The sequence below is a fragment of the Zonotrichia leucophrys genome, chromosome 8, assembly GCF_028769735.1.
Source record: "Zonotrichia leucophrys gambelii isolate GWCS_2022_RI chromosome 8, RI_Zleu_2.0, whole genome shotgun sequence".
Taxonomy (NCBI): domain Eukaryota; kingdom Metazoa; phylum Chordata; class Aves; order Passeriformes; family Passerellidae; genus Zonotrichia; species Zonotrichia leucophrys.
This window is the reverse complement of record NC_088178.1, coordinates 16,063,792-16,171,118: the sequence shown is the minus strand read 5'-3', so window position 1 is coordinate 16,171,118 and position 107,327 is coordinate 16,063,792. Positions and strand designations below refer to the sequence as shown.

Genomic DNA, 107,327 nt, shown 5'->3' with positions numbered 1-107,327 from the left:
GCAGGGCATGGAGAAGAGCTGTGCTGTCCCTTCACACCTACACACAGCTCCTCGGGTGGCTGTCACATGTCCCCCAGTTTGCTTGACAGCAGTAAGTGCATTGCCTGATGGCAGGATCTGCCTTTTGTTCCAGTGATGCAGAAATGATCTGTAAGGCTTATTTCTTGGCCTGGCAAATCTGTTTTGAGGGCTGGTGACAGCTGCCATGCTTTTCTTCAGGAAACATGAATCTTTGCCACCAGGATTAGGAGGTAAAAGCTCTGTTTTGGTTTAGTTTCTCTGCATTTGCTGTTCTGGTGGTCTGATACCTCTGGTGTGACAGGAACAGGGAACCAGTACCAGCTCCAGAGGGAGATGCTGCTCTGGGGTCAGAGGTCCAGGCTGAGCTGAGGGGTCATGGGGAGACTGTCCCATGGCCAGTGACATACCTCTGACTGCTCCATGCAACCAGGAAAATTAGGGTGTGGATCTTTTCTGTCACAGTCCCTTCAGCAACCTTTTGGAAAAATCAAAGGTGGCACTTGGCCAATACCCTTGGGTCTTGGTGTGTGTGGTGCCCCTCCACAGGGAGGCCAAGTGTCCTGTGTGAGGAGAGCCTGGCCAGGCTCCCAGGGAGGCGTGTGGCACAGGGGGCCTGGAGTTCAGAAATGACAGGTCATAAAACTTGATCCAGTGTGACTGATCCAGATAATTGAATAAAGCATTAGCAGGACTCCACTCTGGAGACACAGCTGTTCAGCTGGGGCACGCCTGGCTGAGCATGGTTGCTGCAGCATGGATGTGGGGTTTCCTTACTGCTGAGAGTGGAGGGAAGCTGTGATTGTCATCTTATTACAGCTCTGCTGTCAGACCCAGGAGAGGAAAAAGCAACCTGGCATTATTAGAAATCACAATATGACTGGAAACTACAGGTTGGAGCCTACCTGCACTGAGAACAGAGGCTCTGAGGTGTTTCACCATGATCCAGCCTGTTGCTTGAAGATGTGTCTGTCATCAATACCTTTCCTTATCAAAGATCAGTGCCTTATCAAAAACTGGGTCAGGTGGCCTAAAATCTAGAGTAACACTGAGAAACCAGGTCATTGAATGCAGGGGGAAAAGGCAAGAGCAAAAATATTATCTAATGATCCTGCTCTCTGCTTATCCTCCTGCACCAAACATCTGTGTTTGCCCATGGAATTTCCTAGTCAGGAATAGTAGCCAAGAGCTAGGTTTGACAGACATCCTGCCTTGAAATGACATACATTCTGCAGCAGAAAAAAGTGAAAATTTTACTGTGCTCATATTTAAGATGAAGAATGCTTTAGTCTGTCTTACAAGTCTCACTTCAATTTTTAAGGGAAGAGACAGGAAGGTGCCTAACCTAGTTGAATTCAACCTCAGAAGATCATTGTCAAGAGAACATCCCAGAGTGTCTTTCCTGATTCTCCTCCCCATCCCACTGTGGAAAGGGAGCAGGAGGCCATGTTGTGCTTCAGCTGCCAGCTGGGCTTAAACCATGACAGCTGGACAACACAGCCAGAGAGCAGACAAAATGGACTATGACTCAAAAGCAGTGCTGGCTTGATGCAAGAGTAAATAATGGTCAACTCTTTTGATCACAGTTGCCTTAGTAGTGGGAAGTGCTGGGAGAACTGTTCCATGTCCCAGGGTTTAATTTGCACACTGGTGGACACGTGCTGAAGGCAGGCTTTCGCTCTATGAGGGGCAACTGAAACATGTTGTTAGATACCTTATTTCTTGGACAGCAACAAAGCTGATGGGCATTCTTGAAGATTTCAGAACAACAAATAACCAGGTACTCTTTGAGACAGTCTGTGTTCACTTGGTGCTATGGTTCCAGTTTCAATCAGTAAATATTAGAAGACTCTGATCACTTCTGAAGTCTGTCTCCTGTCTGAGCTCACCAGTGAGTAATTTCATAATGCACTGCCCTCTATCCATCCTGCATGACCAGTGACAGGAAAAAATTACTGATAATATTCTCCACTACCTTCTGCTTAGACTTTTTATAACAGTACATAGGAGTGAAGCTGGTGTTCTGAACCACAGAGTTCAGTAACATATCAGCAGGCTGCCTGTTCTGTCTCCTTGGCTATCTTCTCCCTTGGCTTCTTCCTCTTCAGACATCACAGCAGATTTGTTTCAAAGTAATTGTGCTGAGCATTAACAGTAAACAACTTAAGGAAGTTCAGGAAGTTATCTTTAGCTGTTTTGTACAGAAATACTCTTGTGTTTTAGCATTTCATGGACTCTTTTCAGGCACAGTTGACAAATTTCCAGGTCCATTTACTTTAAGTGACCAAAGCATTCCTAGCAAAGAAAATTTAATGCTTTGCCTGACCTTCCTTACACAATCCAAGAACTGGCAAATGCCAGTGTTCCTTGCAAGGCACTCTTGAAAACCACCTTGTTATATTTGAGCCTGCTTGCCTTTATGCATAGAATGTGGAAAAAATCTACTGCAGCTCTTACAATCCAGCATCCATGCTAATGGAGTAGAATGACACCTAAAACATTTTTTTGTTTTTTCTTTTTTTTTTTTTTTTACATGAGGTGTGGTGTCTAATCTCCCTGGCTGAGATATTCTGCATCTGAAACTCAAGTTCAAAACCAGAGACATTCTCAACAGGGGCTCAGGTTTCTGAACAGATTTTTTGTGTGTGCTTTTCATTAAATTGGCTGTCTGTTCTTGTTCTACCTGTCTGCTGAAACAATAAAACAAGTACAGAGTGGAATACTTACTTTCTTCCCATGACTTTAATGTCTGCTGGAAGGTTTCCCTTAGCTCTGAAACAGATTTTTGCTTGCTACAATCACGTTATTCAGGTTCACATTACAGGAATCTATGACTAAGCAAGTAGCCAGGAAACCCTTCCAAGTGGTTTGTACACTATGCTTCAAGTTCCTCTACATATCATATATATGTGTAAAATGGAGTGTACAACACACTTTTTTCTTAAAAGCACAGATATTCTCTCCTGCAAAAAGATTGCTTTTTTTCCTTCTTAAAAGATAGGAGTAGTAGATGGACAGTTCATGTTCTAAATCAGTCATGCATGCTAGCTGCTTTTATTTGTCCTTTCATTAACTCTGAAGATTTGGCACAACAAGAGCATTATATAAGATTAAATAATTCTTACATAAGTCTGAGTGAATGCCTTTCATGAAGTACTGGGTACTTATCATGGCTATAAGCAAAAATGAATCACTTCCTTTTTAAACTGGAGCTTTCAACCTTGTATTCTGTGTGGTTAATTGCCACAAACCAAAATAACCTTTTGAGCTCTATGAATTTTCACAGCTGCAGACTGGAGGAAAAAACCTCTCACCAATAAATAGAAACTTAAGAATTTCCAAAAGAAATTATTCCCCACTCTAATTGCCTCTTTTAGCACAAAGCCCAGCTCATTTATGCCAGAATGTTAAATGCTCCTAACAGGTCTGTAGAGCCAAGAACCTGAGGTATCATCTGAAAGACAGAATGAGAAAAATAAAGGCAGGACAGTATGAATTCCACACTTCAGAGCAGCCAGCAGGTCAGGAAGTGCAGGTAATTAGCTTTTGCTAAAGCTGCAGACTGAGCAGCATCAGGGCTCAGCAGCCCAGTAACAGAATCAGGGAGAACTCTGAACATGTCCCTGTGTGTAGGGAATTACAGGAATGTACCTTGTGCATGCTTTTCAACTATGGGAATATGGATCCAAGGCCAGGTTAGTATGTGCAATAGGAATCAGCAAACACAGGAATGGCAAGTACTGGATATAGTCAGTGCAGTGGAAGACCAGTGGATGGCAGCATTCTTTTACTACCAGGTTACAGGGTTGTCATGCCACACGTTTTGGTTGTAGCTCATCTGCTGACTAACACATCATGTGTCCCAAGAACAAATCCATGTTTGACTGTGCTAAGTCAGCACAAGCTGCAGATTTGTGCTTTTTATGTACAGATCGTGTTTCTCCAAGACAGTGGTGACCACTATTGTAGCTGTCTCACACTGAGTCACCTGGAAGACAGGAGCATATTCACAAGAACAGGAGTCAGCTGCACACAATCTCCATGAGTTTATAAGAATATTTTGGGAATAAAAACTCCAAATGCTATGCCTGAAGAATAACCTTAGGGCATTACTTCTGGTAGTTCAGTATGGTCTCAGTCCCAGGTTTATTGTTCTGCTATGAATCTGATGATTTCTTCTCAAAAGCTGGGAATAAAGTCTGTAAATAACTGAGAAAATTTTGAGATATAAAATTATATATGAATATAAAAACTGTGTACCACTTCAATTCATAGCATAACACCCATCCAACCCAAATCTGGTGAGCATGAAGTAATTACAGCAAACACTTATTTGCTAATTAGACTTAAAAAAAAACCAAAACCACCACATTATTTTTGATTACCATATTTATTGACTCTAAGTGGAAAAAACCCAACAAGTCTTAGTGGATTTGACTCAATACCATACATACTGTCTATATTCCCTGTTCACATAAATTTCAACTGAGAAAAAAAATACACATTTTAAAGAACAGTTTCTAAATTAATTTCATAAACAAACTTCCAATAAACTTCTGAGAGTTGGAAGGAAAGCTATTTCAAGAGTTATAGCTCATGCTTTCTGAAGCAAAACACTTGATGTAAAGCACACCTGACATCTGACTTCATACACCTCAGAGGTTTTCTATGTAGTCTTCACTAAAGTGCACTTAATAAATGTTTCACAGTATCAGAGCATGAGTTCCTCCATCAGCTTTCAAACCTGTGAATTAGGTACTCACTGTAAACAAGGCTTCTACAAAAGGACAGTTCAAATACAAATAAAAAAGGGCATTAGTAGCCAAGTTTCTTTGGGAGATAGGTTGCATTTGGTTCTAACTTCCTTAAGAAAGAGCAGCAGACAAAAAGCATGGTAATCATTTCTATAATTTGAAGCCCTTCAGTTTGAAGAGCATTTGTAAAAACAGACCTGATTATAACAAACTGAGATTTGCATAATTAACTTTGAAACAAAGCTTTCTTAGTGATAAATGCATTAAGAGCTGACATAATAATGTTAAGACAAGCTATTTGTCAACTTGTCAGATATGTGTGCTGAAGCTTCCCTTCTAATTACAAGATGTAGTACAGCACAACTGATATTTTAAAATGAATGCAGATGCTGGAATGTTTCTTCAATAGTAGTGCACTTCATCTGAGATTACCATGACAAAATATGAAAAGGAAAGAGGACAGAAAGCAATGATTTACAGACGTTCTAACTTTTCACTCAGAAATTCCTCCACGCTGTCTGTATTCCACTTGAGGATGCTCAGTTCTTCTGCAATGTTCCCACTGTCGTCCAGCAGCTTCAGTACAGGGTCAGAGCCACGCACATACTGGGGGAAAGGAGAGTCAGTCACCTTGGCTGGCAAATGCACCCTCCCTACTAGCACTGCCCCTGCTCTCTAGTTATTTCAATCAGTTCAGGCTTCTGACTTGCATTTCATGTCAGAGAGGAAAGTGGAGGGACAAGTCAAATGAAGGGGGGTGGTGCTGGGTGTCAGAAACCTCTCCTTGTTCTGCTTGGTGCGCCACAGCAGTTAATGCCTGCGCAGAGGGCACTGCCATTGGCCTGCCTTTGAAGGAAGGCATTTACTCCAATTGTTTTAAGTTACCAAAGCTAGATTTTTGATAATGAATGATTTTTCTTATATGATCAACAGCCTTTTTACCATTTTAGAAATTCTGAGTCACTCTAACAGGTCGAAGTACTATCAATTTCTAATGTAATCACATTCTTTCTTGCTGTGTTGTATCTGTGCCTACTATGCTTTGCTGGTAACATAATTCTTCAGCGCTTCTCAAACTCACTAAGTTCCAAATTAAGTAATGCAAATAAAAGCTTTTAACAGTATCAGAAAGCTCTGACCATTTAAGTTTATGGAAAGATTTTCCCAGGAGTATTCCACTTTGCTCAGCTGAGCTAACCTAGCTGATTTTACTTAATGAAGCTAGTGGCACCTCTATAGAGTTTTCCAAAAGTCCTGTGAAATAAACACATTCATTTGCACTTTCTTTTTCTGGTAGTACTTGATACCAATCATAATCTAGACTGCTTTGATGTTCAATAAATCTATAAAGTAAAAAAAAAAAAAGAAACAGACGTACAGAAGGAGAGAAAGCTTTTGAAAGAAACTGGAGGACACGGAGACATGAACGCGTGAGACAGACAGAGGAAATCTGTTTTACATAGAATCTGCTGCTGAGAGGACAAATCACTTCTTGCAGCCATGCACAGCTATGAAGTGATTGCAGATGGTGCCATTTGGGCAACGGAGATGGCAGGCACAAGATGTGAGACTCAAGATGTGCATCTTTAAAGTACACTTGAAGTTCACACAGGATTTTAAGAGGAAGGTGAAGTCTGAGATTAGATCTTGAAACCAAAGAATTGTTGGAGCTTAAGGCAGTGTAGCTTATGCAACTTTGCATATATGCAAGTCATAAGAAACACCATTCAGTATATGCATTTTTATAAAGCTGGATGTCTGAAGTATATAGAGAAAAAACCAGCACAGTAGAACACAACAAGGGAATTCTGAAAGGGAGAAGAAAAATCCAAGAATCACTGAATGTTATGGAAATGGCAGCTCTGTAAGAAAACTAGGGGAGAACAAAACAGGAGAAACTATGACAGAATTGAGTAAATCCAAGATATCTATAAAGTAAGAACAGAATATAAACATTCCTCAGATTCTTTTCCCGTCTGCTATAATAATAATTTTTTTCTTGGATTAAAACCAACCAAATAACAATAAAATAAACCAGAACCTCACCACCACCAAAGAATTAGTACCAAACAGTTACCGAGCAGTAAACAAATCAACATTACTAACAGGAACTTGTAAAGATTCACACTGGCAATGCAAATATATGTCCTCTACTGAAGGATTACTTGATCAGCAAATAGGGAACAGTCCACAAGACTGTCTCCACCAAACACAGTGCTTCTTAACATCACAAACAAAAAAGTTAGGCTACTACTTACCTTGATTTGCAACCCCCTGAAGAGTTTTGGCTTATCACTCCTGACGAAAGCTACAATTTGGAGAAAAGAAAGAAAATCAAATTCTTCTCTACTTGCATAAATGTCAAATTATGTCAAATTAGTATTCCCCAATTTTTTTTTAGTTATGCTTTAAAAGATATTTTAATGCTAAAATCTTACTTCCTTAATAAAATTAATAATACTAAGCCTATTACGCCAAAGGAACACCTATTTTTGCTGGTAATCCAAAGAGGAATTCTGTCTGTTTGGATTTTCCTTGAACACCAGTGCAACTGTGGAAGGCAGCTGATCTGCACACCCAACTGGCAGCCTTCAGCAGCCTGGCCCATATGCTGCTGCTAGGCAATGTGAGGAAAAGCGTGGCAGTGATGGGAGTCTGGCTGCGGATCAGCGCTGGGAGGGAGGCTCACAGTGACACCATCTCAGCAGCACCCTCCCCACTCTGCAGCTCTGCAGGCCAGGCACGCAGGAAGCCGTGGGCAGAGGTGTTATCCTGGTGAACAAGATGGTCAGTCTTGTCCTGCAGAGATCTCTGAGATTACGTGTTGAAAACCAGCAAGAAAACCAAGCAGAAAACAGGAAGAGAAGCTCGTATTTCCTTTTCTCCTGACACTGCTGAAGGCAGCCGGTGTCAGGGCTCCATGGGCTGTGAGGGAAGGCAGGTCTGAGGGGAGCTGCTGCTGCTCCACTCCTCACCTGCAGCACCTGGCAGCAGCTATGAACTGCAGCACAACCAGGCCTTGCATTAATTCTGAAAAGACAGTATGAAGTACTTCAGGACAAAGTGGGAGCATAATCCCCTACTTCCTAGCACTTCACCCTAATGAATGTCTGAGTTCCAGAAATATTTAAAATTTATTTAGAAAATAACAGCTCTCATTCTTCCTTTTCACATGCTAAAAGCTGAATTTAGTGTCTATATAGAGATTAAGTGGATTCAGGATGCTCCTGGAGTCTGTCAGCAGCATCTCCCCAAGGATGAACCCTGTCAGTACAGACTCCTACAAGGGTGCCAGCTGCATGTTAAAGCTGCTTTTTCAAGGTTAGACAACAATGAATCTCTCACAAATTGCAGTGCATCCAGCTGGTGCATGGAGATGAGTGCAACCTCAGGACTAATGTTTCATACTGCTTGACAAAGTGTAGTGCTTTCCTCAGTAATTGCACAGATATCCCCTGGCATCTTTGCACCTATCCTTACATTACTGCAGACAGTTCCCTTAACACTTTCTCAGCATGGTTATACAGTAGCACTTACTTTCTTCCCTCTTTCACCGAGCTCCCAGTGCAGAGAAAAATCATATACACTGCTTGCTGCACCAACTACTACACAATATAAACAACTTTAAAAAATACCAATGGCCCATGGAGCTGCCAGATGTACCAGGCCCCTGAAGAAAATGAGTTGTCTCATTCAAATTGTCTTTATTCCTTCTACAGACTATGCACTGATGTCATTGTAAGCTGTGCATAACAACTTCAAATAGCACAAAATAACCCGTACTTGCTCACATACTGCAGTTTGATTCTGATTTAAACTCAAAAATGTATTTTCAGCTTCAGTGTTTCCTATGCCCTTGTGACATGTTGCCTTGGTTGTCATCAAAAGTAATGTGCAAAAAAGCAGCACAGACATTTCTTATTATTTGTTAAGTCCACAGACTGTTGAAATGTTTTTGGAGGAATTTTTCCACATTTTTCTTCAACCTAAATCTAAAGCTGAAATCAGTCTCTAGAGCTTTATATGAAAAGAGGGTTGTAAGAAGCAGTCAGTACAGTGGGTGACTAATTGCAAAATGGTACAAGAGCATAGTAAAATGGATAGAGTTTCTGAAGCAAATCTGAACTCTGGAACTTGATTGTAATAAAAAATTGCCTTTGGGAGGAACCTCAGGTTACAGCACTCCAAGCTTGTAACAGGTGTGAGGATTTGTTACTTGAGTGATAGATTATTTGATGAAAGCTTATTTGGACACGAGAGGCTGTTCTCTGGCTGCAGTGTTGGACTGAACAAGCTCACATAAAGTAGAAACAGCATTAGGTGGAAGAAGAAAGTATTCTGTAGGCAGCATTACATTCTGCCACATTAAAAGTAGCTATTACACACTTGTATCAATGTCAAATGTCTAAATCTTCTGAAAGCTGAAGCACTACAGAATGCTTTTCCTGGAATTTTAGACAGCTGGAACAAAATTAGTTTCTGTTATGGCATATTTATTTCTAATGCTGATCATAGTGACTTTCTGCATCATTCACTTGAATTTGTAATGCAACAAAGAAAAACACTCAATGTACAAATAACTTAATTTGTATATTCTGAATTTCGGAAGCTAAAATGAGAAACTCAAATACTGACATGTGTTAAAAACACAGATTACCCCATCAAATGCTTTTTTTTTCTTTCCACAAAAATCAGTCCTTGAGTTGAATTAGCAGCCTTTGAAATGATGAGGTTAGAAAGAGAGATGCAGCCACAGTGCACATCTAGGCACATATGACTGCTTGCTTATCATGGGATGTGGGGCATCTGCTCCACCTTCACATTGCTCCAAGTGTCCCCTCTATACCCTGACATCAACATTGCTTCTTATGCATCTATCTCTACAAGGTACTTGCCCATCATCTCCACACCATTATTTAGCAGTTTGGTGTTTCATACTAAATCCTATTCAAACCATCTCCCCATCTGCTTCTCTCTGTAGCAGCTTTAGGAATTACCCACCACAGAGAAAGAACCCTTTCTGTGGATGAGCAGGAGAGGCATTTTCCACCGTGACTTCTGCAAGATGAACCCTGAGCTCAGTGCCAGGACACCCCGTTCTGAGGGATTAAATCCTGGAGCAGGAGTCAGAGCTGCTCTGCAGACAGAGAGCTTTGCAAAGCCACTTCACCTTGTGCTGCAGGAAATGATGAGCAGCACCAAAGCCCTGCTGCTGAAGGCACTGCTGAGGGGCTCCTGAAGAGAGACAGGACAGCCCCACAAGCACCTACAGCTACAGGCTCACAGAGGGATCAGGGGTGTAGGAGCACCCCAATGAACAGTGCTTTTAAAGAACTAAGAGCAGCCTTTACCTACAAACACAACAGATTGGAGAACTCACTGCTACTGTTAGAATGTCCATTTGTTTCAATACAAAACATAGAGGTGTAATAAGAAAGTCTGTGAAAACGAGTTTGTTGGAGTTCAATCCCAGAGCCCTAAGTGGAGACTGCAGGAATCTCAGGATCACTGTGGCCAAAAGGGCAAGCCTGTGTACAGGCACAGACCTGCACTGTTCTCTGGGGTGCACCAGGACACAGCATAAGATAAATTCCTGACCCAAAATGGACATGAAACATCTCCCCAGGCAGAACAAACAGTTGTTCTGAGCTAACCTGAATAAACAGAAAGCAAGTGTAATGTTACTTCAGATAAGCTAAAGGGCACTCTGCTTTCTTGGCCGTGAATTATTAGACACAAGTTGTCTGAAAATAGGAAATTTTACTGGAGACACAAGTTAGTGCATAATCCTGCAAAATTTTATACTAAAAAGGCACAAAGGACTTGGCCATACAGACTTGACAATTTTTTACCTGAAATGAACTTGAATTAAAAAAAAATTTATTGAGGCATTCCCAATTATCAAGTGTTAAATCCATGAAAAAGAAAAGAAACCAAAACAAAAGCTAGAGTAAGAGAGGGACATTTTATGAAGACAGGAAATTCCAATATTTAGTAATGCCCCCAATAGCAGAGCATTGCTAAGACAATTGGCAATATTTGCTAGAAATATGAAGATGTAAATCACTGGGCAAGACAAAAGCATCAATGTCTTCCCTCAGACATTTGTTCTGGGGACAAATACGTGCTCTGCAGTTTTGAATATGGGATGAGTCTGCTTCCAAAGTTACCATGAAAGCCGAGCAAAAAGACTGAACTACAGCACACAACAAGCACTCATTTACATTTCAATGACTACAGCTCTGTACCTTTTGGAGACCTCAGTTTGAGAGAAAAATTTAAATTTAAGAATTCATATGGCACATCAATAACTACTATTGGTAGTCTCTTAAGTTACAATGCAGCTGTCCATGATTTTATAAAAAGCACCACGTGCTTTCAGAAATGAATCCAAGACAGAGCTCCAATCAAACCTGAAGAAGAAGCTTCAAAAAATCCCAAAGACAGGGTACTTTGTATAAGCAGTTGGGCAAGAGCCATTTCTAAATCTGAAGGGAAGTATTGTTTTAATTTGTGTGTCATCTATTTGCAAAAGATTACAATAAAGCAATGCATGTCTCCCACTACAGTACCCATATTTCTTAGCAAGAGTTTTAGTGATGCTTTTATCTGTGCTAGATTTAAGGTGAGTATAATTTTCTAACTTTCTTTTGTCTGTACTTATGAATTGCAGATTAAAGTAACTAGGAAATGAGTGATCTTCATACAATACAATCCCATAAGAAATTACATTTTAGTAGCTAAAAGAATTCCCTTAGCACTTGGAGAAGTTGGGTGATACAATAGTGCTGATTGACTCTGAAGTCAGAGGATTTAATGTAGCTGCACTCAGCAGGAGTGCAGGGATTAAGAACCTTGTTTCCAGAACAGATTTGCTGGAGCATGTCCATTTCTTAACTCACAAGGAGAGGTGAGAATTATTTTATTGAAAAAAGCAAAAGAATAGAGAGAAATATGTAAGGAATGTTCAATGAAAAAACCCAGTCTAATTCAGTTTTTTAAACAAACTGGAGAGAATGTGGGAGTCTAAACACTGATCTCCTATCTCATGGTGAACAGAACACAGCTGCCACTGAAAAGTCAACTTAAAACAAATATGCAAGATTAATCACTGGCCCAGCTAATTCATTATTCTGTTCCAGAGCCTCAGTTTTATGGATGTCTACCAAAAACTGTCACTGTGTTACCTGGCATATTAAGATATTGCTTCATCTATGAATCTTGTCACTTAGATTTTTAATATTCTACTTTAATGGAGAGCTTTGAAATGATAAATATTTAAGAACAGTTTTATACAGAACAATTTCAAAATATATGTAATATAGGAATTAATTTTAGAGTACAACATTTATAATAAAGCACTTTGTTTTAAGGGAAACTTATCAGTAAGAATATTTCAGTACTGAATTTAAAGGAGGCATACAGAAATGGGGTCTGCTATCAGACTTATCACAAGGAACTATCTGAAACACCTAAGAGACATGGCCACATTCACAAATGCCAAATTTAGTGTTTGGTGTGACACTACAAACAGTAACATCCAGTTCAAGACTGAGATAATTTGCTGAAGACCAGACTTTTCCATCCTCTTGCTGAGGACTAGATTTTTGTCATCATTTCTCACTCCTTTGCTTTCCTATTATATACAAATATATTCCATATGTAATGATTCTCACATTTCAGGCACACAGGTGGACTGAGAACTGTTTATAGCTAAAGATTATATAACCAGTAATTCTGAAAGAAACTTTGACAAGGACCTAGCAACCCACAGCTTCTTCCAACTGTGCAACTTTTACAAACCTTTATTAATTCAACTGATTTCAATCCTTGACTATTTTAATATGTAAATCTCATAATAAAAAATCAAACCACAACAAAAAAACCAACAAAACAACACTGCTCATCCCTTAGCCAAATAAAACATAATCCAGATTTAGCCTGAGACACATCAAGTCTGTGGGACTAAGCCAAGTGACAAAATATACACAGGTACTCAGAGGCCAAGACTTCACAGTTATTAATCTCAGAATACAGTAGTAACATACACTAATCCATGTAATTCTAATATATACAAAGTCCTGTAATTAACAATGCCATTTTGTGTATATTCTGGGGAGAAAAACCAAGCCCATCTAAACAAACTCTAACAAACCCCTCAGAGAAGCCATGGAAAAGGATTCAGATATTTGTGATGGGACACTGTCAGTGACAGGCTACACAGCTGAATGAAGCCTACAAACACAACGCTTCCAAAGCAGCAGCATGGCCTCAAGGCAACCTAACTTCCATAACAAATGTCTCAAGATGGAGACATTAAATACTCTTTCTGTTAGAAGTTAAAATAAAGGAGAAAATCTGGGTATTCTGAGATTAATACTAGTGTGAAGACAAACAACAGCTGAAAGAATATTTTCTACTGCTTTTAAAAATTTCTAAGTATGCTTCTAATACATATCCCATCTTCCAACCTCTTCTAATACCCTAGCTGTAAATTTGGTTAAGATAAGTTTAGATTGAGTAGCTGCAGAAATTTGTGATGAAAACATAAAAAAAGAAATTTAAGTGCACTACTCTGTCCTTTCTTAATTCTTACTGTACCGAATCAAAACTGGTGATCAAAACAGAGATCCTTTTCAAAAAACAATGAACTGTATCCAGCCACTTTAAAAAGTAACCTATATGATAAATGGAATGTAAACATTTGAGGAGGTTTAGATAACCAAGAATTGAAAGGGAGAAACAACTAGTCACAATTTTCGAGTTTTTCCTTTGCACCATCCCAAGTCTTTGGGACATGTCTCAGAGTGTGCACACAGCAGGATTTGAGGGCCATTTCCTTCAAGGACCCACATGTGAAGATAACTGAGCACACAATGCAGGCTGGAGTCAGGCTAACAGCTTAACCTTCTCCTTCAAACCTATGGCTCAAATGAGCACTTTCATGTCACAAATCCAGAGCCATAAAGCAGCTGAGCAAATGGGCAACAACAGTAGGAAATATTTTTATGTTTGCTAAATTTGCACATTGATGGAGATAATACAGACTCCTGTGCTAACAAAGTTATCTCCTCACGTCCCTCAGTATGACAAGTCATTTAAAGAATTCTCATTTGGACATTTTATACAGAGGAAAAGAGAAAAGAGCTTTGCTCTGGCCTTGTCATTCAACTCAGCTGTGTGGGCAGAGGTGGCAGGAAAGGATATAATGCAGTACAACTTATGTAAATTGTAACCTGTTTTAAAAACTTTTTTTTCCCCACTTTGCCAGCCAGCCTTCAAACACGGAGGTATTAATACTTCCCACAGTAGATGGAGACTTGCTGCTTGTGCAATTTTAAATTCTAAAGCTACATTAGTACTTATGTCCAACTATGTCCAAAATACAGCATTAAGGAGTATGGTATTAGGGTCCTCATTTCAGGAAAAAACCCAAAATAAACCATGGTACTGTCATCACCTAAGCTCTTCCCTAATTTATAAGAAAAGTCCAGTTTGAAATTTCTCACAGATTTTTTTCCTGCAGCTTCCTCCCACCAGACACTGATGGCACTGAATTTCCTTTTGCTCCACTGTATTCTATTCCTGTTATCTGACTGTCATTATCCACTGATAAAACAATTATATGGCAGGATCTGTGAAAATAAAATCATTCCATAAGTGCACAATTAATTTCATCTAGCAATTACTGGAGGCCGGTTCTATGAGTTTCAGGTCAATGCAACTTTACTGATATAATATACTGAATTTATGACTACTGTAATGTACTTAAAAGTACCTTTTGTCATTCAGCTGTGGCAATATTTCATGTTTGAAGGAGTACTAGTGGCTTTACTTACCCTGGACTTGAGGGAACCTTCCCAATTTTCATCCACATACTTCTAGGACAGCTCCTGCATAAAGCTGTAATAATAAACAGAAGCTGTTAATGACAAAAGTAACTAAATTACTAGTTTATTTATTGTGTGTTATCTGTTGAACTGTTTTTCTCTGAGGACACAATATGATACTCTGTCAATGCTAATTAGAAGTAAGATCTTAGACAGAATCAGTTCCAGACCTGTCTCTGATTATGCAACAACTGACCCATTCACTCAGGGTACATGATAATTTTCATTCATTATACTAAAAATGCAAAAACAACAAAAAAGATCTTTTGAGATATACTGTTGGTGTAAGCAAAGTTTCATCTAAAAATTGTAACTGGACATGTTACAATAGGAATTATGGATTAGTAATAGGAAAACTATTCCTTCCTTTCCAAAGAAACTAACAAAATCTCATTAAATGAAATTTTACTTTCCACTTTAAACCTAACTTGGACAGTGAAATACTTATAATAAAGATAAGGCAGTAATTTAAAATTTCCCATTTGGGCTACTGGTTGATTTCAGTTCATTGTGTTTGCAGAAGGAGGACAGATCACATTAACAGGCCTTAGGGGAAGTAATCTGTACAGGCTGGGCTAACTTTGATATTTGCACTTAGATGTCAATCCCTCCTGTCTGCTATGCAAGATATTCAGATTCAGTCTCTTTAAAATAGAAATTAAATTTTATATAATATCTATAAAAACTATTCACCTTATTATCTTGCATACTGTCATACTTTTAGACTATTTTGTGATTCTTTTTGCAACATGCAAATGGTTCTATAGTTTGATGAATCTTAAATAAATTGACAACATATTTTCCAGCTACTAAAACAGAACTTCATACTCCAAAGTAAGGCATTTTAATATTACACATAGTATATATACTACAGATATATAATACTGTATACCAAATCACATCCTTCTAAGCCTTAAACCCCACTGTTATAGATTAGCAGACAGAATGAGTTTAATTAAAAAAAATTTAATTTATTACCTTTCACAGACAATTAAAACCTCTGCTTTCAAGTTCTTTTAGACAGTGTTTTCATAACAAATGTGCAAGTCTGAGTATAGAAAATATAACCTTACTGAAATTACATAAATTCATGCTTCACTTAAAATATGAACTGTGAACACAAGTAAGTAAAACTAACTTTCATGAGCCCATCTGAAAAAGCAAACCCCACATGATAAACAGAAATCTCCAAGACAATTTTATTAACATTCCCTCACCGATCGCATGAGGCATTATAGACAGCCAAAAATACACGTTCATTTCTGAATTTTCAAATTCTGATTAGAGCCAACTCAGTATTTACTGAAATACTATGAATTAGAACATAACAAATACTCTAATCATTTGCAGGGAAATTACAACTTCTCTCTTGCATGAACTAATCAATAATCATTACTTCCATGGGAAGCTGAAAAGAGAATGTTACACTGCATTATCTGTTCAGAACAGCATCTCAGAAATTTGCCTAGCTACAGATACATTTTCAACTAAACATTGTATTTAAGATAAAAATCTAAGATTTGGCTGTTGAAACCCAGAAATACTATGAAACAATACTCAAGAGATCATAAATACAAGACTTTTAAAAATCTTTTTCACCACCCAACTCAAGGTTTTAATTAAAAAAGGCAGTGATAAACAGCTCAGATACTAGCTTGCATTATTAAAATTTCTCTTGAATTAAAACATGAAGTAATTACAAAGATGGAGGAAACATGGCAGAGGGTTCATAAACTTCACTTACTTTGTCCTTCTTTTTTTAAAAAAATTCAACAGTTCTATCAGCAATCCTAGATTTAGATATTCCTTTAAATACTCACTAAACATATATTCTGATTTCTCTGATACTGACAGCTATCTGCATTTTCTATCAAGAAGTCAGTATAAAGAAGTAGACAAAGGAAAAAATAACCTTCTATGTAGTTAATTATTTTATGTAAGTCTATCACAAGCTAAGTACACTCAAATTTAGGACAACAGTAAAATGAACATTTTTGAATTCTTATTACTGCAAATTATTCTTAGTCTTTTTCATTCCAAACATGAATTTTTATGGAACAAAAAGCACGGCAGAAATCTAAAATATGTAAGACATTTTGTAACACCTCACTACTCCCAGTTTATAACTCCTGGCCAATATCTTATAGAAATTTAACAAAGAAAACAGCTCAATCATTGATGTCTAAATTTTGAGCTTGTAATTCTGCCATAATTGAAACCCAAATGTTCTCAGACAAAAAGGTTCAGATTCATGCTGGGAATAACAGCTGCTTTCTCGATGGCTAGACCACAAAAAACGAAAAATCAACTGGCTTCATTTATGACTCTAAACAAAGGTGTCTTTTGCAAAAAACCCAGGTTTATTTGCATCACTTAGGCCACCACAAAAGCCTGGTTGTTAATATCTACCATCTCACTGGGTCCAGAGCAGATGCTCTCCAAATTTCCTTGTGAAGGCAGCCACTGTGTTCAAGCATTAATAAGAATGACATGTATCATATGGAGGCACAAACATCTCGAGCCAGTTCATTACACAATGCTTAACTCATGAGTTGGTTCATTTTAAAGCAATGCTTCACTTGTTTTAGTGCTCATGAAAGTGAGTCTAGTACTAGAAGCAATGAAATAAAGGCATTCTAAACTATTACTGGTGTCCATGTTAAATCCAAAACAACTGCTGATTCATGTCTGCATCTATAAAAAGAACTTAGATTTTTTTATAACATTCTAATAGCATGTTTTCTAAAGCTACTGTGACAATATTTGAACTTTTCCCTCATTTTTTTCCAAAGTATCAACCTGAGTTCAGTTTATTTCAAAAGTTTTTGGAAAGCATCTGAAACTCTTTCACCAGTCCATACCGATGCAATCAGGTGGCTCTTCACAAATGAAAAGAGACAAACCACATTATTGATCATGCCTGCTTTAATTATGAAAGAGAATGCTAATTACATCAGAATAACACCTTTCTGCATAAGGATTGTGCTAGTTAAAAATATGTATTGTAAAAATAAGGAACTTCTTTAACTTAAAGAAAACTTTCCACCTGCTATTAGGAAGAGAACTGAAGCAATTTCTGCAAGACACAATTCCAGCAGTGCCTCATTTCTCCACTGATATGGTATTGTTATCACAGTTACTCATGGTGAAGACTCCAGAAGAAAAGTGACATTCCTGCTACATAACCTTTAATGTTTACACCTAGGAATTCAGACCAAACTGAACTGCAAAGAGTGGTATTGAACAGAGATTGCTACTTGATTGTAATAAAATTCTGTTAGATCAAAGGTGACAAAAAAGTTAAAAAAATACAAGTTATATCTAATTTTACTTCTATGACATTTATATTTTGCACACTGCTTTCTTCTAATTATTAATTCGAGGTGAGCCTGTCTGACACAGGTTACAAAGTGTCATTCAGGCTGGATTTTACAGTTGTTTGTAATCAGCTGATGGTACCAGCCTTAAAACACGAAATGAAACAGGCTGTTAAGGCACAGCCACAAAAGGGGCAGCAGCCACTTTATGGTACCTGGATTCTCTCTAATATGTGCATACTGTCCTCTCCTAATATCAGTTTCAAAAATATAGTTAAATTCAGAGAATAAGCAGAAAAACAAACTTATGACTACAGCTAAACCTCTAGAATTTTCACTTGCCTCAGGTAAAATACTATCTTCCACTAAATCTTTAGTAACAACTCTCTTTCCAATGTAAACACTGTTTTTATGAAATTCACTGCAATTCTAATTTCATATTATGATATAAGCAGGTCTGCAGAAGACAGCTCCTCATCTCCTATTGACTTCAAAAGATTTCAGAAAAATATGGATGTTATTATTATTAATGGCCAAAGTTCCTTCGTTTATGCAAAATGGTACTGTTGAAAAATAGGGTAAATTTTATGAAAGCATGCAACTTAATTTTTACTGTGTTCCAGCCACACACACAGAAAGCAAACCAGGTTAATTAGTATTTGTTCTTCCTAGAAATTTACAACAAAAATAGATTTTATTGAAAGTTTCTTTTGCTTTTTTTCTAAACTCTTCTAACTAGCAGTTCATTTGTGACTTTTACTAGAAAACTAGTCTTCTAAGCTAGAAACCTTCACAAGAATATACACTGAGATACAAACTATAAAATATTTTCTGTGGGAGAGAATGTACTTATATGGACAGCTCAAGGTTTTCAAAATGCCTTTTGTCTCTCCTTTTCCTGGAGGCAGAACATGAGTAAGAATGTGTGGGTTAACAGGGAGCAGTCAGAAAGCCTCACTGCCAGGAACACTGTGAATTACTGCTCTATAATACAGCGAGCCAAGGAAGTCACTGCTACACACACACATCATTCTGAGCTGATGTCATCAGTAAATTTAGCAACAAAGCAACTTCTGCCACTGACAGCTCATTATCCTGTGAAGGGACATGCCTAACGCTAAATAAGAGTGTGGAAACAGAGTTCAACAGTCAAAACCAGTTATGTGAATGAGTGCTACTCCTGTGATTAGTGATATGGATTGCAGGCAAATTGCTCTGAACAAAGCTGAGCAGGATCTAAGCCCTCATTTATTTGTGGGGAAGGAAATTCCAGCAGAGTGTAAGGGTGAAAAAAAGTCACAATGATGGTGTTTAGTCACTGAGGAATTCACTAAGGAATACTGTACAATCTGCATTCTTGGAGATCCTCAGAACTTTGAGTTCTGCTTTGAGTAGAAGACTCAAGAGACTTTTTATTCTGTACATACAAAATATAGTTGTGCATTACTATTCCATTCTTCAGCATTTAGGAAATGTGTCATCCACCACTACTTTTGGTGTTAAATGATACCCTCCTTGCAGGATTCTATAAACATTTGTGCTGTTTAAATCCAGTAACCACTGAAAAGTTCCAAACCAGCTTCTGCTCCTGGCAGCCTGTTTTTATTAACTTTGGTCTCTGCAATGTTTGGTGTAAGTTCATGTGAGCAAGAGATCTGGCACGAGAGTGAGACAGAAAATGGAGAAGCTGAGCAACCACCAACTTGGGGCCTCTGGAGCTGTCACTTGGATTAGGTGGTGTGAATACCCAGTTTGAGTGGAACAGAGAGGGGTGGCAGAAATAGGGCTCCTATTTCCTGGCTCTCACTTGGAGCCCGTCAGAATGGTGCAAGTGAAAGAGCACAGACAGGAAGCGAACAGGTCAGGTTTCAGTTCTGGACTGTACCATCTGATTCGATCTGAGCACCTACTTACCTCTACAAGTAGAATCCCTGAACATCTCTTATTCTCCAATCTGTGCTCTTGTTAAAAAATAATGCATCTTAGAGTTGCAAAGAATACACTGAGAACAGATCTCATGAGATATTTATTTCACCTGGCAAATTTCAATTAATTTTGAGACTTTTACTTTTTGAGGTTTCTTCAACAAATGTAGATTCAAATGCCAGTGCTTTACCTAGATCAAGGTCAATCTTAATTAGCTAAAGGTATTCCATTGACCTGCACACTCAGTTGTTGATGCACATCAACAACTGAAACTCACATTTAGCAAATTCACATTTATAGTGTCCCTAACCTTTTTTGTTCACTGATAAGATCAGATAGAGCTGTTCCATGGGTAAGGCTTACCCCATTACAGACAGATAATGTATTTTATCTTAGTTTATCTGACAGAGATGAACACTTGGTGAATCTGAACCAAACAAAAGGCAATAAACTTCTGCCTTAGGCATTGACTAGTTAGCTGCACTTCCCTTATCTAGGACTACTTCTTATCAACATTAATTTTCATTGCCAATAACATCATGTACAGAGGGAAGGGAAAGAGTGTACATGGTAAAGCTCTTGAGAAGGACATCACTGCAGCACACTTTTAATACAAGGAATGGCTGTGGGTAATATTTTGAAGCAACAGTACTGGTAAGAGACTTTCTCAGTTAGAGAGAACAGAGTCATCTCACATTCCCTAACCTCCCCCTCAATAGAGCCCAGAAAATCATCCCTGTATGAACTGCATGGGACACTTAGTTAAAAGCAAACTTTGAAAGGAGATCATATGACATATTAGTCTTAACTACAAAGTTCTGATTATTTACTTGAATGTTAAATAAAATATGCTGTCATTGGATCACACTATTGCTGAAGTCACACTTGCTAGAAAACCAATGAATTTCAACCATTTTTGTGCAACATGTTAGAAATAAGGAAGTTCCAGTTTACAGTCAGGTAAAAACACAATTTGATTTTTTATAAAGTATCAAAGAGACTTTACAGGACACTTCAAAACTCAGAAAAAGATGTGGGTTTTGAGAAACAGGTAGAATTAAACTAAAATTCTAATTAATTTCTGTAAGTATTGATATGACTTACTTTACATCTCTGAGATGTCAATGAATTCTAAGTAGCTCTGTTTTTAACCATTGAGTTGAAAACCAGAAGCTCCAATGAGAGTAGACCAATTCATGTTAAGAGCCTCTGGCAGAACAAGAGAGCAGTCAACAGCAATCTGAGTGTAGCACTCTAATTAGTGTAATGAAAAGAAAAAAAACAAACCTGAAAAATGAATGTAAATTGGGTCACACAGGAGTAACCAGAAGCATTAAAAGCACTTCAACTTATTCTACTTCCAGCAATTATTTTGAGTTTTATAAACTGTTTTTTGAGTTTTAAAAAGTAAGTCCGAACAAGAATGTTATTATTCTTGTTCAGACTTGTCACCTTATTCTTCCTTATAATTCATGAGAGCACATTTAAGAATTCTATACATGTAAAAGGGTGGAGTTTTAAGAAAGCTTTCAATTTGCTTTGTTGTTTTTTTAATAGAAGAAGCACCTAGTCATTACACCTGGTGTCGTGTTTTCTAAGTCACCAAACACTTTAACAATACCATATGACAAATACTTGACAGTAGAATTTTAAAAATGTTGAAGTTCAACACGTATTGGTGAGCAAAATATATTTTTCAAAGCTTCATTTAGATATATTGATAACTTTTATGGGTTGTAGGAATCCTGCACAGTGCAACTATAAAATTTAATGTATTGCAAATTTTATCACAGAGCCGATTTTTAAAATCAATTTGGATTTTGACATGCATATATAATTGAGACAAATCCAAGATTATAATATACAATTAATGGAATATGCTTATGGCTGAGTCTGAAATGATCACACAGCCTGTGTGAAGCTGCAGATGGAGTGCAGCTATTTTCAGCGACTGCAAAATATGGACAATCTCTCCTGCTACTACAATTTCACGCACAGTTAGCTTCACCTCCATTTCATCCTTCTCTGTTTTACACACCAGCAGCACTCTGCATCTGACAGACTGAGGCACAAAACTTGCAGCTGTCTAAGGCAATACTGTTTAAGCTGGCTTCTGAATTAGTGTCAGACTGCATACAAAATCTCTAGAGGAGGAGAAAATAACCAAAACAATTTTCATTTTACCCACAGTCCAATTATGAAGTAATTAAAATATTTCACTGGACAGGTGTCAGCAGAAGTTCAGAGCAAGACAAATTTTGTGTAACAAGAATATCTCACAGCTATTTTCCACAATGTCAATTCACAAACTACTGGACCAATAACAAGAGCAGGATTAATAAATACACTTTCAAGGCTATGAAACAATTCAAATCTGTAAACATCTCATTTGAGGTTGCACTGATACTGTGCAGCATGAAATACTTTTAGGCCTGAGGATATTTCACAGACCATTTGTGAAAAGCAGCAATTATGTAAAAACTCTCAGACAGATGTGCTATTACCTTTAACTTTAAATTCTCATTTAGAACTCAGGCACAAGTCATGCAATAAACTAACTCTTGCTTTCCCTATTTCTGATCTTTGCCACATGGCTGCAAAGACAGTCAGATTAGAACCCTGAAGCACGTCCTGGCACTCCAGGAGCTGCCAGGGCTGTGTGCAGCAGGCAGCCAAGGTGCTGTGGCACCTCTGGGGAAGCGGAGGAGCCTGGGGCTCAGAGCCACAGCCCTGCCAAGCCCAGGGCACCCCTGCCTGGAGCTCAGCCACACCCTGTGCCAGTCACAGTCACACATCTCACACTGACATGCAGGCCTTCTGATTTCTGTGGTAACAGGAAAAAAAAAACAAGTAAAAAGAAAAACTACAGCAAAAGGCAGCATTCAGTTTTCATAGTCTGCATACCTAGCATGAAAATTCTTGTTTAGCAAGAAGCTACTAAAAATTATATTGTTAACTTTTATGTAATAGTAAAATCTCAAGCTCAATTACAGACATCTGTTACAACCAGCACTATGTAAAAACACAAGTCAATTCAAAATGTGATGATTCTGAATACAGTATGTTAAGATAATATTAACAGTCTCCAAACACTAATTTTCCACTGGCTAGTCTTCAAGAGAAATAACTATGAGTTTTAAAAAAATGTAAAACCTCCTAACAATTGCCAGATCTGAAATATACATTTCTAAGCAGTAGCACCAGTATAAAAAATTTCCACTTTCTGAAACAGCATTCATAATAAAATTAGAAATGATGCTATAAGAAATCATAATGATAGAACAATCCAGTATTTCCATTCATGCACACAATATGGGAAGCCTGCATTCAAACTCAGCTATGAAAATACTATCAGAATCACTCCCATACTTCAAGCTTGCCATATTAGCTCCAAATCTCAAATATCATTTGTATTACATGTCTTCAGAAATATCACAGAAATAAGGAAAGATAAAGTAATAATCAAAGTCTACATTGTTCACATTTACTACAAAGCCCAACCCCAAGAAAATGAAACTGGGTAAAACACAAACAGATTAAAAAAACAACTTATAAGATACAAATTCTTGCTTCCTGTGAATATACAAGGAAATCTGGTCCACTATGAAAGAATTTTTCAAACACCCTTGAGACCCTGTCCAGCTCTGTGCTATTTACTTTACTTCATTGATCATGACTAAAATAGAAAAAGTTTTCAGACTAATAATGTTTACAATGTGAAGTCCTGACCACAAACTGGCATTTGCTTATCCCTACACAGAAAGTGTAATTATCCACACAATGAAATCTAGGTCTGATTCAGGAAATGAAGAAGACTCTTTATTAATTTAATTTCTGTTATTTGATCCAAATTTTATTAATACAATGTTCACAGTACAAACTAACTTGCATCCTTAAGTATGTTATTGATAAACTGTTAAGACATTTTTCTCAGAAGTTACATTGACAGAAATGCAACATAGTTCCCCAAGCTTATTTTCCCATCAAATGACAACAGAAATTGTTTTGTTCCATAAGTTCTTGTGCTACATGCTGTGCACAGAGGCAAAACTCTGAGAATATTACCTGAGCAAATGAAAGCATCTCTTTACATGAGGACACAAAGCCTTGCTGCTGCTGCCAGCACAGCTGGCACTGAGCATGCTGGAGACTCTTTGTGTCCTGCCACTCCCTGTCAGTACATTTCCTTAGACTTCATTCTGAAACCCCAGGTTATGTGTTTGCATAGGTATAGATATGTACATATTTTAATATATATATATATATATATGTACACATACATATATATATGTATATATGTGTGCGTATATATATATGTGTATATATGTATATATATGTGTATATATATATATATGTATATATCTATATGTATCTATCTATATCTATATGTATACACATGGAAAAGAACTGGAGCTTCCCCAGAGACAAACTTCCCTTTATCAGGTTCACATACCTAGCAAAGAAAAAGCCTTACATATCAAGTCCCAGAAGGATTGTATTGAAATATGACTTTGTTAATGCATAAAATTTACTACTTAAAGTCTGTCAATATTAGGAGGCCACTAATTAAACTATGAATTCTCTGCCAATCTCAAACATATGCTTCTTGATACTTAATATATTCTACCTAACACTGTAATCAGTGGTTTTATTAAAAATTAAAGGCAGACTTTCTTTTTTAAATATTAGGCTGAATTTAATTGACAAGAAAAACCTGCTAGATTTGCTCATTAATTTCATTATGTCAGTTATTTCACTATCTCCTAGCCATTAAAAATGATTTCAGCACCTCTCATCCTTGAAACCTCTACTTTCTTGATGATTAATTTGTCTTCACTATATTCTAGAACCCTCTTACATTACTGCATATTAGAAAACATGTATTCTTTTCATGAACTCTAAAAATTCTTCATTGATAACATGCCTTAAGGATCACAGATATTTATTAACTATAGAAAAAGGAAAGGTTTTGCTTTGAACAGATTGAAGTGCAGCATGAGCTCTTAGAGACATAATTTCCAAAATATCCAGCTGTTCTGGATGTATCTGGATATATTCCCAAAATTTCCAGCTGTTCTGCTGCAGGATGGAATTGAGCAGTCCTGCTCCTATCAGGTTTGTGCCACTCCAGGAACTGACTGGAGGCTGCAGCAGCCTTTTTGTTGCCCAGGACTGATCTGAGCTATCCTGGCCATGGTGCTGTGGGTCAGTGACCAAGCAGGAGCTGTCACCAAGCCCCACTCTCCTTATCCCCCTCTTCTGCCCTCTTCCAATCCCATGGATGTTCCTTTGAAAAGAATCTGCATACAGCTCCCACCTATGGTCATGTCACACCAGGGAAGGGCTGCCCAAGAAACAAATCCTGCCCTGTTGGGACAGGGACATTGCTTCACAGCAGCATGGCAAGTCTGCAAACCCAGACCCTGCACATGCATTTTCCTCTTGAGATGATAACACAGGTTCTCGTGTATCAAAACCATGACATGTTAAATTATTCCACAAGGGATTTGGTCCAAAACTCACCTTTCTGGTTTCCAGCTGAGCTTCTTCCTGGCAGCACTCCCTGCAGAAGGGATCCAGCTGATTCAGACTGAACTGCCCAAGGAGGTTGCAAGAACTGCACAGCAGGTTACTGGAGAAGCCCAGCTCTCTGCAAGCTTCTGAGGACAACTGTGCTCCATAAACACTCACCTGAAAGTCAATACAATGTTGCACTTAGTATTAACTATTTTTTTAAAAGATGGTTTTAAATGCTGTGATTATTAGAGAGAATGAGTTAGTCTCTTGACACAGTAGCATAAAAAGCCCCAAAGGAGCATTCCAAACTCTGCTGAAGCTACACATTAATTATGGCTGACTTATTAAATTAATGACGGTAGTAACTAAAACCATTTTCTTGCACCTTGCTTTCCACCCCTTTGATGCTTTACTGTCATCTTTTCACTTCACTGTCACTGCTGCATCTGCTCCCCTTGGAGCAATGACAGGGCTATGCCATTGCCACTGGGCTCCCAGCAGCCTCTCTCCTGACACCTTTGCCCAGCAGGTCCCCAAACAATCCATGAATACAAGGCCAGTGCTCTCCTGAGGATTTTATTTTGGACTGTGTGTGTGTGTGAGAAAGAACCAACCAAAACACTAACAGTGTATGAAAGGAAGTAAAGGCTCCATTACATGATAATTCCTCATTCAAGCGGTTTTGGTTACATAGCAAGCTCAAAACATCTTTAGAATAAAAGTACAGAGAAGCAAAGTTAGAAATAAAGAGAAGGCAGTCTCTATCCCTAATATTTTTACTCAATTTTTAGTATCGTAACTATCATATTTTCCTGAAACAATAAATCACTAATCATAATAAATGTCTCTGACTAGGACTGGAAAAAACCCCTCACACTCCAGAGAGCAAATTCCCATCAGACCAAGATAATTTCAGACACTTAGCAAGTGACGTGCCACATTTCATCAGCGTTCGCTCTTTCAAAGCTTGGGCTCCAAAACTACGCTACACTGTTGCTTTGTTTTCACACCAAATAATTTCCTCTATTAAAAAAAAGGCAGCACCAATACAAATTATTTTAGGAAGCGGACAGAAGTAGAGCCCAATCTCCGACATGGAAAGCAAAGAGGCGGCCACGGCCTCAGGAGCGGGAGGAGACGCCCGCGCCTCCCGCCCCGGGACACGTCTTACGCCGCCTCCCCCGCCCTCACAGCCGCTCCCTGTCTCAGGAGCTGCAGCCGCGCTCAGCCCCGAGCGCGAAGGCGCCGGATCGGCTCTCACCGCCTGCAGCCCCAGGAGCCAGCAGAGCCAGCGCCGCCCCAGCGCCCCCAGCTCGGCCGCCGCCGCCATCTTGGAGCCAGAGCGCCCCTGCCAGCGCCGCCGGGGGCCGCGGAAGGACCTCACCCATGGCGGGTGACCGACACACCGCCTGAGCACAGACTTGCTCCCAGCCCCCGGCACTGCGAGCACAAACTGCTAACCCAGAGTATCTGCTGGAATTCTACAGCAAAGACATTTTATTCTGTTCAGAGCAGTGCTTCGCAGGAGGGCAAGAGAAACTGCCGTTCTCCAACGCTGGTCCGGCATTGCGGAAACAACCCCGAATAAAGCCCTTTCCCCTCTCTCGGGAACTGCCAACCGGCACATCGGCCCTCAGCCCGTGACTGACAGCCGCTCTGACCAATAGTGTTGCGGTTTCCCCACAGGCGGTGGTGCCTGCATCCAACGAGGTCGGGCGGATGGGCGGGACTTCAATCGGCGCCTTCCAATCAGGAAGGGACGCATGTAGGCGGGACATCGCCCCGCTCCAGCGGCTCAGCGCGGCGGGGGAGGCGGAGCGATTCCCGCTTCGGGCCAATCGGAGTGCGCGAGGGGCGGGGCGGCAGCAGCACCGCCCAATGGCGGGGGTGCGGGGCGGGGCCCACCGCGGGGCCCGGCGGCGGCGGCGGCGGCAGGGGCGGGGGCGGGCGCGCGGCCGGGCGTTCGGTTGCCGAGCAGCGCGCGCGGCGGGCGGGGCGCGGCGGGGGCCGGGCCGGGCCGGGCGGGGCGGGGCGGGGCGGGCGCGCTGCGGGCCGTGCGCGCGGCGATGTGAGAGCGGCGGCGCCGGGCCCTGTCCGCGCCCCCGGCCGCGCTCCCTCCGTCCCTCCTCGCCCGCGCCGTCCCCGCGGCTCCCGCCGGCCCCCGCGGGCCGGGCCCCGCGTTATGTCGTGATCCCGGGCGGGCGGCGCTGCTGCTGCTGCTCATGGGGCTGCTCAGGATTATGCTGCCGCCCAAGTTGCAGCTGCTGGCGGTGCTGGTGTTCGGGGTGGCCGTGCTGTTCCTGGAGAACCAGATCCAGAAGCTGGAGGAGTCCCGCGGCAAGCTGGGTGAGCGGCGGCGGGCGCGGCCGGGCGGGGGGCGGCGGGGCTGAGGGAGCGCGGCCGGGCCGGGGGAGCCCCCGGGCGCTGCTGCCCTGGCTCCGGGCGCTGCCGTGCCCCGCTACACGGGGCCGGCTCGGTGCGGGCCAGCAGCTCTGCAGCCTTGGCCTCTGAGTTCGTTTGTTTGTTCTGCGCGATCGGGAGAGCTGTGCCAGGTCAGCGCCGGGAGGACAGACGGACAGACGTGTCCGCCGTGCCTGAGGGGCTCTGGCCGGGGCGCGGTGCTCCCCTCACGGCCGGGCCGCCCCTGCCTCCGCAGGCACCTGCGAGCCCGGAGAGCAGCGGCCGTGCGCCCAAACTGAGGCGGCTGCTGCTGCAGCGAATTACCATCTTCTTCACAGCTGATTTCTAATTCAGGCGTTTTACTAACGCTTGGCACTGTAATGGAAAGCGCGGTGTAAAGAGAAGAAATGCTCTTAATGACAAATGGGTAATTTGTTTACCTCTCATTTAATGTAGGATGTTATTTTCTGCATCTACTGAGTGTAGTTAGTGATTTCGTAGACTGTCACTGAGCTATACTTCAGTGAATAGAAATCTCTTGTGTAAAATTTCTTCTACTTTTCTTGCCTTAAAAGGGTATTTTTAGAGTAATATCTGCCTAGCGGATAGCATCTTACTACTTTGTCTGTTGTATATAAGGCTGCAGAACTTGTAAAGTTTTTGCATTTCTTAATTAAGGGTCTCCTGGATGTGAAAAAACACCATTTTCAACCCAGTTTGTGGTGCCTAGGAGCTGTGAAAACAGGGCACTGAGACTTCTGGTGTATTCAAGATAAGGAACTGGTTCACAAACGTTGTGGATTTGCTTTCTCCTGTTATTTGACTATACTAAAATATTTACATTATTAACAATAGTTAACAGTGTAAATTTAAGTTTGTTGGAAGTAAAGTGCACATCGTGTTCCTTCTGGAGTTAACAGTAGAAGTGGATTTGAGTGACATGGGAAGTTTAACAATGAGTTTTTAACAGAGTCCACATAACTTAATGTTGAGCTGTGTGAGTGCCATGGGATTTTACTTCACAGCATTTCTTTTGCACTCCATTCTCTCTGAGCTGCATATTAGTGATTAGGACCTGGAAATTGCAGTGGGTGGCTGCTTGAGTTGAGGGAGGCCCTTACTCTGCATACTTTTCAACTGAAAGTTCTTATCCATTATAATCGAGGCTCTTTTCTTGCAGGGTCTCAGTAACTGTAAACAAACATTTGAAGAAGAAAATGAATGAAATTGGAAGATAAAGCAAGCAAGTGTTGCCATAGTGCTGAAGGTTCAGGGGTACTTTGTATACATCTGCTTTAAAGTGGTTCATAGCCATGGCTTCAGTGCTTCTGTTGCTGACAGTGTGTTACTTTAGGGAAATCTACCTCCTGGCATTTAAAGAGTAACATAGTATGTGTGAGAAGCAAGAATTTTGCTGGTAAAACTTCTTCCTCCCTACTATACATGCAAAGGGCATGTTTAACTTACATATTTAGAGTATTAAAATACTTAAACTGCTTTGGGACAAGAATCTAATTACTATCTTGTGCTGATTTTATTTCTTGAGGAGAAGGGAAAACTTTTGTGAAGTTAAGATGGAAAGATTTGCTTTGTGTGCAACTTACTGGTGACTCTCCAAAACCCATGGAAGGAAGGGGAAAAGGACTTTCTGCAGCAGCTTTGAACTCAGATTCCAGTTTTTAGTGTGAGAGTATGCTTTGTTTAAAAGCTTCTGGCTGTCTGAATGTCTCCCTTATCACATGTTTGGTATGTCTTTTATGACTTTCAAATATTAAGATTTCATTACAGCTGGTTTTTTACCATCATGATTGGTTAGAATTCTACTGAGGTGCATTATGGAAAATGGTTTTCTCCAGACCAAAGTAATTAATTGGCCTAATGCACTGAATGCCAATTTTCCTCCCTGCCCCCTGAAAGAATGGTGTGGGTGTGTGTGGAGTGACACTATGATTTGAGGGTAAGGACAAAGTAGCTCTTTTGTTCTTTCAGGTGTGTTTCAGTGGGTGCCTCATGGAGCTGCATTTCTCTTCCCAGAGAAAAGCAAGGCCAATTCCCAAGGATATTTCTGGGATTCACATTCTCTGAACCTCGAGGAAGAAAAAACAATTTTATCTGTTTACTGTCCTGTGTTTTGGAACAGTGGAATGCATTGAGGAAGATTATTTATTACTGAAGGAATTTGCTTGCTGGATTCTGGTGTGTTTGATTCATTGACCAATTGAATCAGGTGTGTTGGGACTGTGGCTGACAGTCACCAGGTTCTGTGCAGTTGGTTGGTGCAGATTCAGTTTAGATGTAGTGTAATGTAGTATAGAATAATATAGTATGGTAAAGTAATTAATTAGCCTTCTGATATCAATGGAGTCAGATGTATCATTTCTCCCTGCCATGGGGGTCCCTTTGCTTTTACTATAAGTGGAACTCAACTCAACTGCACAGAATCTGGTGACTGTCAGCCCACAGTCCCAACACACCTGGATTCAATTGGTCAATGAATCAAAACACTCACACCAGAATCCAGTCAAGCAAATTCATTCAGGTAAATAAATAATCTTCCTCAATGCATTCCACTTGTTCCAAAACACAGGAGCAGTAAATGAGATAAGAATTGTTTTTTCTTTCTCTGAGGTTCAGAGAATGTGAATGCCAGAAATATCCTTGGGAAGCTGTGCCTTGCTTTTCTCTGTGAAGAGAAATGCAGCTACAGCTTTGTATGAGAAGTCTTGTTACATGGTGTTTGGGGGTTGGGTTTTGAGCTATGCCAAGTGTTTGCATTGATATATCACATGATAAACTGTCATCTTGGAAAGTTCTTGTAAGAGTTAGGCATTGGCTAGAAAAACCAAATTACTTCAGATTTGATAGCAAAATAATTGTGCAGTCTTTTCAGCAGTTCTAAAAATGTTCAACTGTACTTTCAGACAGAAAGGGCTTTATCCAAATCCTTCATGTATGAGCAACTCCCAGTTCTGTAGTGAACAGTTGGGGGCCTTAATTTCAGTTTAATAACTTAGAATATCTTGTCTGTAGAGTGAAATTGGAGCATGTTTCTGGGTGAAAAAAGAATGGGAACTTGTTTTTTTTCTGTAAGACTTTATATGAATAAACTTGATCACGCTGGCAGACTTCTTATTTGAGAAGTAGAGGACATATAAGCAAATGACCATCACAAATTCTGCTGCTGCTTTTTGTGACAAAATTGCTATGATCCTTTGAAAGGGTGTTTATAAACCTATGGGCTTTTTCATATGAAAAATAACTTACTAGTTAATAAAGATAGATCAAAGCATTAACTTCTTTGCAGCTCTGTACAAGTAGTTTATAGTGGTGAGATCACAAGCAGAGTGTGAACAATTTGAAATATGTTTTTTTGTGAGATTTCTACCTGCAGCTATTAATCTTTCATATTATTTTCAGGTTTACATGATCAGTTAGCATGGTCTCCAGACTAAACTGTCCCTAATTGCCAGTGAGAACTTTAATGTTTTTATTTAAGCCTGGTGTAGGTATGTGCCCTTTAGTTCTAGGAATGCACAGCCCTAATAGAGAATATTGCTCATGAAAGGCAAATGTTGAGATTTCCCTGTTGTTCCTGGAACAGAATAACAGAGGTGATGTCTGGCTGCCCCTTTTGGGTTTTGGAAGCCTTCTGAGTGCAGCTCTGCCTTTGTTATAAATTGGCCTAGCATTTAACATGTTTAATGTGTACCATGCCATCTCCTGCATTGTCATTAGCATTTGTGCTGAGTTGGATGGAAAAAATTAACCAGTTGAATGTAAACCATCCCTATCTTCTCTTCCATCCTGAGATTTTGTAATCTGTTGGTGGGGAGAAGGATGAGGGAAGTTCTTATGTGTTCTAGTCCTGTTTAAAAATAGTGTTTTACTGCACCAAGCACTAGGAGCACTTCAGGATTGGCCAGGGAAGTGGGAGAAGACAGTGTCTCATTTGGGAATTGAAGTCTGTAGGATTGGTGAGAGAAGGTGAGGATAGGAGGTAGAGAAGGATTGCTCTTTGGTGGGGGGGAAATGAAAGTGCTGCTTTCTAGCACTTTAGTGATGTTTCCATATTGTACTGGAAAAAGGCTTTGTCTCAGAAACAGAATATACCATAACAGGGAAAGCAAGGATTGAACCTGCTTCAGATCATGTTGAAAAACTTCATAGCTGTAGTGTGGGAGTGTTTCTTCTGTTAAGTGATAAACAAAATAATGGTTCATATCTATTAATTCAGCCCCTTGAATTCAGAGTATTGAAGTCTGTCATTTAAAAGAAATCCTTAATATTTTACTTTTTCATTTTTGTTTTGTTTAAAAATACTTACATCATTTGAAAGGCTAAGGCTCTTTTTGTTTTTGTTAGCTCAGGAAAGAAAATTTAATTGATGATTTATTGCGAGATATAAAAAAAAATGAAGGTGGTTTCCTAGCATATGTGACCCTTGCTGGGATAGTATCTGTCTAAGCACTGTGTGCCTAATAAACCACTGTTCCCTTGAAGTTAAAGGATTTAACTTCCCAATGATTAAGTCTTATGCTTTATGGACATAAAAGACTGTGATGATGAAATGATAGGCATTGCATGTTTCCTTTATTTAGAAATAAAAATCTCCTGTTGGTAGGCCTGCCTGTTGCATGTTGTTGGGAAATCCCTCAGAAAATGCATTGTCTGTTCTAGTATAGCTTGCATGGTTCCTGAGCATATTGTTGTTGTAATTGAGCATTTATAAAGAGGGACGCAGAACATTATAAAGAGGAGTTTGTGATTATTGGCAGGTCTGGCCACACACAGCTATGCAAATAATTTCCTAGATTTTTTTCTAAGTATTGCCCTGTTAGACAGTAGTTTTTATTTGCTGCTGAGTAGCCCAAGGCATTCCTTCAGAAGCTGTTTTATTGTGTACTGGGTTTACTGAAATAAGAATTGTAATGCTGCTTCCTTAGTCTGTCCCCATCCAGTGGAACTTTCTTGCACTTTGTCTTGCTGGTTCTATCACACTTTTTCACTTGCTTCCCTCTTACTGTTCCCTTTCACCATGCCTCTGGTTGTCCCAGATGGTTTAAGAATAAATTTTAAACTACTCCCATACTACAGTTGTACTTCCCATTGAAAACTGTGTTATTGAGCAATTGTATAAATTTTGTTCTGCTTTTTATTTATGTTGTTGTTTGTGGTTTTTATATTTCTTTATAGCTTTTTGGGGAATAAATGTTGCAGCTGTTGGTGTTCTATTTTCTGTGAAATTGGTAATGTGTGAACTTTGACTAGTACAGAACTGTGTACATTCCCAAGCAACATCAAGGCAGCTCAGGCTTGCTGATGGGGTCTGGGATTTGATCTCTCCCCCTTCTGCTGGTACCCCAACAGCTGGTTCTAACAGTGGAAATAAGAGGCATAACTTTCTAAAATATCTTTCCCCTTCTGAAAGGCTGCATTTGAGAAACTTCAATATTGTTGGACCTACTTTGCAGGCATTGTGCTTTTAGTGAAATAACTTGGAAAATTGGTGATCTGGCAGGGGTATATTTTTGTTAAAGATATTTTGCGGGCATTTTAGAGATATTTTGAGAGATGAAGTGGACTTGAGAAAACAGATGAAGTACCTCCAGTGCCTCCAGCCATGGGCAGTGGGTGAAGTAATCACCAGGTAAGGCATTCTGTCTTTCTGGGTTCTCCATTGAACAAAGCCAGATTTGGGCCAGTACATATCTGTGTTACTTAGTAAGGCACACATTTAAGTTGAAGAGCACATAGAACTACAATACCATTCTCTGTGGAAATCCTGGAAAAGAGACATGGTTGCAGTCACCTCTTTAGGACAGAAAAGGCTTGTGGGACAGTCAAAGGAATGTGAGTACTGTGTTCTTCATTGTGAATTAATGCAATATCAAAAATTGCTAAGGATAGCTCTGAGTTCAAGGCTGGCAACTTCAGGAGAAAGTGTTCAAAGGAGTTCTGCATGCTGTTCTTCCATTCATTGGTTTTTTTACTTAGGAAGATAGATTGGGTTACTTTAATAATGAAATACCTGTCAGGTTTTTCTACTGTGCTTAGCACTCTAAAAGGAAAAGCGGTAACACTACTGGAAATCAGAAAAAAATCCATTTGATGCCTTTATTTTCCCTGTGCAAAAGCAACTAAAACAACAGCATTATGGCATAATGGCATGCCAGTGTTCACTTTGTTTTTCTTGTCTGTTTTCTACTTCTGAGCATGGCAAAAGTAAAATTTTCATGTCTCCAGTACACCTCTGAAATCCAATGATTGGAAGTTTCTATGTCTTTATCTTTTCCTTAGCTCTCACTGGAGGCTGGTATATACATATACACTGCCTGTCCAAAAGAGACCTTGTAAACTATGTAGACCTGGGGTTTAATGTAACAGATGAAACCCTTGCTTTCCAGTTTATCATGGCTGCCAAGGGAAGTTGAGGATGCCCCATCCCTTGGAGTGTTTGAGGACAGGTTGATGCCTCTCTGAGCAACCTGCTCTAGTGAAATTATTCCTGCCCATGGTGGGGTGTTGAAACTAAATGATCTTTGAAGTCCCTTCCAACCCAAGCCATTCTATGGTTCTATATACCTGTGAAGTGAAAGAAATTGTAGAATTTTTTTTCTTTTGTATTTCAGAAAACTGACATATTTGAAGCTGGATGTTTTTCTTCTTTGCATAGCTTTGTACTGCCCCTGGGTGTTTAAGTTAGGGACAGTTAATGAAGAAATAATTTCCATATCTACTGACTGGCAACCATGAGTCACTCACTGCTAGACTTACTCTGGCCAGACTGGTTTTTTCTGCTAATAATGAGTGCTTTCTCTGGAGTAGGAAAAAGATGGCTTTTGCATATGGAATCCTCCATGTATTATCACTTCAATGGATCAAAAGACAGTCTTTTTGTGTAGCTGTGTGCAATCTGTAGTTTTTGTCACTTATCTAAAGTGTATTTAAACCTTGTCAAAGCAGTATTAAAATAGTGGTAAGAGCTTTGCTTGAAATCTGTTTATGTATCTGAAATACTAGCCTGGCAAGCATAATGAGAGTTCCATGCTGTAGGAAAATAGCTGAACTAGTACGTGTATTTGCATTATTTTTTCAACTGGAAATAAAAGATAAAAGAGTGAGTGAAAGGACTCCAGTGTTGAGAGAGGTATTTGAAATTTGGCCAGCTGGCTGCAGCCTTTCATAAATATGTACAGACTCTTAGCTGCAATCTGGGGGATAGGCAGTGTCTTTTTCAAACCCCCAGCTTCGTGTGGTCCTCAAGCCCATCCATTGTGTTGGAATGTTCACTCCCCTGAAAACCTGTGGCTCTGTGAAGCTGTTGTGTTCAAAGCCCAGCATGTAGAGAATGGTGGCATTCAGAGAAGTCTTCACCCACTTGGGAGAGAAAAGCAAACCTCTTTCCTTGCTGGAATTGGCCCAGCTGGTTCTTTATTCACCCCCTAGCTCCCTGCCACTTGACTTCTTGAGTTCTGGAGAACTGAAGTCCCTCTGTTAGGCATTCCTATTAGTAAGTGATAGGAATGATAAAGTGATAAAATGATAAAGTTCTTCGATAAACTGCCTTTATCAAAAGAACTTGTAATGCTGATTATGGCTGGTATGCCCATGCACTCCCCTAATGTCAGTACTGATGGAAGCATTCCTGTGGCACAGGTTTGTACAGCTCTGTGTCAGGACATCGGTGTTACTGCAGGATGTGCCTGAGGGTGTCAGGACTGGCTTTGTACTCAGTGTCTGTTTGTTACCAAGGGATTCTTTCATTGCTAGAGTGAAGTTGTTATGGCTAGAAGTTAAGAGCATACTTTTACCATACAGGTATTGTTTGCAGATGTGTCTGCAGAGAACCCAGCTGTGTCCATGTGTCTTTTTATTGTCTCTAGTATCCAGCATATTATTGCTGTCTTTACTTTGCAATATCCTTGTGTCAGAATGGTTTCAATACCATTACTGCTGTAATAATTATTCAAGTTTTCTGGTACTGATAAAATTCGTCGTGAGTAGCTAGAAATCCATGGCAGTGAAATAATTAATAAGATAGAAAATTAAATTACAAGAAGTATTTGGAAAGAACCTATCACTTTGGCCCAGTCTTCATCTTCCTTCTTCATGTCCACTTTCTATATCTGGTTGGAGTTTAAAATGACAGCTGACATCCTTCTTTTTCATCACTTTGCTGTTTAAATCTGAATACTGATTTGTGTTGAAACATATGTAAAACTTAAGTGCTGTTTTGATAAAACAGCTTTTGATGATTTTGAAGTGTTTATGCAAACCTTGTGCATAATTGCTGTAAAGCTGTAAAGAGTGTGGGGATGGGTTCTTAGGTTCCTTAAATTAAAATGCATATATTCTCCGTTTACTTCTCTAGTGGCTTTTCTCTCAGATGATCTTATTTTCTTCTTTTTTCCTAATATATATAAAAATACTTATGTGAGAGAGAGTATGAAGTATATAAATTTATCATACATATAGTCCTGTGAAATAAATATGGTCTATGTATATATTCCTCACTCTTATTGTCTGTATTTTCTGATGTTGTAATATAGGACTGATCTTTCTTGCACAGCAGATTGGAAGACAGTAGCATTTCATTTCACTTTGAAAAAGGTGCAAAAAGACAAGCAGTTGGACAGAGATTATGCTTATGCATCTCACTTTCTGCAAAATAGAGGGGGAAATCCAATTTGATTATTTTTTCCCCTTGAATTTTTCCCTGTGTATCTTTCCTCTTCCAGTATTTCTATTATCTTTTTTTCTGGGTATTTTGTTGTTGAAGATATTCAGGACTATTGCATGCATGGGATATCTGTATTTTCATTGAAATATTTCCATTTCTTTGCATTAATTCTGTGGAGGTCTTAGGAGGAATGAGAAGTCTCATTTTGCAAAATATGGAATTTGCAATGGATTTTAATATACTAAATATTAATCAACAATTGATTATATTAGAGTTGATATTGATCATTCATTCTAAGCAAAGGATTTCACTAATTCTAAGAAGGGTTTAGAAATTTAGAATAAAAGCCAAAAGATAGGATTGAAAATGATAGAATCTTATTCTGACACATTAAATAGACAAAAAATTGCCTTCCTTATGAAGCAAAGCACTGAGATTTTGGCTCCCTCAGCATTTGAGTGACAGACGTAAATTGGGGAGAAGATTTTTTTTTTTGGACGATGTAATTTGAAAGTTTTTATTCTTTCAAGAAAAGGGGATTAATATTTGCAAAAGCTGAGTCCAGCCATGTCCTTCCCCTGTTTGCAGTAAAACTGGTATCTCCCAGGGTTTTATTCCCAAGCTGAGGGACAGAAACCCTGTCTCCTGACCAAAACACTTGAGCACAAGCCTGTGATCGCTTTCTGAACATGTCATTTTGTATGTGACACACAAAATAGCTTGTGTAAGGGTCTGAATTTTTTGAAACAAAGCCATAATGTCAGGTTTTTTTGTATGCTGGTATTGAGTGAAGTGTTTCATTGGTAAAATCTTTATTTCAGCTGCACTCCCAGTGAGAAATTCAGAGTCATGGTTTTTCAGCATCTCATTTGTCAGTAAACCTTCAGCAGTGTGCACTCTTAAAAATTGTGAAAAGATGTTTTCCTATTGTAGGTATTCCTCCAGAATACCTACAAAATAACAATATTCTTGATACATTATCCTATGAACTGAGATGACTATAGCAGTAAAATGCTTTCCTGTAATCAAATTTAGTGCCTTTGGGAATATTGAATGCCTTAAAGTTTGCCCCTCTTCCCCCCACCTTTTTTAAAAAATTTAAACCAAACCAAAGACCCTTACAAAGCCTACGTCCTTATCTGAGAATAATTTAGACTGTTTTAATAGATTTTTAGTCAGAGTAGCTATTTTGTATTAAGTTTGTTGATTCTGCTAACAAGGCAAGCTTTTGAAGATAAGTACCTAATAAATAGTTTGCTGTTTTATGATGAAGTGATTAGATCTTGATGTCCAATTTGATGACTTCAAACTGTGTATAGTGGGATTGGGCTATGTTTTTGAGCTTTGAAAGATAGCATTTCAAGAGTAGCTGTGTACTTGCTGTTTGAAGACTTCCCATCATAAAAGTGGCCTTTTCATGTATAAGCATTTAATAGGAATTGGAATGTTTTGTAAATTTACTGTCTTTCTATTTTTATGAAAAGAAATATTTTTAAAAAATACTTCTGGGTGCCTCTCCCTTTGCTGTCCACGTTGTTATCCAATGTGCTAATTGCACTGCTGCTGTCGGTTTGAGTGAGGGCAAAACCTGCTCTGGTGTTTTATCAGAGCCTCTTCAGGTTTAAAGTTAACTTCAACAGGAGTGTCTTTAATATTTTTGTTTGATCAAACTATAAAAAGCACCTTATAAAATTTCTGGCATGCTGCTTGATTTATACCTGTAAACAAGGGCTTATTGTCTGTGTTGAATGTGTATGCAGTTTTGGCTAAAAGTGCCAAAATGCCTTATTTTCTAGCTGGGCTAGTAATATTCATTCTAGTCCTTGAACTGCCTCACAAACATGCATTGTGAGCCAAAAGCACAGGCTGAATGACCAGAAATACCTGTCTAAGCTTAAACTTAAACACAGGAGTGTTTATGACCTGTAATGTTTGGTAAAATCTTGAATTTTATCTTTGAAACTATTCAATTGCCAAAGCACTTAGAGTGATGTAAAACCTTCTACACAGAGTTCAGTTAGAGCTGCTTTTATTTTAAAAATTGTGCATTTTGAGGAAAGATTTTGGAATGGTTGATGAAGTAAAATTTCTGTCAGTCATAGAGGGGCATAGGAGGGCTGGAGATGGCACAGCAGAGCTCTTAAAGTTAGCAGAGGATGCATGAAGTGCTCTCCCAGCAGTGTGGCTGGCACTCTGGTGGGACAGTGTCACCCCAGTGACAGCCAGGCTAACCAGAGCTGTCCCCAGCTCCTCCACCAGCAGGAACCAGCTTGGAGCATGAAGTTGCAGCACTCTTCATTTCAGTTGAGGTTAAGGCTTTGGGTGTCTCTGCTTGGACTGCAGAGATGGCACATGTTTGCTTGTACAGGGTGCTAGTCAGGCTTCTTGGCTATTCCTGAGGTGTGATAAGTGAGTTTGGACTAAGGGCAAATTCATCTTGTAATCACATGGTCAGACTTAGAGGAGAATCTTAAAAATTACCTTCTGGAGAGGGTAGGAGAGGAAGAAGGGATGTGTGTGTGAGGATCAGTGCAACTATTGCATTTGTGAGCTGCCCACAGTCTTACTGATCCCAATAGAAAGGCAGTGAGTTTTGGGGAATATGCTTATTTTCCAGGCTGCCTTCACTAGTTTAACACCCTGAAAATGTACTTGCTTCTGATTCCTATTGCTTTCTCATTTACCCTTTGCAATGCCATTAAACCCTTCTCTCCTTTCTGATATGAAAAACCAGCATAAAACTGAGGTGTTGGTTTAGCACAAAGAAATGATAAATCAAACAGCAAGACATTTAAATGTATCCTCTTCTGGTTTTCCTGTCTGTGCTTTCCAGACCATGCTCTGAAAAATCTGGTCTCGCTGACATGCTTGTGGGGGCACTTTTTTAAACATTTGTGGTTGCTGGAGCAACCCAAAGCATTGTTTCCACTGATTTTTATGTGCCTACTTAAGTGTGATTGCACAGTGCAGATGGCAAGGCAGTCTTAATAGGAGAGTTAAGAAAGAGAGATAGATTATAAATTATTCACATATCAGGTTTAAGGAAAAAAAGAAAGACTGAAGGTATTGAAATTAATACAAGGTTTTTTCCCTTGTTTTAATCCATAATTAAAAGCCCTTGAAAACTGAGTGACTAAGGAGCATTAGTAGTGATTTTGTGGAGGTTTTAATTATGTGCACACTTTGGGGATGGAAGCTTGTTTCAAGGTTGCAGTTGAAAACACATATTGTTTTGCAACAAGTAATGGTATGTAATAAATATCTTAAACTGGTTCTATAAAATATTCATGCAAGATAGTTATTTTGATAGAAATGATGAGAAGATTTTAAATGTTAAGTGAGATTGAAATTTAATTTTCAAGAATGAATCTAGGAAGATGGTAAACTTTTTTTAGACTTGCTTCTTCTCATTATATATCTTAAAACAATGTGGAAATAAAAATAGCAATAATGTGCTTTTTAAATATGAGAACCTGCTGAATGTCTGACAACATGACACTTAAGCAACAAAATCTGTCAAGTATTCATATAGCAGCAGGAATACGAAATAAAGTGATTGTTCCTATATCTCTTTTACTTAATATATATATTAAGTATTTCCATGTAAATACCAACATGATATGGCACTCTAGAGACAATTGCTATGCAAAAGTAATGTATATGAACATCCTCTCAGATAGCCAGGAATTGAGTTGGATCTGTTTTCTGGCCTTGATGGAATTGCTTATCTATAAACTCTGCAAATTCTGTTAAAACCCTTCAACCTTTGCTGTAACAAGTTCCACAGTTACACAGGAACCTAAATTAGCTTTTCTACAGAAAAAGGCCTAGTCCTTACACATCAGGCAGAACTACCAGGGAGTTTAAAGTTTTACCAGTGGATAACTGTTAACTAAGTAGAGATGTAAAACCATGAAAAGAGATTCTTTTTCCTTTGGTCAACACATTTTTACAATGAATTTGAGGTGCTAAAAAACCTGTGATGTTTAAGACTCAAAATACAGTGATTTCAAATTTGGCTAATCTTGTTCTATTGTGTAATTTCATTTGCATCCTTCATAATTTTCCTGTGGTATGTAGTATAGATGGCAATTTGATTTTAAGCAACTGCATGCTGTCCAAGATGGAATGTGGGAACGTGGTGTAGATAAATGATCTGTCTCTGTCTCTTTGTCCCAGGGAGATCCTCATAGAGATTTTGAGGGTCTTGCTTTCAGAGCAAAGGATCTTGGTTTGGGCAAATTTGTAGGTAGAAAGAACGTAATGATTTGTGGATAATTATTTTCTTAAGTTTATCACTGCTTCCTTTTTGAGCTAAGTGCATGGTGAAAGTTATCTAAAAGCATCGCAACATTCCTTGAAAAGTGTGGCACTTAAATTATCTCCAAATGCAAAGTTTTTAGGAGGCCTGTCATCCAACAATTGTTAGCAAGTGTCAAAGAGCATGTCAGTTAGTTGCCAAAAGCATTCTTGGTAAGTGTAGCTGTTTTTCTCTGACAATTTACTTAGAAAACAAGTAAGTTTGCTCTTTTCCAAACTATGACTAATCTTACTACAGTCATTACATATCTTAGTGCTGTTATTTTATTGTACACTGCTCTTTGACAGCAGTAATGATCTTATGAAGGTAAAAGTTGGTTAGGCTTTGATTTATTTTTTTTTTAATAAAAAATAACCTGATCTAAAGCAATCGTCCTAAATTGCACTTCAGTACTCACTAAGCATTCTGTCACTGTAACCTCCAGCACTCATCACACAGTGCTTGTTACATCAAGCAGTTGTGTTTCCAAACTGGAATCACTCACATTTTGTATGGGGTGGTCGTTAAAGCATTAACGGGATTCTTACATTCTGTGAGCAGACTTGTTTGCTTGCTTGATCTGCAGGCTTATTTCAGGTGAATTTAGTATACTTTGGTTTTTTTAATAAAGGGATTGTTGTGACCAGAAAATGTCAGTGTAAATGTCTTGTACTTGAGAATTGTGTGTGGTAGATGCACATATTGCAGATTCTAGTGGTAGTTTTGTGACTAGGAGTTTTATTTTCTAATAGTTGGAATAAAACTATGCAGTCACGCTGTCTTTTATGATTAGTTGATAAAGAGCTAAACTTTGTGTTGGTGTAGAAATGACTGTTGGGTTTGGTGTTTGTGTTTGGGGTTGTTTTCAGGGGTTTGTGTTATTTCTGGATTTTTTAACATGGACATCCAAGAAGAACATTTGCTAATGCCAACTGCTGAAGTGACATTTTCTAATGAAAATTTAAGATTTCTTGCCTCGAAGAAGGCACTTCTGAATGCAGCCACTGGATCAACAAAGTACACATGACTTTCCTTGTTTGTGTGTTTTGTGGAAATTTTCCTTTTTATGCTTTGTGAGCCTTGGCTACGATGCCAGAATGAAGAACAATTTTATTGAGCTTTTTGCCATTTTACAGGTTGATTTGTGAACCACTGCCTGAACAGGACAACTTTTACAGACTGTAAAGGGCAGCCTTTAACATGGAATAACAACCAAATAAAGCAGAGTCTGTTGGGCAGAGTAATTTTGCCATGTTTTAAATAGGCTGTACGTGAAGCAGGGGAAGGTGGGGGCTGCAAGGCCTTGGGACGATTCATGGCAAGACAAGCAATGCTGTGATGGCAGGAGGTTACTGCCAATGCTGGGGGTCACTGTAGGCCATCAGGCATGGCAGCCTTCAGTAGCTCTCCAGCCTCTACTCCTCTCTCTGGGTAGCTGATCAGCTTACATGTGTGTGTGCAAATGACAAAGTCTTTGTGGTTTTAAAATACCCAGAAGAACCATCCTAATACAGAAACAATACAGATCTGTGTCCTTCACAAGTGCATTGCAGGTATGTGACATTACAAACTTGTATGTGTACAAAAAGCCACTGTTTGTATTTATATTTGAGTTTAAACTTGATAATTCTTCACCAAATTTGATAAATGTTGATATGGAGAACAAACTGTATTGGTATCCTTGTGCCACCTGACAGAGACCTGCTTTGTGTCCCTTACCCTGTTAAAGCTACACGAGTTGGGTGTGAGTGGGGATGCTCACTCAGGCCCTGCAGCCTCTCTGGGGGCATGGACTTGGCTTCTCTAAGGCTGTTTCTGACCAGCTTTTGATGCTCAGCTCCCTCACGTTTCTGAAGTGCTGCTTTTATGATGCTGGTTTAAGCATGAGTCTGTTCATGAAGTGTGTTGTCCTGAAGTGACTACAAATAAAGATTTACAGGTCTTCTTTCTGTGTCCTTTGTTCCACTTCACATTAAATAAAGAGAAATTTTTTCCCTTGAAGTCCTATAGCCATCCTTGTGCTGAGAGAATCTTTATAGTTTGGCTTAAATGATTTAATGACATATTTTTAGTTATTAGTCCATATGGATTGTTAATTATTTAATAAATTATGTTCAGTATGTATTGAAATGAAACCTTTATAGAGTTAGGTACCTTTTATATAAACTGGAAGTAAGCTTGTTCAACTAACATTTCAGAGGAGAGTGGATGTTGAGAGGACTGATGACTGTTTTGGAGACAGTGTATAATTTCTGCACAGTTTCTCATAATAAAGTCATGCTGTTAAAGACTTTCCAATGTTTAATGTGTATATGGACAAATATGTTATGCTTATTATTCTACTCCTCAAATCAGCAGTAGTCTGTCAGTCTTAGGAGCTCACTGGCTGTTTAAGAATGTAACTTCCTTTTGACACTTCCATGGCTTTTTCCTGGGAGCAACTTGAATGCCACTTACTCAGCAGTAAGTAAAATAAAATCAGCTTAGGAGAGCAGCATACAGCAAATGTTGCTGGTAACAGAAAAGGCATGTAAAATTGCTTGTAAGATGATAACATTTCATAACATTCTTGAAAACAACCTCTCATATATTGATTTTTTTCCCATATTTTTATCCCTCCCATGCAGATGTGAAATGTAGTCTTTCAAGGAGTCTTATTTCTTCATTGAAGACTTGCTGTATTGATCTGAAACCACAGAACTGAAACTGATCATATTTTAACAGTGTTCCTTTTCTAATGACAATATATGGCCTTATGTTGAAGTGGAATTCTTGCTGCAGTATTTCTGTTACTGGAATTTGTGGACCAGTCAGGGAGGGACTTCACTAAAAACCCCTTATGAGATACTGCAAATGAAATACTTCCCTGACATCTGTGTGAATGGATAGCAGACCTTTGTAGACATGATTCATGGAAGCATACTGCCAGCTTGCTGCAGAATAAAGTGATGGGAGAGGAGAGATCCTGAATAATCCTGGGTGAATGAATACAAATTTTTGTGGTTTCTTTTTGGTCTGGTGCTCCACTTATCACAGGCCAACTAAGGAACACACTTCTTGTTAGTGCAACTTTAGGTTTTTTTCAATAATGATAAATTTTCAATAATGATAAAACAAGAGACAATTTCTCCTCATTTCCTGCTCCCTTTGTCAGATGATGAAATTAAAAGCTGCTGTGTATTAATTATTCCCCATGATAGCTGTGTTGTGGTTGCTGCAAAGCCTTACTGCTACTCTAAAAAGGTTGTAAGTTTAATAACGTCAGGACTTAAAATTAATGAGAGAACTTTTCCCTGAAAAAACTGGGGTGAAAAATTTCATAAGAAAACATACAAAAAGGCTTAGGGTGATTTTTTTCAGAGTCTGGTTCTGAAAACAAAGGAAGTACAGAAGGTCAGAATAACAGTGTAGAATTTTTGATGCTTTCCAGTCTCACTTGTCCTTTTAACTCTACTGTCATAAACCTGTTGCTTCAGAACATGGCAGAGTGTTTGAATCTCTCAGAGGAAATGAGTTCCAGTCACAAATACCATCTTAAGCTAATTTGGCCTGGGCACTCAAACACAGCACTGTATATGCAGCAATACAATTACTGTATTTTTAGACATAACAACCTGCAGGGTGAGGATAGACAACTGAAAGATGCCAAGAGTCTGTGCAAGCTTGGCTTTAGGGAAGAATAGGAATTCACTAGATCCAAGTAATTTAGAGCCTGTTAAATTTACAGTCTCTGAACAAATTTTTCTGTTTTGGAAACTACACAATATAAATTGAACATTAAATCAGCAAATAATATAATTGTAGTCCTGTCTGCATGAACCGTGTTTTTAAATCCTACTGTAGTGAAATTTATGCTAGGAAAATGGGCCTCCAATCAAACAAATAAACAGAAAACCCATTATGAAAAACTCTGCTTGAAGTTTTGAAAACTTTAAATGTGCAAAATGGTTGTTCTTATCCAGAGCACACAAAAACCAGTTGGTTAATAATGTTACAAATGGTTGGGAACAAAATGAGTTCAGAATGATGTGCTCTTGTGAATCATAAATTCTTGCAGAAAGTGGTATTATCAGGAGAACATAAAACTCTAAAACAGATGTACTGTTGCATACAAATTATGAAGGCAAGTTAGGCCCAGTTTTGCTGAAATGAGATAGGAACTGGACAGTGACTTTGATATTCCTCCCCTTTCCCATTGCCTTTGTGCTGTTGCTGTGTTCATCCCAAAAGAAATTGTTATTAGATGGTTTCACAGCACTTTTGCTGAGGAGATCACGCTGACTGAAACTGTATGGTCTCAAAATTGTAACCCCACATAGTAAAGGTTTTTCTAGCTATAGTTTCAGCTGTAAAAAAACCCTGTTGCCTGACCAGTCTTCAATAAAGCCACATGGTAGGGTTGGTTTATGTCTGGGGGAGTTTGGTGTCTTGTGAGGAGCAGACAGTTGTTAATAGTGAAACTGATTATCTGCAGTGTCCTTCTGCGATTAGATTCTGTAAGTTTCTAATACAGTCACACTGGATACAGTGGTACTCAGGGAATGCTTTTGCATTTTATTCAAGTCTACGTTTAAGCTTCTAAAAAAAATTCTAAAGAAGTCTGTTTTAAAAACCGACCAACCAAAAAGTGCTATTGTTTGGGAACAGTTTTAATGTATTTTGAATGGCAGAGTTTAAGTCATTGAGCGTTAAGGCTGTGTGGGCTTTTGAAAAATAACCACATAGTGTGACCTCTGCAGGTATCTCCTCATTTGCAGCTGATTTCTGCTCCTTCTAATGCTTTAGAGAGAGAGCTGAATGGTAGCTGAATGAGACTTGTAATGTTTTTAAAAGTGTTTCTGGGCTGTTAATTAGCTAGGAAAAAATCTGAATCTTTTGAAGACTGTGATTTGAATTGTTACTTGTATATTTTACTGAACATTAACTCGTAGGTTGAACTTGTGATATGTACTCTCCTGTCTGTTTAGAGATTATTGTGCATTGTTTGATGATAATGAGCTTTTCAGGGGAACAATTTCCTAATACCAAGTGACTGGGTAATGGCTGGTGAAACTTGTCATATCTAAATGTATTAAGGGAAGAACAATCCCAAGTTTACTTATGTTAAATTCAGAATTGGCTGTCCTCACTCAGGCAGGAGTTTTGGGGTTACAGAAGTTATCTCTATGGAAACTGCTGATCTACTCTCAACATTGATCAAAAATGCATGTTAAAGGCAAATTATGAACCACATGAGAATATTTTGTTTTCTATTGGATGGAGCAGTTCTGCTGTGTTGGCCTTTCTTGCCCTTCATCATGGAAAAGGTTAGAGCAGACTTGGAAAAGATGATCTGTGACTGCTGAGAATAATTAAAGATGTGAAACATCTCCCTATATGGGGAATGATAAAGTAGAGCAAGGGTCACCAGACTTGGGAAAACATGTCAGGACAGGAATGGTAGGAGCCTGTAACTATGGATAAAGTGAGCAAGGAATCCCTATTATACAAGTAGTAGGAAACAATCAAAAATTAACTATTGCTTGATAGCCTCAAAAATGCTGAAACAAACTGGTGAACTGTAGAACACAGTACCACAGGATGAAATGATCATTGAAATGCTTAGAACTAGGGGTAGGAAAAGTATTCATCTGAAAATTAATTAATCTACTAAGTTGCCAGCAGGTGGGTGATGTTGAGTACATCAAGAGCATATAACCTTGTGCTCAACCTGGTTTTGTGTTCTCCAGATGTCAGCTGGCCTTTGTCAGAGACAGGCTATTAGAACCTTGGTCTGAACCAGTGAAGCCCTTTAGGCAATGTGTGCACCAGGACCCTTCCCCTAAAATGCCATGTGTCCCTTAATGCCCCCATTCATCCTTTTCAGAGTATGCCTGACAACAAAAGTAACTTCAGTGTTGTGTAGATTTATAGATTTTACCTCTTCTGAAGGCATATAAAGACTTTTCTTTATCATTACTCACTTAAATTTCAAGTCAGATTTAGGAAAGGTTTTGTCAATCCATTTCATCCAGGAAGGCATGTAGTCATGTTTGAAAATGTCATCAAGAAAAGGAGCATTTTCCTTGTTCATTTGGAACCTTTCAGTATTTTGAAATAAAGTCACAGTTTCTTAAAATCTGGATGTGGTTGGTCTTGTGTTAAAGGTACTGGATCTTGCAATGTTTTCTATATTCCCTCCTCATTACTCTGCAGTACTTTTCCCCTGTGAAGGTGCTTACATCCTCTAATCATCACACTTCTCAACCTCTCTGAGAAACTAAACACATTGAATTCCCCGAGCCTCTCATTCTAAGGTACCTTTCTGATTCTTGAATCGTTTTTATGGCACTTTTGCAGCCTCATAGTTTTCCACCAACCACTTTAAAATATGGGCAAATATGGTATGGAATGTTTCAGCAGCAGGCTCCTCCCTGCCATGCACTTCATTGTTTTTCCTCTGTTCTGCCCTCCTGACCCATCAGTGGATGCTGTTTGTGATTGCTTCTGCAGCTGCAGATACAGCTGAAGTGGCTGGCTGTGTTAGCAAGGTGCCATGTTCTGACATTTCCCAGTTTTTACTGAAATTGAATAGCAGGTAGAACTCTGATAACAGCAGCATTATATGAAATTGAAAACAGGGAATTTATCGTGTTATCTCCAAACTAAAAATGCCAACAAATATTTGCCTTCAATTTATTTGCTAAATAGTAGCAACTTAATTTGTAATCAAGATAGAGAGCTTTTATAGTATGGAGATAATAGTATAGCTAAACCCCCAAACTCTTTGAAGAGTTGATACTTGCAGTTTTAATGATTTATTTTACTGGTAGGAAAATTTAGCATCTACCATCTATCAAATACAGTGAATATGTTTAACGTGGAGTTTCTAGTTCCAGTGCAAGCTATAGTTTTAACTGGCATGGAACCATACTTGTTCAACTGTGCTGCTTTTATTTTTGAGCTGTTTTCAGGTTTGTCCACATGATACTCAGGGATTCAGAAGGATTTTGTTATAGAAGGCAAATCAGGAAAAAAACCCGGATCTTAATTTTAAAGGTCTAAGTACCATTTGGAGTGTGTTTAAATGTGTGTGAATGTATTTATTTGAAACACTGCATAATTCCCAGTGTTACAATGGTATGAAATGTAATAGAACACATTTTATGATGAGTGATGGATTACATTCTTAGTGTCCTGGTAGAATAAATAGCATATTAAGATAACATGTTTCTTTATTTCTTGCAGTTGTACAGTGGAAGAGAAGGTAGCTCACACTTTAATCTCTCAGGTTTTGATTTTTTTCTTCATAATGCCATAAGGAAAATTTTTTCCTTATTTTTCCTTGAGAAAGTACTGAGGCTTTTCAGATTTTATAACTGACCAGTCATACTTCTGATGTTTGACTACATTAAATATTTGAAATGTAATTTCTTCTTGAGAGGAGAGCAAGTTACTTTCCTGCCTCAGTGTTTTGATTTCTTTTTGTGATGTGCTTAAGCTGGAGATGGAGTCATCTGTAGCTTGTATTTTTGTTCCATAGCTGGTATTGTCTCACATTAGAGATTGGAAACCCTTGTGGTAGTATCTCTACATTGAAAACAAGTTATGTATTGTAGCAGCTGCTCCACACTAATATTTATATTTGAGAAGTGAACTCTTTTAAATTTTAAGAATTGTTCCCATGGCAAAGCAAGTTGCTGTCTATTGTTGCTTCAGATGTAAACTTCTAGAATTATTGTGAAGTATCTATGTGTCTAGCTTTAAAGTCAAGAGCTTGAATGCAGCTTAGAAAATAATTACCAGCTTGTTATAAAGGGGTTTCTTTTTTTGAAGAAATATTGTTGGAGTGCTCTTTGCTTGGACTGAAGGTGTGACTCTATTGAGGACCCTGAGAGATAAAAGTGGATATGCTTTGTCCCTCTGGTTGCCTATGTAGATTTGTTGAATTATGGAATAGAGCAGCTTATACTTCTGTTCATTTTTTGTGAAATTGAAAATATGGAAACACAGACAATCACGGTTGTAATGCCAAATGTGAGAGCAGTTGCACTGCTTTATTTATGTAAGTGTTTGTTAAAGTTAAGCAGTATTTTGTGATCTTTGAGTTTTTTGTTTTTCTAGAGTCCAGACCATAGCTCAATCCTTTGTCACTGGGTATTGAGGGTATTTTTACAAGAGCCTGTGTGTCTGGTGTTTACTGTAGCCACCTCTCTGTGAGGTGAGACTGCATTTCCTGTGCCTGCTGAGGTGTGGGAAAGGCCCTTGCTGGTCTGAGTTCAGAGAGACACAGGCAAACCAGTTGGGATGTTGGAGAGTCTGATGTCTGCCCAGCAGCACCCCTGGTGTGATTGGAATTGGAACCTCTCTCAGATGGTGTTAATGCAGGACTAATGCACCACAAGCAGTTTGCTGTGGTAATGAACAAGATAAAGCCCATCTTATGGCTTTATCAGAAGAACAGAGCCTTAATTTTTCAAGTGAAATCTTGTCATAAATGGAACTGTTTGGGCTGGAGGGAAAAACATCAACCAAGTATGTGGTTAAATTTGTGGTTATTCTGGATTGCAAGTATGTTTTTCCACAATGAGAAGTATGTGGCTTGCATTTTACTTTAATGTTGAAATCATTCAGTTTCTCTTACTTCTTGTAGTTTTAAAGAGTAGGAATAGGTAGAGAACTTAAATGTATGCAACATATGGCTGAAATATCACATATACAAAAGATCTAAAAATCAAAGTTGCTGTCTCCATGACAACTGTAGCTGAGCCAAAGAGTTCTTTTCATAAAGACAGCAGTCATGCACAGTGAAAGTTCAGAGTCTGGGAACCTGACTCCTGGGATGCTTTGGGATCCACATATAGATCTACAGGGAGGTGCTATTTATGTTTGTATCCACTTGGAACTTAAGAGTGTCACTTGTTCCCAGCTTCTGCCTACAAAACACACTGACGGGAGTAGAGTGTTTTTGTGATATCTAATTGAGATGTCTGACATGTTGCAGATGGGAATAGCAAACTAAGAAGTAATGCAACCTTGGCAAAGAGGAATTTTAAATGGAAAATGGGAGGATTTCTGTCTTTAATGTTGTGAGTGAGGGATGATGAGGGCTTTGACCTGTGGCTTTTGCTGATCAGAATTGTTTGTATGAATACTCCTAACCAGACTGCTTCTGTGCAAAGACTCTCTGATGTTGATTACTGGAAAAATTTGGCTAGCCCACTTTTCAGTTCTAGTGCCACTATATTTTGGTCATGTCAGGTGGAAATTTAATTTTTATTCCATCTCATGCTAATTGTTCATGTCACAAAATAGGGAAAGAGAATCTTGATTACAGATAGTAAAAACAGAATGAGTGAGCCAATATTCTAACTATGGCGAGTTCTCTATAAACACAGGGCTGCACTGGTATATTTATTGTGCTTAACTCCCGTTTTGCTTGGATTTTGGATTGATAATGGAACAGAAATTTTATGAGATTAGTTACTATTTACCCTATTTTGAGTATCCAGACATAGAGGTAAATAAAATGTGGATTAGGCAAGTCTGTCTGCAAGTCATTTTCTTTCCTCCAGGCTATCCAGCACAGAAGCTTTATTTTACCCTATTGAAGCAAATATTTCCAGCCATTTTTGGCTAATTTCCAATTTAATCAAAGTATGTTTAGATTACCTGTTTTTAAATTTAAAACTAGATAAAGGCCCTATTACTTAAAAAGGAAGGACAATAATGATGCTGTAGGACACCACATAGGCCCCCACCCCCCCAATTAAAAAGTAACTTTTAATTCATGAAAACTCTTGAAAATGTGATTGAACTTTCTATAAACCCATTACTGTAACTCGTTGCCATTACTTTGATTTGAATAGTTCAAACCTTTTCTACAGGGACAGCCTGTATAATAATAGAACTGTTCCTTTCTTCTGCTCTGGCTTCTCTATATTAATGTATCTCAGTGCCAGTAATGGAGCTTGATCATCATATTTCTGGAATACTAATTCAAGAAAATTTAATCCCCTGGTGATACGACTTAGCCTTTCCAAATGTGCTGTTATAAATCCACATGAGAGCTGAGCTGCTGGTGGTTGGCAGTCAATGTTAGCACAGTGGATGGAGGCTAAGTGTTTAGAAATCCAGTGCCTCTCTTCATAAAAGAGCTCTGATTCATATTCCCAGATTTTGCTATCCTGGTTTAACTGATTCTCCCCTCTTGGGCCTGACCTGCCAATGTGCCCAAGGTGGAGCTGTGTGGCACAGCTGCTGAAGGGACTTTGCAGCAGCTCCTGGAGCCACTTGCTCTGCTGCTCCTCAGGGCTGGGCATGAACTCAGGCTGGAGCAGGAGCAGAGTCCAGCTGAAGGAACAGCAGGGCACTCCATCCTGCCTTTGGATTGGGCACTCACACACATCAGGCACTTCCATCACTGACTCCTTGTTTGAGGGGATTTGGGATGGAGGGAAAGGAGGCCTTCACAGTCAGGGCATGGGCTTGTAAAGTGTCTGACTAGATTTCACCAGTCAGGGATTTCCAAATACAATATGAATTCATAAACAAAGCTCTATTTATTAAAAAACCAGGAAAATCATTAAAATACTAGCAAAGCCTAGCAGCAGATTTTCTTCTGCTTTCCAGAACTTGAAAAATGTTTGTGGACAGTGCCACTTAAGCCTGTTCTTGAATCTAGTACTTTGTGTTAGGAATGATGGCTAACACAAATAATACACACACTCTTCATATAATACATAATAGGTGAAGATTGCCATACAAGTTCCAAGTTGGCTTTTTAAGTGACATTGCTTTTGGGGACATATATTAAAATGGAACTGTATTTCCTGACAAATGGCTTTATGGTTAATTTTTTTTATTACTTGAAACAACCAAATATATGTTAACTTCTGTCATTGAAGTCTTGGCTCACGCATCGGGTTTGGAAATGGAATTTGTAGATGGCACTCTTGGAAAAAGTGCCACCCGAATGAAACATTTTTCTTCTGGTTCCTTAAGTGCTACAAATGTATCACAGGCTGAACATAAATGTCACTGAAGCAGAATTCTTAAATACCATTTTCAGAAGCAGTACACTGGAAAATATAATCTTTCACTTCAATTTTTCTTTACCTCCAAGTCCAGGTGAAATTCCTCAATTCCTGTAAGGTATATAAGACCACATCACAGCAAAGTTGTAGGTTTTCTGAGCTATGCAGGGTTTTAGATTGTGCAGGCTCCATCATCCATCACAATTTTGCAGATTCTTGTGTAAAAGAGCATCATTTTTTCTGTTCTTTGTTTTCAGTTTTGCTAGATTTCAAAATGGACTTTTTATGACTGGTTTCCCAGGCTCTATTTTGCTGATCAAAAGTCTTTCGAGAGTATCTTATCTTTTGTTTTAGCAAACAATGCATAATTGATAAACATCCATTGAAAGTAATCTTTAAACATAGAATTTAAAGATCTCTGTTAAATGGTAAAACATTGATTAGTAAGAGACAAATCCTCTTACCCAGCCTAACTCACAAGTGAGAGGGTTTGCTAAGAAAGCAGTTATTGGCATTGACAGAACTGTTAGCATTGGATTGAAGTACTGAAGGCAAAGATAGGCCTGAGTTACGGTGTTGGGTTGAACCTTCTGTCCCTGGGGCTCTGTATATGCAGCATTTTCCCTTTTCTGAGGTTTCTCTACAAACCACTACTGCAGCATAGCAGACTGTATGATGTGTATGTATTACATGAATCCCAGTGCTCTTTGTACCTCCAAGGCTTCCATACCCTTCTGGGATTTTTGTGGGGATAGGGGGTGGTTGGGTGTTTATAATTATGGAAATACAACTGTTTAACAACTCCATTGTTCAATTACCAATGCTTTCAGACGTTCCAAAAAGTAATTTTTCCTGGAGGAGGATGTGAATGGGAACAGCTCTTAAACCATCCACATCCTCATTCAGGGTGTTATTTAGCACAATGAATTATTTTACAATTTAGAATCAATATCTTTCTAATCAGCATTAGTGAAGTCTGGACAAAACAGTTTAAATTCAAGCTATATTTTTGTTCATTAGAGGGTTTAAAAATGCAGGATGTCTGAATTTCAAACCTGTATTCTACATTATAAACTGAAAGATAAATAGAGTACAAAAGCTTTCTCTTCAGTAGTTTTATAATGCAAACATATTTATTGGTTATCGAAGTGGCTGCAATTTAGTATCTTATTTAGAATTGAATCTTATTCACACATCAGGTTGCTGGTATTGATGTAGTTCTGCCAGCCACCACATTGTACAGTGGGTCATGGTGCTTGGTACATTACTACTACAAACAGAAAATTTTTTATGGTGTGGAACTTTATAAGACTTCTTCCAGTAATGTCCATCCAAACTTCAGTCCTGAGCAGAAATCTGGTGATAATCTGATTCATTAATTTTAAAGCAAGTCAAGGTTAGGTGAACCATTGAAAAATAAATTTCTAATACACAGACTTATATAGCGAATGCTGCACATTGATGTAAGCTGGCTGGAGTTGTAATCTTCAGCTTTTTGCTACAAAGAATCCTCGACACAGATGTAGGTTAACTGCTTCATTTTTGGCTGGTATAATCAATACAAGCTTGCCAGTTCTGTTGTGGAATTTGGAAGTCTGAACGGGACAGATACTTTGAAATATCTTCGAATACTTATATTATCTAATGCTGGTTTAAATAGTAATTTGATCTTGGCAAGATTAGTGTGGGGCTTCCTGTAGCTAAGCTTGAATAATGAAATATTTAATGCAGTACTAAATTGTGAGGTTTCTAACAATGTTGTGGATCACTCAAGATCAACTTGTTGCTTTGTGAGTTCTTTTCTGGTGGTGGTGCACTAACTGGACCATAACTTGATGCCACGTGAGTTTATGTCCTGGTGGAGAGCACTGAATGAAGCTTTCAACTTTGTGGGCAAAATCTCAAAACTGCTGCTGCTTTGAACCCACCCTGGATGCAGCTTTCAGTGGTGTGGTGTAGTGGAAGTTGTCCCTGTCCATGGCCAGGGGCAATACCTGAGTAATTGTTACAGTGCCTTCCAACCAAACCTCTCTGTGGTTCTGTGATCCCAGTTAAACCATTGAAATGTGTAATGTTGGGGTCACTTGGGAACACATTGTGCTGTGGCAGAGGATCCCCTTCATAAAAAACATAAGGATTCACAGCTCTGGTGTTGTGTTGTATCAGCTTAAATAAGGACAGTCCAAGGAGAAAAAGGAGAAAGGGGTGAAGATGAACGCACTTAGTCTGAGGAGTGCTTAAGCCTTCCTTGACTAGTCTAGAATGTGGTTTTAATTAGTAGGGGAAATAAGTACTTGTGAGCAAAGAAGAGATTCCTATTAATAGTGTTTTGGAAAGGAGGATATTGCAAAATAGTTACCCTGAAAATGCTCTGCCAGATTATTTCCCCTTCCTTTCAGAGCAGAAACTGAAAATATGAAGTGTGCTTTTCAGATTTCTTGCTATTCTGTGGTGTCTGACTTGATGTCATATATCGTTTTAGTTCCTGGTTTAGGGCTTTACAAATCTGTGGTTTTAGAAGCAAAGAGATGAGGAAAACAGGCATTTAAGTCTTCACATACATCAGACCAACTTATTAACAAAACAAATTTTGTGTAATTATTACCACTAAAAAACCAACCCAGCTCATCCTATCATGTTCACTTCTGTGCTCTTCCTTTGTTATTAAATTTCTGGCTAATAAAATATATACCATAGACTGTAAGTTTGTGCTTATTTTAATTTTTAAGATGTTGTAGTAATAATCTAGACAGTGTCTCCACTCTCAGAGTCATGAAATAATACTTTAAATAATCTGCTATACTAAGGCATTAATGTGCACTCATGACTCTTGTTTTTTGGTGATACTCCCACTAAAATATAAGTGTAATTTGCATTACCTGTAGAGTATTGCTTAACATTTGCATAAACATACATTTACCAAATTGTACCAAGAGGGAAAATGGAGCATAATCATATCATAATTGCATAATCAATTCACTGTGATTATATTTTCTCCCTTGATGCAATTTAGTAAATGGGAGTTTGGGTGAATATGAAACAGAATTTCTTGCTTACTGTGATGTGTTCAGTTAGTTTTGGGTGGCTTTTTGACTTCAGAAGTCGGAAGAAATATTTTTTATATTTAATTCAATTTAGGACAAATTTCCCTAATGACCATTTCAGATTGTGCAGGTATTTTCATGGAGATTAGATCTGTTTCTGATGGTTTAAGTGTCTAGATTGTCTATTGTCCTTGATATCATAGAATTATAGAATTATTGAGTCACAGAATGGTTTGCATTGGAAGGGACCTCAAAGATCATCCAATTCCAACCCTGCTGCCATGGACACCTTCCACTAGACGAGGTTGCTCAGGTTGGATGGGGCTCTGGCCTTGAACACTGTGAGGGATGGAGCATCCATCTCTTCTCTGGACAACCTTTTCTAATGCCTCACTGCCCTCACAGGAAAGAATTTCTTCCTAATACCTAAACTTAATCTCAGTTTGAAGCCATTCCCCTTTGTCCCGTCATGGCGTGTCCTTGAAAATGTCTCTGTCCATCTTTCCTGTAGGCCCCTTTCAGGTGCTAGAAGGCCACAGTTAGGTCACCCTGAAGCTTTTTTCTTCTCCAGGCTGAACAATCCCCATTCTCAGCCTTTCCTCAGAGCAGAGGTGCTCCATCCCTCTGGTCATTTTGGTGGCCTCCTCTGGACTTGCTCCAACAGATTGGTGCTCTTGCTTTTCCTGTGCTGGGCATCCCAGAGCTGAACATGGCACTCCAGCTGGGGAGTACTGCTTGCTGGAGGAGGTTACTCCACGTGAGAGTAACCAGAAGAATATGGAAAATTTCCTTAGCGTAAAACTTCTTTTCCATTGCTGTTAGTTGGATTATTCAGCATTATTAACATTCCTTTACAGTAGCAAGTGATGTACAAAAGCTTTGAGCAAAAAAGGTGACAAAAAGAGTTTGAGATCTGAAAGTTTCTTATGGTGTGTGGTGAAAAAACTATTTCCTATTTTAATACCGAATAAACACAAGAAAATAGCTTAAATCTTGGGAATAGTAGTATGACAGAAAGGTACTTGTCATGTAGATTATGTAAGTGTAGCTTAAATCTAAGTGTAATTTTCTTAGTTGTGCATGACATATCTCTGTTAAGAAAGATGGAGTATTACTGGCTGTAATATTGATTCCTACATACTCTAGTGTATTTAGGATTTTGCAGTATGTTTGTGTAGGAATAGGGTGTATATTCTAGCTGCAGTTACTGTAACAGGGATAGATGTTCTTATGTGGGCAACGTGCCAAAAGAGCTAGAACCCTGTCACGAAAGTGTTTTTGCTATTTCAATGAGGTGTAATCATGTGGAGGTGGAGGAGAGAAAGCAATAGATATGTAGGTATCACAAGTGCCTTATAAATTAACCAGATGCTCTTTACTTTGAACTATATTGCTATTTTAAATTTTCAGTTTTCACACAGGGTAAGAGTCTAGGGCTTTGTATATGTCAGTAGGTGTCACTAAGAAGCTCTGCCATTAAAAGCAGAATACAAAGTCTGCTGAATATGGAATAAATCACAAGAAGTCGTAGCTTTACTGCTCTGATTCAGAAAGTGGGGAATGGAAGCTCTGCCCTGAGAAAGGTAGTGACCAAATACATAGGATTACATGCTCAGAAGGGTTGGTTAAGTACTGAAAAGATGCTGTCTTCCTTAAGCAAGGACACACATTGCTTCTCTTCATGCCCTTTGACTTCTTCATCAGTCTGAGACTCCTGGCCAGGACTTGTTGAACTGTGAAACAAAGCAGTCTTTGGGTGCTCATGTAGCTACTGGAGAAGCCTGGGACAGGGGTCCCTCTCTGGACCTAGCTGGGCTTAAAGAAGATGCTGCTGCTGCTTAGCTGGGGGTTGCTACCCTTGCTTTTTGCTTTGACAGAAAATGATTATGTACATGCTTCCTCATCTGTTTTAGGCTCCTAGTTCTATCATCTGAAAAAGACTAATAAGACCTAACTCACTGACTTCCCTTAGGGCTCTTTGTAAACCTTAAACATGATTTTTCCAGAGGAGAAGTAACAGCTTATTGATAGAGGTCGGCAGTGAAGAACTGTAGTTTTTTAGGTGAATGTGAGGAATATTAGGACCCAAGGAAAACAACCCAATTGAATTTCTATAGAAATAACTGGCTGCAAATTAGGGTTAGGCAGATATAATCTGATGATTTTCTTCATTAGAAAGGAGTTAAGTTACATTATTTTTCAAGTCTAGTTTTCTCTTCAGTGAGTCAGCAGGTGCTGACTGACATGTTTAATAGACAAAGGTGTAACTCTTCAAAGTGTTATATTTGTGAATTTTGCTCTTTACATAAGCAGTATTTATGACAAGAAATTGATGGTTTTGTTTGTTTTGAGCAAACACATCAAACATCAGTGTCTGCTTTGTTAGTGATGGACAAAATGATACTAATTTTGCAAGCAAATTCTTTCACTTTTGTACAGTTTATTCCTAAAAAAGTCTTAAAAATTTTTTGTGTTGTTACTAGCATTATTTGATGCATAGGATATGTGAACATCTCCATCATATAAGTTTTAACAAAAGTCATACCCCTGGAAAAAGTGAAAAAGAAACCCCAGAATTTAAAGATTTACAGTAATAAATAATTTAAAATGTGACTAGTCTTGTACAAGTGAGTGGAAATACTCACTTGCTTAATTATCTTGCTGAATTGGAAACTGTGCCATTAGTAGGCAGCTAATACAAAATTAGATGTTTATCTCTCTTAGATACAGAGGTCTAAGAATTAAACTCCTGGGGCATAGTGGTGAATCTGTTGTCTAACTGGGCTCTCCTCCCTTTCTGGAAAACTGAACAAAGCTTATTTTCTATAGGCGTAGCTTGCAAAATTCCTTTAACTATATGTTACTGGTTTAGTTTTCCTAATTTTAGGAAGTAATGCTACAAAAATCTTGAAATACCAAAATGAAATTTGCTTACATTTCCATTAAAATGCTTGGCACTTATGTAATGAAATACATAAGTACTACCATACCTTTTGGTAAGGACGTAACCTTACATTTTGGTAAGGTTTTTTCCTGAAAGTTGAGTCATATTACACTAAAATGCACAAGAATTTTATTTTAAATCATGGCTTAGGATTTTTGTTTGATTTTTTTGGGGCGTGGGGGCAGTTGTTGTGTTTTGTTTGGTTTGGCTTGTTTTTAATTAGTTTTGTTAAGACATCTTAACCATATTTTGTTTCCAAGCATCCAGTAAGTTATATTTAATGTTACAGTGAGGGAGAAGAGGATTTGAGAAGAAGGCTGCTTTTCAGAAAAGCAGGCTAAAATCCAGGCCTATTACTTATTCATTTCTCAATGTTCTAGATGTCTTAGGGATGTTCTTTGACATTCATTATTTCTGGCACAATGCTGACTTAGACAGACCCCACTGCTCCTTTCCTTGGTGCTCATTCCAAATCTGTGTAATCTTTGTGGGAAACAGAGGTAAAGTGAATCAGACTTGTTTTACCATGTACCAGAGCTGCTACTCAGAGGTATAAGGACTGAAAGAGCTGTGGACAATGTGGATATTGCATAAATATCTATATATTGGTGACTGTTTTTTTTCTGTTTCACTCCTTTATTTCTCTGAGAATAGATACTTGGACATAGAAGCTGGCTGCTGAAGTATTGCTTCTGGACATTGGTACAGGAAATAACAAAGTTGATCTTACAGAAGAGGCAGCTGGAAGAAGATAAAAATATATATCCTGAAAGTATTTTAATCATGTATGTTCTGTAAGATCAGATTCCCCTTCACCACCACGTAGAATTGAACTAAGGAGAGCATGGTAGAGGGTGTGTGTGGTGTAGGAGTTCTAGTGAAGAGCAAGGAGTGGTAGGTGGAGGGGATAGAAAAGCACCAAGGGTTGATGTTTATGTCTGACTGTCCTTTGTCTGAAGGTGTCACGTTGTTTGTCACTGGATTCAAGGCCTCATGAAAGCTGTAAGACTGCAATTCAGGACTCAGGAAAAAGCCTTAATTGAGCTACAATGTTTTCACTTCAATGTTAGATGTGGGTTATTCCACAGTCCCTGTTTCATACATTTCACTGCATTGTCACAGCTGCATCTTCCATGGTCAGTAGAGATGCTCTGCTAAAGCTTTCCTGTCCAGCTGTTGGGTGAACATTCTTTCTTCTCCTGGTATCTGAGGAAGATGGGGAGCTGGAAAGCTGGCTGGCATGCACTTCAGCTTCACTAAGGACAGTGATGGTTCTGGGGAAAAGGTTCAGAGGTTTTAGAAATTAGTTGGGCTGCTTCCTTGGAGGCCTAAGGCTTTCAGTTGGGAAGGTGCACTGCAGTCTGAGTGGTGAGAGATTTACTGCTTGTTCGTTGGATAGCCTGGGTAGCCAGGAAAATATATTTGTTTCCAGCTGGCCAAGTGATTGCAGCTTTTCTTTAAGGACTTGAACAAAACTGCAGGCATCCATCTTTGTCATCTTTAGACTTGATTACTATAGCACACTTTTTCTTTACATACTTTATGCCTGACATTTTGCTCTAATCAGCATTTTCAAGTGAAACTGGTTGCAAATGGGCTTGCTAGACTAACATGCTCTGTATTTTGTATTATTTACAAGTTTTCTTTTGGAATTGCTTCATATTTGATTATCTGACATTTCATATACCTGAAGACTGACTTTATGGAGCATATATTGAAATATGTCTAGGCATACTAGCAGCCTTCTTAATTCATGAGAGCCTGAATCTTACTGTTTCTGAGTCTTGATGCATGGACCTGAACTGTCTCTGTGGATTCATAACTTTTTTAGCTTGCTTGCTTACTGAGATCTCTTCCATCTTTCTAGCATTTTTCTAGCTTGAACAGAATTTCCTTAGTTTTTTTTTTTTTGCACCATGCAGCTGGTAATCTCTTGCAATTACTTATGATTAGAATCATACTGTTTTTTAAGCCTCTGAAAATATTTGAAGTTCTGCACTTACTAATAAAAAAGCCTTCAGTTTAGCAGCAATAAAAACAGAAGAGCATAGGGATTGTATCTGATGCTGCTTGCATTACTTAATATTATATTCATGGATTGTTTATGCACACTTGCTTTCACCACCACACACTCTCCCCACCCCACTGCCAAGACCCTCAAACCAGGAAACCAGGTGTCAGTCTTTTCTTAGGCTTCAAAATTTCCTAAGATCTGTGGATACTGTGGCTGCCAGTAGAAGAAGAAAATTGAACTGTTGATACTTTGAGTCATGCATCCTTACATAGATAGCCTGAGATACCTTTACAGCTGTAGCACTTCAAAAGGAAATGCAACAGTACAAACAGTCTGAGGAAATAAATAAATAGCTTGCCCAATAGTCTGCTTTATTTATGGCCTGACAGCTTACTTGTGCAGCTGGACATACAGATTTAGACAAGCGTATTTGAGGAGGTACTTAGGAAATATTTCTCCACACTGGCTCTATAGAAAACCCATTGACCTGTAAAAGGATGCTGCTGAGTGCTCTATGTTCTTCTGGATAGTAAATGTGTTTTACTGGTAAAATGGTAATCTTATTCATTACTGGCCCTAGCTGTCCTGAAGATGTTTTAATGTGTGCTTTACTTAACTCAGGTTTTCCTCTGTGCTTGCAGTCAAATGCTGCTCAGTGTTCATCTGTTTAGGGTGCTGATAGCAAAGAATGAAGATACAGAAGTTCTGAAAATAGCCTGATGCAATTAGTGTCTGCATTTGTGGGACAGTGCTTTTGATTTAATCTTCACCTTTAATATGTTGATAATGGGAATGTCCCTGACCTTTACCTTCCCTTGGCCAAAGCTTGCTGTATTTTTATCATTATTTCTCTGCATTTTTGTTAGGTATCACATTACTGACTATTGTTTTTAAAATCATATTAACTGGTTCCCTCAGCCTCCAGAGAAAGTGTAATGAAAAAAGTTCCCCATCCCATGTTGTAACACAGAAACATTTCTGATGGATCTATTGGGAAGAAACAATATGGGAGCAACTATTGAAAGAAATAATTTTTCTAGGGGGAAAAAAACCCTAAAAATGTAATAGAAAACAAAGAAGAGAGAAGCAACTCCAGCTTATGGCTATAAATATTCTACTGCAATGGTGAACAGGAAATCCCTGGTATGGAGCTGCTTGGCCATTGCAGAGTAATTAGATTTGAACATATCTATAAAAAAAATACTCTGGATGTTTGCTGCAAATAGATGAGTGGCCTCTTGCTTCTGACTCCTATTGCAGCTTTCTCTCATTGTTTTCTGTGACTAGAATGTCAGCTTTTTCTGCTGACACATTCACAACTGATTTGCCTAGAAAAAGTGGAAAAAAGTTTTAAAAATTTATTATTGAATATAAATGGAAATATGTTTTTTCTATTGATGTGAGGGAAGAAGATATGAATAAAAGCATTCAGATCATATTTGCTGTGGAGTAACACTTACATTCTTAATAGAGTTTTGGATTATAATGTTAAATTCAGTGGCTCTTGCACAAAATGAGATGAGATGAGATGAGAAGAGAGACCTTTTGTTTTACTATAAACTTTAATGAAATTCCAGAATACATTGACAGGCTCTTCAGTGCATCAATAGGGCTGCACTAAAACACTTGCTGTTTTCCTTGGAGTATTTTCTGTTACTTGAAAACGTACAGTAAACTAGTCATAACAATATTTTCTCAGGAGAACAGTGGTGAGCTAAGGCCTGGTTTTTACATTGACATTACCAGCTCAGCTTCTTTTTGCTGCCAGAGAAGTTCAGTAGAGTTTATAGTGATATTTCCAACTATATTAGTTGTGCTGATTTGTTGGTATGGTGCATTATAATACCATTAAATTCTTAATAAAAAATTAATGTAAATAATTTGTCTATAGTACTTAGAAGTCGAGTGGGGCTGATTTGTATAGGCAGAGGCTGCCTGCTGATTAATGGCATTCATTCCAGTAATGCTGTATTTGTTTTAAACAACAGTTGAGTAATTATGTGCAGAATGCCAGGTACAGAAGGTGATTCTTAGGCAGATAAATTATAGTCCTTCATCTCATTGATTTGGTCTGCAATGGGCCTGTTGATTCCTACTTGTAAATGTTTCCTATCAGGATTGTAGAAAAACCTGAAAATGGGAAACTGGTCATAAACTGGTACATTCCTCTAAATATAAAGTATTAGGATAAAAATCTAGTTTTGGGCCATACAGTTTCAAAACAGTGATTGAGATTATCATGTTCCTAGAGCAGTAATTGTTTGAGAAAGCTGAAGGGTTGCACAGCTTCTAAGGCACTGCAGTGAATGTGGAAGCTGGGAACAGGAGAGGGTTATTTCTCTATCACTAGACCCTGGAATATCTTGAGTGATGAAATACTTAGTTTGAGAGAGATCATGTAGATCCAGAATCTATGATTTCATTTTATGAGAGTCTGATTAGTTAGTATTGTATAATTCATTGGATAGATGAGATTATAGATTGATGGTTTCTTAATCTAGTCAGCAGGAGAAACCTAGTGATTGATGATAAAGTGTGGTCAGTATTCAACATATTTTAAATTTTTTATTAGAGCTCTTAATTCAGTTCTTAATTCTGTGAAGGGGGAATGTACAATGATATGTGGGTGTTTTTTTTTTAAATGTATCTAATGTGTAGAATAGAATTTTATTCAATGCCCCCAAGAAGAAAAATCACAATATATAAATGATAGAACAGATCATATTATCAGTCACAGAAACTGCAAGATGCAAAGAATTGTTTTCATCTCCAAAAGCACAAAGAAGTGACTGCAGTGTTTTTAAGATCAGTTTTAACATCAAGTATCAAAGTGGAAAACCCAAGCAATAATGAGCTTAAGTCTAATAAAATGGATGCTTATAAAGGCCAGGAAACCTACCTCTTCAAAACTAGTTGCTGTCCATAAAACAGGCTGAGCAATATAGCCAGGTTCTTGCTTAGCACTGCATCTGTTTTTGAGGCTAATGCTGCTGACATTTTCCTTTGCAATTTTGGCATGACTTTCACCAGACAAGGACTTCTTTCAGGGAAATACAGCTTCTTTTAAAAAGCAAAATAAATTTACTGTTAAGGAGAATGTTCATCTCTTACAGTCTTATACTTCCTAATTTAAAACACCTACAAAAGTCATTATATAATTAGTACTTGTATTGGAGGGGAGGAGAAGCACATATCTTGAATGGATCTGCCAGAGCTTCTTTCAGCTACTTTGTTAAATCATGACTGATGAAGAGCAATAAACATCACATGGTGCCAGACCTTGCAGAGCTTGCATGTCTCAAGGGGCCCTCATTAAAAAAAAACATCAAAGTGCATGAATTTGGTATGTGTACAGTCACAACTGTGTATTTGAGGTAGTCTGCTACTCCATTTTCCACATGGAAACCATGTTGGTGGAATTAAAATATGAGGATGAATTCTCACATGGTTGAGATAAGTGGATAATGTCTAATTGCAGCATAGGATGGCATCTCTGATATCTTGGGCCTTACTCTCAGGGCAAACTACAAGATGTCTAGGTAAGGTAAGTGTAATAGTTGCAATTTAAAATTTTGTTGAATGAATTTGTGCTTAGTGGAGAACCCTTCATGCACAGATATGCAGCAGTCTTTGTGTATCTCTATACAGGTACTGACAGCTTGGTCCCCATGCTGATATACTCTGAAAACCAGCTATTACTTTTTTTCTCAAGGGGCCGAATTACAGCAGTTAAGTTTAACTAAACACAATTCTCCTAAACTGTAATTAGTTTGGAAAGTGCCATTTCTTGTCAGACCTGATACTGCAGGGAGTGGGTACTTGCTCACCTGGTTTTTTACCCCCAACTATATAATTTTGTGTAATTTGATACACACCAGAGAAATGAGTAGGGAAAGGTAAACTTTTAACTGCTGATTCTTATTTTCTTGATAGTTGTATGTCTGTTGTCATTCTCTAAGGACACTGGTGATTAAACAGATTTTGATAAGGTATTGTACTTAATGCAATAATGTAATTGAATTATCTACCCAGAGTAGATAATTCATTGCTATCTTGACCCACTGCCATATGCAAGATTCAAACTTAACACAGCTTTTGGCGCAGCTACCTCAGTGTCAGGTGCCCAAACAGGTAATTCAAGGCACATTAGACAACTGCATTAGTATCAGAGTAGGGCATAAGGTGATGCTGCAGCAAAATAAATCCCATCTAGCCGTTTGACAAAACATTCTGGTGAAGAAGTAGAAAATAAAATGTGTATGTTCTGGTGTGCAGCTGAAGTCTTTCTTCTGAGAAACAAACTTGAGTAAGATTTCAGGACACCCTTCTTGAAATATCAGCTGCTCTTTTGTGTCAGTCAGGGCTACAGAGAACTGTGGTACTGATACTATGATTGAGGTCTGAGCCAAGGATTTATGCAGTCTGGCTTTAAATTCTGGCTAGGGGCTGTGTGTGTGCATGCATGGGCAAATGGCTTCTTTGTTCTATGATTCCTTGTTTATAAAATGGAAAAATCAGTTTTCCTGTCTCAAGAGAGTTTTGGAGTTTAAATCCATAAATTCTGGAGGCATGCAGGTCTCAAGGTAGATGTGGTCATTGTGGTCATTCCAGAAATTTCCAAGATACAAGAAAGCTCCATCATGGACTAAAACAATGTAGATGGTCACATGACAATTATTACATTAAGGACCAGTGTATACGAGTTAGATTTTTCAGAAGTATTTCCTTCCTTTTCTTTACTTTTAAAAATCTTTCATACTTCCTTTTAGGAGTGCTCCAGCTTAGAATCCAAAAGATATAGGTAAATGCAATGACACTTTCTTGGTATCGGCAATGTTACTTTTTCTCACTAGTTCTGTGAAAAAAATCTCTTCTGTGTACAAACACTCTTCTTGCTAGGAGTTCAGGCTTTGAGAACAATATTCATTTAGTAAATAGTTAAACTAATTTCTCAGTTTGGTAAGTAAAGTGTGGTGTAATTCACAGAAGTGAAAGAGAAGAAACAAGACCAGATTCCAGGGTGTTTAAAACAGCTCTCTTGCAACATTCCAGCCCTTTGTGGTATTCCAAAAGGGGAAAAAAGAATCACTGTAGACTTGGAAAGATGTTTTTAGTAACACAGTCGGGTGCCACAATATAAGGAAGATGTTGTTAGAAAGAGGCCAGAGGAAGGCTATGAAGATGGTGAAAGGCTCATCAAGCCTTTTGAGCTATCAGAAACTCAGATTTGTTTTGCAGAGAGTCAAGTTCTAACCAAGTACATTCCCTGTGATTATTCCCCCAGTTGTGGAGTCTGGGAGGCAGCTGGAGGAAGGAGCAGGGAAGGAACCACTGCTTTATGTTGGCCAAACATGAAAACTTGGTGCCATCCTCATGGAGCTGCTTTAAAAAGTATTCATGTAGATTCCTTTGATGTGGTAAATGGCTCCTCTGATCACATCTATGAAGATTTTTACAAGAACCAGCTTCAAACAAGAACCTGTACTTATTTTTCTGCTACTTTGAAATACCTGTTCTGCAACTGGCATTCTCTTCTTTTAATGTTCATTTAAAGCTATGAAAAAGCACATTGTCTATTTAATCTTTATAAGCATATTCACTAATTTTGATTTCTGTTTCCAGTGCAGAGTAAACATTGGACTAAACTCTAGCAGTAGTAGTTTTAGTGTTTATTGTGTCAAAATGTAAATATGCAGGAGTTTTTATCAGAATGCTTTACAAACTTTTGACTAAGTTAATAGTGGTAGTGGGGAACAGCCAAAAGTTCTATCTTATCAAGTATGCTGTTTCACAAAATACAAATCAGGCCATCACTAGTCATGAAACTTTACATAGCAGTGTATTAAAGCTACACATTTAAAAACACTCAAAATGTGAGTGTTCCCATCATTTCATCCTGCATTAAGCTTCAGATCTGTGTGTATTTATTGTCATAGAAATTTGTGTTAATGTAGTGCCTGACTCCTAATGAATAATTTGCAAAAGAGGTGGACTGACAGTTTCTCAGCATATTGTGTTTGCATCTTAATGAACATTTTCTGCTTGGTCATGATAAAAATAGGAATACATTTACATAATGTTAATCAAGTACTTGTTCTTAACATTTGGAAAAGGGCAGGTCTTAAATTTAATTTTTACTGTGTGCACGTCTAACACAAATTTAACAACTAGTTTAAATACAAGCTGCTGTCATGGTGAAAACTGATGTTAACTATCTCTACTACAAGTTCTATATTAAATGTTCTTTTACAATGTTTTATAGATTGATATTTTATAACTCATTCCTATTGCTAGCTCTCTAGACATAAATCTTATCTGAACTTTCCCTAATCTTCCTCAACTTTTTAATTCAGAGGATCACTTTCCATTTTTAGCTGTTCATGGAGTCATAATTCTGTTCTGCTGGTTTGGTACCACTGTTTCTTTGGAACCAAAAAGTAACAGGTGCTTATAAAGGTCATTGAAGTTTTTTGACTTGCATCCTGAAGGAAGCAGGTCTTTTTGTTTGTTTTGTTTTGTTTCCTCTCTTTGTTGTTAAAACATTGACTAGAAACCTAGTCAGCTTGAAGCTGAAGAGAAACAGAAAAATATATATATAGATGTAGAAATAGTTCTTTTTACACAAGGTGATGCCAGACCTTATTTGTTTGCTGCCTCAGTTCCTTGTAATGGTATTTTGTATTAAAAATTATGGAAGGAGGCCTAAGAAAATAATTTGTGGCACTCTGAATTAAAAAGAAAATGTCAGTCATGGGCAACCTGTATGGGCTATGTAATTTTCATGTTGTTTTTTTTTTTTTCGGTGGGTTTGGTTTTTGGTTTTTTGTGTTTTTGTTGGGTTTTTCCTCTTTGTATTCTAAGAGTGTTGTGTATTTCTTGGTTTTATTAATTGACTGCCCAAAAGTTAGCATTCACCTTTTCACCTTTCTGGAATCAAGAGGAAATCATGTGGTAAGAGAAATGTGTATTGGCTCCCATGGAATGTTTTGGCCATAGGATGATGTGGCAGAGCACAGGGAAGTAGAATGGAAAAGTGAGAAAGATGAGACTATAGGAAAATGAGGTAAGACTGAAAAAAGCCCCCAAAGGATCACTTTGCTGTGTCCTTTATCCTTTGCACTGACCGTGCCCACAACGGCACTGCTGGGCCTGCTGTGAAGCGCAGCGCCATTCCTGAGGGCTCACTTAATGCAGTGCTCAGGTAACTGTCTCCCACTTCAATTGGCATCAAATTCATATGCAGACTTCATGAAAAAATTCTGTCCCTGAACTTGGTTCACACAGGTAGAAACCAGTTTTTTGAGATAAGCCATCTGTTATTAGTGTTAAAACACAGACCATTGGATTGCACCCTTAATTCTGCAGTAACCTTGGAAAATTCATTTTCTTTTGGATGAATAGTATGTCTGTGTGTACAGCCTGTAGGACAACAGCAGGGGAAAAAAGGAATTGATACCAGTAATAGCAAAATAATAACTTGCTTTCACTTTGTAATATTCATCTATATATAGTGACTTTATTCCTGTGAATTGTTTGATTAAAGCACATGAATTTACTGAGAAAATTTTTCTTTCAACTGCCTTTATGCAAAACAAGTAGTGATCTGACTTGTGCCATCCTAGCCTTTTCTTCTCGATGACTATGACATTTCCACAGCATCAGAGAATTTAGACAAAATGCCTTTCTTCCAGAATTTCTAACACTTCTTTCCAGACGAAGCAAAAATAGTAAGAGGATCAAACTGAGAATCAGTCTTTGTCCCTAGGAGGTGAAACTTGCTATATTTCAATATGGCCTTGAAAATATGCATCAGTCCTTGGTTTTCTTCAGTTCTGTGCTGTGTCTCCATTGAAAACTCTGTCCCCTGTTTGTGGTTTACCATACTGGCTTGAACCACTGATGGAGATGGGTTTGTGACAGGAGGCTAAGGTGGGAGCTGGGGCTGAGGAGGAGCACACACATGGCCCATTCCTCATTCCTGTTAAGGTGGTGCTTCCCAGGCTCTGCTGTGGGCCTGCCTGAGCTCTTCTGTACAGTAATTGAGAGGACAAAGGAGTTGACACATATTGCGCTGGCATCTGGAATTTTAGGAAAGCTAAACAAAAGCAGGAGATGTCTGTTATCATCTCTACCATAAATACTTTGAAGGAAGCACTCTGGTGGTAAAGCACAAGTTTAATGGCCAGCTTCATAAAGATTATTACTGGGTTTGATTTTACAGAGTGTTTTACTGGTGTACAAAGTGTACATATTAGCTGAAGTTATATAATGAGAATGTGATGGTGTGCTTTGTTTTGAGAAGGATCAGCAATGTTTTAATTGTCCCGATTCTTTCTGAAAGGACATGAATTCACTATTGAGAACCTTTGCGTTCATTCAGCATTGCAAGCTGATTTATAACAGTTGTTCCAAAATACATATTGACAGTGGGCTCTCCTTGTGAGAGACAGAAGAGTGATTATTTTCACTTTGAAATCAGAATTCTAATGTCTTGAACATGTTATTTCAGATATACACGAGCATATTTAATTTTTTACTGACAAATTTTTTCCACTCTAAGTTCTGATTTTGGTGCTATAAGATATTCTGCTGGGTCTCTGCACTTCAAGGATGGAGAAATTGATCCCTTAGTGTAAGTTTCATTTGCATAAGTATGCTATATCTCTGTTGCATAATTATAGACCACCACTACGAGCAGCAGATTATTACATGTCTGGAACTTGAAAAAATATTTTAATTTGACATTTTTGTATTTTTTGTCAGTCAAGGGTTGGTTTCATTTTACAGAATAGTTGAATAGGGAAATGATGATTGAAGTAGAAGCTGTTTCAAGCGCCTAGTCTGTATATTAGTCATATGCATGTTGCTATATCAATGTTTTATTCTGTAAAAGAGTTTTTCATTCTCTTTTTTATTTTTTCTGTAGCAAAATATAGGTATAAAAATGCATATGACTAACTTGGATTGAGAGATAAATCTCTAAAAATACACCATAGAGCACAAAACAAACACAACTGAAACAAACCCAAATAGTTTCATTTGCCACAGCCTAGTGATTATCTAGACTTTGACATATATAAGAGAGCTTAAGAAGAAATACTTCCAAGTGATTTCTGTTTGTCTAGTGTTGACAGCTTTTTAAGGGTGAAAGTGAGTTTTTTTTCAGGAAGTGTTTATGGATTACCAGAGGTAAGTACCCTTGTAACACAGCTGTGGTTCTAGAGAAGAGGGCTGGAGTTTCCAGTGCTGTTCAATTCCGTCCCAGCGCCCTGTGGTGTCTGCAGGAGGCAGCTGGAAGCGGGAAGGTCGGGCTCGAGGGAGGGCTGTGCCGGCACTGGGTCAGCCTGGTGCACCAAGCCCCTCTCCACAGCTGGTGCCTCCCTCTGCTCCTCTGAGCTGCAGGTTTGTGGTGTGGTGCTGAAAGGCAGCGCTGGTGAGCCCAAGATGTGGCTCCCAGCAAGGGAAGAGAGAGGCCAGCACAGAGCCCAGCAGATCCACGGGAGGCCCAAGCTGCAGCTGCTGGAGCCACAGCTGGAACACCAAATGTTCCAGTCGTGCTCCACAAAGTCAGGCTGGGAGAGGCCTCAGCTGACTTGTTCAGAGCCCTGTCAGGCCCCACCAGGTTCTGCCTTCTCCCTGTTTTCCCACTGGTCTGGGGGAAGCTAAACCTTTGTTTTCCCATGTACCACGGGCCCAGTCACCATCTTGCCTTTGGGAAACCACACTGGGTGCTGTCTTCAGGAAGCTTTTTTGGTTGTTCTGTGGTGAATCTCCTTTTGGAGTAAAACACTCTTTTGTACTCTTTTATTAGTATTGTTGTGGTTATTGTGATTTTTCAGTAAATTGTGATTGCATCTTATAATCTCTCCCAGTGTTTCCTCCACTATCAGGAGGAGGCAAGGCTAGGGGATGGCTTGAAGGAGTTTAATTTTCCCGCTGGGTTTTAAAGCAGAATAAACTTTAACAAAGTTGAGGTAGCAAATTTTGGCTAAGGGATAGAATTTGTGAAATGCAAATTAGAAAAAACTCTTAACTGAAATAAAAAAAAATATTTTTTATTAATTTTCTGTAGGTGTGATTGACCTGGGGGAGCAGTCTTTCAACTGCTATTGGCTTAGTCTGGAGACTGTTTCTGCATGAATTGATAAATGTGGATTTTCCTTGATCAGAATAATAGTGTTTCTATTCCTAAGTATTTGGCTTTATTCCTGTTACTTTATTTGTAGCTGTTAATGGAAACTAGGCAACAGCAGCTTGTATGTGGGCATCTTAACATTTGGGTGTGTTTAAGACAGAGGAGTAGGAGCTTCAGAGGGTTTAGGAAGTACTGGGGAGATTTGACACTGGAAACTGAACAGCTGCAGGCTTGGTGCTTAAAATGACACCAGTGAGAGGCGACAAGGTGTGTTTGAGAAGACACTGATAGCTGTGAACAGAGCGCAAGTGGGGCTGTCATAGCTGGAAACTACAACTGTGAACTTCATTATGAAGTACTTGGCATAATCATGTACTGATCAGCAGGTTTTGGTGTTGATGGCAGGGAGTTACTTTGGTGGGGTTTTTTATTTGGGAATTGTTTTAGGGTGTACTAGAATTCAGTACTAGGTCCTTTTTCCTCTACAAAAAGTGCTCTGTTTTCCCAGTGGCAGAGCTTTGAGAAGAAAGGAATTGGAGGCATGTCCATGATATATTCTACCCCTTTAGTTCACAGGTCTGCAATCAAAAAACTTGTTTACTGTTGTTTGTGGCTGCCAGCACAAATACCAAGTGTATTGGAAGATCCTCTGGTTCCTCACTTGGATGTATTGCTGCATCCTAGTAAACCTTCTCTGAGTAGACCAGCGGTCCTGTATTCCTGGTTCCTATTCAGTCTCTAATAAATGGACAAAGAAATACCTTGAGTAATTTTATAATAATAGGTATGTTCTGTAGAGCAGAAGTTTGTGCTTGGAGGGAATTTAGGGGGAGCTGAAGTGATGTCCCCAGTGTTCTCAGCCTGTTCACAAGCCTTTTGTATGTCATTTTATATTACATCTGAGCTGGAAGATACTAAAACAAAATCCATTAGGACAAGACCTAACATTATCTCAGCTGCCTTACATATAAAAAGATAGATGAAGACTCTCATTCTTCTGATAGAGAAAGCCACATGTCCGTTCCCCTCAAGTTCCTGCGGCTTTATAAACAAATATTTATGTTTATTCTTTGATAAAGCAGCCATAGAAAAAAGGCTGAGGCAGTAGATTGCATAAGCCTAATGGTTGGAAGATGGGATCCTCAGGCTGCTCACTGCTGTCTGGCCTCAGAGTGTTTCCATTCAAGTCTATTAAAAGCTACCTAAAAAAAAACTTTTAAAAGCTTTTGAAGCTGCGGGATTTTTGTTTGTTTGTTTGGAAGAAGAACTACTTCTTTACCTCCAGTGCATCTGGTTAACTATCAAGAGTGCCTGTTGTTCTTTCATTGTAGTATATAGGGGTATATTTTTCTACTCCTTAAGATGGTTTCCCACCTTTTTTAGTGGGTTTTTTGTGGCTATTTTTATTTTAACTTCACTTGCTAGAGCTGTGGTTATGTCTTAATGGTGGTATTCAGTAAACCTTCAGACTCCTTCTCTTCAGTTTGGGTTAACAGACAAGTTCTTACTCAGCTGCATAATGTAAAATAAAAGGAGAACATTGTTAATTATGAATGACTAGGCTTATTGGCTGTGTCCAGACAAATATTGCAGAATTCTGGTGCCCTTCCCAAGGGTAAGTTTGAGATAGCTGTGAGCTGCCAGGTTTACTTTGTGTAGACTATTCCCAGCTCTCAGTAAATAATAACACAGACTTTTTGAACTTCTGTGCAACTGTTGAATGTGAATTTATATACATATAAGAAATTCTGGATGCAGTGTTGACTCTTTAGTGGAGTGTGGAATAACACAGCATATTCTAATTGATAGTCAACTTACACATTATTTTTTCTTTCCAATTAGTTTTATTCCTCCCCATGTTTAATGCAGTTTGACCTCATGAATTCACCACATGAAATGGGGAATTAGGTATGTTGTCTTGGTTGTGCCTGAAGCCCTAACTGGTTGTTAGCCTGGAGTAATTAATAGTAAGGCCCTCCATTGCAATCCTTTGGGAGATCAGTGATCTTGAAGGTTGGTTTGTCTCTAATTGACTATTGAAACAGAAGGAAGTCTGTTTCCTTTGCTTGTATTGTGCTTGTGCAGAAAGAAAATGAAATTAAAGAAGCTGAATGTGTAGAATAATAATATTACAAGTTTTCATTGGTAAATCCATGAAGAAAATGGCAAACTCAGTCTATGTGCAGACTAAAAATTTACACTGCTATTGACTTCCTGCAGAAGGAAACATTCATGTGGTACTTAATGTATTCTGATGTTTTGTGAAATAATATTTTGGAGATTTTTTTAGTTTACAGGTGGCTGAAGTTATCAGTTTTATCAGTTGTGAAATACAGCTCCCATGACCCAGATGACAGCTGTACCTTATCTCCCAACGTCCCCATTCATCTTGGGTGGCATGTTCAGCAACTGATGATCTCTGTATTGTGTTTTAATAGCATTAATATTTACTTTTCTTTCTAAATCCTGGCAGTGAAGCAGAAGGTTCTGATTAAGTGTAATCCAAAACAATGCTGTATTTCAAGACAGTCATATTGATTGCAAGCTGATATTACATTGCCCTTAAATGAAGGGAGCAGTTTATTTTCATAGTAGTTTGGTGTTACATACATAAATCTTTGCAATTTGAGTTTCTTTCATATCTGAATTATATAAATAATGTGTTTGCTAATCTAGCCAAGACAGTTCCTTACAGCTTATGATGGGAAAGTTTAATACATTTTTGGCCTGTGATACAATAATCAGTTCTGACAAACCTGTGAAGCTCTGAAGCGCTTCAATGGCTTAGACTGATTTTCAGCCATTAGTAAGAATTCAAACCTGAGAAGTCTTAATTTTTAACTGTGACTGAAATGTGTGCTCTTTTGTAGGTAGTTTATTGGTTTTGATCCTATATTGTGTGCCTAAGGATAAAAACATAGACATAAATAAGATTATCTGATTTGTAAGGAACATGAAAAGATATGGATTAAAATAGGTTGCTGTTTCATAGACATTACATGGATGCCTCTGTTTTTTTCAGTGATTTGATGTTGGCTAATGAAAAATGTTAAGCATATTTCCTTCTTTTCTTTTTATATAAGTTTCTGACAGGAAATCTGTAGCTAAATATCAGTTTATGATTTCCATCTGTTCATGTATAATAGTGTCTTATAATGCAGTCCAGATTGCTGCCCAATGGAAATGTCCTATAGCAGGAGATAGGCTTTCAAGTGATTGTTGTACATACTAATTATTTTTGTAAATTAGTGCTTCATATAATTTTGAAGACACAGAACTTATTTTAAAGGCAGCTTTCTTGACGCAAAAATATCCACTAATTAGCAAAGATAGTGCCTCATATTTCTAATGACAGTATTTTTTAAAAGAAAGGTTTGCATAGTTGTACTACTATGGTAAAATAAGAAAATAAAATACATCCTTAGATTCAGGTAGGCTACAGAAAGAGGAAAATTGTTTAAATGTTTTTAGTTGCAAATCTCTTTGATCTCTGCAGTGTGTTTCTCAGCTAGTGACAACTAGATTAGGGAGCATTTATTGTAACAGATACAGCTTTAATTCTGAGAACTCAGGTAGTTTAGACTAATTAATAAAACTGTTAAAACTCTAGCTTTTGAAAGATGCATGTCAGCATATGTTCTACAGTGAAGATTTCCACCTTCTCAGCTGGGAGGAAGGACTTGGTAATGGGACCCACATGTTCCTGTATTGTGAGAAAACAAGACAGTGAGTAAAAAAGCCTTACATGTGTTATTCGTGCTCTTCATCACATCGGTCTTGATTTTTGCACAACTGACTGTAAGTCATTGCAGGGGAGTTGGAATAGATGACCTTTCAAGGCCCCTTCCAACCCAACTTATTTTGTGGTAAATGGTGAATTGTTGTTGCTTTTAAACTTTGCAATCAAGTTACCTTAAAATACCTGTACTGCCTGAGAGTTTCTTGCTTTCACATGTAATGATAATCTGAATAATAATGTTAACATGATGAATCATTTTAATATTTTTCAGTTTAGGACTAATTTAAGGACAGCTGTATTGTGTGGTAAATGAGCCAGGATGCTGTCTGTGACTTCCAAATTGGGCTGGAACTTCTTCTGAGTGGCAGAATGGTGCTCAGCCTAGTGAGGTTTAGCTTTGTAATAGCCTAAATAATTATTATCAAGAGCTCTCACTTCTTGAAAAAAGTGTGTTTCATGTCCATGGTGAATTTCCTTTCACCAAGACAGTTTGCTGCAGTTGTTTCAGTGGCGTGAATGTGAATTTCTATGGGTTTTTGCAGCTCAGTTGTTATCAATTCAGAGCTGTTTTCAATGGGTAAGCTGATTTCCTGTGGTTTGCCTCCTGTGGCTGTGTGCTTTGCACAGGGTGACCCTTCACAGGGAGCTGGGGATATTCCATCTCAAGTTCAGAAGCTGGAACCAGTCACGTCCGTAGTCATGCGGGAGTGGGTCTCTGTCATTTTGGAAAATGAAAGCTAATGGCTTCAGCTGCTTTTTTGATGAATATACTGGATGAGTTTGTATCTGGGCTGAAAGCAGGGATTGTTCTCAGTGCTTGTCTGCACAGCAGATGTGCAGAGACAGCCAGTCTGGGTCCCGGCCTGTGTCAGTGAGCGGCGCGGGCCCAGCGCAGCCCCCGCTGCTGGCAGGAGATCCTGCTGCCTCTGTGGCACAGTCAGCTTCCCTCCTGGGGAGGGCAGCGAGAAACTCCTCTGCTTCCCAGGTGCTGAGAGACAGGATTTAAAATCAAACCTCACAATACCTAAACCCACTCTTTTCCCCCCTCTGAGCAGCTGGAAGGCGCAAGAGCAGAACAGAGCTGTGGCAGCTCTGTGCTTTTTCATTCAACGGGAAATGTTGTATTTTGAAATAAAACTTACTCTGTGCAATTGTAAATACAGTTTTTAGAAGTCAATATATTACAGAAATTGTACCTCAGAGAATAACAGGTTAAAATAGTTCATGGTGCGTACAAAATTACTGAAGTTCCCAGGTACTTTATAAGTACCACGTGTAAAGTCAAGCGAAATTTCTGCTACCTGTTGTAGTTACAGCATTGTAGTATTGACTACAGAGAGGGGCCTTTTCCACAGCCTCTGGAATAAATGGCTGCTACTTTAACCATATTACCATTGGGATAATATGTTCACATTTGGGAGCACAGAGGGGAGGCCACTTGGACAGAATAAACTCTTTTAAATTTGACATAGTTTTGCTGAAAAAATCACTGTACATATGTACTGTGGTTCATCCTGGATCTTGTTTAAGAGCTCTCTTCTCAGTTGGTCATAGGCTAGTAGTGTACAGAGATGTCAAGTCCTGATCTACAGCAATTTAGATACAGAATTTCCCTTTGATGAAAAGTGACCCATTTTCTCATTGATAGTGTGATGTATGAAACGTAGTGAGAATTTTTACCCTGAGTCAATTTTAACCCTGCATATTGATGTCAGCCCAAGATATCCTTGCCTTCCTGAGAAGAAGATAAGTTGGTATGAACTAGGTGTCAGAAGAGGTGTGAAAATATTTTGAGGTGGCTGTTTGGAAACTAAGTTACTTTAATCTAGGAATGTGGAAGTAATAAGATTTCAGAAATTATTTTAATATGCACAAGGGAAGTTAGTGTTTACAACTTAGATACAGCCATAGTGTTTCTGCCTTTTTAAAGATAAACTGTGAATTGGAACAGAAGATAAAAATGATGATGAAGTAGATATAGAACAGTAACTGAGGAGTTGAAGGATGAGAGTATGCACATTTTCAGTGTTCACTCATCATGGAGCTTCCTTTGCACCACGTCATACTATAGAGGACTATTGCCTCTTGACTTTCCCTCCATCTTTTCTGCCCAAACTTGTGTATGAATTGTTCCTACAATAATATGATGTCACATGGATAGTTCCCTCTTTAACCACTGCAATTAAATTTGCTGAGTGTCAGGAGTCAAAGTTCAATTTATTTTATTTCCATTTATTTATTTTTAAAATTTATTTTATTTTATTCCTTATCTAACAATGTTGCCGGAGAGTCTGTATCATGACAAAGAAATCCTTTTCAAGTTTCCCTCTGCTCACTCAGTCTGAAGAGTGAGTTCACTATTTAACATGTATCTGGAAGGTGATGTCTCATCAGAGTTCACCAGTGGTATTCTTTGCTTTGAAGTGTCTCAGATAAATAATGCATTTCTTATAAAAAACTGTATCAATCAGTATACCCTCCCACAGAAGTTTATAGTAGTGCTTTTGTAGGCCCTGTCCCTAGTAATGGCTTGGATTAAAATAGCTTTCTGATTTAAAATTCTAAAGTAGTAACTTCCATTTCATATAGCAGAAGGGAAGACTTGTGTGTTTTTTCGTACATGCTTTATTAGAAGTACCAACAAATATTTATATACATCTTTACATGGTTGCAGCTTGTTAACATAAAAATGAACTTGTGAACCTTACTATTCATATATGCAAAAGTAGTAATTGAGGCTTATGGAATTTGAGGGTGGAGACTTAATGCAACAGCAAGGGAAATTTAAATAGTATGTACAGAAACCATTGATGGTCACTGGAGACTTAAACCAAAAGCACCTCAGGAGAATTTGGGTTCATGAATGGAGATGTGAAGAACAGAGAGGAAATGTTTTAGATTAATTTGGTAGTTTTCATACTGGCATAGAAAGAAGTGTTAGGACTGTACAGCTTCTCTGGGGAAAGCTGAGTTCAGACCGGTACCTGCCCCTTTGGTGAGGGCACAGACTTCTCAAAGTCACAGCGTCTTTGGGAGCTCGGGCAGTGACGTTTCCACAAACCATTGCTTTAAAATAGAGTTTTAGCATTGCTATTCATAGCTGTGCTGACTGTGTAATATTTCTTTAAAACCAAATTAAAACATCATCAGTGCCTCGGTATTGACAGTTCAGAACACTTCTGCTCTCAATGGCAGCAAAAGCATTATTGCCTTTAGAGCTCTGCAGGCTTCAGCCTTATTAGAAATGGGTTAATGCTAGATTTTAGCCTATTGACTATTGTTGGAAGCAGATTACTTTGCTTGTATAAATAAAATCTGACCACTGAAAGTCTTAATGTCTGCAAAAGATAATCTGACCAAATATGTGGGTGTTCCTAGTGTTTGGTTTGGGGTGCTTTGGTTTTTTCTCAAGACCAGTCAACTCTGCATACTGTGCAATTCTGACTGCTAGCAAAGCAGTATGTAAAGCTAAATACACTTTCCCATCATAAAATGAGTATTTTAATTAATTTGAAACAGCAAAAGAGAATCTTAATTCCTCTTTTTCTCTGGACTTAGTGGGGGAATTCTTTTTGTCTTTTATTTCAGTGGCATTGCCTTACCCAGCATAACATTTGGCAGTTCTGACTTTTAGTAAGTTCAGTGATGGTATGTCTTCTGATAATGAATAATTGTGCTGTATTGTGGTTAGGAAGCATTGGTAGAGATTGATGAATACAAATCTGCTGTATCCCTCATTGTGTGGGACCAAAATACTGAGCAGGGGGCTGGAATTGTTTTTAGCTTTTTGTAACAGGTACCTGAGATGCAGTTGAAGGAATGGTTTGTCCTTTTCTTCTGGACAAATTTTCATCAAATAGTCCTTCTTGTTAAAAAAAAAAAAAGATCTGGGAGAAGATCAGAATATTTCTCATGCATGTAGGAAAAGAATTCCTTTTAATTAAAAAGCTTAATCCAATCTAAATCAGGATTAACACCAAGAGGCTTTCAATGAGCCAGCTGGCTCTCCTGCCAGAGGGAAGTTTTTTGTACAAAGCCACCTTACTGTACACATCACTAGCCTGGACTATTTCTGTTTTTACCAAGCACAAGGAGCTCCATATCACACTGACATGAAATGAGGTCAAGCTCTTGCTTGTATAATTGTGATTTTACTAATCAATGTCTGCTACAAAGAGATTTATATTTGTGATGTTGATGTGCAGGTATTTGAAATATAATTGCCACTATTCCTTAGCATGGAGAAGATGATTCTGGAAGGTTTGCATTAGCTGCTAGTTGTGTCACAAATGTTCTATAATGCATGGTTTCAAGCTGGTATTGAGGATTTCATGTGGGCTTCTCTCATGACAGTCCAGCTGAACCTCAGGGTGCAGCAGGGGGTGTGTGGTGAGAGGAGTTTGTAATGGTCCCTCTCTGCACCCCTTGGGTGCACAGGGCCTCTGCTCCTTTCAGCCCTCTGAGAGTCAAAGGGGAAGGGCTCCCTTACAGCAGGTGATTATTTCATTCATAAAGGAAAAAGGTTGATACTGCCTGTATTTCTATTCCTTGTTCTGCTGAGAATAGCTTGGACTTAAGTGTCAGGAGGGGAAGGATACAGCAAAAAGAGTTTTCCAGAGATAATTAAAATGTTTTAGTTTCGTGTTTGTTGTAGTTCTAGCATTTAATTAAAAATAGGGGGGCTTTTGTACTTTCATTTACTTAAAATGGCTTTGATGTTCCTGAAATGTAATTTTTAAGTGGTCTGTATGTTGTTAGAGCTTATCTTTATTCATGCTTATCTTTTTGATCTTGCAGATGAGGTCTTTAGGCTGCAAACCTTAGACTGGAAAAAAGATAAAGCAATATTTTTAATCTATGTTGATATTTTAGCTACATGAAGTAGAAAATATCTTGATTAACAATTCACATTTTTGAGGGAAAAATAAAACTTACTTTTGATTTATGTACAAAGCACCCAGGGTATAGAATTAAAGTGAAGATCTTAAATTAAGCTAAGACCAAGATAAATAGTTTCTATAAAGAAAACAAAAAATATAATCAAGAGCTTATCTAATCAGTATTTTTAAAATGTAATTAAAATTAATTCTGTAATGATTTAACAACCGTGGGGCTCATGCAGCACGCAGGCTCATTTCTGTTTTTTATAACTTCTTTCAAAACTTCTGTTTTACACAAGCTCCAATAACAACATTAAGGTTAAAAATCGTGTTTATCACTGTAAATGCTTAATCTATACATAGCCAGTGTCAATTTAGCAAATATCACGCTCTATCTGTTGGTGCTACACAGAGTTCTTGTGGGGTTATTCTTGGTACTCCAACTTGCTCAGATTCCTAGTAAAATGTTTAGCTCTTCTACCTTAAGCACGTCAGCTGCCGTTCTGATCAGAAGGCAGTGCTGTTTGCTGTCTTCCTTTTTTTGGCTGTTAGAGCAGATGGCAATAGCTTGTTTTCCAGATTAGGTTAGTTTAGCCAAGATGTGTGAAGACAAGCAGGGGTATAAGTGCAATATGTTGCAAATAACAGTATGTCTTAGCAATTAGTTTTATTAAACCTGATGGGACTTACTAGAATACGGAATTGTCTTTACATATAGGCCTTTGAATGATTTTAACAGATAGTTTAGTAATTCTTTTTGTTTTTTTGCTAGTCAATACCCTTTTTAAAAAGTGATTGTATGGCTGCAGAAAGCTCATGTAATAATATAAATAACAAATATATATAGGTAAGTGCCAGTCTCTGGGCTGCCTTACTAAATAGAGTCAGACACTCTATATTGATCTTGCTTTTTTTCACTATTTGAATTGGATTTTTCTTGAAGGAGTGACATGCATATTTGTATAGTGGAATGCTTGTGACAACTGCATGTGTGTAAAAAACAGTTCCATTAACTTCCCTTGCTGACACTGGAGACCTGCATTAAGATATTAAGGCACTACAAATAAAGCAAACCCTACTTTTATATACTCAGCTGATGTTTATTATTTAGAGAACAAATCCCTTGTTTGCAACTGATTTTTCTGTGCTCTTATCATAGTCACAGTGCTTCGTAACAGATTACTGACAGTTTGGGTGTTCTGAAAAGTCACAAAGCTTTTCCTTGTGTGATTGCATCCTTCTCTTTACAGCTGTTTACTTGTCCCAAGGAAACAAGAAATTGCAAGTGACTAGTAGAAAACAAAAATGAATGGTGACTGTTGTGTTTGTTCTCATGCTAATTCATCAACTTGAAGTCAACACTTGGGTCGAGCAAACAGTTCAGTCTGAAGTTGGAAAGCTTATGGAGCTGCTTGACATATGCTTATTTTTAAATATACTACATCATAGTGCATAAACATTTTGCTTCCATAGATCTTTACCTAACTTTATAGTTAGCATTATGTGCAGTATTCAGGAATCATGGAAGTGGTGCTGTAGTTAGAGCTGAAGATGTGTTTTAAGTATGCACCTTCTGTTTTAAAGCATTTACAAACTTTTGAAATTTTCATGTTTGATGGAATTAAGTCTTTTATTTTTTCCTGTTTTATTGGATGCTGTTTTATCAAAGTGTTTGCTATGAGTAAATATGTTATTTCTGGGAATAACCATGCTTGCTGGGATGTCTAAACTTTGTGTGTATGTGGTGGGTGTGGAAAATGATTCCCAACATCACCTTTGCTAAGATTTATGATTCTGTTTTAAGCTGTTGTTTAGTTCTCATTCTTGGTCAGAGGAGAATGGAGTCCATAGTGAGTAGGTTTGCAGTCCTGCTTGGGTTCAGTGTTTAGGCCAGTCATGCATTTAACAAAGCTTTTGGGCAGGGAGACAGCTTGAGAGCTGCTTGCCTAACTGGCCTGGGAGCAAGGTGGAAAGCGAGCTGAGGCACCAAGTCAGCTCCAGGAAGGCTGTTTGTTGGTTTCATGTGGTGTCCAGTAATGTAAATATACAGCAACAGTTTGCTCAGGGGTGGTGCTGTCCAGGCCAGCTGTCCCGTTCCTTCACTTCAAGCCAGTGTGGCTGAAGTTTGAATCCACATCTTTTTCTTCTGTTGGGCAACACTCGAAGGCTGCTGAGCTAAAATTTATTCTAGGACTGAGTCTTCCCTCATCTGGGTGGGCACTTTCACAATGAAGCATGGCAGGCACATAAGTCAGATTGAAGAGAGAGCCTAAATAATATCTGTAGATACATACAGAAGGAAAATGGATGTAGAGGACAAAGAACATAGTTTGGGAAAGTAGAGACGTATGCTCTGAATTATTCTTTCAGTTACTTGAACTTGATTTTGACAGCCAGCAAGGCTCTAAATGTGTCTTTCATCAAGAGTGGTAAGTGCTAAGTTAGAAGGTAAAGAAGAATTTCTGATTTTGATAGATTTCTTTGTTCAGAAATCCCAGGAGGTTCTTATGCTTCTGTGAAAAATGTGAGGAATTTGAAATGTTTGGTTTTGTTAATCTTTAAATTGTTAGAATCCATGACACACTATTTTCTTTGGGAAGATTTTGTATGCAGTTATGCAGTTAATTCTTGGATTTGAAGTCAATGCTAATAAGCTTGTTTTACCTCAGACATTTATCTGTTTGAATGTGCAAGGAATGTAGACTAATAGCTGCTTACGATCCCAGTCATTTGTTTCTATAATTATTTAAATATTGTTCATTTGGGTGATTTGTTTCTGTAATTATGTAAATATGGTTCAGCTGGGTTTTCAAATATTTTTAGAAGTATTTATGGGTCTACTGCATTTTCACAGGTGATTTTATTAGTTGGGATCCTTGGCCTGTCCATTTCTCTCCCAGGTATTTCTTGTTAGTAACTTTTGAGCTTGTTGAGAAACTGCTTTGACTTGAAAGGGCAGTAACCTTGAAATGATGGCATATGGATGAAATGTTGCTATTTGTGCTTCTGCTGAAGGAGAAGACATAACTTGCCCATTATGTGTTATTTTCTGGTAGCATGTGATTGGCATACCAATTTGTTGCTAGCCATGATATTTTGTGGTTTATTGCTGCAAGAGGATGGCTCAAGAAATGTAAGTCATGCCAAGAGGCTGAGTTACAGAAATAGGATGAAGGCAGATTTAGAAGAACATGTAGACAAATGGGTGAAAAAACAAACTTGTTCTACTGTTTACAAAGCAGCTACTTCAACCAGCTAAGGATTTTCTGCAAGTAATTCATCTGCTGGTAAATAATCAGTTCAGCAAGTGTTATTACACTGATCATATTGGTACTGCCTGTGTGCAAACTGTCCTTGCAGTTGATGAAAGTTTGTGTGCAGGACAGCTGCAGGTGACAGAACAGAGTTTATCCCAAGGGCGTAGCAATTATATTGTGTATTACAGTTGGGGAAATTCAACAAGCAATAATAAAACAGTGTGAAACAGAATATTTTATGCCTGAAAATTATCCTGTATTATAGTCTTATGAAAACCTCTCTTGTACTCAAAGGTATCACTTACTTAAATGCCACATATCTTTTAAAATGGGTGTAGTTATATAACGTGAAATTTAGAGTGTATGATCTTAACCCTATTTAAGCATTTGCCTCTTAATAATTTTGCATAAGTATTTTTCCTACAACACGAGGTTTAAATAGAATGCAGTGAAAGCAATAAGACTTTGGGACATTTTGTCCACTGAATCTCTGAGAGGAAAGAAATCACCCATCCTTATTTTTAGAATTTTTAAAAATTGTTTTCAGTGAAACCAGTCCAACCTTATGTAGATAGGTTCTTGTAATCAAAGTTATATTTGCAGGGCTGTCATCTAAGGAGATGTTTTGGTAAACATGATATATATTTAGTAAATACACCTCCCTGTCTTCCACATGTCAAATATCTTTAAAGCATTGCATTTTCTGCCATATTTCTAAACACATATTGTTCATTTTTCAGCCATTACAGGGCTTCTTCTTCTAAGATTATTTAAATTTTATAGAAGAACAAATGAAGTAGTTAATCAAATGCCCATTAACTCCTCAAATTCTCTAATTTCTGATTACATGGGTATCCCAAAGACTATTCTCAGTTGCATCTTACCATTACTGGACCTCTTCCCTTCTCCAAATAAATTAACTAACCTTATAAATAGAAAAAAATCGATATGCATCATGCATCATTTTAAGAGTTAAACAGCCTTTTCAGTAAGTAGCAGAAGAGTTTCCTGACTTCACAGGAAGAACTGCCAACTGTTTGTGATTGGGAAAAAATGTGCACTTTTACAAAATTGGCAATTTTCATTACTGTATTACTTGTAGACTAGAATGAAATAGGCCCTCAGAATGGCTGACCAGGTTAGACACTTCCAGGTGCTTCCTCTTGCACTTCAGTAGTTTAAATCCTTCACTTAATTTCAGATTTTGTTTTTTAAGTATTGCAATTATTTCAAAAACGTGATTTCAGTGCTTCATCTTAAAAATCTGTATGTAAAATGTAAAGCCTCCTTTTTTTTTCATAATAGGACTGTCTGTATACATCAGGCTTGTGAAGGTTCTGCTCCTTACCTGAGTTCTTGCTTTCCCTCCTGCAATGGAAAGCTGAAGGTGGTTGGATGCAATAGTCTTTCTGCTAACTGCATCCAATCATGCAGCTTTTATATCTTATGCATGGTCTTTAAAGTGCCCTTATCACACTAATTCTTGAATCATCAAGGTTTAAAATACCTCATTAGAGAATGCTTCTCATAAATCCTCTTGCAAATCATGTCTCTTTCTCACAAATGTTTCTCTCTTCCATGTAAGCGTTATCAGCCCTGGGGTTCTGTGCAGATATGATTAAATCTGGCTTAGATCTACTACTCTGGTGTAGAAAATACCAACCAAATGTGTTTCATTTCGGCCTCTCTAGGTGGTATTCACTATCCGTGTAGCCTTGGGCAGCCACATGGTTAACTGTGTTCCCTACTGAATGCTTCCTCTAATCTGTTACTGGCAGGAAGGGGAGACTTGCCAGCCCCATTCTTCTGTAGCCATCTTCAGAGAGATGAAACCTGAGTCTGTTGCCTCGTCTCTTTCCAAAATAGGACATCTGCCAGCATTGATGGGAGAGGTAGCAAATGAGAAAGGAAGGAGCAAAAACTGTGACTGATGTAGTGGGGAGCAACAGATGTCATGTGGAAAATTGAGATACACTCAATAAGCATTTCCTACAAACATTTTCCTACTGATGTAACTTAGTTATGGGGTGTGAGATATGAGCATATGAGAGAGTGAGTGAGTTTAAGCTTTGAAGCGTTTCAGACAGATGGAATTTTGTGGTTTAAGACAATTTACGTGGAATTACAGGGTAGGCTATTCACAGCTTGATGATTCTGCTTTAGAAGTGATTTTATGTTATAATTAAAGAGATTTGGTGAAAGAGAATAGAAGAAACTGCCTAAAGAATCAAGGAAAGTAAAGGTCAAGAGCTGCTGCTGCTGTTAAAAGTGTGTCATCTGTAAAAAGCTATACCCTGTAAAAGAAAATAATACAGAGAATTACAGGTTACTCTTGTGATATCAACTTCAGCTTACACTATTGATAAATGCAGATTTCTTTGAATACATTATTAAAGGCAGTATCACCACACATGAGTGAGAAAAAGTGTTTTCACATCTGTATTACAAATTGTATTAAAGTGCATACCTGTCTAGAACAGAAAAAGCCTGAGTCTGTTACCTGTTTTGTAAGCACCTCTTGTTTCTATTCTTGTCAAACTTCAAATTAATAAAATCTTCTTCCATTATAATTTTTAACTAGGAGTATTGTAGAAATCATGTGGGATATTTCAGGGATGTCACCATTTTCATGGTGCATTACAGACTTTCCTTTCGAGATGGTGGCTCTAAAGACAATGACGTCACTGTGAGTCACAGAGTTGCTCTGTGTTCCCTAAGCATATTGTTTTCTAGGCTTTATGTTCTGTGTTGGACTGTCTTGCCTTCATTTTTATTGATGAAGTTTTGTTCAGATATGTCAGAAATACATACTACAGTTTGTGTTTCCTTTATTGCTCAGGAGTTGCTGCTTTTCACCAGATTGTGTTCTAAGGTTTGAACTTCAGAATTGGTGAGACTTACATTGAAATTTTATATTTTTGTTCCTTAACAGAAAGGGCTATTGCAAGGCATGAAGTCAGAGAAATAGAGCAACGTCACACAGTCGATGGTCCCCGACAAGATGTGACACTGGATGAGGAAGATGATGTGGTGATTATTTACAACAGAGTACCCAAGACTGCCAGCACATCCTTCACAAATATTGCCTATGATCTCTGTGCTAAGAACAAATACCATGTTCTACATATCAATACAACCAAAAATAACCCTGTTATGTCTCTGCAAGATCAGGTAAGCTGCTGAATTTGGGATGTCTTTATGAAACCAGGGAAGTACACAAGAAAAAAAATTTGCTCTTGTAAACTTGGGTGTTCTGATGTACTTAACTTCTTTGTCACATGTTCCAATATAAATGAAATCTAATGTTTTCATATTTTCTTTGTAGAGAATATTATTTCTTAATAGGTTGAGGCTTTTGCTTGGCTACTGGAGGTGGTAAGTGTCTGTTTATTGGACAAAAACGAAGCTAAAAGGGGCGTGACTGGGGTAGAAATGACCTTTGTTGTTAAACTGTTTTGGCTGTGTAATACAACTTGCCTGTCATCTCCATCTGCAGTGAATGCAGTCTTAGGCAATTTGCTCTCTGAATAGTGCAGGCACTGTGCCATGCTGTCAGGGCTAGACTTGTGTCTTTAGTACTGGGGCTGGTCAGGTCTCACAGGTGATAAAAAGCATACAGAAAAGTGCTTGTAAATAGCTTGCTCTGCAAAGGACAGGTCACTTAGCATCCATTAAAATCCTCACTCAAATCACTGTAGTACTGGACTAGAAATGACCATGGCTACTGCATTTTAAAAAGATGAGGGTTCAGTGCCATGTTTTTTATTAGGCTGGGGTGAGGAAGTAGGTTTATTGGTTTATTTTCATTAATATTTCCTTGGCTGTCATGAGTGCACTTGCAGAGAATCCACGTTAGAGATCTGAAACATCACTGTCATCATCCCTGCCTGTAGAACAAATGTTTCTGAGCTCTCTGCTGCTGGTTGTGTGCTGATCACTGAAGTTGATATGCAGCAGAGGCAGGAGCTGCTCTGCATTGCAGCATGTCAGCTCTGAGCCGTCCAGCTCCTCTGAGTGCATGTCTGCAGGCTGAAGCAGCTCAGCACAGCTGGGCTGGGCCAGGGGAAGCAGATGCTAAAGGTCCTCCACTTCCACTTCTGTATTTTGGAGGAGGGTTTAGGTAGGGATCTCTGTGCAGAGGAAATAATGGATTTGGGTGATACTGGAATCTGTTTTCTGATAGTGGAGTTATGTTACTGTGGAGTATTTCCTCCTGTAAAATTGTTTCATACATATGAAAGTGGTACTGTCATACATGATTACTCTGATTATGAAGTCTGGTAGTCACCACTAAAGTCCTGTCCACTGCAAAGAACAAGTACTAAAGACCTGTGCACTAAGAGCTGGGTGATTTTTCAAAAGATTTAATAAACCTATTAATTATTAATTTAAAATCATGCTCAAGTCAGGTATACCTAGTACTGCACTTCCCACCAAATTCTGTTTCTTTCAAGGTGTCTTTTGAAATGGAAGTCTGTCCTGGAGGATAGGAGAGCTAGTCATTGAATAGGTATAAATTAAACACAGGCTACCTTAAATTTCTACATCTGTTTGAACTTAATTCAAATAAAATTTGTTCTTTGCTGGCTTAGTTTTATAAAATAGAAACTCTTCATCTTCCCTCTAGTAATAATCTGTTGAAAAATGAAAATCTGTCTGTGCTGAGCATATACACTACTGTCAGTCCTACCTTCATTTGATACTATGCTCTTGTCCAAGGTGGTAAATAATGTAGTTTAATTAGACACTTGATACTGTTTTTTTTGTGGCCATTAACTGGAAGATGCTGGCAATGAAGAACTTTGTATATTGCATAGTTGTTCAAAGATGCAGAAATAATTATTCACCTTCAATACACGGAGATAAGACCTTGACATTGCAAGTCATACTGCATAATTCAAGAGATGGCAGGGGTGCTGAGTGGTAGCTCATGATGTTTACTCTGTGTGGGCTTGGATTAGCATGGCATATTCATATGCCACCTTCACCAGTATAGCTCATTTGGGTGCATTAGGTGTATTTGTGCCAGTAGTAAAATACATAAACATATCATAGAGACAAAATTGTTCTGTTAGTGATATTGTTTGTTTAAGCAAATCTGCTTAGGTAAGGTCAAGATTGCTTTGGGCCTGGCAGAAATTTGTAAATTCGTGAGTGTTCTTTTGGGCAGTTTTTCTGCTGTACTTCTTCCAAACTACTGTAATTCTGTAACAGATTCTAAGTTCTCAGCCCATATGTGAAACCTTTACTTCTTGAATGCAGTATGAAACAAATGATATTTAAAATCCACTCCAAATATAGTCTCTATCTGATTTGAGATAAACTGATAAGAGTTCCTAACACTCATTTTAGTTTCAGGTGGAACTTGTCCCAGGAGCCTTCCTTTCTTTTGCAGCACCTCTGGCAGCAGGATCCTGGGAGCTGCCCCTCTTTCCCCAGGCAGGGCTTTTTCTTTGCAGCAAGCTGAGTGCTGTGTTGCTCATGTTGCAATTCTGACCTGTGTGCTTTTCTCAACTAAATCAGAGTAGTTGTTTGGTTGAGTTTTACTTGCTGTTTGCACGTTTCAGCAGTGACACTTTGTCCATACAAGAATGCCTGTGTCACATCAGGATGGCATACCAGTCACACAAACTTTATTGCTTTTGTTACATGGTGAAGTTGTCATTGAAAGCACTTAAAATTAAATTACTCTTCTGCATTACAGCATGAATTCTTGATATATTATTTAAAAAGTGGGTGTGAGAACATTCTCTGTACTGTTATGAATGCTACAATTATCCAGTGTTTCAGTCCCTTAGCTTGCTGGCTTCTGTTTCTTGGGTTTTTTCTCCTTCAGTTTCTCTCTCAATTTTTCTCTAAAGAGCACCATGAACATATATTATCTTGCTTCCAAGTACATTCTAAAACAGTTGGTCTCTCAGAGGACAGCACAGTCATAATGGCTTTAGTGGTACTTATTTCCTCTGCTAGTGCAGGTTTCAGTGGCTGTCAGAAGTGGAACAAGTGAAAAGCCTGCAGCAACTCTGCAAGAAATGGAAGTACTGATATGTGCTTGTGGACATTTAAGAATTTTTCTTTTGGAGTTAGATGGTCTACTGAGTACAAGTGTTGCATATGTGCCAATTGTACTTTTCCTTCTGAGCAAGAAAAAAAAGTACAAGGCAGGTACCTCCAAGGCAGGTATCCTGTGGCTGAACTGGTGAACTCAATCTTTTCACCATCTCACATAATTGATTCTCAGCTGTCCTTGCCTTGAGCTTGCTTGTGGGTGTTCATGGTAGGCAGCCAAAGGTGTGCTGCTTGCCTGTTCCAGCATTCCAGACCTGTGGTTCAGAGCTAGCTCAGACATGCTCACACACACTCAGACTCATTCTTGCACACTAGCACACACACACACACTTGTGCACACCCAGGCACTCTCACACTGAGACACAAGCACAGTCACATGCACATCAGATACACTCAGACACACAATCACACACACTTGCACACGTGTGCACACATGCATGTGTGTGCCTGTGTGAGTGTGTGTGGCTGTGAGTGTGTCTGTGTGTGCATGAGTTCATGTGGGAGTGTGCAGTCAGACTCTAGGGAAGAAGCACTGATGGCTGCAGTTACTGGACAGAGATCAGAACTTAGGGCATCACTTTCATTTGCACACATGGCTTTTTCTCAGACCAGCTATGCTGGTTGGGTTTTTCCTTCTTTTGGCTCACTGGGACTTGTTTTAAATTCCTGCTGTCCTAGAAACTGAATGTGTTTAACTTACCTGTCAGGACATCTTATGCCCCTGGAGTACCTTTGATCGGGCTTTTTAATTCAGTGAACCTCAGCTGATTTCCCACTTACTGAAGGCTGTGAAGCAACTTTGTAGCTGATTATATAAAAGCACCCTGAAACAGCTTCACAGGAATTCCATTCACATCTATCTGAACTTTTAAAGTCGCCTCAAATTTTATTCAGTTGGGCTCTGATGGAGAAGCTTGCTCTGTCTCTTGAAAGCTACAGTATCTGCTAAGCCCTGAAAAGAAAGGTAAAATTGATCATATTTAACAGTATGAAGCAGTGAGCAATATTCATCTCTGACCTAAAACGTGTGAATCCAGACTCATTAGGCTGTCCGTGACCTGGAACAATTTTGGCTTTTGGAATGCTGCAAATTATGAGAGGAAAAAAAAATCTCTTGCCTGCAGGCTAGTTATAGGTGTTAAAAACTGTAGTTCTCAGGGGCTCAGCATGTTGCAGGTCCATCCTAAGACAGATGTCAATGTCACAGGTGTGTTATAAAACCTTCCTAGCCTTCTCTTACCTTGGCTGGTGTTAGAGGCCTGAAACATCTACATTTTGATGCCAGATGGCTGGCATGGGGATCTAAAACAAAAAACTTATGATTTTGTACTTAACATTACCTTATATCTAGTCCAAGTCTATTAGAAACTGAAATTAGAAATCATCCCAGATGATACAAGATTTTAAAAAGCTCATTCATGGAAACGTAAATGTACACTTTAGTATGTGGGCTGCACTGCACAGCCTAAATAGCATAACTGGTTTACTTGGGGAGTTGTATCAACCAGCCATGACATTTAGGGTTTGTGGGTGAGGGAAGGAAAGGTGATTGATATTTTGTGTTTAGGAAATATCTTTGCCAGTAAAGAAGTATTTATAGCTGAGGCTCTCCACTGAAAATATCTTGTCATTAATTTTGGAAAGATACAGTGAATGGAATTGTGGTTTATTTCAGTTTATTTACTGAAGGTAAAGGTAGTTCAACTGGATTCAAAGTCCCATATTAACAGTTTGTGCTATGGACAAAACCAGACAGAAAGCCAATGCAGTTTATAAAACACCATTGTGTAACATTGTGCAGTGCTTTTCAGCTAGATTTGCCACCATTTTAATGTGCAATATATGCTTTAAATTTTGTAATGCCACTGACTGTGAAACTTGTATACTAAAAAATTCATGTTGCCTGTTATTAAAAATTAGTATAAATTTCTGTTATCTGAGCGTCCAAGAGCCAGCGTTTAAAGAAATAAGGTTACCAGTCTCTTAAATCATAGACCATGAGTTTCGCACAATTGAAGAAACAGCAGCAGGCCAGACTCACCTCTTAAAATCTTCAACTGGTATGTTATAATAAATAGTAAATACTATGCTTCAGGACACTCTTAATGTACTTGTCCTTACAGAATGGTAGTTAGTGTGTTGTCTTGAGCTCTTTGCTTTTTTGTCTCTCTTGTTTCACCTTAGAATCTTTGTGGTTATCTGTTTCTCTGTATAACAGAAAAGATATTGCAGATGTGCAGAGAACATTATCTTTTAATTCACAGCCTTAGAAATGGCATATCTTTGTCAGACAGCTCGGGCAGTACAATTTTATCATCCTCTCTTTATTATCCAGTTCACTAGTTTTGGAATAACTTTCAGTTACATGCTTTGATGTTAGAATATTCTGTTCATCTAGTAAAGCCAAGCTCTATCAGGATTTGCATGTCCCACTTAATTTGATCACACTCTCTGGTTTGGGGCATGTGTCTTATTTTATTCTTTGAAATGTAAAACTATTCCTATTTTTGTGAAGTTTGCCAATAAGTGCTCTATCAGCCCTCATTCAAGGGCTACTTCATGCTTTAGCATGAAAGTTTCACTGAAATGTTAGGCTTAAGATGACTATTCAAAATAGCAAACCGTAGATCTGATTTACATGGTATGCATTTATAACATTTCTGGATTACTTGTGCATTGCATTTTGGGATGGAAGAGCAAATGAACCATCAGATTTGTTTCTTATATCCCAATAAAATAGGTCTAAGAACATGCTGTAAATCTAGTACACTTTTATTTGAGGGACTGAATATCAGATCAGACAGACAATTCCATAAAATACGTACTTGCATTTCTACTGAAAGAATCCTTCATTCCTTTCCAATTACAAATAAAATGGACTGACAAAAATATAAATGTTTGTTTTGCTGATGTTTTTGTGAAAGTTTTCCTTGGACTGTCCTTCTGATTGCTGTATTCTGGTTTTGTTAGTTTCTGATCATTCAATTCTGATGACCTAAAATCAGTCATCTGTATGCTGCAGGAAAGTCTATTTTAGGGGCCACAATTTTTTTTTTTTATAATACTCAAAATAGAGTTTTTAATCTAATGCATTATAAGATTAAAAGCCAGGAAAGGCCGTGTATGGGTAAATGCAATGAGGCATACAGAAACACTTTTTGTTGCCACTCTCGCAGGTGCGCTTTGTGAAGAACGTGACCTCGTGGAAGGAGATGAAGCCGGGATTTTACCACGGCCACGTCTCGTACCTGGACTTCGCCAAGTACGTTCGCGTGGGCTCGGCCGGGCTGCCGCGCCCTCCAGCGCTCCGGCCGGGAACTGCAGCGGGGGCGTGCCCGGCCCCGCCTCCCCGCAGTGCCGGAGTTCGGGGGCGATCTTCACCCGCTGCTCTTGTTTTCTTGCATGGTATACTGGAGCCGAGTCTCATTTAAAAATGAAAACGTTTATATACTGGGATTAGTATTCCCTGGAAAACGTTTATATACTGGGATTAGTATTCCCTGTCTAAATCCCAAGCTTGTTTTGCTGAAAATCATGGCTTTTTTTAAAACTCTGGCTGTTCTGTTTTAGGATTGGCTTCCCATTTGGGGAGGTTTAACATACCTGTTCTCAAAAACGCTTCATATAAAGAGTAACACCACCTGCCTCTTAAGTTATGTAATTCTTCTCTATCTTAGTATCTCTTTACACTTTATCAAAATATGAAAAGTTGTCTTTTGAAGTAGTTTTCTGGTCTATAATAGTTTGATTTGCTAGAAAAAGCATTGAAATAATTCTTGTGGAGTTAAATGCTGCTACTTCTAAAATTAAATTAAATAAACGATCTTAAAAATCGTCCCACTGACTTCAAAGGTTCAGGATCATATCTTTATTCCTACTTTCATGTGTTTCTTTTCTTGTCTTATTTTTGCTTCTGGATCTAAAACTGTGATCCTTAGTACCTCAGTCTTATGAAACCTCCCCTTGAACTGACAAGTCAGTTTTGCTTAAGATGCTTACTAGGCAGTGCTTCATCTTGCACTTGGAGCATGTGGAAAATTATTTAAAATTGAAAGTGGCATTTTCAGATCTCATTACATTTGACTGCACAAATGATAGTAACCGCTACTTTTACCTCTTGCTGATGGTCACTCAGTGTTTCTATGTTTCTGTGCATTAAAGTATTTATTTAAATTCTTTTTTGTATGTAATAATTCCTTTTGTTTAGTCATTCCTTTTAATTACTCATTCTGTCATGTACTCTGATTTTTAATTTGGACTTTTTATTACAAAGAATGAGATGGGGAAGTGAGACCTGTGCAGAATTCCAATACAGTACATTATCAGAAAATGCTAAAAGCTACAGTAGTAGCTGAAAATAACCAGTGTCACCAAGTTTACAAGAAGTAACAGGCAAAAAGAAGTTACTGACAAATCAGTCAATCAAATAAAATACATCAAAATTTATTAGTTTCCTTTCTGCCTTTTTAAAATTAAAATGCTTCAACATTAATAAACGCTTGAACTGAGTAATGGCTTTCTGGTGCCGCAAAGCTGAATGTTATTTTATACATTAGTTCAAAGAGCTGAAAACATTCTCAGATACTGGAACTCTTAAAACTAGAATATTTTACATCTAGAAAGCATCTAAGCAATTTCACAATTTCTTTCATCTGCATCTTCCCTCCAGGACTGTGTTATCCTTGTCTTTGTTGTTTGTTATCCTTTCACTTGAGTGATTTTTTTTTTTTCCCCACAACAGCTTGCTTTCTCATACTTTGGGTTTTCATTATTAAAATAATATCTTGAATAAGATGGTTGTGCTTGGCAAGGCCCACACCTTTAAGGCTGTGAGGTATGTTCTTGTAATGAACATTCTTGTAGTTAAGAAGTGTAAAATATTTCAGAAGAGTCAGTGCTTCCTTATCCATGGACATCAGACTTAGGTCCACCTTCAAATATCAGAAGTACCTCTTAAAATATGCTGAAAATTAAAGTACTGGATTCCATTGATAACTCACAGTACTGAGGGCAGGTTATTGTAATCCATCCATGTAGAAATTATGCTAATAAAAGTTAAAGTTTTTTCCCTTTTCTTTTTGTTTTTAAAATTTCATATCCATTTATTCTCTATTTTCTCTGGTAAATAGTTGGGAAAAAAAGTTCTTTGACAACGCAATTGCCAATTCATTATCATTATTAATAAGGTTACAGTAATAATTATGTTACTGGTAGGTATATATTACTGTAACTGAAACTAGTTCTTCAAGCTCGTGTGCAAATGCAGGCGACTGTACAATGCAGCACAAGCATTTCTAAGGGCTTGGACATCTGCATTTAACCCACAGATATGTGCTGCTCATGGGCTGAGTCTGCTGCTCTGTGGAAATGGTTTGTTTCAGCTTCCTCAGCACTTGCAGCAGTCTGTGGAAGGGGACACCTGCATGTCTCATGCACTTCAGTGGAGCTTAAAGAGGGTGAAGTTCAAAGCCTGGACTTTGCATCAGAATGGTTGAAATATTCACACCCTCTCTCCTCTGCAGACTGTGGGAAGCCAGAGCTGGCATGCAGACAGATGTCAGCAGTTCTGCCTTAGAGTGCTCCAGTCTGAATCATTGGTACTCTACTGGCAGCACTGGAGAATCAATTGCTCTTTCTGTAGCCTTTAACAATTTCTGTGTCTGTAGTGCTTGTTTTTGGCAAAAGCCATGCCTGTTAATTGTTTTTTTTTCCTAACTTCCTCCTTTCTCTGACTTTTGCTACATTTCTGTTCTTCAGTTTTTCAACTTAACATTCCTCATATGCACAGTATCTGGTAGTAAAATTTACCCCTTTAAAAATCATGGTACTGCATCTTAAAACTGTGAGTTCTCTGTTTTAGCCAAGCTAGGCATGAATGGCCCTCTTTTGATGGAGAACACTTTCCCAGTTTGCATAGGAACAGAAGAGAACTTTTTTTTCCAGCTTCTAGCTTTACTTCAGGGCAGTTGACACACTTGCAATTTCCACTGTGATATCAACTCTTTAATATTTGAAATATCTCAAATGGAAAAGAAAATAAAACTGAGAAATGTATTGTAAAAGCTGATTTGAACATAGATCACTGAAAGCATTTGCACAAAACAGTTTGGTGATTTAAATTTTTCTCCTGTGTCGTATGAGCTTACCACCTCATTTCATCAGGCTTCTGTTTGTAGTGGAGTGCATCAAAATTTGCTTAGGGTAAATGTCTATGGAAAAATTTAATATCTTTAGATAGCATCTGTAACCATATTAACTTTTCTATCTTAGACTTATATTTAATAAGCATAGCTGTATCCATTCAACCCAGGCTATGGATGGGCTCTGAGCTCTGTCTTCCTGCTATTAGAGTTAATGTCTCTGACAGCTGGAGACCTGCCAGGAAAACCACTCATAGCATTGCAAAGCCCAGTTCACAAGGGCAGGAACTCGATATCAAACTTCCTTGTACTTATTACAAACATGTATGTGGCTGCTAAACTAGTTAAGGCATTTCTAGAGTCAGGATGGTTGCGTAAACATTTTTAGTATCTGTGTGACAATATGTCTGTTTTGTTTGTTTCTTTAATAATAAACCCTTAAAATCATCATCTTAGGCAGACTGAAATTGAATTTACTTTCCCATCCTGTAGTGCACTGGATGTGAGATGAAAAGTAGCGATCATTAAGCTTCCTCTCAGTGTCATGTATTCTGTGTATGGATTTCAGTTGTAGCAATAAAGACAGGCTTTTACATGTTAGATGAGAAGCTTTGATTTGTCCTTTGAAAGATGTTTTTTCGTCTTTTACTTTAGATTTGGTGTTAAAAAGAAACCAATTTACATAAATGTCATAAGAGACCCTATAGAACGCCTAGTTTCTTATTATTACTTTCTGCGCTTTGGAGATGATTACAGACCAGGGCTACGGAGGCGAAAGCAGGGGGATAAAAAGGTAAGGTACACCTAATAATATATGCTGAACTTACTAAAATCAATGTGAAGACAATTGTAAAAATGCCCTGATGAAAGCCAAATTGGTATTTTATCAGCCTTGGTGATAGTGATGGCTTTGAAAGTTATATTCTCCATTTCCTGTCCATACTGGAGCAGAGCATGACATTAGTAGGTTCTCTGTACCCTTATAAATTCACTGTATGTTGCAATTTGTTAAAAAATTAAATAAAATTTTTTTTAAGTTGTTATTAGGTATCCAGAATTATAATTACCAGATTAGATTTATCCTCCTGTGTAAGAAGGCTACATCTTTTCTTGTTGAAGACTGAGACACATTTTTTCAGCAAAAGCTGTAGAACTGCTGATGCTTTGGCTTTGTTGATTATTTTCATATAATTAGCAACCCAATTTATTCTATTTTTTAAAAATGTAAACACTGCAATGTCTTTTTGGAAACTGTGGAGCATGACACATAAATTTCTGTACTTCCTCCTCGTGTCTTAGGTTGCTGTAGACAAGTTCAGGTTAGCACATTCAAACATTGACTACTAATACAGTTTCAGGATGGCAACGTCATTTAGACTTCATAATGGGTTTGTTCCAGAAAGAATCTGTACATCCACTGTCATGATTTGCAGTATGACCTTTCTGGGCATTTAGTTTCGATTTTTCTTATATTGCGAAGAAAAGCGGGGTATAAAATACATGAGTATGGTTTACAAAACTGTAGCTTGAATAGTGTGGAATCCTATAAAATGTAATGAGTTTTTGTACTTTATAGAGCCAAAGACTAAATTTATACATTTTCAGTGATTATATTTTCTTAAGCTGATGCTGTTTTTCTGTAATGTTGACAATTTAGTGTAGTGCTGTGTGAGTACCAAGAGACATTAAAAAACAAGCAAAAGTCACACAAAATATACAGTTTAGTAATCATTTTGTGTGCTGCCCCCATCCAAATAGTGCTTCTTAAATATTTGCAGCAAACCATTCCTCTTTTTTTTTTCCGGTTGGGAACTTAATGGTCCTCTGTTATTTAGGCTTTAGCGCCATCTTCAGTTACTGCATTTCAGTTTGTCCAGGTATCCTGAAGCACAGCAGCATAGGAAGAGAAAAGCTTCAAGAATAAATTGAAATTAAGATTAAATATTGTCTTTATAGAACTGGCTAAACAGATGAACAGGTGATGTGATATGATATCATAAAGGCATTTTAAAAAAAGAGAGATTGGATCTCGTCTTTTGTAGACTGTCTTCCTCCTTCCCACTTGAGATCAGTCACTTGGAAAGCTGAGCATGCTGCTAAGTCTGAGCTGTTTCTAGGACATAAAACTTACTAAAAAGAGTAAAATTTAAGTGTGTATTTTAATTTTGAATTATAATCCAAACAACGTGGTTAGGTAGTCACTGGGAGACATGCCAAAAATCTTTACTGTTGCTGCTTGCTGGACTGCACTGTAAGCTTTGATTTGCTGGGAAAAAGGTCATATGCATTTCTGTTTATAATGCTTGCAATGCATTGCATTATTAATTTGATGTTTTTCTATTGAAGGGGCTTTTTACATTTTGTCACTACGATACCACTTTCTTTTGGTTTGAGAGACTTAGTTGTTGTTGTACAGACTTAACATGTTCTGTAAGCATTTCAAGTTCATTTGAAGTGAAATTCATTTACTGTATCAAGCTTCTGGCTTCTTTCATGTAAATCAGTACTATTTTTCCAGAGTGTCTCTGGGGAACTGTCCATGTATAGATGGTGTAAATTTTGCATACATTAGTTATAAAATTCAGTAAGCTCAAAAATGGATTGAGCCAATTGCAGTGTCTTTATTTTAGTATATGTTACAGTAGGTTAATGAAAAGCTCTAGAGTTGAAAAGTAGGGAAGGTCAGAAATTACCTCTAGTGAAACTCAATTGTTCCTTTATTAGTGGGAAGGAATCTCAATGTATTTTTATACTCTGTCCCCTCCTAGTCCATACCATGGCATCTATATAGAAGAATTATAAACTTGGTTGTTTTCTGTATCTCTGTGTTTCCAGTCATAGTTAGCTTGGCTCCAAATGCAGGGTCTGTAGAGGCAAGGGTTTCTTATAATGAATCTCAGGATGGAGCAGCCAAGGTAGATGCATTAGAGGAAGTGTGGAAGGAAGTCTGTCCTGTTTCAGCTTACTTAGAAAATGGCTTGCTTCCTCTTGCTTATTGACTGTAAAATAACCTGCAGGTATAAGCAAAGAAATCTTTCTTTGCACAGATGCCAGTTCATTTTTAGTATAAACATTCATAATTTAGGAGGTGCGTTTAACAATAGATCAGTGCAGAATTTCCCTAGAGAACTATGCTAGGGAAAGCATACCAATGTCTTGTTTTCCCACTTAAAGCTGCATTTTTATCTATGGTGTGTGACAGGTACAAGCTATTTTAAACTCAGAGTTCAATGTGAACCAAGGTACCACAGTTTACTCCCTGCTTTGGCATAGTATCAATAATTTTTTCAGATTATCTCATAAACTTCACCTCAAAATAAAAGCAGATCATGTCCTTTTTCTTAACCCCAAATAATTACACAAATGTGTTTTTACATAGTTGCTTTGAACAGAAACTTGTAATTAGACTGAAGAAGCAATCTAAAAAGTTTTCCATGGGATCTATTATTTTTTAATATATCCTAGATACAGGCCTTATATCTTGATTAGAAACACCACAAATACATCCTTTATGGTGACATGTAAAGCATTCACAAATTCCCTGCAGTGCTAATGGAGTTCCTATTGTAACTGTGTTATTGCAGTTGAAACTCTGTTACTACAGCAGTGTATCCACATCAAGAGCAATATTGTATGGAATATTGTGTTATGCTGTGAGCAACTTCTTTTTGGTTCTTCTGATTGCCAGAACAAAATTAGCCTCTGAAATGGCAATTATTTCTCATTATTCAAATGTAATAGAAGCTTGTTTAATCTAAAAGACAAAATGCACAATGTTCTGTGTTAAAAAAGACCCAGCTGTTGCAGGATCACACAATTCCTCATGGCATTTGATACTGTATCTTTAGTGACTTCTTTTATAGGAGAAAATAATTATACCAACAGTTATTGACTATTTTTGCTAGTTTTGACAAATAGCCTTTGCTAAAGTTATATCAAAGGTATATCAATGTATCAGGTAAGATCAATTGTTCATTACTTGTAGCCATAAAGGACTGTCCAAGTACTGTTTAGCTGGGACAGTAGATCATCCTGATAACACTGTGAAAGCAAGGCTTGACATTTTTTTTCTAAAACATCATATATGTGTTTTTCTGTTTGAGATGTTAGATACATGGATGAGATTTGAAAGCTTAGCTCAATTTTGTCTTTGTTTCAGACCTTTGATGAATGTGTGGCAGCTGGAGGTTCCGACTGTGCTCCAGAGAAACTTTGGCTTCAAATTCCATTCTTCTGTGGCCACAGCTCAGAATGCTGGTAGGGAGATGAATGTAGCTTGGTCATCAAGTACATCAGTGCTGAAATCTAAACTTTAACAAATTTCAATATGTAGTCCAGTTGATAAAAGTGTGAGGGACTGAACAGAGTGAAGCAGTGGATACTTGAGTGTTTTCTGTTAAAGAGGGATTTGCTGAAACAGTTTTGCAGTTCTTTAAACTAGCAGTATGTTACAATACTGTATCAGCAGTGCTATGAGGGAAAACATGTTTTCAATTTTAAAAATAATTTTTGCAGATTTAAAGTCTTGACATTTTTCTCTTATGTCAGACTACAGAATCCTTCTTTTGGAATGGATATATTTTATTTCAAGCTCCTAAAGTTCCTGGGGAATACACAATAATTGAGATCAGGATAAATTTATCTTTTTAAACATTTACCAGATATCCAGTAGTCAATGCTACTTAGCAGAAACTGAAACAAAAGCAAATAGTGTCCATCTGTCAATGCAAAATATTTTATAATAATGGCAAAGACTTTAAAAAACTCTTAAGCAAAAAAAACCCAAAAGAAACCTCACTGAGTTTTTGAAAGATTGAGTGATAGCAAGGGCAATTATTTGTCAAAGGTTTTGTTCATTCAAACATAAGCAAAGTAAATGGCCACTTGGGAGCTCCTCTTTCAGTGCCTGTTGTTCAGACCTGTCTACTCTCTGGCCATGTGGAGAAGCAGAGAAAGAAAGAAGATGCAAAAGGGAAGGTATGCTCTTGCCAGATTTTTGGTATCTAATGTGAAAGTAGAGACAGAGTATTAATATCAAGACGGTGTAAATCCCCAAAAAATTGCTTGAATAGAGGCATTAATCATATACACACACTGGGTATTTTTGTTTAGACTGTTTTATAAGTAGAGGAGTCACATTTTTAGGTGAGAACACAAATGAAAGGAACTGCAAAGGGAAATGAAGTTAGCAATGGTTATAACTTGGAATAAGTCTTGCCTATACAAATGTCCTGTTGTGAAGTAATCTCCATCTAGGGACTAAGGCTGACATCAGAACTTAATATAATTGTTCTCTGTCATTTTAGGAATGTGGGAAGCAGATGGGCTTTGGAACAAGCCAAATACAATCTGATTAATGAATACTTCCTAGTGGGAGTTACTGAAGAGCTTGAAGACTTTATCATGTTATTGGAAGCAGCTCTGCCCCGGTTCTTCAGGGGTGCTACAGAACTGTACCGGACAGGTATTAAATAGCTGATTTCATGGAGTTTTCAACCACTTTCTGCCTTTTTCAGTGTAAATTGTTTAGATCTAGGTGAATAGTTTGAGTCTCTGCCAGGTTTGCCTCTCAGCTGGATGATGCTCCTGTATAAGAAACAAACTCCTTTTCGAAGATTCTTAGTTCTCTCACTCTCTCTCTCTTTCTCTCAGGGGTAATGCTAATCCAAGTATCTTTCTGCCTGACACTAATTATAAGTATTTAAGGCTGGGGTAAAGGTAGATGTGTAGGTATACTGCATGTAACATTGTGATATGTTTGTAACAGAATATTTTTTTTAAAGTTTTACAGTGGCTTCAGCTTTTTAAAGTAGCTGATGTGGCAGATTTCCATTTCCTCAGAAGCCCTGCTGGAATTAACTGTGCTCAATGCAGCCTGGTTGGCTGAGCGATAAAGCCTGAGGGATGCAGAGACCCAAGTAGATGTTTATCTTCCTGGGCTCCTAGCTACGAGAAGTAGCTCACTTTCTAGGAGCTGGCCATTCAATTTATGATGAAGAGAAGATCTATTTTAGCAGGGCTCCTAGCTGCAAATAGAGGGAGAAAAGAATCTGATGTACAGAGCCTAGATATGTAGTATTAACAAGTTAATTAGAAAGCAACAGCACTCCTTGGGGAAAATCTGGTCATCATTTTGGTCTTCTTTGTCTCAGTAACTCTGCAACAGGGATATGGCTTATGTATCATTTATGATAAGATATAGTATCCTATTTAGATGGGAGAATAATGGTTTAAATGCTATTAGTAGAGATTATATTTTGATTAGAAATAGACAATTGAAATCATGCGAAAACAAGATTTTTTTTCTCTTTTATGGAGAGCTACAGAGAGCTACACCAGAACAGGGAGGTTTTTGGTAGTCTGAGTTGAATATAACCTTCCCTGGACATATTTAAAATATGTGTAGAAGTGGTGGAAGTATTTAAAAGATGTGTAGGTGTGGCACTTGGGGACATGGCTGACTGGGACATGGCAGTGTTAGGTTTGTGGTTGGACTCGATGACCTTAAATGTCTTTTCCAACATAAATATTTCTGTGATTCTATGAAAAAAGTCTCTGCAGTTTCTAAAATTCTTAACATTTGATACCAGATTAGCATATAAATAATTAATTTTGAAAGACCAGTTTTGCTCCAGGTAGATTATATGGAGTAATCTTACTCTTTAAATGAATGTTCATTCCCTGGGTTTATTAGAGCAAACAGGAAGAATTGAAAGAATGGATGCAAAATTCATAAACATTAAGTGAGAGAGGCTGCAGGTTCCAACTCTGCATGTTGTGTTAATAAATTTTGGATTAAAGCCTGCTCCTTCTAATGCAGTTTATCAACACACTGAGAATATAAAAACTCTGTAAATAACAAAGGACTGTAAGCATTTTTTGAGCACGTGAACTTGAAAGTGAAGTTATTGCTTTCATTTTGCATTTAGGAAAGAAGTCGCATCTTAGAAAAACAACTGAGAAAAAACTTCCCACAAAAGAAACTATTGCCAAGCTACAGCAGTCTGAAATCTGGAAAATGGAGAATGAGTTCTATGAATTTGCACTGGAGCAATTTCAGTTTGTCAGAGCACATGCAGTTCGAGAAAAAGATGGAGAATTGTATATTCTGGCTCAAAACTTTTTCTATGAAAAGATTTACCCTAAATCAAACTAAGAATGCTATACTATTAGATTTATGGACCTAAATCTTTGGCCACATCATCATCTTAGTCCTCAGCCATGGAAACTAGATTGCTTGTAGACCTCCAAGACATTTCTTTGTACAAGAAAAGTGGGTTGTGGATCACCTCCAGGGCTTTGGATATAGCTGTGTTGGTAATCCAGAAGCAAAGGCTTAATTTCTTTTATCTAACTAATATTTTCAGTGGGAGTCAATATCCTTAACCTGAAAAAATCTACAATGTAATTTGGAGCAATTAATACATGGCAGTTTTGTTTGAAAATGTAAACAATCAAAAAACCATTTCTGTTGATGCTCTTTTTAATTTTCAGAGCAATTTATTTTCATTTATACTTCTGTGAAGAGGAAATAATTTTTCCCCAGCTTTCAACATGGAAATTTTTTGTTGTATACAGTATGAGTAGCCCTAATAACTGGTTGACATCTGTGCTTTGTTTTAGTGAATCATGTCACATGATATTAATTGGGATGGTTAATCATGTTCTGCTGAGAAATGCTGCTGCTGGAATTGGCATATTTATATATGTGGTTTTATTAAAAAATTACAAATACTCATTGGTGTTAAAAATGTCATTTTCACATTAATATTGTAAAAAGTTAAAGAATCAGAGCAGTGGGGTTGTTTTGGTTTTGTTTTGTTTGGTTTGGTTTGGTTGGTTTTTTTTATCACCACTGCCACTGGCTGAGGTTGGGAAACTTACAAAGAAATTTGGTATTGTCTGCAGTTCTAGTTGATCCTTACACAGTGGTATAAAAATTGTAAATTCAGTACGTTTCTCCATGGATTCTTTGTAATAATTGTAAACTGAGGTATTGGTGAATCCATATTATGACTCTACTAGTGAGCTGTGGTATGGCTAGGGTTTTCCTACTACTTCAATACTTTTATCTGTAGAATATTTTTACTGAGGTGCTTTATAACGTGTTTTAAAGCATTGCATTTACAAAAGGAGTAAAATGCTGTAAATACTGCTTATTTTATGTATTTGGACCAAAAGGTTTAAAGTAATTAGTTTAAAGTGGGGTTTTTTGCACCGGTTCTGTTATGTGTGAAGTGAAAAACATCACATCTACTTCCTGGTTGAGTTAACTGTTGGACATTGCTGAAATGCACTTCAGTGACCTCTCTGACTTCAATACCAGAATGTTTTCCAGGGATTGTCTTTTCAGAAAAGTAGTCTTCATCCCTTTATTAGGGTAAGAGAACAAGAAGAAAATTGTCATATGCAGTCTGGTTGGGAAAGGTGCAGTGAACTTGATTGACATAATTGTATTTATGTAACTGCCTTACGTGACTGTTGTAAATTTGTGAGGTGCAATTATTAACAATGTGAAACACCTGGCAAATGAAGTAAATTGAAATTTGAGAACAGATGTTTGGGGCCACTGCATTATAGCAAATGGCCGTGGAGCACTGCAAGAATTTTTCCTATTGAATTTTCTTAAAGATACAAGTATTTACACAGCTTCCACCTGCCTTTTCTTAAAAGTGCTTTTCACAGGATTTGATTGGGAAGGCACTGAGGAGACAAAGAAAGGAATGGTGGGAAAGGTTTAAATTCTTATGGTATGATGCTGAAGGTTTAGTTTAAAATTACCAAGTGAAGTTTCTTTAACCAGCTTGTTGTTGTAATGAAAACAAAGGAAATGGAAAATGGTCTGTGAACTGGATGTCTGCAGCCAAAAGCAACAGCCCAATTACAGAGAGGATAACGAGAGACTATCAAGTACATCTTGCAGTTTCTTTGTTTTCTTAGATTTTTCCCTTCTGATTTTAAAAATAGATCTCTCTTTGTTCTTCCCAAATAATCAGGGAAGTTCCTTCTCATAAGTTACCATTTATATAGCATGAACCATGCATAAGACTTCCTGTTCTTGTTCTTGTCTGTTGACATAATAATAATGCCAACATGTTTGGATATAGGATGTGTTAGGTCACACATGAAGACATGTTTCCTAGCTATTGAAAGGAACTGAGGAGTCATACACAAAAAGTAGTTAATGGAGATCTAAAAGTTTTCATTTAAAAGCAGACACTTTTTTTTAAAGTAAAATAAATCTTTATAGTCCCAGGAAAGATTTCCGCTCAGTAATAGTTTTATGTTAGATTTTTTACTATGTTGTTCTAATTCAGATTAGTTTATCTTCTTGAATCTCCTTCAGAATTTTCAGCAGAGCACCTCTAAGAGAGCTGAAGAGCTTGCTAAGAGAAAAAGCAAAATATTCATCTAAGTAGGTATGTACAAATGCTTCTCTATTGACAAGAAAACAATAGACAAAACTTCTGCTGATTTCAGTAGGGTCTACAGAAACAACTTCTATTCTGTAAGCAGTTTTGAAAGTTATGTTTCTTTTTTTTCCTTCCAGGATTTAGAATTTCTTAATTATGAGTCTCCAATAACAAAACCAATAGAACAATGCAATTTTTTTTACTTTTAAAAGAGCAATATATTTTTCATAGTTCATGTAAGATAACACATTTTATTTAATCAGATATAATTTCCTGTTCTTTGCTGTGAACTGTGATGGTTGAGACAAACAAGAATTTTAGGAACATTTTTTAGAAGTGCTAACAATTGGAGCTGTACTCATTTCAGGTATACTCAGAAAATTTGATCATCTGTAGAACACAGAAGGAACCAAGACTGTCTGCTTTTATAGCTAGTGCAACCATTAAGGACAACTGTGAACTTAGAATGATTTGAATTTACAACTATCAAACTGGGTTTCCTAAAGGACAGTTTAGGAAAAGGAGCTTTACAGATTTTTAATAATCTATTCTATTTGTTTTCTGTTTAGAAAACAGAAACAATCCAAGTTGTTGCCATTAAAAAAAATTGACGGTATATAAATGTTATTTATTTCATGTATGTTCCTTAATGACTCATAGAGGAAAGCAGCAATATGTGACGTTTTGTTTTTGCAGGTTGTATGATCAGTAAACTATTATGCAGCCTCCTGGACACAGATCTTTTAAGTGGAGTCACTGGACTCTCTGTAGAGGAGTGAGATTGGCTTTTTGCAGGGCTAAGTTCATTTGAAGGGTGCTGAAATGCTCATATATCTACATACACTTGAGAGTAGATTTTGTGACGCTGTTCTGTACTTTCTCTACAAAAGTGCCACCCAGACTTTGTGCACAACTCTAGCCCTGTTGAAACTCCTGATGTCAGCCCGAGGCACAAGGTCCTGCTGTGCAGGTGACTACACAGCCAGCCCACAGCATGCCTGGGGCACTTGTGATACTCTGGGCAGTGCTGGGGGGAGAGCAGCAGTGCTTTTAGCTCCTTCCCTTAATAATTCTGCAGCCACACAACAAGAATTTCAGTTTTATTTTGTTAGTGCATCTATAAGCAAACCCAAGGCTAGGATGCAGAATGTCCTCTGTGCACATTCCTGCTTGTTCTGGGTGGATTTTCTAGCAGTCTCTCTTTTATTGGTATGCTGATCATGGCTTCATTTTCAAACACACATTAAAATGTATAGCTATACAATGTAGGATATGGAGAACCAGCCCACCCTGATCATTTGAAATGCCTTTTCTGGGTATTTAGTTTTTCTGAAGATACCTAGCTATTTTTACATTACCAGAATAAACTTTTGCTTATTGATGATCTCAGAGTAATTCTATCTTATACTGGGAAAAATTCGGTTATTTTTTTTCACACTTATGTTAAAATTTTCCATTAAGCTTACCTGGCTTAATGTGTATATGTATACTTAAAGGTGTATGTGACAAAAAGGTGCATGGATGATACTGTCTGAGCTGTGCTGCTTAAGGAATCACTGGAAAAGCCTGATTCAAGTGCACTGCCAATCTAGCTCTTCAAAATTAGAGCATATTTTATGACTACTAGAGATTGAACTTAAAGAAAGTTTAAGGCTGCTTAGTTGGATGGATGCTTCCTTTACTGTAAGCCTATGCAACTGTGTAACCTTTGCAGCAGTATTTATAGAAAGAGCCTCTCTTCCTGAGACTTATCTGGAGCATAATTATAAATGTTCGTACACTTGTACTGTCTGATACTTACATCAGCAGCTTTCCATAGCTTCTGCAAAAGAGACAGGTTTGTGAGCATTTCTAAAGCAGTACTGAATGTAATTTTGAAAAACATGGATTGTGCTTCATGACCTTTTTATTTTTAAACACACACACACAGCTGAATAGTGCCTTTTTTCTCACAATCCATGTTGAAGATGCTTGCTCCCACTCACCCTCCGTAAATTGATTCATTTGTGCAATACTATTCCAACTTGAAACAATTTTGTCACAGCTATTTGTTTGAGAAATAATCTCAATTTTTCCCTCACTGTGCTGCCAGCTTTCTGTTGTTTAAGTGTTTCAGTTGATTACCTAATGCAAATGCTATAAAATAAAACACCCATTGGGAAGGGGAAAGAAAAGAAGTCTGGTGTCCTGTCTTAATATTTGCATGTCACATTCACATTGAATGCTTTTTTTCTGGAGCATGTTGTTTTACAGTGTTGTGAATTTTGTTGGCAGCTATTGTGATTTTGGAGGGGAGAGACAAGCTGGAGTGTAGCTCTTCTGTAATAATTTCATACAGCTATAACCAAATATATTTAGAGGCCCTTAGAACTTGGATGGGCTTTGTGACCAGATAAAGTTTTAAGTTTGCAGGGGTTATACACTGTGCTTGAAGGTGTCAATGGAAAGTTCTTGAGATTAAAGCCAAGATTTGTAAGAACAGAAAACTGGCATTAAAACAGAGGATTTATACCTTTGTGCTTCCCTGCCTGAGGAAACAAATGACCAACCAATTGCTGTGGTATGGGCACAGCCTCAGTTACTGCAGTGCTGAAAGTGGTGTAAAGAGCTTGAGTAGACTAGAAATGTCATTTGCATTTGTAAGCAAGGACTTAGAACAAGAAAATTCAGTGTGCATGGGTATGCTGCTGTTTAGGATTTCTGAGGCATACTGTAACCACTGCCCTATAAACATGCCTGGCTGTGTGTGCTATGGAGCTGAACATCATGTGACCCTGCCAAGGGGTCAGAGTCAATGCAGGAGTTCCTAAATATGTAGTTATCAGCCTTGACAATTAAAAACCATCGTGGAATTATTCTGCAACTTCCACTTGAGGATTTTGATGGCTTTTAAATCCCCCTTTTGTTGAAAATAGACTTTTCCTTGCTCCTGTGAATGGAAGTGCTAGGTGTGATTGTGCACAGGAAACAAAGTCTCTGCTTTTATCAGCTGGGGGAAGTGGAGGAAAAAAATGCCTATTTAGAGGACTTCCTAAGGTCACTGTAACCTGTTTCTGAAATGATGTAGTAAAATAGAATGACAGCCAAAATAAGTTGCAATACAACAAAAAGCTTTATTTAAAATGACAGTAGCTCCTCCTCTGAAAGACAGGATGACTAGTGTATGTGGTAGGTACTGGTTGAACCATTTTTGAACTGATGCTGCCATTCATTTGCCCATGTAATTAATCTCAGCAGTTGGAATTCTTCGGAGGGGAGCAATAGAAGGAAAAGGTGGTTTTTGTTCCAACCAATTTTTTTTTTCAGATCCTGTATTTTCATTTTATTTATTGTTTGCGTCTTGCAATTGATTTCAGAATAATTTCCTTACTTTTTAATAAAATAAAAAAAGTTGCTGTGAATGTCAAGGCACTACCCAGATGTTTTCTTCAAGCACAAGTCCCCTGCTATGACCTCCTCCCCCAGCTTCATTACCACATAACACAGATGTGGTAACTTTCAATAAGAGCTAATTTAAAGGACTAATAATTTTCTTTATTAAAAAAACCTCTACAAAGAACACCTGTGGCCTAAAAATGAAGGCTTTGAGACCTTTAACCTTGTCATAATAACCAACTGCATCCTCATAAAAATGGAAAATACTGTGATAAACATTCTCTGCCCCTTTCCTGCACACTTACAAGGCTGATCCTGAATCCATTCTCACATTTGCTATGCACAGACATTAACCTTTCGTAATAAATATGACTGTCAAAATAATTGCACAGAGAATAATCTTCCTATTGAAAAAAAAAGTTTAAATTAGAAACAAAATAGGTTAAAATGGTGATTCATGGGAATTGTGGTTATCGTTCAAGTATACAGGTATTGCATTC

At 38.1% G+C, this 107,327-nt stretch overlaps 2 protein-coding genes across 2 annotated transcripts; one reads left to right on the top strand and one right to left on the bottom strand.

Annotated features, from left to right (window-relative positions):
- Positions 1-4,389: 4,389 nt before the first annotated feature.
- On the bottom strand, positions 4,390-26,797 carry SELENOF (selenoprotein F). The gene is made up of 5 exons (XM_064720224.1): positions 26,684-26,797; positions 25,429-25,596; positions 14,612-14,675; positions 7,031-7,080; positions 4,390-5,378 (listed from the first exon to the last, which is right to left on the bottom strand). Exons 1-5 carry the CDS (start codon positions 26,750-26,752, stop codon positions 5,247-5,249), a joined length of 483 nt encoding a protein of 160 aa, XP_064576294.1. The 5' UTR covers positions 26,753-26,797; the 3' UTR covers positions 4,390-5,246.
- A 666-nt stretch (positions 26,798-27,463) lies between these two features.
- Positions 27,464-105,629, top strand: HS2ST1 (heparan sulfate 2-O-sulfotransferase 1). Its single transcript, XM_064719549.1, has 7 exons — positions 27,464-27,768; positions 84,763-85,001; positions 91,076-91,161; positions 94,694-94,832; positions 98,199-98,296; positions 99,346-99,503; positions 100,969-105,629. The coding sequence occupies exons 1-7, from the start codon at positions 27,645-27,647 to the stop codon at positions 101,193-101,195; spliced, it is 1,071 nt and encodes a 356-aa protein (XP_064575619.1). The 5' UTR covers positions 27,464-27,644; the 3' UTR covers positions 101,196-105,629.
- Positions 105,630-107,327: the final 1,698 nt, after the last annotated feature.

Coding starts and splice junctions, on each gene's coding strand:
- HS2ST1 (XM_064719549.1), top strand. CDS start 27,645: ATGGGGCTGCTCAGGATTATGCTGCCGCCCAAGTTGCAGCTGCTGGCG. Junction 85,002..91,075: donor TTATGTCTCTGCAAGATCAG/GTAAGCTGCTGA, acceptor CCACTCTCGCAG/GTGCGCTTTGTGAAGAACGT. Junction 91,162..94,693: donor TCGTACCTGGACTTCGCCAA/GTACGTTCGCGT, acceptor CTTTTACTTTAG/ATTTGGTGTTAAAAAGAAAC.